Source organism: Panthera leo, chromosome B1 (genome assembly GCF_018350215.1).
Source record: "Panthera leo isolate Ple1 chromosome B1, P.leo_Ple1_pat1.1, whole genome shotgun sequence".
NCBI lineage: Eukaryota > Metazoa > Chordata > Mammalia > Carnivora > Felidae > Panthera > Panthera leo.
The window spans coordinates 48,751,016-48,893,718 of record NC_056682.1 but is presented as its reverse complement, the minus strand read 5'-3'; the positions used below and the strand labels follow the sequence as shown (position 1 = coordinate 48,893,718).

The 142,703-nt window shown below is 47.9% G+C and overlaps 3 protein-coding genes across 4 annotated transcripts in view; 1 reads left to right on the top strand and 2 right to left on the bottom strand.

Moving 5' to 3' along the window:
- CLU (clusterin) overlaps positions 1–10,488 on the top strand; it is a 16,738-nt gene extending 6,250 nt beyond the window's left edge. Inside the window, exons 4-9 of the mRNA XM_042934927.1 lie at positions 2,460–2,630; positions 4,143–4,551; positions 5,599–5,703; positions 8,841–9,070; positions 9,809–9,984; positions 10,240–10,488. Coding sequence (XP_042790861.1) covers positions 2,460–2,630; positions 4,143–4,551; positions 5,599–5,703; positions 8,841–9,070; positions 9,809–9,984; positions 10,240–10,249 — 1,101 coding nt within the window. The 3' untranslated portion in view covers positions 10,250–10,488. The remainder of the gene's footprint in view (positions 1–2,459; positions 2,631–4,142; positions 4,552–5,598; positions 5,704–8,840; positions 9,071–9,808; positions 9,985–10,239) is intronic.
- Positions 10,489–19,240: 8,752 nt separating this feature from the next.
- LOC122218367 (L-gulonolactone oxidase) lies at positions 19,241–53,613 on the bottom strand. The gene is made up of 13 exons (XM_042936668.1): positions 53,593–53,613; positions 53,186–53,363; positions 52,764–52,957; positions 49,854–49,979; positions 47,836–47,930; positions 43,304–43,394; positions 39,442–39,627; positions 28,719–28,826; positions 27,804–27,880; positions 22,349–22,498; positions 21,327–21,491; positions 20,741–20,831; positions 19,241–19,967 (listed from the first exon to the last, which is right to left on the bottom strand). Exons 1-13 carry the CDS (start codon positions 53,611–53,613, stop codon positions 19,839–19,841), a joined length of 1,611 nt encoding a protein of 536 aa, XP_042792602.1. The 3' UTR covers positions 19,241–19,838.
- Positions 53,614–61,679: 8,066 nt separating this feature from the next.
- EPHX2 (epoxide hydrolase 2) lies at positions 61,680–139,288 on the bottom strand. 2 transcript variants are annotated; one of them, XM_042934925.1, is made up of 19 exons: positions 139,140–139,288; positions 124,170–124,254; positions 117,606–117,762; positions 116,197–116,387; positions 114,357–114,479; positions 111,192–111,266; positions 106,822–106,917; positions 106,200–106,278; positions 103,511–103,545; positions 97,239–97,265; positions 94,740–94,825; positions 90,829–90,940; positions 74,714–74,785; positions 71,445–71,478; positions 69,473–69,575; positions 68,519–68,588; positions 63,991–64,071; positions 62,321–62,379; positions 61,680–62,147 (listed from the first exon to the last, which is right to left on the bottom strand). In XM_042934925.1, the coding sequence occupies exons 1-19, from the start codon at positions 139,238–139,240 to the stop codon at positions 62,069–62,071; spliced, it is 1,665 nt and encodes a 554-aa protein (XP_042790859.1). In that variant the 5' UTR covers positions 139,241–139,288; the 3' UTR covers positions 61,680–62,068. The 2 variants fall into 2 exon arrangements, with proteins under 2 accessions (XP_042790859.1, XP_042790860.1); XM_042934926.1 differs by having other exon boundaries at positions 114,363–114,479.
- Between the last annotated feature and the right edge of the window lie 3,415 nt (positions 139,289–142,703).

The following is a 142,703-nucleotide window of genomic DNA, read 5'->3' as shown; positions in this document are numbered from 1 at the left end:
AGATCATGACCTGAGCTGAAATCAGACGCTTAAGCGACTGAGCCACCCAGAGCCCCCATAGTAAAGCATTTTAAAGGCTCTGAGGGGTCACTTGGGTGGCACAGTCTGTTAGGCATCTGACTCGATTTTGGCTCAGGTCATGATCTCACAGTTGTGAGCCCACATCAGGCTTAAGAGTCTCTCTCTCTCTCCCTCTGCCCCTCTCCCCTGCTCATGTGCTCTCTCCCTAGAAAATTTTTTTTTAACTTTTAAAAGCTAAAAAAAAAAAAAAAAAAAGATAATAAAGAATAACTAAATACATAAAATAAAGGCTCTGAGAAGTTCTGCAGCGAAGAAGTTTGTGTAATTTCACTTAACCCTTTGTTTTCCAAATGGAATTGATCAGAGCATCCTTTTTTCTCCCCCTGATAGCTTTTAGCACAATTCCCTGGAAGCTGCTTCAGGAAATGCTGGCCTGGAGGCAGCTCTTTCTTTTGACACTTAGTGCCCTTCCTTGGCCTCAGTGGTTTTTTTCTCACCATTTTATGAGAATCCTCAAGTAGCTCATGTAGAGGTGGCAGGCAAGTCTTGTTCTGGAGTTTTTGTGGTCATGATCACAGTTGGATATTCTACAATCCAGATTCTGTGATAAAAGCACATCAAGTTCAAGAAAAGACTACATTACTTATTTTTATTTTTTATTTTATTTTTTTACATTTATTTGTTTTTGAGAGACAGAGACAGAGCGTGAACAGGGGACGGGTAGAGAGAGAGACACGCACACACAGAATCTGAAGCAGGCTCCAGGCTCTGAGGCATCAGCACAGAGCCCGACGAGGGGCTCAAACCCACAAACTGTGAGATCATGACCTGAGCCGAAGTTGGACGCTCAACCGATTGAGCCACCCAGGTGCCCCAAGACTACGTTGCTTCTTAGTTCTTCAGTATGTGAACAGGAAAGAGAGGAAGTGGGCAGGGCAGTTGATGGTCGTGAATTGGCTTGGTAAGAGGTATGGTGGCCTTTCCAGCAGCAGCAGGGTACCAGGGGTGGAGGGGACCTGGAACAGAGGAGGGATCTCTTGGAAGTCCCTGTCTTCCTGGTCAGCTCTTCACAGTGTAGATTTGCTTTGTGGTGTGGATGGTCTACTTCATTCTTCTTGGAAGTGTTAATACATTCATTTGTTGAGACTTTAATATAGAAAAGTGGAAAAGGAAAAGTTTTCCATAACCCTCTTACCTGAGGACTGTTAACATGTGATTCGTTTTTTACTACATTTTCCCCTTTATATTCTTTTGACAGCCGCTATACTCAAAATCACGGTTTGTTAACATGGAAAAGTGCTTGTTACGCTATTTAAAACTTAACTACGAACACCCCTGCCAAACTACTTGTCCAGCCTCTGGGTGGACCACAATTTGCTTCACTGGCCTTCTAGTTTTAAGCATCCGGATTGATTCCAGTATTTTTTTTCTGCCATAAATGAATACTTAACAAATATCTTCATGCATAGGGATTTTCCCTTTATGGCAGGAATTCTTTGGGATGGATTCTTATAGAATTATTGGACCAAGTGACATGGATGTACGAGAGAGTTTTAGTAGTTGTTGTGACTTTAACTTTTAATTAAGAAAAAAATTTTTAAGGCTATTTATTTACTTTGAGAAAGAGAGAGAGAGAGCAATCAGGGGAGGGGCAGAGAGAGGGGGAGAGAGAGAATCCCAAGTAGCACAGAGCCTGATGCAGGGCTCCAACTCACCATCTGTGAGATCATGACCTGACCTGAAACCAAGAGTCTGATGCTTAACTGATTGAGCCACCTTAATTTTTTTCTTGATGTTTATTTATATTTGAAAGAGAGAGAGCAGGGGAGGAGCAGAGACAGACAGAGATAGAATCTGAAGCAGGCTTCAGGCTCTGAGCTGTCAGCACAGAGCCCAAGGCAGGGCTCGTACTCACAAGCTGTGAGATCATGACCTGAGTGGAAGTCGGACGCTTAACTGACTGAGCCACCCAGACGCCCAGTGACTTTGATCAAGAAAGCTTGCTTATTCTCATTGCATGCCAGGGACTGTGGCTGCAATAGACAAATAAGATTCAGGACATCAGTGGAAGCTTTGGAAGACAACATTTAAACCCCAAAAGTGGAGAAGAGAAAGTTAGGTATAAGGGAGCGGTAAATCCTGGGGTCGAGACTAAGTGCAGCATCAGAGGAAGGGGATATCTACATGGGTTCTAGTGGCTGGACAAAACTGTAAGGAAGAGCGGGGTCTTGAAGTTGGGAAGGTATTTAGAGCTGGGTGGGGAGGGAAATCCAGGCAAGTGAGGGATATAGGAGCCAGAGGAGGAAATAAGCACGCTGTGTGGCCAGCCCTGGAAAGACCCGCCTGAGCAGTGGAGGGCCAGGCATCGCCGTGCGCCCTTGGAAAGCGTGAAGCCTGTGGTTTCCGCGTGGCTAACCTGGCCTCGTGTCCCCCTGTAGGATGCCCTAAGTGATACCAAGGACTCTGAAATGAAGCTGAAGGCGTCCCAGGGGGTGTGCAATGACACCATGATGGCCCTCTGGGAGGAGTGTAAGCCGTGCCTGAAACAGACCTGCATGAAGTTCTACGCTCGCGTCTGCAGAAGCGGCTCGGGCCTGGTTGGCCAACAGGTGAAAGGGGACGCGCCACTGAGGACAGCTAGGCTCTGAGTGGGGGGTGCGGAGAACTGAGTGAAATATGCTTCTATGGTCCTACACCCAGTTCCGACGCGCGGGGGGTGTTCCTCACGCCAAGCAATTCCCCCACAGCAGCCTACGCTTCAGCTCCATTCTGACACTGTCCACCTGGGAGGCAGCATTAGATCCCACAGGGTAAGGGCTCAGGCCCACAGGACCGTCCTCCCCACCCCCTAGCTTCAGCCGCCCATCCCAAGCCTGGCTTGTCACCTGTGCTTCTGTCCGACTGGCTACAGAGTGGAGGTTCCCACAATCCCCTCCTTGGGTTCAATTAATTTGCCAGAGCAGCTCACAGCTCAGAGACACAGTTGACTTACTAGGTTATTGGTTTCTGATAAAAGGCTATAACTCAGAAAAACCAGAAAAGATGCATAGGGCAAGGTGTGGGGAAAAGGTGGGGAGCTAACACGTCCTCTGAGAGGGCGCCCCTCTCCAGTGTTTTCACATGTACACCGACCCAGAGGCTCCTCAAGCCCATCCTTTTGGGATTTTTATGGAATCTTCCTTCCGTGGTCATGATTGATAAAATCATTGGCCATTGCGGATGGATTCAACCTCCAGACCCTCCCCGCACCCCCCCCCCCCGACATCAGGAGGTGGGATTAAAATTTCCACCCTCTAATTGTTCTCATCCGGGCATCCGGGGCATCCGGGTTCGTTCCTCTGGCTACCAGCCCCCATCCTTAAGTGTTTTCCAAAAGCAGCCTCATTAACATAACAAAAGACCTTTATTGCTCTCCTGGAAGGAAATTCTAAGGGCTTTAGGAACCCCACGAAGACCAAATATACATTTCTTACTACAAATCACAGCATCACAGCTTCCTTTCACAAGCCCTGATGCAACTGATCAGTCGGGCTGCGGCTGCACTGGGGCCCCCGGAGCGCCCATCATCAGTTGCTACGAGTGCACAAATGTGAAGTCATGGACCGCACATGTGCCAGGTATTGGCCATCTGTTAGAAGGTTCTTCTCTAGAAATTATTAGCTGGGTAATGTAACAGCTTTGTAGTACAGCAAATCCTTGTGCCCGCTTAGGCAGAAGGAGTTAAGAACTTTGGCACATGAATATTGATCTCATCCTCCCCTGAGGGCCTCGCCTGGTTGGAGCTCAGGAACTGAAGGCTGTCCGTTGGCCCTTGGCTGAACAGGGGTGTGGGATCCTTCGTGGTCAAAGAAGAGGCTAGTCTCAGGTGATGGGGGTCTGTGCATCTCGTGGCCTCAGAGGCCTTCCTAAATTCTTCCCCATTGGGCAGGTAGACTGGAAGGGCATTGGCCCCCAGTTGGGGGGCCAGGGAGCCAGTCCCAGCAGGACCTTTGGTCACGTGCTATGATTGAGGAGCCCCAAGGGCAGTGAGGGGTCAGGATCAGCTCTTCTCAACAAGCAGGAGGCCAGGAGGAGGCTGGGACCTTAGCAACCTTCTAACTTGCCCATTTTGCCCGTTACAGCTTGAGGAGTTCCTGAACCAGAGTTCTCCCTTCTACTTCTGGATTAACGGCGACCGCATCGACTCCCTGCTGGAGAACGACCGGCAGCAGACCCACGCCCTGGACGTCATGCAGGACAGCTTCAACCGGGCATCCAGAATTATGGACGAGCTTTTCCAGGACAGATTCTTCACCCGTGAGCCCCAGGATACTTACCACTACTCACCCTTCAGCTCATTACAGAGGAGGCCTTTCTTCTTCAATCCCAAGTCCCGCTTCGCCCGGAACGTAATGCCTTTCCCTGCATTCCAACCCTTGAACTTCCACGACATGTTTCAACCCTTCTTCGACATGATACACCAGGCTCAACAGGCCATGGACATCAACCTCCAGAGAATTCCCTACCACTTTCCGATGGAATTCACAGAAGGTGAAAAAATGTCTCATTCTTCCTAAGGGATGGGAACTAGCAGGTTATTGAGAAGCTCAGTAGAGTCTAAGAACATTGCTGGCAGCCTGGCGTGTGTCATCTCTATTTCCCCCAGCAACTCCATGAATGGTATTATCCCCATTTAAGGAGGAGAAAATTATGACAGTAAAGGAGTGTGTCCAAGTATTCACAGCCGGAAAAGTATGACCTGGTCAAACTTAGCCCTGCCAGACTTGGAACCTTGTTCTTTCCAAGTTTACGATGCCCCTCCCAGCAACTGGTGGTCATGACATTGATTAGTCCATTCGAGAGAACCAGACAGCCTTTCTCTCGGGAATGCAGGTGGCTTTATGTGGATGCCATGCATATATTGGTGACCAATTATATAATGAGTACATATTACAGTTTAGAAAACCGTTCATGGCTATAACCTTGGGGCCTTGGTGGAGAATGAGCATGCAGTGAATATTTTTTCAGGGAATGAAGTCTAATATGGACATGAAAAGTCAATATATTTAGAACCGATTTCCTTCGTTGAACTAATAGACGTAGTTGGCCAACACCATCTCCTAAATGCTGCAGTGTGTTGGCTTGAAATGGTCTGGAAATACAGAAGGACCTTGAATTGAACAGCATCTACTGCATATCCGCAATGGGGGGAGCCCTGTGTTATAAGGCGGCTCAAAGGAGGATCCCATTCCTGCCTTCAAGGGGCTTGCTGACTGGCTAGGGGGAGAGAAACGAGCCAGATGAAATGCAAAGCAAAAATGGGTTCTGATGCCAAAGAGAGGCCCGTGGAGCTAACGGCAGTGTGGCAGCGGGAGGGTCTCATCCCCCAGAGACGGTGGGAGGCGAGGCCCTGGGAGCCAGCTCCTGGTCCTTCTGTGGGGAGCCCCGATCAGTCTGCAGGCAGATGACTACTTTCCAACCTGCATCTCAGGGGGGCAAACGGGAGCGTGGAAGGATCAGTGAGGTCGGGGTGGCCCATCACTATATTGCTCTGTGTGGGCCATCAGCATGACTCCCCCTTCCCTCCTGTGTCTCCAGAAGACAACCAAGACCGTATGGTGTGCAAGGAGATCCGTCACAACTCCACGGGGTGCCTGAGGATGAAGGACCAGTGTGACAAGTGCCAGGAGATCTTGTCAGTGGGTGAGTCGGGGAGCCCTGGGTCCCTGGTCCCTCACTGGGGCTCCCTTTATGGGGTCGGACACATGGGACTTGAAATTCCACTCTGCTGCCTTCTGGCTGTGGCACTGGGGACGGTCCTCGGCCCTGCTCCACCTGGGCCCCTCATCTGTAGACACGGGTTAAGATGGAGGGCTGTCCCTGAAATCGGGAGACAGCATTCTTTGATTTCCCCAGTTATCTTCTTCCCCAGGGCCCAGCCTGGTAGACCTCCTCATTTTCCCCTGCAGATGATGGAACTTTAGAGAATACGTATTCTGGTTAACAAACACTTACCGTGTGTTCGGCTGGCACCACTATAAACACTTGGCAAACATTTACTCACTTCCTCAGAATGATCCTGAGTTAGGTACAGTTATTGTCCCTGTCTTAACAGAGGTGAAAAGCTCGTAGTCACAGGATGGTTGAGTAACTTCTTAAGATTATAGGACACCCTTATGTTGGAGAGCTAGGTGTTTGGGACATGTTTTTAACCAGTGTTTGGTGTTCTGTCCCCAGAACACATGGGTCACCGGTAGTGGTTGGTCCGAAGCAAAGGAAATATAATTGACCCTTGAACAACGAGGGGGTAAAAGGAGGCGATAACGTAAGCTGTCTATTAACACGTAGTTCATATTCAACGTGTCTTATGTACTGTATTCTTCAAGTAAGCTAGAAAAAAAGAGATTAAGAAAATCATAAAGAAGAGGGGGTGTCCGGTGGCCATGATCTCACAGTCATAAGATCGAGCCCTGCCACTTCGGATTCTCTGTCTTCCTCTGTCTCTACCCCTCCCCCACTCCCTCCCGCACTCTTGCTTTCTCTCTTACGAAAGAAAGAAAGAAAGAAAGAAGAAAGGAGGAAAGAAAGAAAGAAAGAAAGAAAAGAAAGAAAATCATAAAGAAGAGAAAAACTACATCACAGTACTGCCTGGTATAGAATCCACACTGTGGACACATTTGAGGGTCGACTGTACTTCCCTTCAGCTGTTGCCCTCAGTTTTGTTAGATCTGCTCATTGACTAGTTTCTTGTTACTTTGAGTAACAGCTGTCAAAGCATCTAGAATGGTTCCTGGCACACAATAGTCTGTGCTCAGAAAGAGTTAATTGTTCCCCTTGTACATTGCAGATCAATCTTGTGGCTTTGTTCTTAATACATTTGGGTTTGCCAGGACAAGCCTTCAGAGTCTAGTTAAATATTCCTAGCCTCACTCCTATAATTTTAGAAGCCACTGCAAAATAAATACAAGTGCTGTGAGAGGCTGATGTATGAAGTGTAGATGAGTACTCAACCAAGCCTCCCGGGCTTTTCCCATAAAATATCGTAGTTAGAGTTGCAGAAATCACATAGTGCTTTGCCACAAGAAAGTCCTGTTTAGGGCCAGAAGAGAGACGCACAGATGCCAGGGCTCAAATTGGCACCCCTACCACTGATATTGTTTTTTTTTTTCAAGTTGATTTATTTATTTTGAAAGAGAGAGAGAGAGAGAGAGAGCATGAGGGTGGGGCGAGGGGCAGAGAGAATCCCAAGCAGGCTGCACGATGTCAGCGCACAGCCCGACTCAGAGCTCGAACCCATGACCGTGAAATCATGTCCTGAGCCAAAATCAGGAGTTGGACGCTCAACCGTCTGAGCCACCCAGACGCCCCCCGACCCAGCACTGAGGTTAATGGTCACTGGTCGCAGCTTATCTAAACTGCCTTCTCTTCTGCATGGAGAAAGAGTCAGCACCTCTTACTGAAGGTGCTTGAACCAAATGAGCACGCACTGCCCGAACACTCTAGACCAGGGGGTCTCAACTTTGGCACTCCTGACAGTCCACACCAAATGATTTTTTGTCGCGTGGCACTGTCCTGTGCCCTGTGGGCTGTTTAGCAGCACCCCTGGCCTCTCCCCAGTGGGCACCAGTAGCCTCCCCTCCCCACCAATCCTGACAACCAAAACTGTTTTCAGACCTTGCCAAATATCCCCTGGGGGTTAGCAGAGCCCCCAGTTGAGATCCACTGCTCCAGACAGTCTGGGTTCTCAATGGCTTTCCTTATTTTTTAATTCTTCTCTGGTGAAAGAGTTGAGATTATTCATTGTATTGTCTTTTCAACCTGGCTTTCATTTCTTGCCCCACCTAACATTTTTGAAGTTGCAATACCTATGGTAATCACTTATATTAAATGCAGTGTGCAAAGATCTGTCTTCCCCAAGTCAGGGGATGCACCCTCCTTAGGAGAGTTTTGAAACAATTAGGGAAAGAAAATCAGTAGTTTGTAAAGAGATAGTGGGTAGTTGCCAGCTCTTCTCAATCTGAAACCTGCAGTGAGTATTCAAGGACCAAGATGGGCAAGCCGGGACCCCCAGCCACCAGGCTGCTGTGCTTTGTGCCCCAAGGACCCTGGCCAGCTCTTTTGCCTCTTTTGACTGTTGGCACTGGATTTCCAGCTCTGCAGATTTGCTCCAAAGACAGGCTTGGAGAATTTTCCAGAACCATAGACTCAGAGTAGGAAGGGCCTACTCTGAGTAGCCCATGAATCATTCATTCTATGACTTTTAGGCAATTGATTTACTTCTGCGGGCCTCAGTTTCATCGCTGGTAATACTTAAAGGCAGAATAGATGTGATTATCGGAGACAGGGGCTATCTAAAGCACTTATGTCGTGTCTGGTACCGAGTAGGTCCCCACAAAGGGTAGCCGTAAGTAACCCCTCCCTCACTCCGGAAATGATCCATCCGGGGACGAGGGCAGCAAGAGCAGGTCCGGGTCTGAGCACAGAGACTGAGATCAGTGCTTCTCAAAGTGTGGTCCACACTGCTTGTCACCAGTCTTCCAAAGGGATAAGGGTCTTGCACCCAAAGGTAAATCAATGATGTCTCTAAGGACACTGTTTAGTTCAGGTGACATTGTTTTCCAGAGCAAGACTTCATCGATGAAGGAAGCTGCGTGCTGGTTTATATTCCGGGGTGAGCCCTGTTAACGTTGCAGACTGACAACACGTGGTTTGTGGCTCGGTACTTAACAGTAGCCCTGCTTTCGGTCCTGGCTCCGAGGACGGATTTCCATTCATGTTTTTATCCTTTTTTAGCTTTCCCTTTACATTTCTGCCTTTTTTTCCCCCCCATCTCTGGGCAGACTGTTCTGCCAGCAACCCCTCTCAGGTGCTGCTGCGGCAGGAACTTAACAACTCCCTGCAGATGGCAGAGAAGTTCACCAAGCTGTACGAGGAGCTGCTTCGGTCCTACCAGGAGAAGATGTTCAACACGTCCTCTCTGCTGAAGCAGCTGAACGAGCAGTTTAGCTGGGTGTCCCAGCTGGCTAATCTCACTCAGAGTGAAGACCCATTCTATCTCCAGGTCACTACGGTGAGTCATGTCCTGGCCACGCACCGAAGCTCGGGGGCCCGGGACACGGTCCGGAGGCGATGGGAACCTTCCCTGGGAGTAAATGGGATGAAGGTATTAAAGGCAGCCCTTAGGCTTTGGATCGAGCATTTGTCACATGGCAGGAAACATAAGAGCTTTTATGCACGTGGTTGCATGGAAGCCTCATGACCCCGTGAGGTGTAGACCATCGTGGCCCCATTTTACGGTTGAGGAAAGTGAGAGAGACTCAACAGCGTGCCCAAGGTTTAATAACCGGTAGGTGACTCGCCTGGGCGTTTGAACTTGTGTGCTTGGCCAGAAAGCCTGTGCTCTTTCCACGAAGCTGCCTTGCTATGTTGGATGCCTCATGAACTGGGGCCTTATTCTCTACCAGGGATAGAAAGCTTCTCTCTAGTGCTGGGAACCTTTTTTTTGTTTTTCTTTCCCAGATTCCTTTTCTGTCACTGGCCAAGCCAGTGGCTGCCCAAAGAAAACATGGTGGCTTAGGACCCATTTGTCTCTGTGGGGCTCCCCACAGGCTGGTCATTTGCAGACAATGTTTGTACCTACAGACAAGTGTCTCTGAACTCGGGCATTTCTGTTCACGGAGTTGTCCAGATGTCAAAATCAGTCAAAAGCAAAAGGGGTCCACTGTCCAGATTTCTGCCTGGCTTTTGTTGCAGAATGAGTCCATCTGGACCAGTTTTTCAGTCCTTCTCTTACCTTTCTTCCTTCTAGGTGAGCTCCCAGACTTCTGACTCCAACGTTCCCTCTGGCTTCACTAAGGTGGTTGTGAAGCTCTTTGATTCCGACCCCTTCGCTGTGATGGTCCCAGAGGAAGTCTCCAGGAACAATCCTAAATTTATGGAGACTGTGGCAGAGAAGGCCCTTCAGGAATACCGTCAAAAGAACGGGTGAGTATGCAGGCCTTACCTGGCATCCTTCTGGGCCCAGCAGGTCCGCAGGAGCCAGAAACAGGGCAGCATAGCCAGCCTGGGAATGATGGCACCAGTAGCCAGAGCCCAGGCACGAAGGCAGAAAAATCAGTGGACATTTTACTTTTCCTTTGAAGGATGTTCTTTCTTTGTTGAGGAGAAGTTGAGTATCAGTTGCTGCCTGTCAGTGAATATTGAGCCCTCACCTTCCGTTTTCCTTCATTTTATTTCCAGGGAGAAATGAGATGTGAACATTGCCTCTCCAAACATGGGGGTGTCTGAGTTCAGTTGCCCCCAAGATGAGCGATAGGCCCCTAGAGAGAGCCCTGCACGTCACCAAGTGACCAGGCCTTGCCTCAAGGCCCTCCTGTCCCTTCACCCAGCCTTTCCTCCTTCTGGACTCCGCGCTGTAATGCCTGCGTTCGCTGATCATGGGAGAAGTCCCATGTGCCACTAACTCAATAAAACCGCCAGTAATCAGAATGCTCTGGGGTGTCCTCCTTTTATGCTGTTTTTTTCTATTTCCCACACGCCTGCATTTTGGTATTGAAAAAAAAAGAAGTAGAAAAGAAAAGACAGTAGCAAAGATGTATAAGGAATACCATATAATTGAGAATACGTGGAGCGTGACAAAGTTAAACCGAAGGATTCTTGCTTTTAGGAGGAGAGAAATGTGTTCGAACAGCCAAGTGAAATAAATTTCTGAAAAGTGAATCTTGGCCATTCCATTATAAAACCGTTGATGTATTCTGATTCAGGGGGGCGGGGGGCGAGATCTGAAGGAATAGCTTGAAAATCAGAGTGAAGAGAGGGTACTAATAAGGCATACTGGGTATTTTAATATACAATTGCTATTTTCCTAATGGAAACTGTAGTCCCCAAAAGACAAAACGGGGTGATTTCCTTTTCACTTGGAATTCCTGTGGCACGGCCTTCACCGTGACATTGTTGGTATGCTGTCAATCCATACAACCCTTACTTACATCTGTCCCCTCCACCATGATTTCTCTTCCACTTGGGTTTTTTCTGAGGGTGAGATCTGACTTCTTAGTCTGCCGGCTGGCTGGGTTGCAGTACCCCATGCTACCAGCAGGTGGCCCCACCTAACTGTGGTACCTCCCTCAACGTTAAGTTACTAAGCATTTCCATTTATGAGTATTTTGTAGCCATAGAATTCTTTTCATCAAATATACTTCGCACGAAGAAAAAAACATCTGGCCGCATTCCAGGATTGTAGCTAAGTCTACATCATAAATTAAAAGCTTAGAATATTCTTACATCACCTGTTCCTTTTCTCTCCCTTCTTTAAGTTATAAGGACCTCTGCCACACAAGGAACAGACTGCAAGGCTTAGGTCATCAAAGAAGCTGGTATTTTAGTATTAGTCTCAAGGAAATTCGGAGTAAAGTTATTATGATTCACTTAATGACCTGTATTAATTAGGGTTACAAGCTCAGAAGGCATTTTGCTAAAATGACCCTCATTGTAAATTGTACATCACATTAATGTCACATACCAGATTTCAAAATTTATTTTTTGTTTCCTATTATGTCTCTAGATGCTGGCAGCCACAGTATCTACATGTTGCTTTTTATGCAATCTACTTTATTTTTAATTATTTTTTAATGTCTATTTATTTTTGAGAGAGACAGAGACAGAACACAAGCAGGGGAGGGGCAGAGAGAGAGGGAGACACAGAATCCGAAGCAGGCTCCAGGCTCCAGCTGTCAGCACAGAGCCTGATGTGGGGCTCGAACCCAAAAACCACAAGACCATGACCTGAGCCGAAGTCAGGTGCTCAACCAACTGAGACACCCAGGCGTCCATATGCAGTCTACTTTAAATTTCCTAGGCTAGGGGCACCTGGGTGGCTCAGTCAGTTAAGTGTCCAACTTCGGCTCAGGTCATGATCTTGTGGTTTGTGAGTTCAAGCCCCCTGTCAGGCTCTGTGCTGACAGCTGGAGCCTGGAGGCTGCTTCTGATTGTTTGTCTCCCTCTCACTCTGCTCCTCTCCTGTTCACTCTCTCTCTCTCTCTTTCAAAAATAAATAAACATTAAAACTTTTTTAACTGTCCTAGCCTAGCACCTTAAAAGATAGTCTAAAGCTACTCTGAAGTTTGCTGGGACCCAATCTGTCCATCCTCTTTCCCCCTTTGTACGGTGGCCTTGTTGAGGGTCCTTGGATGTCTCTCCATCCCTGACAGAAGTCCTGGCCTGAGGCACTAGAAAAACCAAGGCAGGACATGAGATCACCAAGGTGCAGGGATGAGATGTGGGGAATTCTGGCAGGGGGACCATGTGCTAATCGGCCCTGGGTTTTTGGTTTCTAGGATTATTGGAGCAAAGTGGGAACAGTGCCAGATGTTCTGAGAAGAGAGGGCTTAGTATCTGCCTGGTAAAGGGTGGCACCACCAACCTGCAGTTAGGCCTTGTGCTGACACTTGATGGCCTTCTGCCAGGGAATTGTAACAAAAAGGAATCTGCTCACTGCATGGTGAAATGACACCGGAATTACGCAGTGTGCAGCTTGTGCAACTGTACCAGTAGCTGTGGGCCAGCTAAAGTGCTCTACAACTTGGGCCAATTGCTTCATGTAATTCCATTAGGTCCCACGGTTACTCTCTAGGCACATTACAAAGGCTTCCAGGAGTCGCCTTCATTAGAAAAGTGTGTGACCCAGGGGTCTGGATGAAAGAACATCTGCCCTCTGTTCCTTGTGCCCCACAGGGGCTATTGTAAGGGACCTCGGGTTGCCCACCCTTCTCAGTGAAGTAGCAGGGAATAGAGGAGGGGTGAGAGCCAGGAAGCTGCCCATGATGCGGAACAGAGTTCACCACTAAGTGGCGGTTGTGGGTCAATGGAAGGCCATTTGGCTCGGGCTTCACTTTCCCAAAGGGCCTCCAATTAGGCTTTTGACGTCATCTCCAGATGATCACAGAGTCACGATGACAGGATCAAAGGAAAATGCTCACCATATAACAGTACCTTTGTCCCACCGAGAGGGGGCTGGAGGCTTGGACTGCTTGGCAGGGGTCTAGGTCAGACAGAAGGACTGCTCTCTACGGGTGTCCAAGCGAAGTTCAAAGGCCGACCAAGGAAACTATCACCCTGTCTACAAGGAGAAGAGGCCACCTTGCACTAACCCTCTCGGTGACCAGACCAAGCAAGACCCCGCCCCACCTCAGATAACCTCAAGATAGCTGGAGCAGGGAGAGCGGAGGATGGGAGGGGTCCAGAGCTGGACCACGCCCCTTCCTGTTCTCTCTGGGCTCTCAGAACCCAGGGCTGGGGGTGTGCCGGAGGGTAGAGTGTGCCCCTCCCCTCCTCCCCCCCTCCCCTCACAGGGGAGGAGAAGAGTCTAGGTTTGGGTATTAGACTGACATTCTAAAGTAAACAAAACGGACTGTTTTATTAACTGTGATGTTTCCAGGAAGTTAAACAGTCTGCTTGAGATGTTTTTAGTGATGGGCACAGTCCTTAGAATGAATCAGATTATTTCATGTTTGTGCCCCCAAATGAGTTGAAACTCCACAATTAACAGATTCCAGAAGCTCTTATCCACAATGAAGCATGAGGCCCGGACAAGGAGTGTCGTGGGGAGAGGTCACTTAAGAGTCAGGCTGCAGAGATAATTGGGGCCATTTACTCACAGCCATGCAGCTGGTAAGTTGGCAGAGTAGGGATTGAACCCCGATCTGATTCTGCCTCACTGCCCCGTTCTAGCTGCTCAGGCCCCCCCACGTTCATAACCTATCCAGACCCAGCATTGCCTGGTATCTTCTAGCTGTAAGAGAGCAGCTTGGCAAACCCAGGAAATACGAAATCGTTCTGAAGGCAATGTGAAAAGGACTCAGGTCCGCAGCACTTATTAAAGGAATTAATGATTACCAAATCAAGTAGTGTACTATCAGTAAATGCCAGACCACATGGAGCAGATTTACGAGGTTAATAATGAACTCTCTGTTTGCCTCTGGGAGATTCTCAACCCCTCGGTCATAATCCTCCAGGTTTATGGCATCGCTCAGAGCTGTGTGGGCAACAGCAAATTGCCCACTTCCTCCTGCCCACGCCCACCGCTCTGAGGCCCATTCCCTGACAGCCAACGTTTGCCTTCAACCTGTCGGGGTTGCTCCAAGGTGGGAAGAGCTCACTGGGGCTGGGGTCGGGGATGGAGAGGATGCCAGCGTTACCTGCCTGCTCTCATCCCTTGCCTCCAGCACGTGGGGGAGCAAAGACGCTGACCTTGAACTAGTACCAGACATTCCCCCCTCAATCTCCTCTTGGTCTCTTCAGTAACTGGTGACAGGCAGGCCACTTACTTCAGCCTTACCTTCATTAAGAGACTTTTGACCTCTTTGCATATGACGGCATGTGTATAAAATCACAGAGATGCACTGACGGCATCAAAGGAAGGTATTCATTCTCCAAATCCAAACCTGCATCCAGTCACCAGCCCACCCGCATGGAGTGCACAAGGTATTGACCTTTAAAATAATACCCTGCAGTTATCTTGAACATCGTTCTCTCCCTCCGTGTGGGTGTAAAGGCATTCATTTGTGGATGTCAACAGTGAAAAAAACCACACCCAAATTTTGATAATTTTCTTTTGGAAGTTTCTGGAAATGTCTAGGTGTCTCTGAAGAGCCCTGCCGCGTGGGGAAGCAAACCAGGGTCAAACTAAGATAAGTCAGGCTCGGGTATGCTCAGACTGCTTTATTCTATGCTCCTTTCGTCCATGGGTTCAAGGCCCCTTGGGATTAGGGTACTCATAGCTATGTTTCCACCTTCCATTCCCCCGTTCTTGGATAGCTCCTGCCTTGGGCCTCATTTTTAACTGGAGACCTTCCTTGTAAGATCTTCCTTGTAGGGGACCCAGGAACCTCTTCTAAATTTGAAACTTATGGTTGCATAAAGAACTCTTCCCAAGGGGGACAACAAAAAAGAGACTCATAAATATGGAGAACAAACTGAGGGCTGCTGGAGGGGTTGTGGGAGGGGGATGGGTAAGGGGATGGGCTAAATGGGTAAGGGGCATTAAGGACTCTACCCCTGAAATCATTGCTTCACTATATACTAATTTGGATGTAAATTTCAAAAAAAAAAATAAATAAATAAATAAATAAAGTTAAATTATAAAAAAAAACAACTCTTCCCTCTCAGCGACCCCCTCTCCCCTGCTGCCCGCCCCCCCCCCCCCCCAGCGCCTCAAGGTCTGCTCCCTTCTCTGTGGCATTTCTGGCCACTTGTTAGTTTGGGAGTAGCCAGCTAGGCAGTTTAGGTCAGGGCCAGGCTGCTTGGTTTCTGCCTGGGTACCTTAGCTGGGTCAGGACGGCTGCCACAGGGGGGCACCATGAGTCCCGTTCTGGGGCTGACAGTGGCTGCTGACCTTGAGGGAAGCCCAAAGTGGTGTTGCAGCTCCACACACCGCCTCCCCCCCACCCCGGGCCCCCCATGCCCGTGCCCTTCGATGCCCCCTCCCTCGAGTCAGCTCTATCTACCCACCCCCTTATCTATCCTCTTGGCCCTGCCCATGAGGTGACCAGGTTGACTCAGTTTTGGGTTCTCCCCATGCAGAAACATTTGCAAGTGAAGTGAGCCATCATCTGTCTTGGGTCTTTAAATGTCTCACGTCTTTGCATTTGGGGAGACTTTCTGGGTGGAGATGCATCCTTCTGAAACCCTCAGAGCTCACCGGACCCCTCCCATTCTTGGCTCCGCCCTGTGGGATGAAGGGCTGGGTGGCTACCCGAGGTGAGAAGCTGCCCACAGTTCACCTGCTCTACTTGGTGGGATATGCACCTTTTCTTCTGGCTGGTGACCTCTCACCCCAAATGTAACCTTGAGACCCCTCATGGCTCAGCAGCCCCGATGCTGCACTACAATTTAGTTTCCCATTGGCCCAGGGGAGACGCTGTTCCTCATCCTTCCCTCTGTCTCTTTAGATGGTGCAGGCGGTCACTGTCCAGTGTTACAAGCACAGTCTCGGAGCACAGGTCCCAAGCTCAGCACCCATGACTTTCCAGGTCTCCTGAGATGAGAGTGTTTGCCAAGGGGGCAGAGCTGGCTCATGCTACCTGAGGCTGACACCATAAGGGGCCGCTGGGAGAGAAGAGAGGTCGGCCGGTGGGAATCTGGGATGGAAGTAAAGGAGGAATCAAGGAAGGAGAGCAAAGTGGATCAGTACACATGACTCAATGCCAAAAGGATTCTGCAATCAGAATCTCTTGGTGGGGCAGCTGAGCGGCTCGATTGGTGAAGTGTCCATCTCTCGATTTCGGCTCAGGTCACCATCTCATGGTTGGTGAGTTTGAGCCCTGCATCAGTTCTCTCTCTCCCTCTGCCCCTCCCCTGCGTGCAAGTGCATGTGCATGCACACTCTCTCAAAATAAATCGACTTAAAAAAAAAAAGAATTTTGGGGAAGCATGACCTTCAGGCATCAAAAGATCCCAAGTCAAAGGAAGAGTAAATTATCTTCCTCAAAGCCTGAGCCAGAAAAGACATCTGGGTTCTCTGATAATTAGAAAGTCTATTTCCAGAATATTCTTTTGCCCTAGCATTCCAGGAATTGAAGTTTTACTGAATCTCAAGGTTTCAGACATAAGCCATTGCACTGTGTGTCCCTTAATATCTGTACTTCTCCTGCTGGGGTAGATGTGAGGGGCCAGAAGACCACAGAACAAACATGGTACTCCTTCCTAGAGCGGAAATGCCATTTAAAGATTTGGGAAGTAAAATATTACTCAAAAGCTTGAAACAATTACATAATGAAATAGAATGCAACATTCATAGATTTTAAAAATTCAAACTCTCGAAAATAAAGGGCTGCAAGACATACTTTGGTTGAAAGGCTTGAAGACGCTGCCTTTCTTAACTTGCTGTGTGGTGTTGGACACATTTCTTCACCTCTCTGAGCCTCAGTTTCCTCAACTGTAGAACATGAGAGATTGGGCTCCATGATTTCCAAAGCCTCAGGCTTTTCCCTCCTATGCTTGTCTTTTTATTAACTTTACTCATCCCTTATGTATCAGTCAGGGTCCTCTGGAGAAATAGAACCAATTCGTATTTCATATTCATGCAAGAAATTGGTTCATGTGATTTTCCCAAGCCTGAAATCTGTGGGGCAGCCACACAGTCCAGAAACTCAGTCAGGAACTTTCGAGGCAGAGTTTATTATTCTTCCAGAAACCTCAGTTTGTGCTTTTAAGTCTTTCAACTGATAGCACAAGGCCCACCCACATTTTTGAGAATGATTTCCTTTACATAAAGTCATCTGATTGTAGATATAAACCACATCTACAAAACATGTTCAGATCAATACCTAGATTAAATAACTCAGTGTTAGAGTGTACTAAGTTGACACATAAAACTAGCTGCCATACCTGTGATACACATTTCCAAGCAGGACCAGTTGGTGCTCAGAAGGACGCTAAGCTTGGGGAGCCTGGGTGGCTCAGTTGGTTAAGTGTCCAGTTTGACTCAGGTCATGATCTCACAGTTCGTGGGTTCTAGTCCTGAGCCAGGCTCTGTACTGACAGCTCAGAGTCTGGAGCCTGCTTCAGAATCTATGGTTCCCTCTCTGCTCCTCCCTTGCTCATGCTCTGTCTCTCTCTCAAAATTGAATAAATATTTAAAAAATATTTTTTTAAAAAGGATGCTAAGTTTAATTTAATTCTCTGCTGTCAGGAGACCTGTTGAAATTTTTTAATTGTTTTGCTCTGGGACCTGTGAACTATATAATCGGTCCTGCTGAAGGGATCGTTCTGGCTCTCATAGTCATGAACTTGGTTCTGGCTGAAGTAACCTCCCTGAGGAAGTTGAGTCCAAGTGCCCTGGCCAGGTCTTCATGGCTGTGCCACTCCCCTGACACTTCTTCTTATCTCTGCTGTTGCTATTTAATGTCCTATGCATGTTAATTTTGTTTCCCTGAACTAGAATATAAATTTCTTCATTGTTTCTGGAATAAGAAATATAGCACATAAAGTTTACCATTTTGTGTTATTGTTTTATTATTAAGTCTACAGTTCAGTGGCATTATCAAGCACATCCCCATTGTCATGCACCCAGCACCAGCATCCAGACTTTTTAATGGTCTGGAACTGAAACTCTGTCCCCATTAAATATTAACTCCCTGTTCTCTCTCCCCCAGCCCCTGGCAACCACCATTTTACTTTCTGTCTCTATGAAGTTGACTACTCTAGGTACCATCTAAGTGGAATCATACAGTGTTTCTCTTTGTGGCTGGTGTATTTCATTTAGCACCATGCCCTCAGGGTTCACCCACATAGCATAGGTCAAAGTTTCCTTCCTTTTCCAGGCTGAGCAATATTCCATTGCATGTATGTTACACACTCATTCCTTCATTCATCTAGGGGCAGTTGTGTTGTTTCCACCTTTAGACAATTGTGGATAATGCTGCTATGAACATGGTATACAAATACCTCTTCGAGGCCCAACTTTCAGTCCTGGGCATATACCCGGAAGTGGAATTGCGGGATCATATGGTAATTCTATGTTTAGTTTTTTGAGGACCCACCATACTGTTTTCCAGAATGGACGCACCATGTTACATTCCTACCAACAATGTGCAACAGTTTCACTTTCTCCACCTCCTTGCCAACACTTGTTATTTTTTGGAGGTTTTTTTGGTTTTGTTTGTTTGTTTGTTTTAACAACAGTGACCCTAATGGGTGTGGTGATATCTCATTGAGGTTTTTTGTTTTTTTTTTTTTCATTGAGGTTTTATTTGCACTTCCTTAATGATTAGTGATGCGGAACATCTTTTCATGTGCTTACTGGCCATCTGGATATCTTCTTTGGGGAAAAGTCTACTCAAGTCCTTTGCCTATTCATACATCTGTTGTTGTCGTTGTTGTTGAGTTGTTAAGAGATCCTCACATACCATGGATATTATCCTTTTATGAGATAGGAGATTAGCATATAAGTTTCTTGAGGTCAGAAACCTGTCTTAATGTTCTCTTAATCCCCCCAAGCACCTGACACCTACTGGATGTTCCATGAATGCTCACAAAAGAATGATCACAAAGTGTGGTAGGTCAGAGGCAAGTTGAAACTAAGTTTGCAAAAGGAATGGGAAGGACATTTTCCAGGCAGGCTCAAGACCCATGAGCTCTGGAGGGAAGCCAGGAAATTAGGGAGCCTCCTGTTACCTGGAGATGAAGAGGAGGGTGCAGAGAGTGAATCAATTCTTGGTCTTTATTTAAAAGAAGGCAAGGAGAGTCCCACTCCCCAAACATCCCCTGAAGCAGCCATGCTTGAAGGTCAGGGGATGGGAGGTCAGGGGGACGGGGAGAAACTGGAAGAGGGCAGTCCCAGGGCAGGTGGGCACGCACCTGGGCATCTGAAAAACCCTCAAGGGTGACAGGAGGCAGGACACAGTACACAGGACTGCTGTGCCCAGACACACGTTAACGGGGGCCCTGGAGTCACAGACAACTAGCCGGCAGGTGGAAGCTGTGAATGACCGAAGGCCTGCCCTCTTCAAGAAACATAACATTTCAGGGTTTCTCTATTTCCTGGGAAAGAATGTGGTGACTGTAGGTTCGGGGAAGAGGGCTGCCGCAAGGAGATGTAGAGATTTGGGTGCTCTTCCTTGTATGGGGTTGTTGCAGGGATAAAGGAAGGAAGAGAGTGGGGAGCCCTGCCTAGATCCAGGCTCACGGCTGTGGGTGGGAGCAGCTGTGGGTGCCGTGGCAGAGGGCCCGCGGAAAGAGGTCTGCTCCCCATCGGGCCAGTGGGGACATTGAGCCTTCAACCTCCTGGAGGTGGACCTGAGGGATGGGATGGGGTTCGCTCAATTTATTCTGTTTCTGCTTCAGTAGAACACCTTCTCCAGATACGCATTCAGGAACATCCCAGTAGGGTCCAGCTTTTCTCGGATGGCACAGAACTTTGTAAAGGCTGGATACATTTTCTCAAAGTCCTTCCGGGTACAGTTGTGGGCCTGTGGAAGCAACCAGACACAACAGACCTTGTTCCCTAGAGCTGACGTTTCAGTGGGGCTGCAAACAGGCAGCCTTGTGTCTGTATGCCTGCACATGTGACCCTCCCACCCCCAGGCACACACACACGTGAATGCACACACATGTATCCACTTAACCGCACGTGCGTGCATGCATACAAAATGCATGTACCCATACCTACACATGCATGTATATGTGTGCACACATATGCTTGCACACACAAGCATGCATGCAAGTACACACATAATGTAAAGACCCAAACAGAAGAGAGGAAGTTCTTGGAAGGTAAAGACGGAAGGTGTTACAGCATTAACATTAAACTCTGGATTCCCTTTACCACCCCACAGTATGACAGTGGAGAGGGCTCTGCCCCCAATTCTATTGCTAACTAGTAAGTCCCATCACTTCTGAAGACTCTCAGTTTCCCTATCTGTTAAAGGGGCTCACTGACTCCTGCCTTACCCTGCTCACAGAGGTTTCCATGAGAATCGAATAAAATGAGAGATGAGAAATTTCTCTGAAAACTCTCAGGGTGACTTCACGGAGTACAATCACTGAGCTATTGGAACATGAACCTTGGGGGAAGCTGGGCCTGGGTCAGCTTCCTTCCTGTGACTTGCTTAGCCCTTGGATCCCAACTTCTGAGCCTTGGTCAGGCAGACGAACAGGGAAGAGAGGCGCCCTCTGGTGGGCCCCAAGCTCACAGCAGCTGCCAGGCTGATGGCCCTGTGAGCCACTCCCTGGCAAATCTTACCTTGGCCCAGTGGGGCCTGCCCCCGACCTTCTTCATGATGGTCTCGTAGGCCAGCCAGTAGTCCAGCCGTGGTATGTCCTTGCCATAGGGCCTGGTGGGGAGCAGAAGGAGGTAAGGCCCTGTCCCTGCCCTGAGCCCAACGCAGGGCTCAAACTCACGAACCATGAGATCACGACCTGAGCCGAAATCAAGAGTCAGGTGCTTAACTGACTGAGCCACCCAGGGGCCCCCTTCTCTGCTTAACTGAAACCCGGCTTCAGAATCCTTCTCAACACAGCATTTCAGGCTGTCAGAACCATCAACTAGGGTAGGCACATGAGACGGCATGCAATTGCCGTTGCATGACATCCATCTCACACAGGGTGGCTATTCACATGAACGTTACCTATTGATTAATATGAATTATTGTAGTACTACGGGGAGGAAGTGGGAGTTGTAGGAACGCAAGGAAGAGAGACTATTTTCTGCTGCCAGGATCAAGGAAGTCTCGCTAGAGAGGGCAGCATCTGAACTGGCCTTGAAGGAGGGTCTTTCTCAGCTGAGGGGCTGCCTCCCCCAGCCCCACCGCTCCCAGAGAGCCAGTCACCTGTACATGATGATGTTCATGTAGCAGCTGTCCCTCTGGAAGCAGGGGCTCAGCAGGATATCATCCCCCCGGGTGAAGCGCACCTCCACGGGAAAGTGGGCCACCATCTTGGGGTGGGTCTCCAGCACGGCCTTCAGTTCCAGCAGTGCCTCCTTGGTCTTCTCTCTGCACGCAGCCCAGGGGGGCAGAACCCGGGCCTCGGGAAAGGGCCTCCGGGAGCCATCACACGAGGCTCTGCATGCCTGCCCCCCTCCCCCAGGGACAGGGGGCTCCCGGCTTCTAGGAGGCCCACGTTTAGCGGTTGCTCTCAAAGTCCTCCGCGTGGAAATGGAGCCTGTGAGTGTCTCCGCTGGAGAGCTGCCTCCTGCTCCTGGTCCTGCCCTGGGCCCCCCACCCAGTCAGGGGCTCCTCTCAGGTGTCCGGCCCCAGCTGCCCCACACCCCTGGCCTCTTCCTTTTCTGACAGAGTAAAATCAGTCTGATTGCAACACTTGCGCGTGTTCTAATATTCCCGCTGGGAGAGTGGTGCCCCAGCCCTTAAACACTGTAACAGAGGTCTCGCCTAAGCCCTGGGCACCGCTTCCCCCCTGTTCCTGGAGAGAGACAGAGAGGGGACCATTCAGAGAGAAAGCTGGGGCTACAGACCTCACCTAGGTTCTTACCTGGGCTGCCGCCCAAGGCAGAGTCCCAGCCCCTGGCATGCTAGGTGGGCGCTGCCCCTCGAGGGACTGAATGTAGGGGACAGCTCTCCAGAGCAACAAGAAGCTGGGCAGGAAGCCCCACACTCCGCACCCAAGCTTGCCGTGACCCACCTCCGGGCTGCTGTCCCCGCAGAGGTAGAACAGCTTGGCACAAGGGTGCCAGAAGGGGACTTAGCCTCCAGTTTGCCCCCTACTCATAATGGATAGGTAGGACCAGGAGCCTGGTTGGCAGAGTACACATCAGGGCTGCGTGGGGCACCCTTGAAGGGGGTCCCTTGGACACTGACCACCCCCCCTGCAGCCCGGCCGGCGCGGCCCCTACCTGGGGATGGCCCAGTCCTGGACGTGCTGCTTGAAGCGGCACTCATAGGTGAAGATCTCATGGCTGAGGTTGCTGCTTTCCCTCTTCCTTGTGAACAGGAGCCAGAAGAAGAAGCGATTGATCCAGCCCACGAGGCCTGGCAGGAAAGAACTGGAGGGGGCAGGGCAGAGCGATGTCAGTAATCATACAATCCAGCATTTAGTGAGTGCCGCCTGTGTGCTTACAAACCTTGTGGCAGGGCGGGGGGAGGGGGGGAGGTTCCGTCCAAACCTCTGCCACTCCCGCTTACCTGCGGCTTGGAAACCTTCCTGGGGATGCAGATAGCATTCCAAATTACCCTCCCAACACTTCCAGAAGCCACTTCTGGATCGCCCCCATGCATGCCACTACCCTCCTAGTGAGGGCTAGCTGGTTTTCAGTGTTTGGGGTTTTTTCCTTCTTAATTGTGGTAAAAAAAAATTGCCTAACATTAAATTTGCCATCTTAGCCATTTTTAAGTACGAGGTTTAGCACTAAGTGTTACGTATATTCACATTGTTGTGCAAGGAATCCCCAGAATCTCACAAAGCGAAACTCTGTCCCCAGTAAACAAGTCCCCAATTCCCCTGCTCCCCCTGCCAGCCCCTGGCGACCCTGATTCTACTATCTGTCTCTATAAATGTGACTGCTCTGGGGGCCTCACGTAAGTGGAATCATACAGTATTTGCCTTTTGTGACTGGCTTATGTCACTTAGCATAATGGCCTTAAGGTTCATCCATGTTGTAGCCTGTGCCAGAATTTCCTTCCTTTTTAAGGCCAAGTAAGATGCCATTATAAGCGTAGACCTCATTTGGTTTATCCACTCCTGCACTGGACACTTGGGTTTGCCTCCACCTTTTGGCTATTAAGAATAATGCTGCTGTGAACATGGGTGTGTAAAAATGTCTTTAAGACCCTGCTTTTTTTTTTATATATTCAATATAATTTATTGTCAAATTGGTTTCCATACAACACCCAGTGCTCATCCCAACAGGTGTCCTCCTCTGTGCCCAGCACCCACTTTCCCCGCCCTCCCACTCCCCCATCAACCCTCAGTTTGTTCTCAGTTTTTAAGAGTCTCTTATGGTTTGCCTCCCTCCCTGTCCGTAACTTTTTTTCCCCCTTCCCCTCCCCCATGGTCTTCTGTTAAGTTTCTCAGGATCCACATAAGAGTGAAAACATATGGTATCTTTCTCTGCCTGACTTATTTCACTTAGCATAACACCCTCCAGTTCCATCCACGTTGCTACAAATGGCCAGATTTCATTCTTTCTCATTGCCAAGTAGTATTCCATTGTATATATAAACCACGATTTCTTTATCCATTCATCAGTTGATGGACATTTAGGCTCTTTCCATAATTTGGCTATTGTTGAGAGTGCTGCTGTAAACATTGGGGTACAAGTGCCCCTATGCATCAGCACTCCTGTAGCCCTTGGGTAAATTCCTAGCAGTGCTATTGCTGGGTCATAGGGTAGGTCTATTTTTAATTTTGTGAGGAACCTCCACACTGTTTTCCAGAGCGGCTGCACCAGTTTGCATTCCCACCAACAGTGCAAGAGGGCCGCCATTAAGACCCTGCTTTCATGGGGCACCTGGGTGGATCACCCAGGTGAGTGTCTGACTCTCGGTTTCTGCTCAGGTCATGATCTCAGGGTCAGGGGATCGAGCCTCATGTCAGGCTCTGCACTGAGCGTGGAGCCTGCTTGGGATTCTCTTTCTCTCCCTCTACCCCTCTCTCTTGCTGTTGCTCACATTTTGTCTAAAAACAAAAGAAAACAAAAAAAAAACAAAAACCAGAGAGAGAGAGAGAGAGACCCTGTTTTCAATTCTTTTAGAGACGCACCTGAAGAGGACATCAGCCCCGAGGCTGGTTATAGGGGCCTGTCCAGTCATCCCACTCACGAACCCAGCTCCTGCCAGCTCAGGGTCCTGGGAGCTGAACTGGCTCTAATCATGCCAGCTGTAGCGTGTGCCTCTCCTGGAGTCACTCAAGACTCCTGGTAACGAGGCTTAGTTTGACTTCTCCCTCCCGGCGGGTAGCCTCTTGTTAGAGCCATGCTCCCCAGAGGCCTGTCCCTGGTCTCATCCCGGCCGCCTCATTGTCTGTCAAAAATCCTTTCCAGGTGCTCAGAGCACCTCATGGGGGTTACAGAGAACAGCAGACGCAGACCCTTGCATCTTGCCACGTAGTGGGGGCACCAGGAGCCTTTGTGAGAAGGGAGGGAAGTGATGTCTAGTAAACAACCCAATTGTTGCTAGTGGCTCTACTTTATGTACTTGCAAACCACAGCTCAGAGAGGCTTAGCGATTTACCCAGAGTCACACAGCAGGGAAGTGAAGGTATGGATCAGAGTCCAGGGCCCCTTGAGTCCAAAACTCATGCTCTTTCCATGGCCCCAAGCTGCCAAGTTTCCGGGGACTCAGAAAGGGTACATGGGTACTTGCTTCAGGGGCGGGGTAGGAGACGGATGCCGTCTGTCTCAAGGCAGATGCTCTCTGGCGTCTTAGAGGCCAGCTGGCTGTGGTGGGGCTTCCACTGGCCCCCGGGAGTAGGGCTGTTCTAACCACAGGAGCTGAGCTTGGCCTAGGCCCTGGGTCACCCCCAGGGACCTGTTCCCAACTGACAGCCTGCCTTTCTGTCCTGGTCAGCTATGGCCACCGTCATTACTCCCACAGTGGACCACTACTAAACTCCTCAAAGACAGGCACCAAGCCTTTAATGTGGCATTTCTTACACAAATATCTAGGGGCCTCCTCTAGGTGCCAGGCATTGCTTGGGGCACTGGGGATCAAGTGTGACAGGACAGGCAGGGTTCCTGACCTTGCAGGGACACAGTGAGTCTTACTGTGAAGTAGCCGTTAAACCACCAAGTACAATCTGTTATTCGCCATTCATTCCCGCACCTCTGGCACACGGCTGAGTGTGCACCCCAGAGCTGCGGGGATGAGTCTGGGTGGATACGGTTTCCAGAAGCAGCTAAGCCAAAGCCCCATGGGCTGAACTCAGAGGCTGTGGAGCTCTCACAGAGCACCCACTCGGGCCAGGAAGTGGCAGCTGTGATTTAGAGCCCAATTTATTTGCGCGCTCACTGGGATCGGGCTCCACAGGCACACGCACATAAAGCTGCCGAGAGGCTGTGATAGAAGCTAGAGGGAAAGCCTGGTGGGGCATTTTCCACTCTCACTCCCACCCATAATCTGTTGGATCGTGGTCCCCAGGCCGGCTTCCTCCTTGTCCTTTGCCTGCCCAGATGCATTAAGTCCTGTGTTGAGTTTCTCTCTCCTAACACCTTCCAGGCAGTTAGTCACTCCAATGTGAGTCCCATCCGTGCACCTGTAGCTCCCCTACCCTGAGGAGACCCGATGCCAGGTGCCAAAGGTCTCAGCCACGTCCAGGACCGACAAGAACTCCAGCTAGTTTCCCAGGTCCTGTCATCAGTGCCACCTTTGATGGGCTCTTATGCCCTTTCAGTAGGCAAGGATTTCTTATGAAGACACCGTCCCAAAGGTAAAACAACAAACAGCTAAATTTCACTATACTAACATTAAATACATCTAACACTAAAATTTTTTTAAAAGCCATAAAAGTGAAAGACAGAACAAACAGGGAGGTATTGCAGCCCAGAAACAGAGTGCTCAAAATATATACATAGAACCCTACAGCACAATAAGAAAAAAATACCCACCCAATTTTTAAAAAGAGCAAAATACATGAACAGGTGCTTCATAGAAGAGAAATCTAAAGGATCAATATACTAAAAAACCACACAACCTTACAAGTAAGCATGGAAATAAGAATTAAAAACCACAGTGAGATACTATTTAATACACGTCACATGAAAATGTAAAATTTCGATCTCGACCAGCTTGTGGGGCACAGAGAATCTTACAGTGTGCGGCGAGGTCACTGGGTATAGCCACTTGGGAGAACAATTTGATCTGATAAGCCTGAAGATACTCATGCTCGATGACCCAGGAATTCCACTCATGAGTATACTCAAGACAAAAAAAAAAAAAAAAAAAAAAAAAAAAAAGCATCAGGAGCAGTGGTTGAGAATCCTCACAGCAATATGGTTTGTAATGGCAAAAGAAAGAAAGAAAGAAAGAAAGAAAGAAAGAAAGAAAGAAAGAAAGAAGAAAAGAAAGGAAAAGAAAAACGAAAAAAAATCTTGGAAATAACCCAAATACCCATTATTAGGAATATGGATTAAAAAAAAAAGAATATGGATAAACGCATTGTGATAAATGCATACAGTGAAAAATGACTAATCATTATTCATCACAGCTATCCATATCAACATGGATAATTATCACTATCGAAGCTGAATTACCAAATTTCTGATTTCAGGATTCATAAAACTAAAATATAAATAAAAGCAAGGGAGTGATAAACATAAAGTTCAGGGTAGTGATTACTTCTTGGTTACCCCTTGGAGAGTGTGGTCTGGGACTTCATAAGTCCATTCCTGGGGTGCCTGGGTGGCTTAGTCGGTTGAGTGTCTGACTTTGGCTCAGGTCATGATCTCGCAGTTCGTGGGTTCGAACCCCGTGTCGGGCTCTGTGCTGCCAGCTCAGAGCCTGGAGCCTGCTTCAGATACTGTGTTTCCCTCTCTCTCTGCCCCTTCCCCCCCGCTCATACTCTGTACTCTCTGTCTCTCAAAAATGAATAAACGTTAAAAAAATTGTAACATAAAGACCATTCCAATTGTACTCATGTTGTTTCATTTCTTAAGCTGGTGTGGTGGTAACCACGTGGATGCTTATTATATTACTCTTTTTTTTTTTTTAAGAGAGAGAGAGAAAGAGTGAATGGGGGAGAGGGGCAGAGGGGAGAGAGAGAGAGAGAGAGAGAGAGAGAGAGAGAGAGAGAGAATCTTAGGCAGGCTCCACACTCAGCACAGAGCCCAATATAGGGCTTGATCCCACGACCCTGGGACCATGACCTGAGCCGAAATCAAGTCAGACACTCAGCTGACTGAGCTACCCAGGCACCCCACGTTATTCTTATTATTTTAATATGTTTTCTATATTATTTTGTATAAAACTTTTCAAAAAATTTTTATATCATGTCATTCCATGTCTTGGCTGGATATAAAGTTACCATTCAAGAACCCATGAAACCTTCCCCATCGCTGAGAGTTACGTATCTACCAGCAGACATGGAGTCTGAGCATAAGCCTAGATGTCAGGCTGGGAAGGGGGTAGAAAACAGGACATTATGAGATTTACATCACTTGGGGGCCAAAGAGTGGGACGCGGGCACTGGCATTTTATAAAAAGCTCCCCAGGTGATTTGAATGTGTAGGCAGGGTTGAAAATTCACTGCCCTAGACCCTAATTTACATGCATAAAGGCCAGGGTGTTATTCTTTTGGTGGACCACATCCTCAACAGCACATGGCAGATGCTGGAAGAAGGTACCTTGCATTCCTACCTGATCCAGAGCAGGAACTCCAGTAAATAGAATCCAATGGCATAGTCCCAAAACCAGTTGGCTGAAGAGGAGGGGGGCTGGGGAGAAGAATCTGTAATCAGTTCAGGGCCAGAGCTCAGTTGCTTTCTGACCTATTATCATAGTGTCCCCCTACAGGGAGGTGTGTCCAAGAGTGGCTGCATGTGTGTGTAGAGGGGGTGACCCACCTGCCAGGACAATCGAAAGCCTCACTTCTTGGTGACCCAGCCAATTTGCATGCCCCACCCCTTTCGTTTCCTGCATATTTATGTCTTTAGGTATGTTTTTATTTTGCACAAGATGACGATGTGCATCTGTCCCTCCCCTTCTGAGCCCTGGAGGCAGGTGTCCAGCGATCACCGTTTACAAACCCCATGCCAGCCCTGTAACACACAGTAAGTGTCATAGCTTTTGCCTGACGTGGCCCATCAATGTTCATCCTAGGTGATGGTTTTGTGTTTTTCTGCTGAGAAGCAGCTCATTGGCTAAGGACATGGAGGAGAGACAAAACTGTTGCTTTCCTCACCTGTCCAGGTGGGGGTGGGCAAGACGGGCGTTGGAGGGAAGGTGGAGGTGGTCCGAGGGATAGCCCAGCTGCCTGGTACTCTACCTCATCCTGTCCTGGCCTCCCCACACCTCTGCTCCCCTCTCCCGCATCTAGGCTGTCCCCTGACCTCACTCCTGCACATCCTTACCTGTGGTCACATTAGACCCTTACTGGGCCAACTCTCCTTCCTCCTTCCACCCTGCCGCCTCGCCTGCTTCTGTCCTCACACTCAGTGATGCCCACCTTCGTTTTCCCTCTCACACCTCACTGACCACCCGGGACAAGGACAAAGGTCAGCCACCCTGGGTTCTGCAGGCTGTGCATGAGGACGGGAATGATGCTGTCGCTACCTTGTTGGTGTGGTCCTGGTAGATGACGCTGACGTTCTCGCTGTGCGGGAACCAGAGGAAGCGGAAGTATTCGGATTTCTTCAGGTGGCTGTCCAGGTTGTCGAGAACCTGACCTCGGCAGAAGGCAAAGGGAAAGACGGCGTGGGTCCAGGCTGATGGCGGGAAAGTACTGGAAGTCAGGGCCCGCGGGTGCCTCAGTTTCTCCCCAGCAAGAGAAAATAGTTAAAATTGTCCTAGCGTCATCAAATGGCATGGAATGTGGCTTGTAATAGGCTGGACATCAGTGGTCCTTTTGCATGGTGACTTCCCCCAGCAGCTTAGAGGATAGAGATGGTTTCTTATTTGTCCCGGCTTGAACAATTCCTAGCGGTATGAGTTTGAGCAAGGTACCTGACACCTCTGTGCCTCAGTTTCCTCATCTGTAAAAGAGGACTAATAATAGTACCCCTGTCAGGAATGGTATGAAGATAAAATGCGCTAATGCCTAGAAAGTGCTCACGATGGTGCCACGAACATGGTAGGCACCGCATAGGCATAAGCTGTTGCTGCTGCTGCTGCTATTATTACCCTTCCATTGTCATTCACTGTCACCATCATCGTCCTTTATCTCCATACTGCCTAATACATCACAGGTCCTTAAAGAAATGAACAGGAGAGGGGCGCCTGGGTGGCTCAGTCGGTTGAGCGTCCGACTTCAGCTCAGGTCATGATCTCACGTTCCGTGAGCTCGAGCCCCGCGTCGGGCCCTGTGCTGACAGCTCAGAGCCTGGAGCCTGCTTCGGATTCTGTGTCTCCCTCTGTCTCTGCCCCTCCCCTGCTCATGCTCTGTGTCTCTCTGTCTCAAAAATAAATTAAAACATTAAAAAAAAAAAAGGAAATGAACAGGAGAAGCTTGCTCTAATATGGCTCATTATTGCACTCCTAGAGATGAGATCACGGAGCAAATCATGTCTCCCTAAAACCCATCAAGCAGATACAGGACAATTTCTGAGCCAAAGGGTAGACAGATTTGGTATTTGATGGGAAGCTGGGGATTGGGGAAAAGCACCACTGGTCTTGGGGTGAGTTCCGGGTTCGAGTCCTGGTCTGCAGCTTACCAAGCTGCACGACCTAGGAGGAGCCATGTACCTGAGCTTTGGTCTTCCCGTCAATAACATGTGGGCACTGGTGCAATGAAATAGATAATCTACATCAAAGCTCCCAGGACAGTGACTGCCATGTGGCATGTGCCCGAAGAACAGTTTTGGTTCTGGATTTGACCAACGCTAGCACACACACATCTAGTGTTCCTGTCCTATCCCCCCGAAGTCCCTAGCCGTGACTTCCAGAAAGCCCTTTGAAGCCTCTGGGTAGCATCTCTCCATCTGTAGAATGAAGACAGTAATACCTCTCTTTCCTTCCTTCCTTCCTTCCTTCCTTCCTTCCTTCCTTCCTTCCTTCCTTCCAGGGCTGTTGTGAGGGGCAGGGGAAATCAGGGGTTTGAAAGCACTGTAAACTCAACATGTGAGGGAGGGAGCAGGAAAGATGGAGGAAAAACAACAATAACACAGCAGCTTACTGACCAAATGCACTGTGGGGAATTGGGCACCCAGCAGAGAAAAATGGCCGGATCCAATCACGGGTCAAGATGGTGTCCAAAGAGGTTGGTACGCTCGAGGTAGAACGGCCATTTCCACCGTCTGGCCAGGAAGGAAGGTGAAGCCAACATGAAGCACTGAGATGAGCCCCTCTAGAACTTACATGTGGGGTGTCTGAGAGCAGCGGAACTTTGGAATTCTGGGTCTCTGCCACGACTGTCGGGGAGGCCCCCTGACCAGCTCACCAGGGCATGGTGTAGCCGGGGATATGGAGACGGGTGGATGATTGTTGCATTCCAGTGATCTGCCTGTCGTCTTCCCCCTCTCCCACCCCACTCCAATCTGTTGGTCACCCTGTTGTATTTCTGCAAATGCCTCCCCAGTCTTCTCCTGAGACCCATTGCTGCTGCTGTGAGATAGTCCACACCCTTCTTACCCATCACCCGTACTCCTGCATTCGCCTCATAATATGCCCCCTTTCTCATCTCTCCAGACAACTTCTACAGAGCATACGCAAAACACAGCTCAGAAATCCCCAGCAGCTCTCTACTGCCTAAAGAATAAAGCTCACACCACTTAGTTCAGCATCCGGGACCTCCGTCCACAAACACTGTCTGATACAACAGCCCCTGTCCACAAGTGGCCATTGAGCACCTGAAAAGTGACTTATCCAAACTGAGATGGATGTAACTTAAATGCTCCTCATAAAGCCATCTCCTCCCCTTCTAAGTGGCTTCTAATTATATTGCATCCATCCCAGAATGACACTGCAGCTCTTGAAGCATCCGTCTCTGAAATTGGTCAATAGTCTCTTATAGGTCAGGGACTATCTCGTCCATCTTTGGTCCCTGCCAGCACAGAGATCAGCAAAACTTTTCTGTAAAGAACCAGGCAATAAATATTTTAGACTTTGGGGGCCCTATGGTCTCTGTGGCAACTATTTAACTCTGCCACGGTAGCATGAAAGCAGCCATAGACAATACATTAGCAATGAGCGTGGCTGTGTGCTAATAAAACTTTATTTACAAAAACAGGCAGTGAGCCAGAGTCTGCCTGCAGGCTCTAGTTTCCCTTGCCTTAGAGCTGCTGGCACAATGCCTTGTACAGAGAATGCCGGAGGACACTATCATTCCTTATTTGAAGAGAAAGGCCTTTCGTGCCATGCTGGAGGCTCAGGAAAGGTTGAGGAAGAAACTCCAGAGCCCCTGTCACTATCACTTCCATCCTGACAGGGCAATGGACCCATGGTCCACAGGACTCTCCCGTGAGAAGCCTCTGGGCAGAGCTGACGTTCCCCTGGGAGAGCCAGGAATACAGCCTGGTGACTTGGCCTGGAGGGTGGGGCTGGGACACTGGAAAGGAGAAAACCCCCATCTCCTCACGTTTAGCATCCTGGGCCATCCCACTCTATTGCCCAGAATCCAGCAGCAAATGTAATGGCGCCCTTCTCAGCTCTAAGAGGTTTATGTCCAGCCTTCTTTTACCTAGAATGGAGTGACGAGAGTCACGAGAGTCACCCCATTACATTTTGTGCCTCTGTCCTGACACTGGTCATTCTTTTCCTCCCACAGTAAAGAAACAAGGCATGTCTCCCCCCCCCTCCCCCCCACACACACAAAATTATAAGCTTCTAGAGGCACGAACTATGCACGATTGAGCTCTGGACTCTCCATTACCCCTAACTTAGCACCAGGTTGGCCGCTGGATGGTGGAACAACCTTGGGCCCCACCCCACTGTGGATTAAATTCCTTCAGCACCCACAAACCACCCTAACTGGAGGAGGACTGTTCCTAGGATCCTTGATATGACTTGTGTCTCCTGGGAGCACCATCATAGACCTTTGGGTCCCAGAGGAGTCTCTTCCTTGACACATTACTGGCATGAAGGGTTCTGGCAGGTTCTGTCCCTCCAGATTTAGTCCTTGTGGCACTGCTGAGTTGGCTCCCGGGAACTGGCTCTCAGGCTTGTGAGCAGAGGGCTTCCAGTGTGATAGCCGGGGATTACCTGGCATCAGCTGACGGCCACCCCAGACAGTGGTCGGCATCTGGAAGCTGCTGACAAGGACGGTGACACACTGGGACCAATACTGCTTCCTGGGGTGCTGCAGGAGGGCTGAGGCAATAGCCAGCTGCACTCATCACATCTCATTATGGTTTGGGTGACATAAAGGGCAAAAGGTTGACAATAATTTCTAAAATCTTCATGCCTTCTAACCGGTTGTGATTCCATGCCGACCCAACTGCAAGAGTCAGAAATGCTGAGACTTTGTCAGAAAAGCTGTGAGGGTGGCCTCTTTCTAGGCACCACAAAACTGGACAAGACTTCTTTCCAGCTCTAGAAACTGGATTCAGTTCTAGAACTGGATTCCAGTTCTAGAAACACTGATTCCAACTCTCCCTGGGGTCCGGGAATGACCCCTTCCCCTCATGTGGCTTTGAACAGCCTTCAGAAATCATGCAGCAATGTATTTAAGAGAATCAGTAATGGGAAGCACAGACTTGACAGACCACCGCACAGCACAGGTGGGAGGAGTTGGTGAAAATCCCAGAAAAAGATGGATTTTTAATACATTGCCGATCAACCGACCTTGAGTAACCTTGTATTGAGCACTGCCATGTGTTCTGTGGATGCTGGGGAGCCGGAGGCCTCAGATAAAATCCCTGCCCTCCAGAATGCTAATCATCGAGTAGCAAAAGGGAGGGGGACCGTTTCAAGAGACGGTGGTAAATGGTCATGAGCAAAACAGAGTAACCAGCACCTGTCACCTGGAAAGTCAAGCAGTGACTCAGATTCTGGGATCTACTCACAGAGCAGGTGTCAGGAGGTAGCATTCTCTAGAAATAAAGCCAGTGGGGGTTCCTCTCACTAAGGCCATTAAGAAAGCAAGGGCAGGGGGTTCACCTGCTGTGTTGCCTTGAGTCCTGGCAACAATCCCATGGGGCCAGTCAAGCTCTTATCCTCACCACACACTCAAGGAATCCAAGCTCAGGGGAGTGAGGAGATTTGTCCAAACTCATAGAAGGCCAGTGAAGAAACTGGGCTTCAAACCTGGTGGTCTGACTTGGGAGATATGTTCCAGCTTCTACACCGCACCCCTCGTGATGGGTCCGCTTGGGTTCTGTTCCAAGTTCAGGGCTGGAAGGCCCATGATGGGGATTTCATAAACACATGCCACACAGAAGGCAGGATATAGGAAAGGAAAGAGGAGAAAAGGAAAGGAAAGAAATGTAAGGGAAGGAAAAATGGTGGCCCCACTAGCTTTTCACACCTAACTTTATGTACAAGAAGCAATTGTTCTCCTTCGTCCTGGCTTCCTAACTCTCACTTCTCGAATGCTCCTCGGGAGCCCAGGATCGGCCAACCTGGAGGGCGTGGCCATCAGGAAAAAGCCCATGCCCAGAGAGGACACGATGCTGGGGAGCTGTGTGCAGGCCCGATGTAGATGCAAACACTCAGGGCAGCACGGTTTGCACCCCCAGGGGAGGTGGGGCAACTTCCTATGAACCCGAATGGTAAGAAGCCACGAGCAGGTACCCCGATGCAGGAACAGGAGGGTGCGCTGTCTTCCTAATGGTTGTCAAAATCGTCATGCCTCCTGAAGGCTACATCCAATTATTGTTCCTTTTAGAGTCCAGGAATCCTTTTAGATTAAAAGCTTAATCTAAATCCTTTTAGCTTTAGATTAGATCCCAGGCCAAGCAAGAGTGGGGAGAAGTTGATCTAATGATGAGTTTCTGATCCTTCCTCCTCCTCCGTGGGCTTGTTTCCTTCGAGGGGAGCAAGGCAGCATGCCTGTGTTGGGGATGTGCACATCCTCTTAGCTTTTCCTCCTCAGTATTCACAGCCTCTCGAAGGTGCCCTTTATTAAAGGCTACTTTGCGTGGAGAGAGCAAAAGCAAATGGCAGAGGAGGCCGTTTATTGCCCACACCCTTTGGAATAAATCACAGGGCTGCAAATGCCACCAACCCTCTGTCCTTGTTTATGGCCTGCAACTGTGGCGAAGGCTGTCGGCAGGGCATGACAGAAGCTGCTGGGCCTCTCGGGGAGCCAAAAGGGAGGGATCCACAGAGTGCTTGCTGACTCACAGCGTCCTGCTCCGTGAGCCCTCTCGGGGTGAGCTGGGGTCTATGTCGGAGCAGTGGGGGTGTTCCCACAGGGCTCATGCCTCTCCTCACGGATGATGCCAGAGGTGACCCTCTGCCTCCAGAGGGTGGCGAGGAGGTGGGACAGCTTTGTGTCCAAGCTCTGCACTCACTTCCGGAATGTCAGAACTGAAGAAGACCTCGGGGGCCACCGACTTTGACCCTACTTTTAAAAAATAAAGAAAATGGCTCCCCCCAAATGGGAGGGATTTGCTCAACCTCACACAGGGTAGCAGCACAGCCAGCCGCGGGGGCCCTGCCTCCCTCCCTGGAGCCTTTTCATTACATCTTGTTGAGTGTTTATTGCTGTGTAATTGTGTGTGTGTGTGTGTGTGTGTGTGTGTGTGTGTGTGTCTACTTTGTCTTTTAGGGGAGGAAACTGCAATTGCTACCTTCAGGTGTCATCACAGCCTTTCAAAATCAAAGAAGTTGAGGGGGTGCCTGGGTGGCTCAATCGGTTGAGCGTCTGACCCTTGATTTCGGCTCAGATCATAATCTCATGGTTCATGAGATCTAGCCCTGCGTCAGGTTCTGAGCTGACAGTGCAGAGTCTGCTTGGGATTCTCTCTCTCCCTCTGTCTCTACCCCTGCCATGCTCTCTCTCTCTCTCTCTCTCTCTCTCTCCCTCCCTCCCTCTCCCTCCCTCTCAAAATAAATAAATGAACATTAAAGAAAGAAAAAAGTTGGAAGCTTTGAGAAGAATGTGGCGCATTGGCTAGAGTCACCTGAAATTTTCAAAGATGTCACATCCAAGTTAGAAGTCTCCATGTTGAGATAAGTTGGAGGCAAAAAAAACTCTTGAGCTCTGGACAGACACAGAGGCCAGCCAGAGTGTGTGTGTGCACGCACATGCCTGTGTGAGTGTGTAGGGGGAGGATGGCCTGAGATCAGCCTCCGCTGGAACCAGGACTTGGCCATAATCAGTCTCAGTCAATCTCAGCCGGGTCAAAGGAAGAGCCAAAAGAGGACAGACCAGGTCTTAGGAGACCATCCATCCACTCAGCCACACTATCCTGGTAGGAACCTGGGGGCCAACCCTACTGGCAAAAAAGAAGCCATCTCTTTATCTCTGGGTCAAAACCTTCAGCTTAACAAGTTCTGCCCTACATGAGAGGCAGGAGAATAGATTCAACAATAAAGCACATTACAGCCCCTTTCTGCTTGAAAGTGCTCTGTCCTGCCCATCTCCCCTCCTCGTTGGTGATGCTCACCTGTCCCTCAAGCTGCCTCACACTCCACTGAACCATCCTCACCAAGGTCAGCTACAGCCTTCCGATGACCAGACCAGTCAACACCCTGATTCCCCATGGCATTGAACCTTGTTGACCGCTCCATCCTGGACACCCAGTATCCCTTGCCTCTGTAGCCCTCTCTAACCCATCCTCCTCGGTCTCCTTCTTGGCACCCTTTCCATCCTCTCATCCACTCCCTTCTCACCCAAGCCCACTCTCTCTGGGTGACCTTGCCACCCTGCGACCAATCACTTAGGGGACCGGTGACCATCACTTTGGGCTGAATTGTACCCATTCACATTCACATACTGAAGTCCTAACTCCCGGGACCTCAGAATGTGATGACATTTGGAGACAGGGACGTAAAAGAGGTAATTAAGGTTAAATGAGGTCATTGGGTGAGCCCTGATCCAATATGACCAGTGTCCTTAGAAGAAGAGATTAAGACACAGATATGCACAGACAGGAGACATGGCAAGAAGACAGCCATCTGTAATCCAAGGCGAGAGTCCCCACAAGGAACCAACCCTGTAGACCTCTTGATCCAGTCTGTGCTATTTGTTACTGCAGCCCTAGCAAATTAATACAACCCCTCAATCTGTATCTCCAGCCTCCGCCTCCCGCCTGAGTGCCAAACCTGCAAAGCCAGCTGCCCTCCAACACCTCCACCTGAGGCACCTCAAACTCGAGTTCCCACCCCAAATTCATCATCTTGTTCCCCACACCTGCTGTGCCTCCTGGACTCTCCACCCCGGTGGTAGGGCCACCATTTCTGCCTCCTGCCTCCCATTCCACCACTCCACGCTCAGCTGCCAAGTCGTATTGGTCCCTCATCTCAAACATCGCTTGAGGGGCACCTGGGTGGATCAGTCAGTTAAGCACCCTACTCTTGATTTTGGCCCAGGTCATGAGCTCGTGGTTGGTGGGACTGAGCCCTGTGTCGGGCTCCATGCTAACAGTGTGGAGCCTGCTTGGGATTCTCTCTCTCCCTCTCTCTCTGCCCCTCCCCCCTACTCTCTCTCTCTCTCTCTTTCAAAATAAATAAATAAACTTTAAATATCGCTTGAATTTGTGCCCTAAAAAAGTGGACTTGGCTCTGTATTTCAGTCCCTTGGGTACCTTTCCAGGCTACGCCTACTCTACGTCATTCTCTTCTGAATCTCCCTCACAGTACTGACTCTGGTCAAACATCTCTCTGCCAGGTTCCCTTTGGACTTGATGGTTGTTCTGAACTATTTCTTTAGCTCCTGGCCAGGCCATCTGTCCTGGCTAATGTCTTCAGTTTCAAGCCCTGGAGCAGGCTGCCTAGTCTGTCACTCCTGGAGCCCCAGCTCCAAGCTTCATTAGCCATGTCAGCATATATGGTTAACCTCAGAGTGGAGACCAAAATGGTCTCTCTTTGTAACCTACCCCTGCGTGCATTTCTATAATTCTCTGTCTGTTAAAAACACTTTAACTGAGGAGGGCTGGAATGCTTGGTTCAGAAGCAGTAGGGATGAGGGAAGTTGGGGGCTCTGTTTTCTCTTCTCAGCCAGTCTAGGGGCAAGAGAACCTTGAGGGGTACAGAGGACAGAAGGTGGGAGCTGCCAAGGGGGGAAGAAGCAGGCTGTCTTAGAGTCTGCTGAGGAGAAGAAAGGGCTACCACGCCTGCCCAGCTGCAGCCGGAGAAGAATGCCTGAGCTGTATCTCCGTGGGGTCCCTGCCACATCCTGCTGCAGGACCAGGATGGAGTGGTCACCCCACTAAGAGGTACAGAAGGGAAAGGCCGAGAAGATGAGAGTGCAGTGGGTGCTCAGACTGTTATTCCATGGCCTTAGGAGTTAGCCCTAGAGTCATACGGGTCTCAAATGCCGACCCCACAGCAGGCCTCAACCAACATGCCAGGCACTGGCCAGAACATAGAACACTCTCGAACCCTATTTGGAGTGAACAACAGGTCTAGATCTGCCATTTAGCACTGGTCTGGGAGAGATTGTAGCTGTTTGAGGCAGGCCAAGATGGCCCCAAAGAGCTCAGAGTCTGGGCTGGTTCCAGGCAGAGTCATGTGGGCAGGCCAGACCCTTGTGGGGCTCCCTGGCTTAGCCATAACTTGTCCCTGCCACACAACTCCATGAAATGTCCTTGTCCAGAACTAGCCCTACTTTCTTGGGCCAAGGCTTCATGCAGTTCACTTGCCAATTTTGTCCCATTAGGCTCAGTATTGGTACTCCAGGTGTCCATGCTATACCCCCTTAGAGCCATGGAAGCACTTTCTCACCAACCAGGAGTTCTGGGGATAAATTTCCACCAAACACCATGCCTCTGAGTAGGGGGCCTTCTGGAGTTAAGGCTTTTTCCTGGTCTTCATGCATTAGACATTTTGGTTCTAGAGAGCAATGTTTCCCTTTTATCATTGACTAGGTGCCATGGGGGGAATATTTTAATACTGAACTAGGCACTTTACATGTGTTATCTGATTTAATCATCAAATTCAATACTTTAAGGTAGATATTATTAACTCTCTTTTTGGATGAAGAAACCAGAGCTTAACAAGGTTACATGGCTGGCTAAGGTCGCAGCTTAGAAGTGGCAGAGCCAACGCTCAAGGCCAGGTCAATTTGATCACAAATCCCACCTTAACCATGTTGGATCAGTAGTGCCTACATCACTGACTGTTCCATCTGTACAGAGGGTCTACTCATATCAAATGATAAGGTGACCATGGAGGAACTCAAAGACCAAGGAACTCGGACCTGTAGATTTGAGTCCTTTAGTGACTACCAGGCGTAGATCCTGCCCACAGGCATTTCAGGACTGCTGCATGCTATCCATTCATCCATGCATCCATCCATCCATGCATCCACCATCTATCCATCCATGCACCTGTCCATCCATCCGTCCACCCATCCATCCACTCACTTATCCATCCATGCACCTGTCAATCCATCCATGCATCCATCCATCCATCCATCCATGCATCCATCCATCCATCCATCCATCCATCCATCCATACACCTGTCCATCCATACGTCCATCCATCCGTCTGTCCATCCATCCATCCGTCCATCCATCTGTTCATCCATCCATCCTTCCATCCATCCATGCATCCATCCATCCATCCATCCATCCATCCATCCATCTATCCATCCATACACCTGTCCATCCATCCGTCCATCCATCCATCTGTCCGTCCATCCATCTGTCCGTCCATCCGTTCATCCATCCATCCTTCCACCCATCCATGCATCCATCCATCCATGCATGCGTCCAATCCAGTCATCCAGCTAGCCAACCAAACATGCTTTTCATGCATTTATAAAACATTGCTATCAATCAGAAGCCATTCTTTCTGCCCTCCATCATCTAGATCCACATCCCCTGCATCTGATGACCTTAGGCACCCAGCCAGACTGAAAGTTAGCCCACCCACTTTGCTGGGAAGAAGCCATTATAAAGGGAATCCTGGGCACATTTCATGGCTCAGTGTATTTGAGAGTCAATGCCTTCCCAGGGGCAGTCAGCACCCTATCTCCTGTGGCAATTCTCTACCTAACCTCCTTTCTCGCCCGTACCTCTGTCACCCCTTGCAGTTCCTCTGAGCTTCACCGATCTGCTCAGAAAGGGTTCTGGCCACAGTATCCTTGGGCCAAGGAAGAGCTGGCAAGGTCAGCCCACTCCCCCATTCAGGGGGCCTGCAGAGCCACAGGGGGTCATCAGTGGAACACGGCCCACCTGTCCACATCCTCCATTTATTTCCTGAGGTTGAGCGGTGGCGAACAAGAAAGCAGTACCTCGTCCAGGGTTGAGGGGAAGGAGATCTCCTGCAAGTGGAACTGAGGCACACACTGCAGGGTGATGGTGAGGATGACTCCCAGGCAGCCCAGGTGCACCCGCGCGGCCTGGAACACCTCCGCGTTGCTGGACTCGGAGCATTCAAGAATGGTCCCATCAGCCGTCAGCAGGGTCAGCGCCACCACCTGGCGGTGGGAGAAGAGTCACGCTTCAGAATCTGGGTGGGTATTTCCTGGAGACTTCGGGTGAGGCCCTCCCTTCCCTGTTTGTCCTTGGAAGTGAGGCCAGGTATCACCTATCCCCTGAAGGCCAATGCCACCTGGCCACAGGGGACTGGGGAAAGGAAGGCTAGGTCTGGGCAGCATCGGCCCTCAGCAGGGAGGGGCATCCATTCCATGAGATTCCACGGGAACTCACCACTGCCTTGCCTGTTTGCTGTGGGGATGCAGCAAGGCTCCCCTCTGTGCAGAGGACATCAAAGGTGAGACAGGGCCCCAGTGAGCCGTGAGGTGCTGGTTAACGGTGCCTCGCAGGGCACCTGGGTGCCTCAGTCGGTTAAGTGCCGGACTCTTGCTTTCAGCCTGTGTTTCGTGAGTTCGAGCCCCGCTTTGGGCTCTGTGCTGACAGTGTGGAGCCTGCTTGGGATTCTCTGTCTCCCTCTCTCTCTGCCCCTCCCCTGCTCACTGTCTCTCAAAATAAATAAACATTAAAAAAAAAGAAGAAGAAGACGTTAAGAGCCACTAAAAGAAAGGTGCCTTGCAAAGGAAGGGAGGATATGTGTGCATCTGGGCTAGGGCTGTCCCCGCTGTCCCAGCACAGCCCAGGGGCCAGGGGCCCTTGCAGCCTCTCTCTGCCTGTTGCTCCTCTCGGGCACCATCTCAGCCGAGCTGAGAGTTCATCCTCTCTTTCGGGGACCCACTCACCTCAGGAACCAGATTCTTGGCCACAGTCAGAAACGTCAGTTTCTGCAAAGGGTGGGATACTCAGCAAGAAACGGATAATTAACTCCAGTCTCTCACCCTTGGCCCCATTTCCAAAGGAACCCTCTTTCATTGCTGTTTAAGTACTTCTCCACACTCTGCTACCTGCTAATTTGAGTGGAAATTGCTTTCGACATGTGTGGCTCAGGGTGAGAGAACAGAGAAAGCCGAACTAATTCTAATTAGCAGAGACTGTGGCCAGAGGGGAGAAATTGGCAGAAATGGGGCGCGTTGGCCATCGGTAGGCGTGAGGACGTCAGAATGATTTCTATAAACACCAGATTTTGTCTAAGACCCAGAGCTGTAAATGACAACTGGCTAGTGAAACCCCTCAGCAGGGTCCAGCATCAAACAAAGGCAGGCACTGCTTTACCAGCTGTGTGACCCTGGGCATGTGATTCAACCTCTGTTTCCTTACCTGTAAAATGAGGGCAATAACTATCTCAGAGAGACTGTGTGAAGTTTCCAGCCGAGCGTCTGGTATACAGTGGACATTAAAGATGTCAATCCCCTCCCCCGACCCCTGCCATCGGCATAATGCATAAAAGAAAACAGCAGCATTCTCCCACTGCTTTTCCTGGGGCTGGTCCTGCTCAGCTGAGCTTCCCAAGAGAAGGAGCCAGTAAATCTCAAGCACATCTTCATTTGTGGCCACTAAGAATTATTCCATACTGTGCTGACCATTTTTTAGAAACTGCCATCAGCCCTGGATAGCAGACCACGACTGTGGCCTAATCTGGGGCGGGGGGTTGGCTGTTGTGCTGCCTGTCACGCCCCGTTACCACTGGGCTCTCCTGGGCATGGACCCCAGCTTTCGGGGCGGGGGAGGTCATGGCATGTCCACGGAAGGCTCCAAGCACCTGGGAATCGAGTCCCACCAAACCCAGCACGCTTTGCTGCAGCAGCTCTTACCGATGGGAAGAGAGCAGCATGATTACCACAGGGCGCTCAGTGTTTTCCCTTCCCTGGCTCACGCCCTTCCCTCCGGATGCCCCTATCCTGCCTGGGGAGTCTCTGGGGCTCTTGTGGTAGAAAGAGGGAGCAGAGAAGGAAAAAAGCAACCAGAACCCGTGCACAATGGTGATGAGAAAGCCAAGTGATGTTTTAAGGAAAAGCATGAACTAGGTTTCCCTCGCGGTGTTGGAGAAAACAAACACAAAGCAAAGTGAATCTCTTAGAAATTGCTTTGGGCTGTTTTCTTCTGATCTCAGAGCTGCTCCAAGACTGGAGCACAGGGGACCCAGCTCCCAGAAGTCACATTCAGACAGTGCTTGCTGGGGTGTCCGTCTACCTCAGCACGTCGTACAGGAGAGAGCCATACACCTGGCTAGCTGACTTAAGCGATCTGTGTGGTCCAACCCCCAGCCATGCTGAAATTTCTTTTATAGCACAGAGGGTGAGCTCCAGAAAGAGCCCTGTCCTACAGGCAAAACCCACCACTGACATTTATTGAGCACTAACTGTGTACCCTCTGCTAAGCACCCCAGATGCATTGCTGTTGTGACCATCCCCATTTTCCAGGTGAGCAAACTGAGGTAGCCTGAGACAGAGACTTCACCCAGGTCACACAGACAGTAGTGGTAGACTGGGATACAAAACCCAAGCCCCAGTGTTTAGCCATAATGCTCCAGTGGCCAGAGGCCCCATGGCCCCTGGGGCGGATGAGCCCTTGCAGGTGAAAACACATGGTGAGCTACCCGGGCCCCCCCTCCCCCCCCGGGGCACAGGGGATCTCCTTCACCCCTGACGGGAAGCAACCAGCCTCCATGCTTCATGGCACTTCACAGCCTGCTTCATGGCACACAGCCGGGCTTGTTAGGAAGTCCCTCTAAATACTGAAAGTTAAAAAAGTTTGTCCTCCAAACGGCGGCTTCTGACACAAATCACGAACTGTCCTTGGCTCGGCCATGTATTTAACTTCTGCTATCTCATATCCTCCTCCTGGGTTGAGGATTATTCTCTCCAGATTACAGATGAAAACAGGGATGTCCAGAGGAGCAAAGAGCTTGCCTCCCTGCACATACCGAGCACATACTGGAGGCAGGTTTTGAACGCAGACCTGAGTCGACAATCTGTATTCATAACCAGTTCCCCAAACCAGATTCTTGTAAAGTTTAAACACTGCTTTTCAGGGGTTACTGGGTGGCTCTGTCGGTTAAGAATCCGACTTCTGCTCAGGTCATGATCTCTTGGTCTGTGAGTTCGAGCCCCGCATCGGGCTCTGTGCTGACAGCTGAGAGGCTGGAGCCTGCTTCAGATTCTGTGACTCCCTCTCTCTCTGCCCCTCCCCTGCTCGCACTCTGTCTCTGTCTTTCTCAAAAACAAATAAAACGTTAAAACTTTTTTTTTTTTTTTAAACCCTGCTTTTCAGTAAAGGTCAGGTACAGATCCAGGCCCACATGTGCTGGACCCCACCCCAGGTGGCCTCGGTCCCTGTCCCGGCCCCTCCTGACTTGCTAACCTGGAAAGACCTCTTGCCCTGTCTGGCTCCTGGCTCAGACCTTTCAAGGGGGATGGAACCTCCTGCCCTGCTTGCCCTTTTCCACAGGGTGGCCAGGAGGCTCCTGAGAGGCAGGGGTGCCTCAACATGCATTGTGCCTCCTTCATCACTTGTGTCTGTGGGGGATGAATGAGATTTAGAGGAGATACTGTGGCTGGAGGGCACCTGCCAAATCTGTCAGAGGGGGAGAGCTGGGGTGGCTCTGAGGCTTACAAGGAGCAGAGCCAACACTGCCCATGAAGCCCCTGATTTCCCAGGAGCTTCGGTGAAGAGGCCCCATCCCATCCCCCATCTCCCCCCCACCCCCCTCACCCCCCTCACCGCCCCCCCCCCCCGCCCCTGTCCCCGGCAGTCAGTGGAGCAGAGAAGCAGGGGACTCACCAGGGTGGGTAGGATGCCATGTTTGATCCCTGTGTTGTGCGTTCCGGACCCAATGACGCCCCCTGCAGTCACGTCTGACACGGCTCCCAGGCTGGGCTCAACAGGAGGGGCAAAAGGGACACAAGGGACCAGTCAGGCTCCCCTGAGACAATTCCCACCCCCTCCACTGGGTTGCAGTGCGACGCTCCTCAGAGCAGAAGAATAGATGCATCTCTTGCCCGGGTTCTCGCTCCGAATGTACCATGACTTAGCTTGTCTGACTTGTTGGCCTTTCTCTTCTCTGAGCCTCAGTTTTCTCATCACAGTGACCTATTAGAGAAACTGGTAGGGGCGTGGCTCACTCAGCTCTGCCTGCCTGGCTCTGGGGTTTCCGCAGCATAGAACATCCCCTTCCTCTGTCCCCCATCTGCCAACAAGATCTTCACCAACCAAAGGCCCAAATGCACCTGCTAACACCTCTCTAGACCCAGACTGTCAAGGCCTGTGAAGTCCCTGAGGGAGTGAGCTGGTTCAAACAGCTCACACAGCTGTCCCAGGAAGGTGTGAGCAGCCCTGAGCTGTCAGGAAAGGAGGGGGAGGAGACTGTATCACCTCCAGGCTCAGAAACTGTCAGTGGTGGGGGGATGGGGGGGGGGCGTCTGGGTGGCTCAGTCAGTTAAAGCCTCCGGACTCTTGATTTCAGCTCAGGTCATGAGTTCGAGCCCCACTTTGGGCTCTGTGCTGACAGTGCAGAACCTGCTTGGGATTCTGTCTCCCTCTCTCTCTGCCCCTCCCCTGCTCGCTCTCTATCTCTCTCTTTCAACAATAAATAAACATTAAAAAAGAAAGAAAGACGGGGCGCCCGGGTGGCTCAGTCGGTTGAGTGTCCGACTTCAGCTCAGGTCATGATCTCGCGGTCCGTGAGTTCGAGCCCCGTGTCGGGCTCTGTGCTGACAACTCAGAGCCTGGAGCCTGCTTCGGATTCTGTGTCTCCCTCTCTGTGCCAGTCCCCTGCTCCCTCTCTATCTCTCTCTCTCTCAAAAATAAATAAAACATTTTTTAAAAAATTAAAGAAACAAAGAAACAAAGAAAGAGAGAAACAAAGAAACAAAGAAAGAAAGAAAAGAGTCAGGGGCTCCTCGGGGCCCCCATGATAAACCCACATCTCTCAGCCCGGACTTCTGGGCCTTGGAAGGAATAATACCAGAACTGTGCATGCACAGGAAGGACCAGGGTCCTGAAGGGAAGCAGGACCACTCTGGAGACCTGTGCTCTGGGGGCAGGAATTAGAAAGATGTGCCCAGATCTCGGGGTGAAGGAAAAAGAGTGGCTCAGGAGTTCAAAACTCTTACTTCTTAAGAGTGTTCTCTGAGACATCCCAGCCCTAGCTTAAAGGAGAAGGCAACTGATGTTTACTGAGGGCCCCCTGGGTGCCCAGGCAATGGGTGCGTTGTATGCTGCACGATATATCTTCACAATAGCCCAGCCCCCCTCAGTTATACTGAAGACCTGGCTCTGCAAGGTAAAGCAATGTGCCCACCCTCTCGCAGACACAAAATGGGAGGCTGAGGATTTGACACGCCCTGGCTCTCAGCACAGACCTGGGGCCCCTGAGGCAGGCTGGGCCCTGCCTCCCAAAGACGCTGGAGGACACCTGCTGTTAATGATTAGAAAGTCTAGTCTCAGACCTTCCTGTGGATGAGACCTGGGGGCTGTCCTGGCAGAACGGGAAAAGGACAAACAAAACAAAACAAAACAAAACAAAAAAAACACAAAAAAACCCTTTCCAGCCTACCCGTACCCACCCACCTCCACCACCTTTGTGTCTAGTCTTGTCTCTTTGTCCACATTAGTTGGGTTACTTCTGAAAATACCAGAATCTTAAAGAGGACCATAGAATCCTGCCCTAGGGACATCTTCCAACGTGTGGAAAGGCATAGCTCAAAGATGTTCATCACAGCATTAGGTAGACCAGTGAAAAACTGAGAACAATGCCCAGCAAGGGGGTGGTTAATCGAATTGCAACGTGTCTTCTCTTCCCCATGAACTTTACCGGACAAAAAAGCAGTTCGGAAACAGGCTCGTGACCCCTGTGTTAAGAGAAATAAACTGGATAAAAGTGAGGCCCTCAGGGAGAAGGGTCAAGGAAGGAAGGATTAGACTCTGACCTCTGAGGGGCTGGAGATAACAAGCCAAGGGGAAAGGTCACCTCCAGAATCTGTGGAGCCAGATGACAAAGCCAGGTGAACAAGAACTGCCATTTAGTGAGCTCCTTATGTGGGGCATCTTTCACTCATCCAGTCCTCTGAGCACCCTGCTTTAAGACCCATTTTCTAGATGAGAACACTGAGGCCCAGACGGGTCAAGGAACTTGAAGCAAGATGTGCGCCCAGGCCACCTGCTTCTAGAGCTGGGGTCTCCACCTTGCTGCTGTCCTGCCTCCTCTGGTTCACCACACAGTGGAACGTTCCAGAGCCTTCCGGCTACGTAAGCCACTTTGCTTCAGACCCCGGTTTCTTCATCTGTAAAAGGGTTATATTCCTCATCTGTCGAGCACCCAGCGTGCAGCCTGATAGTGTGGGGCTTCCCTTCACCCCCCCGGCCACAGACACTCCTGAAGTTCCCACAGCACCCTTACAGCTGTCGACCTAGGCTCCCCTGAGGCATGCAGGATAGGACATCCTGACTCCTGAGTGGCAGAAGGGCCCATGTGGGCAGTACTGGAGGAGGACTGGGTCCCCAGGGAGGACAGGGACATATTATAAGCAGGGCGCAGAGATGCTTCAGAGTCCAGAAGCTAAAGCCCGTAGTTGATAGACCATGTCTCTTCCTGTGGTCCTTGTCACAGATTCTGTCCCACCATCTGCTCATAGTTTCCTGCACGCCCCCCACACTCTCCCCCTTTTGGACTTCTCTCTCTTTAAGTGCTACCTGTTTTTCTTTCTTTTTTTTTTTTTTTTTAACTTTATTTATTTTGAGAGAGAGAGAGAGCAGGGGAGGGGCAGAGAGAGAGAGGGAGAGAGAGAGAATTCCAAGCAGGCTCTGCATTGTCAGCGCAGAGCCCGATGTGGGCCTTGAACTCACAAACTGTGAGATCATGACCTGAGCCGAAATCAAGAGTCAGACCCTTAACCGGCTGAGCCACCCAGGCGCCCCTCCCGCTCCTGCTCACAACGTTCCCTCTGCCTGAGTCCCTCCTCTCCTCTTTCTTTCTGGTTTCTTCCTGATCATCGTTTAGGACTCAGTCCAGGGGCCCCTCCTACAAGCTTGCTGATTCCCATCCCTCACAGCGTCCTCTGCGTCCTCTGCCTGCCGAGGCTGAACCCAGGGCCCCCTGAGAGCCCTGAAGTGTCCCAAACACCTCTCTGACATTGCACCTATCGTCCTGCATTATGCTTAACACTTTGTGTGTCTGTGTGCCCCTCGCCAGCAGATCCTTGCAAGTGGGATCTGGGTTTTATTCATCTTTGCCTCTTCAGGGCCTGAGCAAGACCTGCACATGCTAGACGCTCCATAAATGTTTGAGTTGCCATGATCTTTGGAGAAGCAGGAACAGGATGGTTTCCGGAGTAAAAGAGGTGTAGCGATGCCTCAGGGCCTGTGATAAGAGAGCTAAGGCAAACGGATCACCCCCCCCCCAACCCCCGCTCCAAGACAAACCACAGGCTTCCATGCGTGCAGTTTCCGGTTGCAAAGAAAGTATATCCAAAATACAGTCACCTTTTTCCAATGGTTGAAGTTCTACACTTAGACATTCAATCCTTTGGCTTTGTTTGCCACCTATTTCAATGGAAAGCCCCTGATCTTAAACCTGAGCCATCGCCGACTCCTCGTCCGGACAGAGAGAGGAGTGCAGCCACAGGGAGGTGCCCCAGGAAGTCAGCATGCCCTCCCATTCCTCCACGCTTTTTGCACATTTTTCTGTCTGGGTCCATACTGTTGTTCGTTGCAAGTTTTAAGAAAAATTTAATCCAGGGGCACCTGGGTGCCTCAGTCAGTTAAGCATCGACTCTTGGTTTGGGCTCAGGTCATGATCTCATGGTTCATCAGTTCGAGTCCTGCTTGGAGCTCTACGCTGACAGTGTGGAGCCTGCTTAGGATTCTCTCTCTCTCCCTCTCTCACTGCCCCTTCCCCGCTCGTGCTGTCTTTCTCTCAAAATAAATAAATAAACTTAAAAAAAAAAAAAACAAGCAGCTCTTTCTGCCCACACATCCTGGCCCCGTGCTTTAATAAATTCACCTTTTTTGCTCTCCCCTCCCCCACCCCCCACCAAAAAAAAATTTAATCCATGGTTTTCCTGCCCCTTTACAAGACTGTTGCTTAATGCTTGGCCATCTTTGGCTTGTTTCTTTCTATTCTCACATGAGTCCCTGAACTCATGGGGGATGAGGAGACAGAAACCCCCTGGGGGAGGAACAGGGGTCCAGAGGAAGAGGATGCACCCTGGGAAGTGTTTCTCCCTCTCCTGCCAGATCCTTGAGTGTCCGGCCAAGGCCAGGGCAAGGGGTGGTGGGCAGTGTTGGCCCACCAGGAATGGAAGAGCCGTTCTTACTTGGACAAGGCCAGGCCATGCTTGCCCAGCTGTGGGTGCAGGTCAGACAGGAGAATGCCGGCCTCCACAGTCACCTGCTTCTTCTCTGTGTCCACCTGCAAGAGACCAGCACAGGCTGGGATGAGCTAGGCTATCGCCCAACCTTCACCCAGCAACCACATTCCCGTGAATATGAGCACGTCTGTCCCTGCCTGTGGTCAGCTCAAGTCACCTCTTGCTGCAGGCAGCTGAAGGGGGTGTGGGCAGAGCCCTGGAGTGCTGGGGCTGTGGGAATACAGTCATCCCCCCTTATCTACAGGGGATAATACGTTCCAAGACCCCCAGTGGATGACTGAAGCCACATCTAACACTGAACTTTACATATGCCATATTTTCCCCATATGTTTACCTATGATAAAGTTCAATTTATAAATTATGCACAGTAAGAGAGTAACAACAATAACTAAAGATAATATAGAACAATTATGACAATATATTGTAAAAAACGTTACGTGAATGTGGCTTCTGTCTCTCTTAAAATATCTTTTTGTACTGTCCTCAGCCTTTTTTGTCTTGTAAGGATGTGAGATGATACAATGCCTACGTGATGATGAGATTAAGTGAGATAAAGGACTTAGGAATTGTGACCTAGGATTAGGTGACTGTTGGCCTTCTGATAATATGTCAAAAGGCAGATCATCTGCTTTCAGAGGGTGGTTGACCTCTGAAACCGCGGAAAAGAAACCACAGATAATGGGGGGACTAGTGTATTCTGTGTAACCCCTTCTTCCCACAGGGGAGAAAATAAAGAGCAGGGAAAAGAAGGGGTTCACTCAAGGTCACTGCCATAACTCCACTTACTCCCAACCCTGCCCCACCTGGACCAGAAGGTAGGATTCCTGGATGGTCGTGCATAATCACCAACTAAGGAGGGCCTATTCCTACAAGGGCTTGATTCTACCAGATGGAGTCCCAATTCTCCACTTATTCTCACCGGGGAGGTCTTAGGCAAAGACTGAGGCCTGGAAGGGGACAGAAGTTCCCTGCCACGCACAAGAAGGGTTCTAGAAGACCCCTGGCAGCCCTGGGAAGTGGGAGCAGACTCTGCTTTCCCAGGGAGGAGACCGAAGTTCAGGGACTTTAAGTTGCTCACCCAAGGTGACACAAGCATCGGTGGCACTGAAAGGAGAATTTACATCTGTGGGACTCCAAATCCCAAGCTCATTTGACTGACCCTGAGCACAGAGCTGGGCAAAATCAATTGTTGGAGCCCAATCCTCACTAATTAGCAATCAGAGTTCATTACTGCCATGACTGACATCTTGACCAGAACATTTTCTATGGGGTGGAGACTGTCAGCCTGAGCAAAGAAATAAATAATAGAGAGAAACCTAGAACTTCGGCCAGCAGGGCTGGGGGGCAGCGGGGGGCGGGGGGGCGGAGGTTATTTGGCAAAAACTACAGCTCAGGGGAGCCGGCCCTGTCAGGAGAGAAGAGGAGTCCTGCTGATGTGCAGGGTACCTGTCTGGCCTCCACTTCCTGGCAGGTGCCTGAGAAGTGCTGGCCGAAATGCATGGACAGCATCCCAGCACAGCGCTGGTGTCAGACCCCTGAGTTTGTGCCCAGCTCTGCTACTGATTGGCTGTGTAACCCTAGGCAAGTCACTTGCCCTCCCTGATCTTGTTTCCCCATGTGTAAAACTAGCTAGATGTAAATCCTTCCGGTCTGGGACTGTGAGTCCACCTTTGGGGATCTGATTTGCCATTTTTGTTCTAGAGAAGCAGAGAGGAGGCACTGGCAGGAGGAAGTAGACGAACATTCTCTCTGTGGCCACAAGGAGGCGCATACAGCTGCCAAGAAGCCTGAGCGAGTCCAGGGAGGGCTCCGGGGAGGGGTGATGGTGGGCAGGTCAGAAATTGGGGTGTCACTTTGGACTCAGGGGCAGGGAGGGGATCGGGCCTGGGGGCAGAGGCTAAGGAGTTTCTGCCCAAGGTCTGGGAGGGAGGCTGAGGCTGGGGGAAGTCGAGGGCTCTGAGTACCTGCAGCACCCGGTTCATCTTGCCCATGTGGATCATGAAGCCATCGGTGCAGGCGATGTCCGAGGGTGAGTGGCCACCTCCCACCACCTTCACCCGCTTGTTCTGCTGCCTGGCCAGGGCCAGCACCTGCCGAGGCAATGCTGGAGTCAGCCGGGGGCCAGAGACCTGGCAGGGCCTGCAGGGGTGTGGGCCGCCCAGGCTGCCAAGGCCCCTGCCCGGCTGGAGGCCGCTGTGCGGTCCAGTCCGGGAAAGAGAGCCAGGGTGAAGAGCCAGGAAGTGAGCGGCACGCAGAGCGGAATCATGCTAAGGTGGGACTCCCATGCCCCTTCCCTGCTGCGGCTGGGAGCTCCTCGGTGGGCACACCCGATCACACTCTTTGCCAGCACGAAGCCTTCTGAGGGCGCCCCAGTGCCTTCAGAGTAAGGTCCCAGCTCCTCATCCTGGCCTACAGGGGCTCAGCGGCCTCCCAGACTGGAATGAAGGCTGCTGGGGTGAAAGTGGCTTCCTTTGACTTTGTAACTGTGTCTCTCCCGGGCCCAGCCCTCGTCTCTAGTGATCACGGAATGAATAAATTAATTAACAAATGCATGGTATCACTTACATGAATCCATTCCCTTTTACCCTCACATCCCTGCTCCAAAACCTCACATCTGCTACCCAGAACACTGGCCTTACTCACAGCGTGTACCACAAGGGGTTCCATGAGCAAGTGAGACTGGGAAGGGTTCTGTCCTCCCTAGCTCCTTTCTCCACCCACCGCGTACATGGCGTGTTTAAGACTACAAGCTCTACAGTAAAGAAATCTGTTTAACACCATCCTCTGTGAGCCCCCTTGGCCACACCGCCAATTTTTATTTTCACTTGACCCTACTAGCCCTCCGGGGAAATGTCAGCCTGCAGCAGCCTCAGCCTGTTAGGAATTCACAGTTGTGTGGGCCAGCACAGCTTAGAACGGCCTTGATTTATGGCCATATCAGCATACCTCCAACATTTCCCTCAGCTCAGAGGAAAGCCAGTTGCCTCGGCATTCAAGGTCCTCTAATCCTGCCTTCCCAGCCTTGCTCTTCTGCCCTCCGCCCACTCATCCCCTCCAGGCACTTGGGTCCCCGTCTCTGCCGCTTCTGATGGCTCCCCGGGCATGTTCCTCACTTTCTCTTGCTCAGTGCTCTTCCTCTGCGTGAGAAGCTGGAGGCTTTGAATCAGACAATCCCTGTGGGACTCCTGGCTCTGATGTTTATTAATATGGGAAAACGACAAAACCTCTGGTAGCCTCAGTCTATCCATCTGTGAAATGGAGATAATAATCACCATGTCTCAGGAGAGCATGGAATTGAAGAGAGACTAGATATGCAGCACAGCGTTCTGACTTAGGGTCACTTCACGGGGACTGTATCGTCCAGACTGCTGTTCTCCGAGTGCGCCCCCACACACACGCCCGTGCACACACTCGCACACACGCGCACACAGAGTGAACTCCTCCCTCCTCGGTACCCTACTGGCGCTGGTGGAGCGGCACCTGCATCCTCTGGAGCTAGTTGCATGCATGCTTGACTGAGGTGCAAGCCTTTAAGGGTCTCTACGGTTTGGGTCTGGTCCATTCATTCATTCATTCATTCAACAATGATTTAAGTGCTTTCTGTGGCGAGGGACAGTGCCGGGTGCTGAGGATACAATGGGAAACAAGCCAAGCATGGTCGTACATCCTTATGAGAAGGAGAACCAGAAGCATGAACATGTTCAAGTCGACAAAGTAATTGCAAGTTAGGAATATGCAATGAAGGAAAGAAACAAGGAGCTGAGACAGAGACCGCTGGGGACAGTGGTGAGGTGGTCTGGGAATCCACTGAGGAGCTGAAGTTTACCCTGAGCCCTAAAGGAGGAAAAGGAGTTAGTCATGTGAAAAGTGAAGGGATAGGCATTCTGGCAGTGGGAACAGCAAGTGCAAAGGCCCTGGGGTAGGAAAAAGTTCAGTTTGTCTTATGAACAAAGAATGAACCAAGGCCAGGTGATGCATGGCCTTGGGGAGTCAAGTTAGGCTTTTACTCCACAAATAATAGAGAGCCTGTGGGGGCTCCTGGGTGGCTCAGTTGGTTAAGCATCCAGCTTTGGCTCAGATCATGAGCTCAGGGTTCATGGGTTCGAGCCGTGCTTCAGGCCCTGTTCTGACAGCTCAGAGCCTGAAGTCTGCTTCGGATTCTGTGTGTCCCTTTCTCTCTCCCCCTCTCCCACTTGTGTTCTCCCTCTCTCTCAAAAATAAATAAATAAACATTAACCAGTGAGCCTGTGAAGGGATTTAAGCAGAGAGTAGCCCAGTCCAACTTACATTTTAAGAAAATTACTTCTGGTGAGGTGGAAAGTGCATTCAAAGGACGTGAGAATTGAGGCAGGGAGACCAGGGCCATGGCCGCCGCAGGTCATGGTGAGTGAGGAAGGGATGGCGGAGTGGGCATGGAGATTGGCAATGGTGCTGAAGAGAAGGGGATGGGTTCTGGAAGCTTCTGGGGCAAGACTTGCTGACTGCGGATAAGGGTAAAGAAAAGACAGTGACCCACTTCCTGGCTTCCCAGGCGCCCCATGCAGAGACAGGGGTAGAAGAGGGTGGAGTCCACAACACAAGAGACTCAAAGCACTGGAAATGTAGTCTGGGGCACGTAAGCCTGTGATGACCTTGAGACACACAACGAGAGAGGTCACATGTGAGTCTGCGGCCAGAGAAGAGATCTGAGCTGGAAATGAAATGCTGGCAGCCATTGGTGGCACGGGAAGATGTAACGTGGAGCTGTAGCAGGGGAGTGGGGGCCAGGAGCCCGGAAATTTTCAGGCTTCATGGAGCTGTCTCCTGGCCGGCAGCTCTGAGGTGGGGGTGGGGGCAGGGCGACCCAACTTCCTGTCTGGGGCAGGGACACTCACCTCTCTGACCTCCTCCACGGACGTGGGCTGGTAGTACATTTCTGGGCAACAGCCGTAGGTCCTAGCCCAGTTTTGGAACTTGACTCCTTTGTACCCATGGACCTGCGACAGGAAAAGAGCTGGGTCATCACAGACATGTGGCCGCGCGCTGCCCCGACGGCCATCCCGGGCTCCCGCCAATGCAGGATGGGAGGCTGGGGCGGGGCGCTGAGCCAGGGGCCGGTGGGAAGATTAAACGGACGTCGGAAGCTCTGAAGCTGCGGGACTTCCTGTTTGTTCTCTCCCTTGACCCCTCATGGCCACGCGGGCAGAGCACACAGAGGACGCTGTCCATTCTTAGCAGAAACGATGGGGCTGGGGGGTGGAGCCCGAAAAAGCAGGACTCAGGGCCCCTGCCCCTCCCCCCACTCCGTCCCGGGCACCTCTCTGAGGGACCCGGCAGAAGGCGTACTCCGGTCCAGCAGGGACACTGGGGAAGGGGTTGCGCGAGTGGGCCTGGTGGCCCAAGAAGGACTTGGAGCTGGCCTTCAGCTCTCCTATGAGGCTTCTCCCACCAAGAAGGGCCAAGTCTGGCGGACTCCACTGCAGCCTTTCTGGCCTCTAAACCAAAGCAGGGAGCTCTGGGGATAAGACTCCCACATGTTGGATATGAGCTGTGTCCCGAGCACTGTACAAGATCCGTACACGTGGTACCTTATTTAGACCTTACAATAATGCCACAAAATCGGTAATACTACTCCTATTTTCAGGAGCAGAAACTGAAGCCCAGAGAGGTGAGGTAACTTCCCCAAACACACACAGCAATCAAATGAAGACACTAGAGTCCGACCCAGGCCTCCGTCTCTTCCATGCTTTCCACAAGACCCCAGTGCCGCCCCTAGAGCCTCAAGTCCAATGCAAGAGGGTCCCCATGGCCTCCCCCAGGCCCTAGACTTGACCTAATTCTGTCCTCCCACGTCTGGCCCGTGGGCCCAGCCTGAATGCAGCCCTGCTGGGCTGACGGGCTGTGCCGTGCGATCCTACCATGGCTCCGGCGGTGGGTCGGTGGCCTTGGCAGACTGAGGCTCCCTCCGGGAACAGAGCACAGGGCAGCAGCGTGCAGAGGCGAGGTGGGGCGACGGTCCGGAGCGGAAAGCACAGCGGCCTCCGGCCTCCGAGCACAGGGCTGACTCTGTATCTACTGCATACCGAGGGGCTTCGGGCGGCAAAGGTGGGTAAACAGTGTTGCGACAAGCTCCACCCGGACAGATAGCCAGATAGCAGCGCAGGCCCTGCCCCCTGCCCCCTGCCCCAGGGGCCCTTCTCAGGCAGCGAGGTGGAAGAGAGGAGTTTAAGAGGCAGCTGTTCTGTCCCTGGACGCTGCTTGAGCTCTGACCTCAGCTCTGGGCATTCTGGACCCAAAGGACCCTACAGCTTCCAAACCGGATCCTTAATTCCATAGGTCAGCAGAGGCTGTGACGTGGAGGGTCTGTGGGGGTCTTCATGCAGGGGCTGCCTTGATGTCCCTTGGAGGAGGACACACGTGGCACCCCAGGGCAGGTGCAGTCAGGATCTGTGTTAGCTCATCTGTCCGACTTGGGGGATGAATACACCGAGCCCCCCATCACTACAGAGACAGGACAGGAGGCTGGTGGCTGTAGCACCGGGTGAGGAAGGGAGATGAGGGACCCTCTGCTCAGGCACTCTTCCAGCAGAGGCCTTTCCCAGGCTTTATGGGTTCCTCCTCCAGGCTCTGCCTGTTAACCTCTGGGAACCTCATTTTCCTCCCCAATAAAGTTGGGGCACTTTTGCCGAATTCTCTGCGTCGATATAAAGGTGAGAACAGATCTATGAGGAGCATGGGACCCAACGGGAGCTTGAGATGACAGCAAGCTCTTGCATCTGCCCGGCCATGAGATTGCTGGTGGCAGGATTCTCTGGACACGCCAGCCCGAGCTGGTGCCTGGCATGGAGCCAGCGCCCCAAGAGCATTTGTGCAACAAACAATCCTGGCCTGTCAGATCTCTCCAAGCCAAGGGCTGGTGTCTGGTGCGAAAGCAGGGGAGGAGGAAAGGGCAGGCTGAAGGAGCAGAGCTGGGGTCAGAGATGCGCCCAAAAAGTCCTAGCAAGGGGGAGGGTCAGAGGCACACCCGTATCCCCCGGAGCAGGATTTCCGCCAAGCTACAGAGTGCGTGTGCGTGTGTGTGTGTGTGTGTGTGTGTGTATGATTGTACCCCCACCCCAGATGCAAATGTACAAGTATGAGGTAGGTGTGCAGCGTGTGCTCTTTACAGGGAAAGCCTGGCTCAGGAGGTACCCCTGTTTACGGTGACTCGGCAGCTCAGTCATGGAGAGGGGAGTCCCAGGGCCACAGACCTGATCCTTTGGGGAAGGGCTGTGTTATAGGCTGAACTGTATTCCTCCCAAATTCCTATGTTGAAGCCTTAGCCCCCAGCACCTCAGGATGTGACTGTATTTGGAGAGAGGGTCTTTAAAGAGGTCATGAAGCTAAAGTGAGGTTGTCAGGATGGGCCCTGATCTAATATGACCGGTGTCCTAATAAGAGGAGCACACAGAGGAGAGGCCATGAGAAGACTCTGGAAAAGGCAGCCGTCTGCAAGCCAAGGAGAGAAGCCTCAGGAGAAGCCACCCCTGCCGACAACTGCTTGATCTCAGGCTTCCAGCCTCCAGAACTGGGAGAAAATAAATCTCCGCTGTTGAAGCCACTCAGTCTGTGGTAGTTTGTTAGGGCGGCCTGAGAAAATTAATGCCTGGTGTCTACAAGCTCCTGAGGCTGAGATCTCCACGGGGGCCTTCGCGCGAGAGAAGAGCGAGGCCTGGCTCTTGCCTCTGAGCCCGGTTCACTTGGGCTGTCCCTGATGGGAGACGCAGGTCCTGTGCCCTCCGACGCTGCCGGCTCCACTGTCTGAGAGGAGGGAGCCTGGGGGGACCTCCCCATAGGGTCTCAGACTCCCTGGCTGGGAAGGGCAGGGCTTGGTGAGGGAGAGAGTGGTTGGAGGCCTTGGGGCTGAGGGGTGGAGAAAGCACCTGGTTGGCCACTGTCCCAAAGCCCTGGAAGGAGGCCCATGGCAGGGAGGGGAGGTGAGCATGGAGGTTCACCCCAAATAAATAACTTGTTTCCCACTTACCCACAGTCAGACCCAAGGTCTCTCCTTTTGGAGAACGCATTCTATGCTGAGACCTCCTGGAAGCCAGGCACTGCGGGGTGTGGGTGGGCCTGGGCTGTGCCCTGGAACTGCCCGAGGGGCTCCCTTCCCTCCTCTGTTGGAAGATTTCCCAGCCTAGAATCATGCACCATTTTCTCTTTGCCTCTTGCTACTGCCCTTGAATGGAACGCTTTCTCCCCTATCCCCGCCAAGCCAGTCACATCAATTTTGCCAATTGACTTTATGGAGAAACAGAAAATGACATGAGAAAAATATAAACATCAGCAAAAAGTATCAGTTAATTTAATGTGCAATGCCACCATCCCGTGATTAAGGTGGATGGGTTTATTGCTTATTCTTTCTTGCGTGAAGGACTCAGCTGGTTCAGTAATTGCTGAGTCTTCATTTTTTCTAATGTTTGTGGACAAGGGAAATTAATGCTGCTGTTTCAGTGGTCATTGAAGCTTTTTTGACCTTTTCCCCTCCCGTACTTGATAATCAGTCAGAGTGAGGTCCTTAATATACAACTTACATGTGGTAACTTAACACTTCTTTGAAATAGTGTGAATATCTGGGAGAGTGTTTAATGACTTCTGATCTGCAGATATTACTTTCTTGTGCTACTAATTCAAGTTCACTCAATACACACGGCAAAGAAGGATGACACAGTCTAAAACGCCCCCTGCTTCTCAGAGTTGAATCCAGGATAATTGATGGAGACAAAGACCAAATATCCATCTCCTCAATCTATTCAAATGGCAAAAAAGATGACAGTTTGGCGGCTTCTCTGGAACTTTCTTACTTTGAGTTACATAAGCCAAGAATTGTTTCTGTCTTTGAAATTCTGACACAAGCCAGTCACACCGACTCTCCCATGCTGATACATTCTGCCCCATTCTGGGGGGTTTGTCATGAATATCATGGAAAACAGTGACGAAGTGCCTAAGAAACACAAGGTAGGTCTTAGCCAAGGTCTTTAAGCTAGGAAGTCATTTTTTAATTGATTAAAAATGAGTTTACAGGGGGCACTTGGGTGGCTTAGTTGGTTAAGCATCTGACTCCTGATCTCAGCTCAGGTCTTGATCTCAGGGTCATGGGTTAAAGCCCTGCATTGGGCTCTATGCTGGGCATGAAGCCTACTTAAAAAAAATATAAATAAATAAATAAATAAATAAATAAATAAATAAATAAAATAGAATGAGTTTATGACCCATGGGAGAAAATAACTGTAAATCATATATCTTACAAGGGATTAATATCCACAATATATAAAGAAGTCATGCAACTCAACATGAAAGCAAATATTAATTAAAAATGGGCAAAGAAGGGGTGCCTGGCTGGCTTAGTTGGTTAAGCATCCGACTTTGGCTCAGGTCATGATCTCGCAGCTAGTGAGTAGTTAGAGCCCCACAGCAGGCTCTCTGCTGTCAGCACAGAGCCTGCTTCAGATCTTCTGTCCTCTCCTCTCTCTGCCCCTCCCCCAGTTACACACTCTCTCAAAAATAAATAAAATTAAAAAAAAAAAAAATGAAACCTTCTGCATTGCCGATGGGAATGCTGTTTCGTGTTTGGTGCAGCCACTGTGGAAAACAGTATGGTGGAGCCTCAAAAAATTAAACACAGAAGGACCACATGATCCAGTAATTCTACCTCTGGGTATATACTCAGAAGAACAGAAAGCAGAGACTCGAAGGGATATCTGTACACCATGTTCATGGCAGCATTTATCCACAGTAGCCAAAAAGGTAGAAGCAATCAAGTGTCAACCAACAGATGAACGGATACACAAAATGTGGCATCTCCACAGACTGGAATATTGCTCAGCCTTAAAAAGGAAGGGATATCTGACTCATGCTACAACATACACGCGCCTGGAGGATCTTCTACTGAGTGAAATAAGCCAGTCACAAAAAGACAAATACTGTATGATTCCACTTATATGAATTAGCTAGAGTAGTCAAACTCATAGAGACCCAAAGTAATGGGTTGCCATGGGTTGGGGAGAGGGAGAAGTAGGGGTTCGTGTTTAATGGGTAGGGTCTCAGTTTGGGACAATGAAAAAGATCTGGAGGTGAGTGGAGGTGAGGGTGGCAAACAGAGTGAGTGTATTTAATGTCACCGAACTGTGTACTTGAAAGTAGTTAAAATGGCAAATTTTAATGTATATTTTACCACAGTGAAAGTGAAAAAAAAAGTGAGCTCACGGGAGTATAAATGTCATTGATATTCTTTCAAAAGTAGGTACCAGACTCAAAACCCTTATATGTACATACGACAAAATGTACTTAAGTAAACCAACAAAGTGATCCCACTCATACCTCATAAATACCAAAGCTGGAAGCCTCCACGGTAACTGTAAATCCTTCAGCTGTGTTATTAAAAAAAGTATTGCATTTCTATTTTACGCAGCAGACACCCACTGAATGCTAACAAAGATTCATGGATGACTAGAACCGGGAGGGCTTCTCCTTCTGAATTTAGTTCTATTAGCAGATATTCCAGGAGTCTTGAAGAAGAGTCCCCTTCCTTCTTCCTCCCTCCCTCCCTTCCTCCCTCCCTCCCTGCCTTCCTGTCTCTTTTATAGGTTCCACACCCAACATGGGGCTTGAACTCATGACCCTGAGATCAACAGTCACATGCTCTGAGCCAGCCAGGCACCCCCAGTCTTATTCCATCAAGTCTTGGCATGGTGATAACAGTCATGCAATTGGCCATCCATGTCACCCAGTAGGGCATCAAAGTCAAGAACCTGAAATCCACTCATTTATCCATCCATTCATCTGTGCTTCCATTCTGTGATTCACTCAGCAAACATCGAATGGGCATCTACAAAATGCCAGGCATCTGCTGGGTTAGGATCAAGGATGAGCACCTAGCTAGGTAGTTGCCCATCCTAAAGGCCTTACAGTCTCATGGGGCAGACAGTTCACAACTGGGTGCAGTAGCCAACACTTGGGAGAAACTTCTACAACTGCTAAGAAAATATTTTATCATTTGTTGCCAGATGGGATTCCTTTGAATCGTGAGGCATGGTATTTCCCACCCAACTCCTGTTGCATAAACCTTTGAGGTTCTGACCTAGATATTCTAGCGATCTGTCTGTTTTGTATTTGTGCTTATGGTAATGTTGATGTGAACAACATGCAGACTGGCTTAGAGTTACTTCAAGGCCTAACACCAGGGGTTCATTGGACCCCAAGAGAGACAGAAATAGTTTTTTGTCCCATCTGTTCTAACAGACTCAGAAGACATTTCTCCTGGGAACCTTGGATACTGCTAGTTGACAGCCACTAAGGGTGAGGACAGAATTTGTGAGCGACCATAATCCCCTCTGGAGAGAGCTCCGTCACCCCACTGATACGTGGGTCTAACAGAGAATATGGGGTCTGCTGTGCCTCTTTTTGAGAAGGCTAGTTCCCTTAGCAGAGGTCAATACATTTGTTATTTAAGTCCTTTGCAGTCATGAAATGAAAGTAACATTGTATAATTAAAAGAACTTGAACACACTCCCAGCAAGTTGTACTTAAACCGGCATCTGAAAAATCTGTCTTAATGAGGTCAGTCCCCTTTGCTGCCAGAGCTACAAGGAGCTGATTGATGCGTGGGCCAAAGCTCTCCAAGGCAGTGGGGAAACACATGTTTCTAGTGTTTTCGTGAATAAACTGAAGACTCTTCCAGTCTAGGGTCCTTTATGACCCTCTATCTTGCATGACTGGTTATATTTTTGTTGCAAATCTATGGACCTGAGTCATTTGACTCTTAGTTGAGATTGAACATACTGTTTTAGTAACATATCTGGCTTACATGGTCATTTCCCCAGGTCACGAATTTGCCATTTATTTTATTATTAAAAAAAAAAATTAATGTTTATTTATCCATTCTTGAGAGAGAGCACAAGCAGGGGAGGGGCAGAGAGAGAGAGGGAGACACAGAATCACAAGCAGGTTCCAGGCTCTGAGCCGGCACAGGGCTTGAATCCACGAACTGCGAGATCATGACCTGAGCTGAAGTCTGACGCTCAACTGACTGGGCCACCCAGGCGGCCCACTAATTTGCGTTTTAAATGGGCCCTTTAACTTTCAGATCCAAAAGGAAGGAGGTGGTGGTGGTGTGGCTGGAAATTTAAAGCCCACAGAGGCCTCGTCCTAGGATAAACTGGAAAGCTTACAGCTAAAACTTCCACAGCGTTTCCTCGTGCCGGGTGCAGTTCCAGGTCCCTGCATCCATTAACTGATTTGGTACTCACAGTCACCTAAGAGTCTGGTACTATTCATGTACCCTTTACAGCTGAGGAAACTGAGGCACAGGAAAGCCTTTCTTGAGGTGACACAGTAGAAAGTGAATTATCGGGAGTCTCATCCAGGGAATCTGACTCCAGATTCAGAAAGGAGATTTTTGGTAGGACCTCAGCCTTTGGGACCAGAGTGAGCCTGAATCTAGGCTCTGCCTCCAACCAGCCAAGTGACCTCAGGCAAGCTATCGGAACCTCAGCCTTCCCATCTGTTAAATGGGAAGAAGAGGTGGTATATAGAAGGCTCTAAGGCACCAGACATACTTAATGATAGCCGCTAACGTTTCTAACCTTTCCCTTGCCTTCTACACACACAGACACACCCTTTTTTGCCAGGTTAATTTATACTCCACATAGTTCAGCTTAAAGATACCACCTCTGCCCTCAAGCCCTCCCTATAGAATGGACAGCGAGGGAGGTGCACACACACCTGTGAGCACACCGGTCTCTGGGGAAGGGAGAAAAGGCACACGGGCCACTCCGGGGACTTGCTGGAGGAGGTGGCAGGCGGGAGTCCTGCAGGCAAAAAGACCCATACACCGGGGTGCAGGGTCAAGAATTGGCAGGGTGCATGCAGAGACTTGAGGGGCGGTGACTTTGCAGAGCATTTAGGAATCTGGGAGTGATCAGGGCAGGCTGGGGGTGAGGGGCCTTTATTTGGGGACAGCGGGAGGCCCTGATACGTTCAGATCAGACTTTGTGCAGGGAGACCAGTTAGGAGGCCGTGCTGCAGGGCTCTGAGCCAGAGGCTCTGGGCTTGGAGCCGGTCAGTGGGGGGGACAGGGGGGCACAACTGGAGGGGACAGATCCAGTGAGATTCAGCTTCTGGATGTGGCTGGGGAAGGTACAGCCGGAGGGAAGTTCTGGGTCTGCTCTGAGACGCATGGCAGCTGCTGCCAGACATGACCATTCAGGTTTATACTAATTACAATTAAAGGAGAAATTCACTTCCTCGTGCTCATTTTCCACATTCAAGGGCTCAGGCCACGTGCATATATGTGAGCATACTGTGTCGAGGGCACGTGGCTGCTGCACGTGGCTGACGGCTTCTCCGTCCAACAGCACAGAACAGACCATTTCTCTCATCTCAGAAAGTTCCACTGCACAGGGGCGCCTGGGTGGCTCAGTTGGTTAAGCAGCTGACGCTTGATCTCAGCTCAGGTCACGATCTCGAGGTTCGTGAGTTCGGGCCCCGCATCGAGCTCTGCACTCACAGTGTGGAGGCTGCTTGGGATCCTCTGTCACCTCTCTGCCCCTCCCTCACTTGTGCTCATGCTCTTTCTCTCAAAAATAAGTAAATGTTAAAAAAAAGTGTTTTAAATAAAAGAAAAAGAGAACGCTTCACTGGACACCGCTGCTCTAGATCACGCAGTGCCTCAGAGACTCAAGAACAGAAGGACACACACTCACTCAAAGGCGACAGACAGGACTACCACCCTCGCTCTGCCTTCCTCCCAGAACACAAACGCCAGCCTCATGGAATGTTTGAGCTTTTATTAGACCAACGAGTTCCAATCTCAGCTGATGTGCTTCAAAATTAACGGATTTTGCTGCCGAACCGTGATTGGTTAGTCAAAGAGAAATCACCCCTGGCCATCCCGTGTCATCCCCTATAGAACACTGTAAGCCACTCTTAAGAGAGAAAGTAACACCTTTATACCTGGAGAATGAATCAGATGTGATTTTTCCTGTATCTAAAATTATGTCAGATTTGACTCTCTTCATTTAAAGGAAACCACTCTGCAGAGTAAACCCCCTTGGAATGATGCTGCCGGTTACAAGAGGTGCCGGAAAGACTTCCTCTGGGTTCCAAGCCCAGCAGAGGAAGGGCTTGCAGGCCTGCTGTGGGGGCTGGCACACGCCATGCCCTAAAGCTTCGAGACCACTGGTGGGTCCCTGGCATCTGTCTCCAGCCACTCAATGAGGATCCGATTCAACTCGGTGGGCCTGGAAAGGAAATAGAGGGCAATTCACACCTGTCAGGACCCACTCACCGCAGGCATGTGAGAGCAGAGGTGATGAAGTGAATGGCAAGGCCAGGAAAACCCTTATTGGAGGTAAACAGGAAGTCCCAGTCTCCCCGACCCAGGGGTCTCCCCACCCCCGCCACATCTCCTTACTTCTCCATCTGTGTCCAGTGTCCGCAATCCATAATGTGTCCCCTTTTCAGGTAGGGGATCTGGAAGAAACCCCCTCCCCCCCCCCCCCCCCCGAAAAGTAAGTGGCAGAACACAGGTGGTTCTCGTTTTAGGTTAGTGCTCCCCACAGGCCACCCTCCCCGAAAATCCTTGCATTATTTAAGAAAGGAATGGGCATTCACTGAACTCCTACTATGTGCCGGGTAGTCTACGTGCATCGCCTTCTCTAACCTTGACCATGATCCTATGGGGTAAGATGAAGGCTCAGAGAAGCTAGGTAACCTATCCAAGGTCACACAGAGTGGCTGAGTGAAGATTCAAATTCAGGGCTGACTTGTTTGTGCTCATCGAAACAAGTTGCTTCTCTTTAGAATTATCAGGACGCAGCTTGTTCACTGTCTGGAAAACGCCTGGTTGTTCGGCTCTCGCCACACAGACATGACTGAGTCCCCCTCTTTTGGACCCTGAACCCCCACAGTGGGTGACCGTAGCAAGCCCCAAAGAGGGAGAGGGCGCAGCAGCACCGCCCTTGGCACATGCAGGCTCCCTCCCGACACGAGCCTTGAACTGTGCAACCCGATGCAGAAAATGCTGGGGGGGGGAATGCGGCTTTCCTCCCAGAGGCGAGGACGGCCCCTTCCGGGCCTAAGCCTCAGCAAGGTTAGCAGTCAGTGGCCAGGGCGGGAAAGGGCCAGGCGAAGAACTGGAAATTCTACAGAAATCTTCAAGGGTTGGTGCTAGAGAAAACGAGCCCCGCCCCCCCCCCCCCCCCCCCGTGGGCTCAGCCCCTCCGTCAGCTGGGTCCAGGGCCCACCAGAAGCGTGTCCTTGGCAGCGTCCCACCTCTACACACTGTCTGCTGTGCCTGATGATGCCAACGAAGCCACAGCCGAGTGCGGACGGACCGCTCCAGGCAGCTAGCTAGGCAGGATCTGATGAGCCAGCCCAGCCACCCCACCTGCAAGCCTCCCCAGTCCCTACCAACCTCCACGCTTGTGGCAGAGTGAGCTTCCAAACTGCAGGTTTGTCACCTGTCAATCCCCTTCAATGGCTCACGCCTATGGGCCTACAAAGCGCGGTCTGGCCCGGTGGGCTCAGCAGAATCTTCCAGTCTTACGGGGCTCCTACCATTCTCGCAGTAAGCCCTGCATGCTCCTTGCCTCTCACCCTGTCTTCTGTTCTCTCTGCGGGGCAAGCCTCAGTCGTTCGCTAAGGCCAGACGCAGTGGTCAGCACCTGTGAAGACCTCCGTCCCTACCGAGCCCTCTTCACCTCTCTCCTGCGTCTGGGATGAACTGCAGGACAGCGAGCTCCCCAAGGGTGGGGTCTGCGTCTCATTCACCCTTACCTTCCCAGAATCTAGCACTGTGCTAACACACGTGCCCAGTAAAAGCCCATGAAATGAATGAGTGAATGAATGAATGCATGAGTGAGTAAAGCACGAGTGAGTAAATGACAGGCTACATCAGTGCAGGGGAAAGAACGCATCAGTCAGGACTGCTGCTCCTATGAGGTGGCAGGGATCCTACTGACGAAGAACCAAGTGCTTTACCGGATCTCCGGCTCTGTGTCCCCAGCTGCCATCTTTCCTCCAAGAGGCCTGCGCCCTCTCCCGGGAAGCACCAATGACCCCAGTGCAGGACTGTTGGCTTACCCAGTCCTCCATATGCTTGGACATCTCCGGAGTGAGCACGACGTCCTTCTCCGCGGTCACCATCAGAGCCGGAATCAGGATCTAGGGGAGGGTACCAGGAAGCAGAGGCAGGCAGAGAAGGGACGGAACGGTCCCTTCTTGTGCCCCTCCATAGCTGAGGCCTTCCCTCTCCCAGGACAAGGACAGGGTACTTCATTTCCCTGCTTTGTGGCTTCCCCCATGATTAACATCCCCCAGAAAGACCCCCTGTGGTGCTGCTGTGGTCCTGGCTTTGTTTCCCCAGGTTTTGCACTATTACTGGGGATCTAAGATGATGGTGTGAGATGACAGAAAATACATAGGTTTGCCTCTGCCCCTGTTCCTGGCACAGGGCTCCTGAAACCTTGTACTTTTCTAGGTGATAAGAATGATAGGAGCATCTCTTGTTCTAATATTTGGTCTTTTGATCCTATCCTTGCCTGACACAGGGTTCCTCAAACCCTTGTAAATTCCAAAGTGATAAGAGCACCAGGGGTATCTTTTGTTCTACTGAGGGGACTCTGGGTGGGCTCCTGGGTGGGGACTGGATGGGGCTGGTCACCACAAAGATGAAGCCGTGATCAGAAGCTTAGGCTTTTCAGCCCCACCCCCCATTCTCTAGAGAGGACAGAGGGGCTGGAAATGGAGTTAATAATTGATCGTGCCTACATGAGTAAGCCTCCATTAAAATCCATAAAACCCCAATAGGATGGGGTTTGGGGAGCTTCCACACTGGCAAATACATCTACAGTGGGAGGGGTGATGTACCCCAATTCCGCAGGGACAGAAGCCCAAGAAGTGCTTGGGCCCCTCCCAGACCTCACTCTATGTATCTCTCCATCTGGCTGTTCATCTGAATCCTTTGTCATCTACTTTAACAAACTGGCAAACGTGTCTCCCTGAGTTGTGGGAGCCACCCTAGCAAATGAATCGAACCTGAGGAGGGAGGCACGGGAACCTCAGAAGCAGAGGTAACCACCTGGACTTGTGATTGGCATCTGAAGCGGGGTGGCAGGGGGGTGGGGGCAGTCCTGTAGGACCCAGCCCTTACCTGTGCGATCCGACGCTATCTCCAGGGAGACAGTGTCAGAACGGAATTGAATTTTGGTGATGTAGAGAATTGCTCGGTGGAGGAAAACCCTCATACATCTGGTGACCAGAAGCGTGAAGTGTTTTGTGTTAAGAGACACACAGGAGGGTAAGACTAGGTTTTTCTAAGACGAGTAGAGTCAGCAGTGTCGTGAGTGTGCATGTGTGCGTAGAAGTAAGAACACCTCTACTGGCCCACTCTGTGTGTCTGGTATTTACAGAACTGTAAGAAGAAAACCACAGGCCCCACATGGTGTCACTTGGGCCAGGCCAAGTCATTAAACTGGAGCTTAATACCTAATTGCAGTTTCAACCTCCCCCAGAAATGTCTTAGCTGGTTAGGCAGGAATTTATTGATTAGCACCAAGGAGGTAATCTGTCACATGGGTTCTCCCTTTACCCCATAGGAAGCTGAGGGAATGTGCATAAGACCCCTGCTCTTTCCCTTAAGGGAACGTGACCTTGCCTGAAAAAATGGTCTCTTTTCTTTTGCTTATACCTTTCTCACCCCACCCCTCCTTCTGAAAAACTTTGCTTTGAGCACCCCTCTACTTGCTAGAAAGGATGCTGCCTAATTTCATGAGCCATTTAATAAGGCCAATTGGATCTTCAGATTTACTCAGTTGAATTTTGGTTTTTGACAGAATGGAATAGATGGCACCAGAAAGGAGGAAAGATGCCTTGGATAGAGATCAATAGTCCTTTTCTTTGAATTAAGTGGATGCTTTAAAAGGTCAGCCAAGAATCCAGGAAGTGAATGGGTCAGCCACAGCTGTTATCAGCCCAACATGAGCGGCAGCAGAAAGGACTTCACTTTCATCTACTGACAGATAGGACACTGTGGGGTGGAGAAAGCCTCCATTTATCCTCTTTGTTCTCCCTCCACCATTATAATTGTCAAACAGCTTCGATTTGTCCCTGGTTAAGGGACTTTTACTGGTTTTTACCAATGTACAGAACTGCATGCTTCTCACTGCCAAATGATAAAGGACCAGCGATGTTCAAAAGTGATTTTGTTGCTACATGATGGAACTAGAGTGTATTACGCGGAGCGAAAGAAGTCAGAGAAAGACAATCCTATGATTTCACTCATTTGTGGAATTTAAGAAAACACATGAACATAGGGGAAGGGAAGCAAAAGTAAGAGAAAAACAGAGATGGAGACAACCCATAAGAGACTCTTAAACACAGAGAACTGAGGGTTGCTGCTGGGGTGTTGGGTGGGGGGATGGGCTAAACAGGTGATGGGCATTCAGGAGGGCACTTGTGATGAGCACTGGGTGTTATACAGAAGTGATCAATCACTAAGTTCTACTCCTGAAACCATGATTATACTACGTGTTCACGAACTTGGATTAAATTCAATAAATAAATAAATAAATAAGAAAAAAAAAGGGAATAGGTTGAATGAACACCAACAAAAAAGTGGTTTTATTGCTGAAACTAATCCTAAGACTGCTATAAACTCCAGAATATTCCCAGGCAAAATGTAAACTGGTTGTGGGGGCATGAGAGGAGGTGGGGGAGAAGGAAGATCTGAAAGGTATCTGTAGAAGAATGGGTTTCCAACGTTAGCACCATTGGGGTTCACCTTCCCAAAGACTCTGCCATTATGCACCTGCATGTTGCAAGAGATTTTGCCTACGAACCCATTGCTTTGTCATTTTTGTCAATCACAGGTGAGGGAGTCAAAGATAATGGACCTTCATTGAACTACTACTATGTCCTAGGAACTATTCCTGTCATTCCCGTAAGTGGCAATGGAGAACAGAGTGGTTAAGTGCCTTACCCAAGGGCACACAGGGATTAGATCCCAGGCCAACCTGCTGCCCAGTGTGCTATTAACTATGTTCCATGCTCTACTGCCTGACCCCATGAGGTCAGCACCTCATCTGTTTTTAGTTTTGTTTTCTTTTGTTTTGAGTGAGTGAGAGAGAGAGAGAGAGAGAGAGAGAGAGAGAATTTTAAGCAGGCTCCACCCTCCGTGCGGAGCCCAACATGGGGCTCGATCCCAAGACCCTGGGATCATGACCTGAGCTGAAATCAAGTCAGACATTCAACTGACTAAGCCACCCAGGCACCCGATGGGCCTCATGTATTTTATCTGCCATCGTATCCCTAAGGTCCACCATAGTGCCTAGCACGTAGAGGGTGTTCACATTCCAGTGAATTGATGAGAAAACCAGGGCTACTGAGTGAGCTGAGGAATGCGAAAATGCAATTTCCCATAGGTTCTTAACTTTTTAAGTTTATTTATTTTGAGAGAGTGTGCGTGGGAAGGGCAGAGAGAGAGAGAGAGAGAGAGAGAGAGAGAGAATCCCAAGCAGGCTCCACACCATTAGTGTGAGGAGGCCGACATGGGGTTCGAACCCACGAACCTGTGAGATCATGACCTGAGCTGCAATCAAGAGTCAGACGCTTAACCGACTGAGCCACCCAGGCGCCCCGGTTTTCAATGTTTTGAATGTAAACTATGGATGCCGTTACAGGTTTCCCCGGCTATCCAAAGGTGGAGCACTCCTGTGAAAACTCCCGTAAGCCAAAGTGGCGTAAAGTGAAGAAGCAATCACCGCTAATGTATAAGGAAAAGTGTCTGAACACTCCCAGACCCTCCAAATAACCTCTCAGGCATTTCTGATGGAAACATCTTGCTAACAGATACACAAAACAGACCAACATAAAGCCCAGATGCTCAGAGACACGGTTCAAGGCTATGGCGGCTTGATGCTGAGATGCTGAGGGGAGTTCCTGGGGAAGGGGCTTGGCGGGGCCGCTCTCGCTTGCGCACTGTCTCTAAAATGAGTCGTTGCAAAAGAGATGCTGGATGCTTTTTTTCCCACAGGTGAAAATCCTCTTTGGATTTCTTTCAGTTAGCGAAAGCAGCTCTGAATGGAGGTCTTTCGTAAAAGCGATCTTTCAAAAAAGTGGGGCACACCTGTATTCCCTCTGCAGACCCAGAGATTGGAAACCCACCTTCTGCTTGACTCAGGTGGACTTGGACAAAGGTGACACAGCCAGAGGCTAAAGCCTGTGTCTCTGAAAGTGCCTCAGGCTCCTTCTGTGAAATGGGGGCTCTGTGTGAACCTCCTCACCTCTGGGAGTCATCCTGGACCATCTGCCCTGACCTGGGGCGCCATCAGGAGACGTGGGCCTTCCACACGGATGCTGCGGGCACCCGGACAGTCCCCTGCTCTGCCCGCATGCCACCCTCTACCATTCCAGGGAAAGCATCAGTGAAAGCCCTAGTCGAGGCACTCACTTCCCCCTTGAGTGGAGGGAGGGGAAGGGCAGAAAGGAGGACAGCAAGTCAGTCTGTCCTGCCCATCCCCCCAACTCTGACCAAAGGGCAGATTAACTGGGCCAATGAGAAGCCCAGGGGCGGGGTGGGGTGGGGGGGCAACCACCCTGAACCAGCACTTACCTTTCGTCCCAAACCTGTGCAGCCCCACTGCCAGTTTACTTCCACGTTTCGATACCAGTTTAGGGGACCCCTGGGGGTGGGGACGATCAGGGGAACAAAAACAGGAAGGCTTTTAGTAGATGACTATGGTACAGACCCCACCGGGAGCCAGCTCTGAACAGAGGGTCTTCCCAGTGGGAGCAAAGGTTTCTGCAGGGGAGGGGAGAGGACGGAGCCCAGGGGTCACATCTGGTGGCCCAACGCACTTGCCATGTTTTAACAAGCAAGGCCTAGTGCCAGCATTCAGGGCTCGGCTGAGAGGGCTGCCAGCCTCCGAAGTGGGCTTCTGGAAACATGCAGAAACTGGCCCACATTCTCGGGGGGGGGGGGGGGGGCTGCTGGGTTAGATCTCGGGGAGCTCCGTTTAGTGCTCTCACCATCCAGAAGCCACTCCCTTGCCCCCGGGGAACCTACTGAAAAGAAACTTCGGGAGGTGCCCTCCTTCCAATGGGACGTAGAGAGATGGCTCAATGATGCCTCTCTGGACAGGTAAGGATGGCCAGGGGCTGTCCCTGAACACTCTCCCAATCCTCAATGCAAACGCAAAACCCAACAACCTGAGAGGTCTATAACCCTCCCCTGAAGATGTATGCAACGTCTGTGTTTATGTAGGCTTTTGTGTTTTTCTGAAGAAAGAACCCAGAGCTGTCAACTGCTTCTCTCAGGGCTCATGATGGAAAAAAAAAAAAAAAATGTTTTTAACCGTCTGTTCTGAGGGGGCCCATAAGCACAAGAGGGAGGAAACTGAATTATCCCAAACTAGAGCGGGTGGAGTATTTTCAGGAGTGAGCCTCCCGACACTGGAGGGGTTCAAGCAGAAGCTGGCCGAGCATTCGCAGGGGGATGGCCGGCCTCACCCTGTAACCCTCTTTGCTGATCATGTCTCTTCGCTGCTTGGGGCCCCGTTCTCTTTACCTGAAACCAGACTTCTTGAACTGCTGCACATAGAACTGGATGTCCTCCTTGGTGACGATGTGGCTGAGGCTGGGCTCCTCTGGGGTTCTCACAAAGAGTCCTCCTGCAAAAAGCCACTTGTCTGCTCTCGGAGCTCTGGGCCAGGCACCTGAGTTCTAACTCCAGCGTGTTCCCAGCTGACGTTGGGCACCCAACTGCCTCTCATGTCACATCTGAACTCACAGGGAAGGTTCTCATGCTCCTTCATTCACTCTTTCTCTCCTCCTTCTCCACAGTGAGCCCATCTCCTCCCAAGCTCTAAATCCATGCCCTGTCATCTTGGAACCCAATGATATCACACACAGACCTCCCCTTCCAGGACAAACCATGTCCCTCTCCTTCAGAAACTCACAATGTAACTCCAAGATGACCCTATTTCTTGTTTACCCAGGCCCTACCAGCCCTTCCAGCTACCCTCTCCCCCAGACTACACCTTTTCTAAATAGTTTAACTTTAGATACCCCCACTGACTCTCAGAACTCTCGTAAATGTGTGCTGATTTTGCTCTCAGCCCAGAGGAAGATCCAGGGCAGGCAGCAGGCATTCTGTTGCCTTCTGCGCGCTCACGGTCCTTTGCAGCGTGGAATCCTATCTTGTTTTCAGAGGTGTGCACTGTGTCCTGGCAGTCCCCGGTCCCCATGATGGTGACCTTGTGACGACCACGGGCAGCCCAGGGGCCACTGCTATTTCACAGAGGACAGTCACAAGGGCTATTAACGTTGGCACTTGAAGAGGGATGACTCACTATTTTCAGGCTCTTGAAGCCTCCAAGGGATAGGAACTGGGCGAGGCAGGCTTTTGCGAGAAGTATCACAGGGGTACGTGATCAGAGTGCCTCCCCCGCAAGGCTGGCGCTTCTGGCTCGTTCAGCATCTCCGGAAGAGCCCCCACCTGCTCCCCTCACTTTACTAGTGCTATCTGCTGCCCTAAGAGACTGTGGGCTCCCTGAGAGCAGTGATCATGCTCTGTGCGTCTGGATACCTGCCCTGCCTCACATCAAGCGTGGGCTCCCAATGCTTGGGGAATGAAGGCATGAAAAGGTGCATGAAAGAGGAAAGAGAGAGAGGGAGGGAGAGTGGGAGGGAGAAGGTGTTCTTGAACAGTGAGAAGACCTTGGCCTTCAGGGTAGGAGGACTTTAAGCCCAGCCTAGCCACTCTGAACGAGTTCCTTAACTCTTCTGAGCTCCATTCTCCTCATCTGTAGAACAGTGATAACAAGGGGATTTTTAAAGGATGTCCTGAGGACCATAAATATCTAAAGGGGGCTGGGCCAGTGTTGGATGCACACAGTAGGTGCTCAAACAAGTGGCAACGATCATCATCGTTAATGAAAATACAGGTGCATACTGGCAAGGCAAGGTTCTGTGGGAGCAGGGCTGGATCTGGGAGCCGCAGGATGAGCTCCAGACGGTTCTGGGCTCTGACTCTTCACTTACATACAGCCAGGAGGGAGAACAAGGATGGTCGTCATGTGGGGGTACTGGAAATGACAGCAACACTGTACAGGGATGGAGGGAGGGCCAGTGGATTATGACAGAGGGGTTCTGGCTTGGGGAGTCCAGCCTGACTCCAGCCCCAGCCCTGTGTGCACCAGGTGATCCTGCAAAGGTCAGTTCTTATCTTAGGTCTTGGTTCCTTATCAGCAGAAGTGGGATTACCCTGATGAGCTTTAAGAGTCCTCTAAGCTCTTGCTGTTTAAGACCTTGGGCCCAAAGTCCCCTGGGGGAAAGGAACCAAGGCCCAAGGCCGTGTGATCAGCCCAGGGCTAGGGTGAGCGCTAGTCACCAGTGGGGACCCATGTTAAGCAAGTCACCGTTCAGAGCTAGTGGGTGGCTGCGTCTGCTCATAGAGGTCAGATGGACACTCGTGTCACGTTTAGCTGATTCCTGCCGTGATCCTCCCGTCCCCCTTCCCTCCTAAGAACCTCTCTTACCCATTTCGCGGACTCTGCTCACGGAGAGAAAAGCCTGTATGGAGGAGAGTTAGAAATGTCATCGTGGGGGAAGAAAGGAAATATGCTGGAACGGGTCATCTGTAAACCCTGTCACAACCAAAGACCTACAAGTGCCATCAGGTTACACAAACATACTAAACTCCCAGGAGAGCGAGACACATCCTCAGGGGTCAAAGCAGAGGTGGCTAACGGCCACGGCTCTGTGCCAAGGCTGCCCCTGGGTGCCTGCAGGTCTTGGTAGTGTAAGAACTTGGGTTGACACAACCAATGGGAACAAGAGATGAGACCTGAGATCTATGATGGGCGGGAAGTTAAAAATGAGACACTCTCTGGGGCGCCTGGGTGGCTCAGTTGGTTAAGCGTCTGACTCTTGATTTCAGCTCAGGTCATGATCTCATGGTTCGTGAGATCAGGCTCCGAGTCGGGCTCTGCACTGACAGCGTGGAGCTTGCTCAGGATTCTGTCTGTCTCTCTCTCTCTCTCTGCCCTTCCCCCTCCCCAAATAAATAAATAAACATTAAACAAAATTAAAAAGAGAGATACTCCCTGCCCCTCCACTATGAATCCAGTAAATCTGCAGTCTTCAGTTAAGGGGTGGACTAGAAAAAAACCCACCCATCATGCAGAGCAAACGTGAAGGGCGTTGTTCCATTTCAGTTTGGTTCTAAGAGGAAACCATGAAAAGGTCTCCGAGGAACTCATGGCTGTAGGCCTGCCTTCAGAGGTGTCTGGATTTGAGTTTGCTCTATCTGCGTGATCTGGAAACCCCCAAGACACAAAGTAAACAACAAGAAAAGTGAGCCTAGGCTGGTAATGCCACCAGGATGCCAGGCAGAAGCAGCAAATGCGAAAGCACAGGACAGTCTTTTCTCAATCCCAGCTGAAGCAGACTGGTGCAGATTCAGTGCTGCTGAAGATGAGCTCACAAAGCAAAACGGTAAAACTCTCTCTCTCTCTCACACGCCCCATTGCAAGAGATAGCAAACATAGCAAACGGTAAAATAAGAGTCTTCAAGAATATCAAATAATAGAACTTGAAGAGAGAGAGAGAGAGAGAATGAAAAAGTGAGTATACTTAATGTTAAGCACTAAAGACATAAAAGAAGGAACTAGACAAGAATAGAATAAGATTGTATCATAAGAGATCAGAACGATTTGAAAAAGAACGACATACAACTTTCATACAAAAAAAACAAAACAAAAACCCCGTTCATCGACATTAAAAAGAAAACTTCAAAGATGTATTCAACTACACATCAGATACCATTGAATACAAGAGGGCAGACCTCAGGCTGATTTTTCATAAGCAATGACAGAAGCTTCTACCAGGTGCTGGAAGCCGAGCTATCCCAGCCTGACGGCAGGGCCCCGGGCTGTGGACGGATTGGTGACTGCAAGGCGGCCCAAAGCTTCTTGTAATCCCGCTTTTAGGTAATTTGGCCTTAAAACTACCTGGGGTATTGTCTGTTGGGGAATTGCCCTCGGCAGGGCCCCTGGGAAAAGAACCATTAGGGAAGAAAATAAGGTTCTGCAAGAAATTGTGCTGCCTTACGTTTAGCCCTTGCCATCCCCTATGGAGACTCCTCTACTTACAGGAAGGATAGCCTCATACATTTGCCAGCAAAGAGGGCCTGTAAAGGAGAGACATATGGGTTTTGAAAGCCTCACTCCGGCAACTAAGGAGTGTATCTCTGGGCACAGGTGACTTCAACCCCTAGGCCCACCTGGCCCCTGGAGGCATTCCAGATGAGGACTGAAGCTAGTTGGTTAAGGTACCTAATGGTTCATTAGTTCCTAGGTGCATTGTCTCTCTGAGAATGTATGAGGCATGGGTTTCTAAAGCTTTTTCAGCCCCTTTTTTGGTACCTCGGACGGAGGCAAACACATTGTTCTTCTGGCCTCATGTGCTTAGGTCATGTCCCTAACATCACCTTCGACTTGAGGTGTTGAGAAATGGAGGGCCTTTCACGAGAACAGCAAAGCAAATGCTTTGTAGATTACAGATAAATGCAGATGCATAATGGAATAATGTAAGAAATTAACCTATAATCAAAGGGCATGTGGGAAAGTTAGAGGAAAATCACCATGTTATTTCTTAAAGGTTGTTTACACATAGGAACATTTTCAAAATTAGGTAATGTTAGAAAAACATAGAAGACGTATGCCAGAAGGAAATCACTAGCATATATAATGCCACGTTTACTACAATAAATCGGCCGGTTCAACACACTGCTGTTGTCTGTGCCCATTTTTACTTTTTGTTTTTATGTTAGTTTTTTATTTTGATTTTAGTTTTTTATTTTAGTTTTGTTTTATTTTCACCAACGTCGTTCTTCCTTCGGGAACCCCTGGTTGCTGGAGCTGGTCTCTGGCAACCCGGAATTCTATATTTGCATGAACTATTCTACAAGACTGAAAAGCAAAACAGAAATATTCTCAGGCCAAAAAATCGTTTACTATCAACAGACTCTTACAGAGACAACTACCAAAGAAGGTCCTTCAGGAAGGAAGAAGTTGAACTAAATGTAAAGGGGCAAGATGCCAGCGGGGACCAGCAGAGGAGCCGGCAAATGTGGGGACGTATCAAGGCACTGACTGAACGAAGGTGGAGACAGTGACAGCAGACATGAGACAGCAGGTGGGGATTATGGAGTTAAAGCATTCTGGGCCCCTTTCCAAGACAAGGGTTAGTGATGTCAAGTGATTTGGGACTTTGATAAACAGTTGTGCATGTGAAGCTGGTAGCGGCAGGTCATGGCACAATTTCTGAACTGTTGCCATTATAGCCCTTCTTTGATCTTTAGTCTCAAAGCCCTACCTGTGTGTGACAGGGAGGACGTAACATTTCCCAGTGATGAGGGGAGCGATAGAGTGAGGACCTCGGTCACCCTGACTACACCTGGTGGAAGGCTGGGGAGCCTGGGTAGCTCAGTCTGTTAGGCACCCGACTCTTGATTTCGGCTCAGATCACGATCTCATAGTTCGTGAGTTCAAGACCCGTGTGGGGCTTTGCACTGACAATGGGGAGCTGCTTGGGATTTTCTCTCTGTCCCTCCCCACTTGCACTGTCTGTGTCTCTTGCAAAATGAATAAACTTAAAAAAAAAAAAAAAAAAGGAAAGAAGGCCAAGTTGCTCATTTCCAGACCCTGCCATACCCCAGAACCCCGCCCCCTCCCAGGGTTACATTCCAGAGGCCTTTGTACCTCTGCAGCTCCCAGCTCCACCCCCATCCCCACCCAACCCTCACCTCATCACTTGCTCTGAAGAAGCTTTTGAAAGTCCGGCTGAGGTTCTGTTCCAGTTCAGCCTCAGCCACTCCCTAAAACAAACAAGAAATCAAAAGGAAGGACTCTGCAGAAATCCTGAACCCGAGCCCTCCCCCATCCGACTGACAGCCAGAAGCCCCCAGCCTCTGTCCCATCCAGCCCAAGTTTCATCAGAAGTGCATTAGTTTGGGTTTTCACATTGAAACACGTGTTTAAAACAAAACAAAAAAAAAGCAAGCTTGAAATAGAATACAAGATGCTCACAGTGGTTTCCCTGGGAGGTGGGTTTATGGATGTTGTTTTCTTTTCTTTTTACGTTTTTAAAAATTCCTACAATGAGAACGTCTTACTTGTTACACGTCCTTTTATGGGAATGGGGGAGGGCTGGACAGGAGTAGGCTGGGGGTGAGAAGGGACCGGTTCCAAGGATTCCAAGAAGCCACAAATTGTTCTATTCATCCATTCATGCATCTCATTTTGCTGTGGCAACTTCAGAACCAACTTCCTTGAGGTGGGCCTAAATTATTACAGACTGACTGTTATTCCATGCCCACGGACTGTCTCCCAAAGGACAGGACAGCAAGGTTGCCTTGTTAAGAGCCAGGACATATAGCCCTTGTGGTGACAAATTACCAGGTATCCCTGTTCATGGGAGTGTTGTCACACAGAATGCCTCACCTAACACGGTGCTCTGGTCGTTTCCAGGTCTCTGGCTTGTGCACAATTGGATTAGTTCTGACTTGAACTTGCTTCATCAGTTCCACAGATATTGGGCCCCTTCCCCAGCAAACAGGGCTAAGAGATGCTAATGTACAAAATAGAGGTCCCAAGGGCAGAGGCGAGGGTGGGGCATAGACTGAGGTAGATGCTGGAGGCGCCAATACATGCTGGGGTCGGGGGAAGACATTCTTGCTGGGAACTCTGGGCCTGCATCCCTGTCTCCCCACCTCCCCTTCGTTCTGACCCAAATCCCCCACCCGGGGGCATGTCCAGACACTAAGACGGCGTGGCAAGGGGCTTTGAGATCCATCAGTAGATGCTGATCTGCTAGCTAGTCTCTCAGGACATGATTTTCTTAGGGCATAAAAGGAAAATTTTCATCCAGTCTTTCTTTTCCGGAAATTGAAAGCCCTTGGACCTGAAAGCTCTTATAAAGCCTGTGTCAAGAAAGACAGCTGTCCCCGAGGCAGGGATCCACTGGGGGCAACTGCTCCGAAGGAACAAAGATCCTTCCCCACACGGTTCTGAGGAGACCATGTGGCAGGACACGGAGAGTGTGGTGGGGTGTCTCCATCCGTTCAGGCTGCCCTAACAGAACACCATAAATCAGGGAGCTTATAAACACAGACATTTATTTCTCGATGTGGAGGCTGGGAAGTCTGGGATCAAGGTGCCTGCAGATTCAGTCTTTCTGGCTCATACCCGGCCATCTTCTGTCTGTGCCCCCACATGGTGGAAAGGGCGAGGGTACTCTCTCTGGAGAGGGGGCTCATCCCATTCATGAGGGTGCCATCCTCCTGACCCAATCACCTCCCAAAGGCCCCACCTCCTAATTCCCTCCCACTGAAGATCAGGATTTCAATCTGAGAATTCGGGGGGAACACATTCCGTCTACAGCACAGTGCCAATCTACTTTTTCCTCTTCCTTCCCAACTGCTCACCTGAATGTACCCATACACCATCTGAAATGGACTACAGAGTGTTTCTGAATGGGTGCCCTTACCTTCTCACCTCCCTGGTTTAACACACTGAAAATTCCACCAAGAACACATCGTTCTCTCAGTGTGGCCTTCAAAGAGCCTTCAACACCTGTACCCAAAACTGCCTCTTCCAGGAAGTCCCACCTCCTGCCATCCCAATAAAAGAACTCCATTCCTGTTGGATCCCGCAGAGCTTTAACATGCCCCCCTTGGGCCACTTTGAGGCAGGGAAGCATCCACTTGGGAGCATCTGTGACTGTTCCCAGAAAGGAGGGTGCCGTAAGCCGGGTCACTAAAGCCTTCCAGTGACCAGCAGCCCTCCGTCCTGCACACCGTAGAGGCCCCGCTACAGAGCGCTTCATTTCTTCTGCACGGCAACCTCGTGAGAGCTCCCAATTTGTGAGAAGGCAGCACACACGGAAGGAAACATTTATCATCTTTAGCACTAGGTCTGCGGTTTGAGATTTTCTGATGCCAGCAATGCCAACGTGTTCATTACAATCCCCTCACATTTGTAAGATTCGATCACGACGACGAGTCAGTCGTGACCTTCTGCTCCGCTGATGAAGGCCAAGGCAAGAATCAGCCATGGAAGGAAGTGCATTTTAAGGGTGGCTAAAAGCCCTGCTCAGCCCCGCATGTCACACGGATCATTTTTATTTATTGGGAGCCGCTCTCATCCCAGAAAGAGCTGCTGTTCAGGAGCCCACGGTTGGGGCGGAGTCTCCACAGGCGCAGAGCTCTGGACAAGGCTCTGGCCCGCAAATGGCCCTGAAAAGAGCAAATGGATGCCAAATGGGTCAATAAAAAATCAAAGGGATCAAAAAGGTAAATAAGTCTGTCAACCCACATGAAAGTAAATCAGATCAACAGAGAGTGAGGACAAAGGTGAGGGCCAGAAAAGGGGAGAGGACAGTAACATTTGTACTCGGGTTATGTGCCCTGCTGATACCACCTGACTCTGTGATTTATAAAAGGTGACACTGTATTTTTAAGTCCCACGGACCAATGACAAGATTCCCGCCTGCCCGCTGGATGGGGCTCCTCCCTCTGTGCTCCTGAGCAGAGGTTAAAGGATGGACTCTGGAACCCAGCAAACAAGGCTTCACGCGCCAGTCCTGATACTTAACTAACTGGGCAACTTAATCTTCCAGAGCCTCAATTTCCTTATCTACAAGTTGGGAGTTTTGTAAGGATTATACGAGATCATAATGCCTGTTTTTTTACAAAGTCTGACACACAGGAGAAACGCCAGTGAATGGTAATTTTCATTATTATTAGTATCTCCATCAAAAAAATGATTGGATTGCATCAGCAATGTCTGTTTTTGAGTGCCTGGGTGGCTCAGTCAGTTGAGCAACTGATTCTTGATTTCAGCTAAGGTCATGACAGCGTGGAGCCTGCTTGGAATTCTCTCTGTCTGCCCCTTCCCGGCTCCTACTCTCTCGTCTCTCAAAATAAAACATTAAAAAAGAAAGAAAGAAAGAAATGTCTAGTTTTGGATCTGGTCCGCTCATGAGCCTGTGAGTTTCTTCTAGACACACAAGGTATCGTCTTCATGTTTTTGGTCCCATGGCCACAACATGGTAACAGTAGGTACCCAGCAAAGGCTGGGTTGGGTGGGAAGGAGAAAAAGAAGAGCGGAGAAAGAAGAGGGGCAGGAATAGGAGAGAAAGACTTTGGTGGGAGTGTCTTCTAAATGATCGTGGCTTTTATTTTTCTGCCCTGCACTGGGAGTTCACCCTCACCGAACAAGGTAAGTCAGCCCCAGCTGGAGGGAGAGCTGAACTGTAAGCTACTGAACGAAGTCAAATGACAGAATCAGATCTCTTGTGACCCAAAGTTACCTCGGGGGCAGGAGAACTGATGACCACTCAGGGTTCTAAAAGAAGCTCCTAGAACAAAGCCTTTGGAACTCCGTGCAGCCTGGAGCTCTGGCTCAGAGAACTCTGAGGCTGTTCAAGGCCGACCTCTTATGGTGTGGGTGGTGAAACCCACCTTGGAGAATGCATCAGAATTTCTTGGCCTTTCTTACTAACCACCTCCCCCTCCTCCCCTCTCTTTATTTTAAAGAAATCACAGAAAGTCACAACTACGAGGAAACTTCTAATTCTCTTCTCCCTGCTTTCTGTGCCTTCATATCAGTATCCTTGGCTTTGTCCTTTCTCCTGAGATGTATTTCCAACTGTCAGATAAACACATCTGTGAGGCTATATCTTGTCATACTCTTCAATGTGATCATTAAAATTAATCTGAAGAACCAATGAAGGAAATGTAATCTCTGGTGAAATATATTTTTTATTCGTACCCCAATGTTATCGCCCCCGTCCCCCCCACCGGCCCCCTATAGTGGGTTGAAGAGTGGCCCCTAAGAAGGCTATGCCCAAGATCTAATGCCTTGTACCTGCGAATGTGACCTTGTTTGGCAATGGAGTCTCTGTGGATGAAACCATCAGGATCTCAGATGAGTGACAGTTACAAGTCAGGGGCGCCAAGGGTTCCTGGCACCACCAGAAGTGAGGAGAGAGGCACGGAACAGATTCCCCCTCACAGCCTTCAGAAGAAACCAAACCCAGTAGCACCTTGATTTCGCACTTTAGCCTCCAGAACCATAAGAGCATAAATTTCTGTCGTTTCAAGCCACCAAGTTTGCGGTAATTTATAATAGTTAGCCCTGGAAAAATAATACACCACTTCAGGAAGTCTCTTGATTTGGGGGGTGGGTAAGGAGGTAAAGGGACTAGGGCCTACGTAACCTCTGGCTTCTTGGGGGCGGACGCCCCGCCCCCCCCACCCAGTGGCAGGATGACAGGTGTGCGTTGGGATCTGGCTCCCGAGATCTCTTCACCTGCCTCCACCCCCAGTTTCCTCTCCGTGCACGTGTTTCACTCGCTGTGAGAGGAACCCCAGAAATGGAGGTTACAATGAAGAAGACACAAGTTTAGTCTAGACTTTTCTCCCGAGTGTTGGCAGGGGAGCAATTCTCAACCACCTCGTGGGCCAGGGAGGTTCCTACAGCTGGCCACGGCAGCCGTTGTCTTGAACTCAGATGTCCTCACAGAGACATCCTCCCCCTGCTTCACGACCCAGTGGGATTCCTCCTCTCTAATCTCCCCGTTTGTTCCTTCCAAGGGGTCCAACAGGTCTTCCTTGGAAAATGCACTTAATTGGGTCTATTGTTTCATTGCTGAGACAGTGGAGACAGCCACTTAAATCAAATGGCAGGCCCTCAAAGCCTGAGCTCAGGCAGCCTCTGTCCCCCCTCCAGTCAACACTAGAAGCCGCATGTTGTCGTGCCTCTGGCCTTTTGATTTCTTTTTTATTTCTTTTTTAATGTTTATCTACTTTTGAGAGAGAGAGAGAGCATGAGCAGGGGAGGGGCAGAGAGAGAGGGAGACACAGAATCCAAAGCAGGCTCCAGGCTCCAAGCTGTCAGCACAGAGCCCGACGCGGGGCTCAAACTCATGAACCGCGAGATCATGACCTGAGCTGAAGTCGGACGCTTACCGACTGAGCCACCCAGGCGCCCCTAGAAGCCGCGTCTTGGAGGGAAGAGGAGAGCCAGCATTCCTCCCATCAGGGGCTGGGGCTGGCAACTCTGCTTCACGTTCCACCTCGGTAATAATTGCGCAGATTCCCCTGAAACTCTGGGGCAGGGTTTTCTCAAAGTAAGCCAGAACACACGGCCGGCTGGGGTGGTTGTCCCTGAGGTGCAAAATGCCACCCGAAACCTGGGCAAAAAGAGAAAAGGGTTACTTTTCATGTTCAGCCAGGCACACAGGAGAGAGAGGGGGTCGGGCCCCAGAAGGTCCGTGAGAAGAGCCGAGGCAACTCTGAAGCCACTTCCCCCCGGGGTGGGCTCCTCTACTCTTTGCCGAGCCCAGAAGAGGCCATCTTACAGACGAAGACCCTCAGGTTGGAGCGGGACCTCCTGCAAAGCCAGGCCCGTCACGAATGGCCGAGCTGGGGATGAGAACTCCAGACTTCAGACCCTCAGTGTTTAGCTCCTCTTACTATAACAGATCACTACCCATTTAGGAAAACGAAAATAAGGGGCGCCTGGGTGGCTCAGTCGGCTAAGTGGCCGACCTCGGCTCAGGTCATGATCTCGCGGTCCGTGGGTTCGAGCCCCGTGTCGGGCTCTGTGCTGACAGCTCAGAGCCTGGAGCCTGTTTCAGATTCTGTGTCTCCCTTTCTCTGACCCTCCCCCGTTCATGCTCTGTCTCTCTCTGTCTCAAAAATAAATAAACGTTAAAAAAGAAAGAAAGAAAGAAAGAAAGAAAGAAAGAAAGAAAGAAAGAAAACGAAAATAAAATGCAAATAGTTTCTTCCACGGAAGGCACAAGTACTAAAACCACGACAGCAAAGGCTTGGCGAGTAAGGCAGCACAGAGTGACACTTTCTTTTAAATGTATTGCTCAAGGGGCATCTGGGTGGCTCCGTCAGTTGAGCATCCGACTCTTGATGCCAGCTCAGGTCATGATCTCACAGTTTGTGGGTTCGAGCCCTGCACTGGGCTCCGCGCTGGCATCACAGAGCCTGCTTGGGGTTCTCTCTCCCTCTCTCTCTCTCTCTGTCCCCCCACCAGAATAAGTAAATAAACTTAAAAAAAAAATGTATTATTCAGGGGCACCTGGGTGGCTCAGTTGGTTAAGTATCCAACTCTTGGTCTTGGCTCAGGTCATGATCTCACGGTTTGCGGGTTTGAGTCCCACGTTGGGCTCTGTACTGATAGCATGGAGCGTATTTGACATTCTCTCTCCCTCAAAAAGAATAAACAAACTTAAAAAATTAAAAAAAAAAGTATTATTCAGCTGTGAAAAACAACCAAAATAATGTCCTTCCATGGGGGATAAGTTAAATAAATGATGGTCCACCCGGACTGTGAAGCACAAAGCAGCCATTACAACGAATGAGGTAAATCTGTATGTACCAGCAGGAAAATCTGCCCACGATCTAGTAAATGAAAAAGCAGCACGATTCCACTTATACAAAAATTACATGCGCACTCATATGCGCCCATGCGTGCTCCCTCCCCGCCCCCACACTTAAAAGCATGTTTAAAAAAAAAAAGTCTGGGAAATACTCACGAAACTATTCATAGTCGCTACTTCTAGATGAGTGAAAAGGGATTTAACTCTTTATTTTACACAACTCAGTACTTTTTTTAAAGTACTAAGCATAAATTATCCAAAAAAGAAATGCAGGAACAAATCACCAGCTGTCCCTGGAGCCTGGCAGCCGGGGAGGGGGGTGGTGGTTACTATGTGTGTTCTGGGGATTAAGGGAGACTGGGGACACTGTGAGGGAGAAGAGGAATCCTTTGTGCATGTGGGGGGTGCCTTTCCACCAGGCAAAACCATCTCTTCTCCACCGCTACCTGTAATTTCCTTTCCCTACATTTTCTCTCCATTACCTAGTTTCTCAGCTGGTTACAGACTTAAAAGTGGGCCCTGGTCTTTTGCTCCAGCTTCTACAGCCTCTTAGCTTGCTATCTGGTTCCAGATACCCACACCCTCGGTGGGAAACAAAGGCAGAAGGAAATGGCAGATAAAATTAAATTTCCTTCTAACCTGCAGCCCACTGGCAAATACTTGAGGCAGGCAGAGCAAAACACTTCTCCAGGAACTCCTTACGGTCTCAAGGTCTCAACGCTAAGGCTTTGCTAAAGGGCAAAACCACCTTAGCTTGACAATAGCTAGGCCTCCAGTATCCTGGGAGTCTTCTTTAGCATATGAAAATCTCCCTGGAAACTTCCCCTGGACTTCACCTCCCCCAACCCCATAGTATATACCCAGTCTCTCCTCAGGGTCCGGGGCAGCTCTTCCTGCCCACGGGTCCCGTCCCCGTGCTTTAATAAAATCACCTTTTTGCACCAAAGACGTCTTCAAGAATTCTTTCTTGGCCATCGGCTCTGGACCCCGTGATCCCCACTATCACCCCCCCAAAAACCTCATCAACACCCACAGGTGTCGCCACACACCCTTTTCCAAAGAAATAAAAATACATTCTACATTACACTGTTAAGGAGGAGTAAAGAGGGACCAGTGTTGGGAGGTGGAAGAGGTCATGCACTGACCATGTGCTGATTTCGGGGGCAGAGGGGCTATAAAATATTCCTAGGCTAAGAGAGGACCCGAAGAACCTTAAGGACTAAAACATGGAGCTTGTCACACTCAAATTACCCAGCCCATTCTATTTGTCTTTGCTGCCCAGAGCTGCCTCCCCCTCCTTTCTAACTATACAAACGCAAAGCCTATCATCTCTTTGCTGAGAAAAAAAGAAAAGCACACCTTTTAATTTTAGTCTCCACCAGACTTGACAAATTTGCAGGACTAGACAGAAAACACAATGGCTCAGGGTTCAAAGGGCCAGAGGAGCTGAATCTAAACTTGGAGTTTACCTAAGCCACACCCAGCAAGCCATTACAAGAGGTGGGAGGGATGGGCACCCTGTGGTCCACACTGTAGCCTTCCTTGGGCGGAATGCATCCAGAGTGACCTTGAGGGCTCATGGTGACTCCTCCTGGGCTGCCCAGTGGTGGGGACAGGTTTGGAAGGAGAGAGGTAGGAAGGAGGGGGTTCTGGCACCCATCCCTGAATTAAACAGGCAGTCTACACATCATGCTTTATTTACTGGCCTAAATTCAGCTTAAGTTTGAAACCTATTTGAAAACCATCCAATGAGGCACTCCTTTTTCAGAGGAGGAAACTGAGGGCCAGAGGTAATGAAGGGACTTGCCCCATTGCTGAATAGGCTTGGACATGCTGGCAGGACCCCCGGGCATGGTTTCTCCTTAAGACCCAGTGTTGTGCCTATCCAGTCCAGCCTCAGCAGCTGAATGTACCTCAAACCCACTTCCTGGGTGCCTTTCGGTAGCCAGATCACTGATTTGAATATTTAACATTTCCCTACCCGAGAGGCTTTGTTCTTAAGAACAAAACCATTCTCCAAACTCTTCCTACAGATTTTTTTTTTAAATGTTTATTTATTTTTGAGACAGAGAGACAGAGCATGAATGGGGGAGGGTCAGAGAGAGAGGGAGACACAGAATCTGAAACAGGCTCCAGGCTCTGAGCTGTCAGTACAGAGCCTGATGCGGGCCTCAAACTTACAGACCGCGAGATCATGACCTGAGCCGAAGTCAGATGCTTAACCAACTGAGCAACCCAGGCGTCCCTTTTCCTACAGATTTTAAACCCAGCAGCAACAACATAACAGTGGAAGTACTGATTTTTCCACAATGACTGTAAGAACCTTTGAAAACAAAAACTTTGCCCTACAAAGTCAGTAGGCATCTTTCCCCACCGAGGTCACTTTTGTCAATCAGGCCTTGGAGCTTATCTTGGTCTGCTGCTTCCCACTCTGTTGGGATGAGCAGGGCACACACACAACAAAGTCCAAGCTCCCTCCCAGGGTGGCTTAGGGGGAGGCATGTGGGCTTTGAAGTCAAAGCTAGGTCAAACCCAGTCAGGACCTGGTCTTGGACCAGTCAGTGATCCCCCAGCGCCCCTGTCTGTTCAGCTGAAAGACAGGAGAACACACAGTGCGCTTGTGAACAGAACCGCTTGGCGGGGCGCCTGGGTGGCTCAGTCGGTTGAGCGTCCGACTTCAGCTCAGGTCATGATCTCACGGTTCATGGGTTAGAGCCCTGCGTCGGGCTCTGCTCTGACAGCTCAGAGCCTGGAGCCTGCTTCAGATTCTGTGTCTCCCTCTCTCTCTGCCCCTCCCCCACTTGTGCTCTGCCTCTAAAATAAACATTAAAAAAATTTTGAAAAAAGAACCACTTGGCATACAGAGCTCAAAAAAAAAAAAAAAACAGGAATAACCGCAACCCAAGTGTCCATGGAAGGATGAATGGTAAACAAAATGTGGTCTACTCACACAACAGAGTATTATTCATTTTTAAAAAGGATGGAAATTCTGACAAGTGCTACAACACGGAATAATCCTGAGGACGTTGGGACACCAGGGTGGCTTACTCGGCTAAGTATCCAACTCTTGATTTTGGCTCAGGTCATGATCTTGTGGCCGTGGGATCGAGCCCCACGTTGGGCCTCATGCTGAGCATGGAGCCTGCTTGGGATTCTGTCTCTCTCAATAAATAAATAAATAAATAAATAAATAAATAAACAAACAAACAAACAAACATTTAAAAAATAATAATCTTGAGGATGTTAAGCTAAAGTGAAATAATCCAGACACAAAAAGACGAATACTATAGGCCTCCGCTTCTATGAGGTACCCAGAGTAGTTAAATTCAGAGACAGAAAGTGGAATGCTGGTGCCAGGAGCTGGAGGGAAGAGGGAATAGGGAGGGAATCAGTGTTGCTTGGGTACAGAATCTCGTATCTACAAGACGAAAAAGTTCTGGAGATGGACGGTGGTGACGGCTGCACAGCAAAGTGAATGTACTTAATGTCATTGATCTATACACTTGAAAAATGGTTAAGATGGTTAAGTTTTGGGTTACGTGTATTGTTAAGTAGCAAAAATTCAACCAAGTATATTCTGAGATCTAACTGGCTTTATTAATTGGTTCATGAATCGGGCAGTATCCTGTCTAGCAAGCAGAGGGGAATTTCAAAGGGCAACAGAAAAGGAAAGGTTTTTAAAGGTAGAGAAGGATGGGGTGCCTGGGTGGCTCAGTCAGTTAAGCAGCCAACTTTGGCTCAGGTCATGATCTCACGGTCCGTGAGTTCGAGCCCCACGTCGGGCTCTGTGCTGACAGCTCAGAGCCTGGAGCCTGTTTCAGATTCTGTGTCTCCCTCTCTCTCTGACCCTCCCCCGTTCATGCTCTGTCTCAAAAATAAATAAACGTTAAAAAAATAAATAAATAGGGGCGCCTGGGTGGCTCAGTCGGTTGAGCGTCTGACTTTGGCTCAGGTCATGATCTCGCGATTCATGAGTTCGAGCCCCGCATTGGGCTCTGTGCTGACAGCCTGGAGCCTGTTTCGGATTCTGTGTCTCCCTCTCTCTCTGCCCCTCCCCTGCTCATGCTCTCTCTCTGTCTCAAAAATAAATAAAAACATTAAAAAATAAATAAATAAATAAATAAATAAATAAAAAAAAAAGGTAGAGAGGGAGTGGAAAGCAATCAATTAGTAGCAGAGAATCCATTGTTTTAGGCAAGGGGGCCCTTCTAGGGGGAACAGAAGGGGACTCTCAGTGATTTCCTCGTGCTGACCAGGAAGTTCCCATGTTGACTAATTAAAGGTTGAATTTGTGGGGGGTTGAAACTGCAGTCAGGCTGGGTATTGAGTGTTGGTTTAATGACCTGGAGACTTCACCTAAGGGATGCCATTTTGGGCTCGTGGTTTTCTTTTAAACAGTGTTTTACCACAATATTAAAATTAATGAAAGGGCGCCTGGGTGGTTCAATCATTTAAGCGTTGGACTCTTGATTTCGGCTCAGGTCATGGTATCACGGTTCGTGAGTTCGAGCCCCATGTTGGGCTCTTGGCTGACAGCACGGAACTTGCTTGGGATTCTCTCTCTCTACCTCTCTGCTCCTTCCCTGCTCACGCTCTTTCTCAAAATAAATAAACATTAAAAAAAGAAAATACAAAACAATGCTACTATGTTCACTAAAGTTTCTAAAGAAAATATTATAAAAAAATAAGTGTGTTACTTACATCAACATGGGCACATTATTTTTTTAATGAAATATTTTAAATATATATATTTTAATGTTTCTTTATTTTTGAGAGAGAAACAGACCACGAGCAGGGAAGGGGCAGAAAGAGAGGGAGACACAGAATCCAAAGCAGGCTCTAGGCTCCAAGCTGTCGGTACAGAGCCGGACGTCTGGCTCAAATCGACAAACCAGGGGATCGCGATCTGAGCCGAAGTTGGACGCTTAACTGACTGAGCCACCCAGGCATCCCAGTTAAATATTTTAAAATTTCAATACCTAGTAGGGCAAATACCAATAGATGTAACCCACATTAACTAGAGCTCTTTGAGGTCTTTAATAACTTTTAAGAGTGTAAAGGGGGCCTGGGACCAGAAAGTTGGAGAATCACTGCAGTGCAGGGAGCCTATCATCGGGGAGCCAGTCAGTGCCCTCCTTGATCCGCTCCAGCAATCCCAGACCTGAACAGCTGCCCGGAGGTCATTCACTGAGGAGGATGGCTATGATGCCTACCATCATCTGGAAAATGGCTAGATTAGCCCCTACCCTGGACCGGCAGCATTAGCGTCATGTAAAATGACGCTTAGAAATGAGAATCCTTTGATGCCAACACAACCCATTGAATCAACACTCTGGGGGGTGTGGTCTGGCGATCTGTGTTTTAACTAGCTTTCCAGGGGATCCTGATGCAGGCTGACGTTTGAGAATCGCCAGGCTAGAGAATGACAGAACAGGAGCTGTCAAAGCTGGGATAACCTCCTGGGGCACTTGATGTACATGAATCACCTGTGGGACCTTGTTAAAAAGTGGAGTCTTGGGCGCGCCTGGGTGGCTCAGTCGGTTAAGCGGCCGACTTCGGCTTAGGTCATGATCCTGTGGTTCGTGAGTTCAAGCCCTGCGTCGGGCTCTGTGCTGACAGCTCAGAGCCTGGAGCCTGCTTCGGGTTCTGTGTCTCCCTCTCTCTCTGCCCCTCCCCTGCTCATGCTCTGTCTCTCTCTGTCTCAAAGATAAATAAACATAAAAAAAAAATTTTTTTTTTTTAAAGTGGAGTCTTGTTGGGTAGATGGCAGAAGGGCCATCTCAATGTGAGACTCAATGTGAGTCTGCATTTCTAGCAAGTGCTCGGGGGATGTCGATGCTGTTCCCTGCGCCTCACCTGAAACACCAAGCCCTTTGCTCCAGCAGCTCCTAGCTTGTACTCTATTCTGAAGGTTCTAATGGAAGCGAGGCAGGAACTCCTTCCCTGGGAAAGTGCATGCATACATTAAATTATGCGGGCAATTTCAAGGTGTTCCAGACCTTCTGAAACTCACCTTGAGGATTGCTGACTGCTTCATTAGGAAGTCTCTTACCTCAGGAAGTCTCTTATCTTGTATGATATTTATGGGAGATAAAGAACTTGCCTGGGTTAAGCACATTTCATATGCATCTTCAGCCATTTGTCCCCTCAGGCTGGTATGGGCCCCCCTCCCCCTTCTCATATCCACCCACACAGATCCCATTCATCTTCCAGGTGCCAGTTCAAATGCCCCTCCTTTGGTAAAAAGTTAACTGTTTTCTTAGGAGTTCCCAGAGTAAGCTATGCCTCCATTATAGTCCTTTATGTCTGCCTTTTAAATGTTTATTTTTGACAGAGAGAGAGAGAGAGAGAGAGAGAGAGAGAGAGAAAGAGCACGAGCAAGCACGAGTAGGGGAGTAGGGGAAGGTCAGAGAGAGGGAGACAGAGGATCCGAAGTAGGCTCTGCGCCGACAGCAGAGAGCCTGATGTGGGGCTCAAACTCTTGAAGATCATGACCTCGAGATCATGACCTGAGCCAAAGTCAGACGCTTAACCGACTGAGCCACCCAGGCGCCCCTATGCCTGCCTTATGCTTCAGTTATTTGTTCACTTGCCAGTTTAACCCTGAGGTTGTTACTCGTCTCTGCAACTGGCACCTAACAGGAGATGCAGAAGCATTTGCTACATGAAATAATGCCTGTTGATTCTTCATCAGAAACACTAGCCGAAACATTTCTGACATTTACACACGTATGTAATGTTTGGGCCCTTCCCCCCACCACGGGGCACCTCTGTTTTACAGCAGACACAAGTCTTCTTATGCATGTTGCATTCAAAAGGAGGAGGAAGAAAAAGTTGAAAAGGTAGAAGAGAAAGAAGCGGGTGTGAAAGCCCATGTCCTCCTCCCTCCCTCGGGATCCCCCATGTGGTGCAGCCTGGCAATTGGGGCCCGGGTGTCAAGGGTCTGGTGCCCACACCAGAGGCATGGGGTCTGGGTTAGGGAAGAAGGAAGAGGGTGAGAAGGAACTAGGAAGCATGGGGTGATGGCGATGGAAGGGCCTGTGGGGTGGGGTCCTCTGGGCACACAGAAGGCCACGGGAGGGGGTTGGGCTCTTGGGGGTGGGTGCCAGGCAGAGCCAGAGATTGAGAAAGGGTCAGATAAGAGACCAAAAAAAAAAAAAAAATCCAGACACCAGCTTCCCAATTCTGGGTAGGGCCCTGTTCCCTCCCCAGTTCCCAAAGGCCATGGCAGCTGCCACCGAGGCAGCTGAAACCAACACTTTGTTTCTCTCCCCACCTCGAGATCCTTCTCCACTGTGAGATGCACAGGGGCCAAGCAAACACCTGGGAGAGGTGGCAGGCAGTACATCACACCTGAGACCAGAACTCGGTCGGACCTCTAGTCCAGCTGGAAGAATTTTCACGGGGCCATCTATGGCAACGAACCTACGAGGATTCTCTACGACTTTCGACATCAGCTACAGGCTCCGGGCGTATTGGCCGGTGCACAAGGACACTTAAACCTCCTTCCTGTCCCACTTGCCCAAGTCTCCTTCCAAACAGGGCAATTCCCACAGTCCCCAACCTTCCCCTTCACTGTCTCCATCCTGTCCCCACCCTCCTGCTTCTCCCACCAAGGGGCACTGTTCCTGTTCCCCCTACCATCTGTCCCGGCCACACCATGTCTCCTCCTAATTCGTAGGTAATTCTAACCCCTAGTACCTCAGAAGGTAACAATATTTGGAGATGAGGTCTCTAAAAAGGTCATTAAAATGAGATCTTTGGAAGAGGCCCTCATCCACTGTGACTGGTGTCCTTATAAAAAGAGGAAATTTGAATGCAGAAACACATGTGCACAGAGGAAAGGCCATCTGAGGACACAGCAAGAAGAGGCCATCTACAAACCAAGGAGAGAGGCTTTAGAAGGAACCAACCATGTAGACACCTTGATCTTGGACTTCCAGCCTCCAGAACTGTGAGATAATCAATTCTATTCTTTATGCCCCCCAGTCTATTAGTACTTTGTTATGGCGGCCGTAGCTAATACACCATCTAATCCATCCTCCAGTCAAGACTTCGTCAAATTAAAGACACTTTGATTCAATTCGAGCAGAAGGGAGCTCACCACTTCCCACACTCTGGGCACAGTAGGGCCTGGCCTCAATGAAGAATGTGATACACTGAGCATCTTTTCATGATGTTGCTGGAGGTTTCTGGTGTCTCACTGAATGAATCGGGTCATTGCCTGACTCGAAAAGTTCCTCTTCCAAGGCAGCATCTTATCAATTAAAATCATTCTTTTTTTTTTTTTTTAATTTTTTTTTTTCAACGTTTTTTATTTATTTTTGGGACAGAGAGAGACAGAGCATGAACGGGGGAGGGTCAGAGAGAGAGGGAGACACAGAATCGGAAACAGGCTCCAGGCTCCGAGCCATCAGCCCAGAGCCTGACGCGGGGCTCGAACTCACGGACCGCGAGATCGTCGCGGGGCTCGAACTCACGGACCACGAGATCGTGACCTGGCTGAAGTCGGACGCTTAACCGACTGCGCCACCCAGGCGCCCCTAAAATCATTCTTAAGAGAAGCGCTACTCGCCAAATTGAAGCCGGGATGTTTACGACCCTTGGTTGGAAAGGGTACCTCCTGTGAGCAGCAGAAGGGCAAGGGCTAGGTGAGAAAAATGGGGAGATGCTCTTGGTACTCCTTATTAATTCAATCCATCCTCTCTCTTGAGAGTGTCAAGGAAATGTCCTTTATCCTCTCTGGAAGTACCCAGATGTAGCTGGACATTGGGGTCCAGAGTCCACAGTGGATGAGATGCAGGTGTCCCCCCACCTCCCTAAGATGAGGCCAGATGATGCTGGCTCACAATTCTGCTGTCAGCGAAACCCCCTGAAAGGTGGCAGTGACACCCCATCACAGGTATCACCCAAGCTCCAGGGAGCATCTCTGAAAGGCACCTTGAGCTTGCTGCACACGAGGTGATGCATAGAAACCTCCTCAAAGCACACTTGGGGCCTGGTGCAGGGATTTTAGGCTCTGGTGCTCCCTGTAATCACGAACCACACTCCTCAGCAAGTGAGGTATGAGGGCCCTGGCAAGAGTCCAGGAGCTGTCCCCAATAAGAGGAGGGCTTCAGCAGGCTCTCAGGCACAGAACTAAGAGACGGCGCCTCCAGACCTGTGCTCAGCCCCCGACTCCACAATTTCAGAGAAATAGGAGAACCCACTGCGCCATCACCCCTACTCCCTGCCCCCCGCCACCCCAAATGCACACACACAGAAACGTGTCATCACCTGGAAAGGACCCGCTTGGCTGTGGAACCAGTTTCACCTGAGCCCAGGTATAAAACCATTTCTAACTAATGCCATGGGAAATTATCTGGCACAGAGAAAATCAAGTCAATGGGGAGATGGAGAGAGAAAGGGGAAAGAAGAACAAAAACCTTGCTGGGATCACTGCTCTCAGGAGCCCAAACTTACTGGTTCTTGGAAGTAGAGCTGGTAATCAAAAATAGGATTGGCTTTGATTTTCTCCATCGTAGGTACGCTGGGATCGGCTGGTATGAAGGGAGTATTCAAACTGGCCACTGCCCTGTGGAAAGAAGATACCAAGATGTAGACGTTGTAAGAAGACAGTATGTAAAAACCGGAAAGGACCTTACATATCAACACGAAAGCTCAGAGCAGGAAAGGGAGATGCATGAGATCTCATACCAGCAGTGTTGGGGAGAATGGGGTCAGCAGTCCAATTGCTTGACTCCCAGCCTGGCGGTTTTTTTCCTCACTGAAGTATTTCTCACCTTCTTGCCTTACACACAGACACACATACACACTGTGCGTGGCATGTCAACCTTGGTTAGATTATAGTTTCAAAAAATGCATTCATTTTGGGGCACCTGAATGGCTCGGCTGCTTAAGTGTCTGACTTCAGCTCAGGTCATGATCTCTGTTTGTGGGTTCGAGCCCCACGTTGGGCTCTGTGCTGACGGCTCAGAGCCTGGAGCCTCCTTCGGATTCTGTGTCTCCCTCTCTCTGTGCCCCTCCCTTACTCGCACCCTCTCTCTCAAAAATAGACGAGCATTAAAAAAATTGTTTTCAAATGCATTCATTTTGCCTTCCTTCTTTTACTCCTTTAACTCTGTGCTAATTTTATGCTGTGTACTAAGGGAGAGAAGATATAAAATCAATACTTGATGAGCTTATTATAATTTTAAAAGGCTAGACAAATATACCCATGACTATACTACAAGATGGACTGTGATATGAGCCATAAGACTAGCACAAGCACCATGGGAGTTCAAGGAGAAGAAGAGTTTCTAAATTTGGGCATCATAGAAGATGTCATGCAAAAGCGAGCATTTGAACTTGGTTTTTAAGGGTCGGAGAGAGCAGGGGAGGGGAAATGATACTGTAAGGGAGACATCATGGGGTAGCATGAGCAAATTCTAGAAGGGGGCAAAGCTGGTGGCTGAGTTTGACAGGGCAAAGAATCTATGTGGCCAAAGGCAAGCATTTAATGGGGCATCTTGTGAAATAAAGCCACCAGGGCAACTGGGAGCCTAGACATGAAGGGCCCCGAATCTGGATTAGATGCTGCAGAAAACCAAGACAACCATGAGAGCTTCTGAGAAAAGGGGAGAGTAGACAAAAGTTGCAGTCAGGAAGTGATGGGTCAAGCAGGAATACATGACATGGATGCAGAGAGGGACACCAGAAAGCCAGGAGAGGGCCAGCACACTACACTATACACAAAGTCATCCGAGGGGAACAGGATGGCAGATGTGGGAATAAAAGAGATGGGTGGATTTGAGCGACCAGAGGAAGGCAGGACTGACAAGTCGACCAGCACAGTTAGTCTGGTGAAGTGATCCTGTGCCCACTGTGATCCTAAGGAAACCCCTTCCCAAAAGAGAAGCAGAGAGGAGAGAATATGTGGGGGAGATAAAAACTAGAAGGAACAGGATAAGCAGGACAATTGAAATAATCAGGGAAAGCAGTGGTGAGGTTTTCCCAGTGCCAACAAACAGAAATACAATGTGAGCCACACGTATAATTTAGAATTTTCTATTAGCCACTTAAAACAAGTAAAAAGAAACACGTGAGATTAACTGAAAATATTTAAAATTTGAAATCCAATGCTGATTTAAATACTTAAATATTCAACCCAATATATTTAAAATATTAATCATTTCAACATGCCATCAATATAAAAATTATTAATAAGATATTTTACCTTTTCTTTTTTTGCTATCAAGTCTTTGAAATCTGGAAGGTATTTCCTACATAGAGTAATCTCAATTCGAACCAGCCACATTTCAAATGTTCAATAGCCACCAAAGACAGTGCAGGTTAGGCTACAAAATAAGTTACCCTGATGTCTAAAGGTTTCCAATGTTATCACAGTGAGCCTATTTTAAGCATAACTTAAATCACAAGTCAAGAAATTCTAGCTTTTGCTTAACATTCTGAGCTGAATAGGATTTTCTTTTCAATTGCCTTGACATACAGTTTATTCCATATATAAAAAAATTATCATCACATGAGATGTTAGCATATAAATGCTGCTGCCAACTGCATTAAGATTGGAAAAAGCTAAACCACAGCCTCCTTTTGGGAGCGGAGTCTCTAGATAATTGTCACAGAAAGGATGTAAAAAGGCATTCTTGCAAACAAGTGAAGCAACTCTTACATTAAATAGATCCCTGCAATTTATCTCAGTAGAATGCCAAAACTAAGGATTTAAAGAAATATTCCACACTAAAGGTGGGTTTTCCCTTTTCATTCATTATCTGGCTAGAAATGTGAAGATCAATGCCAAAGATTTTTTTTTTAATTTTTTTTTAAGTTTATTTATTTATTTGGAGAGAGAGAGAAAGAGCACGGGCAGGTGAGGGGCAGAGAGAAGGAGAGACAGAATCTCAAGCAGGCTCTACGTCATCAACGCAGAGCCTGATGAGGGGCTCGAACTCATAAACTGTGAGATCATGACCTGAGCTGCACCGAGATCGAGTGGGATGCTTAACCGACTGTGCCACCCAGGCACCACAATGCCAACAATATTCTTAAAAGCCAGCTTTGCCCCTGGAAGGGGGTCCCGGCTCCTTCCCTCTCCTCCAGGAATGCAGCAACAGGGCTGTTTTGATGAGCATAGATGGAAAAGGAGCAACTACTACCAAACTAATGACAGGATGGAAGCAGAACAATGAGAAGAGGAACAGGAATCCAGAGCATGCTTATGTATCCCAGACCTAATGTTCTTCTGGGCACAACTTTACTGGGCTCATGTTAAATATTTTCAAAGTCTCACAGGAGAGAGACAGAGACTACGTTTAATAAAACAACAAGAAGGTGTTTCACTTCCTTCAAGGTAGAGATCATAAGCTTGTTGCTCTCATTCCTTTTACCCCTTTCAAGAAGCATCTAATACAGTCTACAGAGTAACTTTCTAGTGACCCAACTGCTAAGAACTGAGCTCTTATTTCAACTCTGAGTGAAAGAGAGGACAGAGAGAGAAGCTAATGAGATCAGAGGGACAAGAGTGCAAAACTTTAAAAATATTTCAGGAAGTGTTTGATTCATGTTGGTCTTCGATATCATCCTACCACTTGAGCTGATGTTGAGCTGAACAAAGTTCTTCAGTGTTTCCATTATAAACTCAATGAAAGAAAAAGTGACTGGATTAGTTAGGGAAATACAGGTAGCTAAGGATGATGTTGATTTAATACGCTAAGATCCCAAGCTGAAATAGGAGGTCACACAACACGCTTTAACTACAGTTGCCAGCACAACTGGGGGATGGCTACAAAGACCACCTGGCTCTCTGGGTTCAAAATCTGTCCTTTGAAAGCTCCCGCCAGTACTCTGATGCCATTCTAAGAATGACTGTGAGCAATGTGATGGTGGTCACAAAATGCCATTCTAACCTGACACCTGCACAGCATTTTGCAGGTTATATAGTCAAAAGGAGTTACCATTACTATGCTATCATTGAGGAAACCAAGGCCTAACGGGTGAAATGATTCATCACACAGCCAGTCATGGCAAAACTGAAAGGCACATTTCCTAACTCCTGGTCCAGGGCTGAAGTTTCTCCTGGCACTCAGCTCTATGACCCCACCACCCTTGCTGCCTCACCCACTCCCCCCAAACATCTACATTCTCCTACATTCCCACTGGCTACCCAGGCCCTGAGTTATCTGTCCCATTACTGGTAACTGGGACAGGCCTTGCTTCCTAAGACATTAACTCATCAATGGGCACTAAGAAGTTACATGTTGCCTTCCCAGATAATCTATTTGTTCTCAAAAAGTTGACTGCAGTTCAAGACCTGAGGAAGGATTCTAACAGGCATTCAAGTCCAAACTCTGGGCCAAATTCTGCGGCCTAATTACCTCACTCTCTCCGGGTAGAAGAGAGCCATGTTCCACACCAGCATGCCTCCCCAGTCGTGGCCAATGAACACTGCTTGAGTGATCCCCTAGTGAAGGATAAAGACATGAGCTGAATATGGGCAGGTTTCTGGGATGGGATGCTGAGAGCCCAACGCCTTGTGCTCCCTGGAGGCCCAAACCCTCGTCTGGCGATCCTTTCCTTCACTTTCTAGGACCTGTCCTCCACTGACCACGCAGTAGCTCCCCCAACGTCCACCCTCTTCAGGCCTCCCTTCCCACACACCAGCCCCACAGAGCCTCTGCAGATGACTGGTCTCCTACATTTTCTTAGAACACTAAGGCCACTGGCCACAAATCCTCTCCCTCTCTACCTTCCCTCAAATCAAAGTGTGTTTCACCTCTTTCTCTACTTTTTGTCTTCAAGTTAGTATGACTTACCTCCCTGTGTTCCATGTTCACTTTTCACTGAGTGACTGTGATTCTCTCCCCATTCTTTTGGGATCTTCCCTCCCTTAACTAACCACTAAAACCTGAGAGACATCTTTAATCCCTCTCTCTCTACCTGCATCTTCCTTTCTTCTTCTGCTGCTAACAATGGATGACAACAGCTCCCTTTTATTGAGGACCTCCTAAGACAGGCGCTGTGTGTAGCATATGCACCCATTGTCTGGAATTCTCCCAATAACCTTCGAATACACGTTTTACAAATAGGAAGACAGGCTCGCAGTTGTTAGGCCACTTGCCCAAGGCCACACGGATGGTAACTCAGACCCAAGCTTCCCCAACTTAAAATCAGGCTCACCCCTCCACCCAGCCCTGCTGGCCCCAGTCAGCCACATGAGGGCCCTTCATCTTGAAAAGCAGCTCCCTGCCTCAGCTCCCTTGCCACACTTTTGTCTTGTGTCCAACTTCCCAGTGATCCACGCCAGTCACCTGCCTGGCGACCTTCCTAAGGCCCCACAACTTGGCTTCTTCCCTGCTACCCCTGAGTCCACTGAAACTTCCCTCTTAAAGGCTATTAATCACTGGTAACAGTTTTTTGCCCTCTCAGCTGTCACTCTTCTGACTGTTCTGCAGCATCAGACATTTCCTTTAAAATGTTCTTCCCTGGGCCTCTGTGACTCTATGCTTTCCAGGTTCTTTTCTCACTCACTGAGTCTACCCCCTCCTCTTCCTCTCTCACAGGAGTTACTTCATGGCTCAGCTCTCAGGCCTGTCCTTGGGAACCCATCTACTACTCTAATGGCTTCAGCTTCCACCTCCAGGTGGCGGGTGACCTCCTCACCAGCAATGGGTCCAGCTTCCTTCCTGTGTGTCCCAGTAATGCCTGGGCCAGGGAGGGACACCCAGCCCAGCGGCCGACAGCCATCGGGGCTCTCTTCCAACAATCAGAGTAAGAGACTTTCTCAGCCGGATGGAAATCTTCTAGAGTTGGAACTGGGGTGGCCACACCGGGCCATGTCCTCTTACATGTCCCTCCCCCTCATTCTCAAAAGGTCCAAAGCTGATTCTGTGGGACTGAGAATCTGCAGAAGGCGAGGACAGTGACACCTTTGCCTCGTTTCCTACAGTGGCTGGCACCATACCTTGCTGCCCAACTGGAACCCCTGGGTCATCTTGAATTCTCCTCCTGACTCTCTCTCATATCCAACAAACAGGCACTAAATGTGCCATTTTGGGGTTCTCTCTTCACTACCCCTCCACGGTCACTGTCCTGGCTGAGCCCTTCTCTGCCTCAGTCTAGGTCCCGCTGTCCTCATCCTGCCACCGTGACCTAATTGAGGACAGGGAAAGCATACTACCTAACTGCGATCTCAAACTTACACAAGTAAAAAGCAGAAGCATAGTCTCAGATCACCACCATTGACCTGCTTTGTGTTTGACATTCCACATGATGTTAAATGAAGGAATTTGACTTCAGGTCTTTCCAAAGGGATAGATACACGGTTTTAAAAGTTGTGAAATATCAGCCTATAGGATATTTCCCAAACTTCGTGACACAAAGCTCTTGACCCTGGTTGAAGGCCAAAAGAAGTATCCTGGAAAATGCTTTTCATGAAACAAAAAACCAAAACAAGCTTGGCTCTACACTGTTCTCCACTCTGCCATCTCTGTGTCTATACTTCCTCCTGAGCACCTACCCTGCCTCCCACTGTCCCCAAAGTGTCATTCCTACCCTTGCCACTCTCCTTGAGGGTTCTAACAGCTGACACCTTTGACAGTTCCGTCTTTGGGGCACCTGGGTGGCTCGGTCAGTTCAACGTCTGACTCTCGATTTTGGTTCAGGTAATGATCTCACCGTTGTGGGATCAAGCCCCGCGTCAGGCTCTGTGCTGGGTGTAGAGCCTACTTGAGAATCTCTCTCTCTCTCTCTCTGCCCCCCCACTTTCCCTCTGCCCCTTCCTCACTCTCTCTCAAAACACAAACAAAACAAAGGTACATCTTTAATTGCCCACACAAACAGAATTCTCCAGAGATCAGTTTAAAATAATGACTTACCAACTTATCCAGGAAGGTTACCATCTCCTAAGAAAGAAAAGACAAAAAAATCAGAAATTGTATACACCCACCTCAGCTGCTTCAATATTAGAATTACTGTATCTGCCTTTTTATGGGCTATATTGTGTCTTCCCCAAATTCACATGTTGAAGCCCTAACACCACCCCTACCCCCAGGACCTTGGAATGTGACTGTATTTGGAGACAGGGGCATTAAAGAGATAAGTTAAAATGAGGTCATCAGAGTAAGCCATGATCCAAGTTGGCCAGTGTCTTTATAAGAACAAAAGGTCTCGGGGTGCCTGGGTGGCTCAGTCGGTTAATCGTCCAGCTTCAGCTCAGGTCATGATCTCACAGTCCGCAAGTTTGAGCCCTGCGTCGGGCTCTGTGCTGACAGCTCAGAGCCTGGAGCCTGCTTCCGATTCTGTGTCTCCCTCTCTCTTTGCCCCTCCCCTGCTCATGCTCTTTGTCTCTGTCTCAAAAATAAATAAAAACATTAAAAAAAAAAAAAAAAAAAAGAACAAAAGGTCTCGACACAGACACGCACAGAGGAAAGCCCAAGTGAAGACACAGGGAGAAACGGCCACCAACAAGCTTCAGATGAAACCCTGCCGACACCTTGATCTCGAGCTGGACGGGCTCCAGCCTCCAGAATGGTGAGAGAATAAATTTCTGTTGTTTAAGCCTCCCAGTCTGTGGTAGTTGGTTATGGCACCCTGAGCACACGAATACAACGTTCAGTCATTTCCCTCGCTTGTGAGTTCTCTCCCTTCCCCTTCCAGCATCCTCTCAGTAACCAGGCTGATCTCAGATGAGCACAGTGAATTATTCAGCGTATGTTGGTGCACATCCCTAACTGGGCAACATCCATCATAAGACAGAAATCATGCCTTCTTCCCGGGAGAAAGAAAGGGGAAGAAAACTGCTGTGCAGAGGGCTGGCTGCTTGCCTTGCCCCAGGACAGTGAGCTCCTGCCCCTTGTCCCGCAGCACACATGGGGGCTCCTGGCCACACCCGCCAGCAAGCTCGGGGTCTGGAAAAGGGGTCTAAGATGTGTGGAGGTGCTGGAGATGCGGGTCATCCAGAATCAGGACTTGGGGATGCCATATTGGGCCAGGTACAAAATGAGCAAGCAGGGGAATCCTGCTGGGGATGGAGGGAGGGTAGGACAGAGCAGAGGTATAGACAGAATGAATCAGAGACCTGACACGCCATTCAGCCCCTGCAGAAAGCCACACCACCTTCCGGCTTCCCCACCTCACTCCTCCTATATGATCCCGTCTAACTTGTCAATGCTACCCCCTATTTACCTGAGCCTGTGCTCTGCTTGCTATAATTAAAGAGTCTATGGAGCTCTATCTCTGGAGCCCTAGCTTGGCCACTCAATTCACGTCCTTTCCCCTCACGCATCTGTATGTCCACTCTACAGATGAGGTAGCTGAGGCTCACAACGGCCAAATGGTCAAATGCAGCCAAGGCCAACATTGCTAGTCAGGCAGAACTGGGACTGATTCCAAGTCTATCTGATTTCAAAAATTTAACATCAAGGGGTGCCTGGGTGGCTCAGTCAGTTAAGTGTCTGACTCTTGATTTTAGCTCAGATCCTGATCTCACAGGTCATGGGTTTGAGCCCTGTGTCAGGCTCTGCTCTGACAGCACAGAGCTTGCTTGCAATTCTCTCTCTCCCTCCTTCTCTCTCTCTCTCCCTCTCCCACTTGTGCTTCCACTCTCTCTCTAAGTAAATAAACATAAAAAAAAAATTCAACATCAAAGCCTTCAAAGCTATCCTGGTTTGCCCTGTGGACCAACAGCGTTATTTTAAATATTTTCCAGTCCCTTGATTCCTCCCCCCTACCAATTGAGAAGTCCCTAATTTGTTTTTGATTCCCTAGATCACTGCCCTCACTGGAGGCTGCGGAGATTTGCACCATAAAAGTTTGAAGACTTAGAAGATAAATGTGATTGTATTTCCCTCCCCTCCTGTTTTAGGTGCTTCCAAAATGAAAGGCGAGCTTTTTTTCCTTCTCTGGGCAAGGCCTATCTTTTGTTCTTCTACACTAAGCAAGGAGATGGAAACTTCAGGATAGAAGGATAGCATGATAGAAGACAAAGGGCTTCCCACAGAGCCCTAAGAGCATTAAAAAAAGTGTTCAGTTATTCTCCACTGCGGCCTCAGTTCCGATGGGGACATCCACCAAATGGGAACATCCTTTTTGGCGGGGTTGGGGGACACACACAGAGTTCTGCCTACAGCCAGTGACAGTAACATTCTTCAAAGAGAAAGAATGTTAAAGGTTTTCTGGCTCCTTTTGCTACCCCAGCTCCCAAGCCTGCCCAGAAATCCGGGGGTCACAGTGACAACCTCACTAGGTAGGGAGCAGCGGGCAAACCCCTCACTGCTCCCCTGAAGAACGTTGGAAAGCAAGTGCAGATGACAGGTTCCACTGGTTAAAATGTGCACAATTTGTTGTTGTTTTCTTTTAATGTAGATACTCAGTATTGATATAATTAGGTTATTAGTTTAATGGTTTTTATTTTCACCTTTCCCCCCAAAGACAGGGGAACAATTATTGAAAGGCACCATACTATGCTGTCAGAAAGTTTCGTTATGACTGAATGTTTGTGTCCCTCAAAATTCACATGTTAAAGCCCTAATCCCCAGTGTGATTATATTTGAAAATAGTGTCTTTACAGAAGTAATTAAGGTTCAGTGAGGTCACGAGGGTAGGGTGCTGATCAGATAGGATCAGTATTCTTATAAGAGACACCAAAGAGCTTCTTCTTACTTTGCAATTAACCACGGAGAGACTGGAGATTAGTTCAGTGTTATTTCCACATCCTACTCTTAAAAAGAAAATCAGACCTAAAATGGCATCACTTAGGTAAAGGCCCCAAGTCAGAAAACCAACACTCAATACACAGTCTGACTGCAGTTTCAACCTCCTATAAATGTAACCTTCTTTTTAAAAAACTTTTTTTTAATGTGTATTTTTGAGAGACAGAGAGAGCATGTGAGTGGTGAAGAACCAGAGAGAGAGGGAGACACAGAATCCGAAACAGGCTCCAGGCTCCGAGCCGTCAGCACAGAGCCCCACACGGGGCTCAAACCCAGGGACTACAAGATCATGACCTGAGCCGAAGTCGGTGCTTAACAGACTGAGCCACCCAGGCACCCCTAAATGTAACCTATAATCAATCAACATGGGAATTTCCTGGTCAGTACCCTTTCTGTTCCCCTTAGAAGGGCCACCTTGCCTAAAACAATGGATTCTCTGCTAATAATTACCTTCTTTCCACTCCCTCTCTACCTTTAACAATCTTTTCTGTAGCCCTTTGGAGTGAGTTCCCCTCTACTTGCTAGATGGAATACTGTCTGATTTATGAATCGATTCATAAAACCAATTAGATCTTTATAATTTACTTGGTTGAATTTTTACTATTTTAACACCACAAAACTAAGAATCACACTCAGATCAGGAGGGGTCTTGAGAACATGAAGTACATCCCTCTGACTGCATCTTATACTTGACAGCACGACCTGGAAAGGTTAAATGACTTACTCAAGGTCAATCACAATGAAAGGGGCAACTGGGTGTGGATAAGCCTCTCAATGTTATTGCTATGTTGCATTCCAACACCCCTAATTTGGAATCCTAAGACTACAGACACACAGAGAATACGTTCATGGTTCCCTAAAGGTACTTATTCGAAAAAATTTTTTTTAATGTTTATTTATTTTTTGAGAGAGAGAGGGAGGGAGGGAGGGAAGGAAGGGGGGAGGGAAAGAGAGGGGTAGGGTAGAGAGAGAGGGAGACACAGAACCTGAGCAGTCTCCAGGCTCTGAGCTGTCTGCACAGGGTCTGATGCAGGGCTCAAACCCATGAACCATGAGATCATGACCTGAGCCGAAGTCGGACACTTAACAGACTGAGCCACCCAGGCGCCCCCTAAAGATACTTATTCTAAAACAAATAGCAGTTGTATGATGAACTGGCACATACATTTAAGGATTTGCGGTTGAGGAAAAAAAAAAGTTTTCAATATATTTGGGGGGGGGTGTAGTTGAGAGAAGGATTTTTGTGGGCATTTGAAGATAAGCAGTATATGGCTCTTTATTCAGTTTCTTATATTTAAAGTTTATGCAGGTAATTTTTAAAAAAAGATTACATAGAGGGTTTTAAAAAAAATTTTACATTATAAATATTGTGCTGATAATTTTTCAAATGACAGCTTTATTGAACTATGACTCATATACCATAAAATTCACCTGTTTAAAATAAACAATTCAACGGAGTTTAGTGTAGTTACAGAGTTGTGAGATCACCACTGCTATCTAGTTACAGAACATTTCATCATGCCAAAAAGAAACCTTGTACCCATAAACAGTAGTTCCCCATTTCCTCTAGCCCTTGGCAACCATTAATTTCATTTCTGACCTCTTCTGGAAATTTCTCCCAAATGGAATTATACAATACATGGCCATTTGTGACTGGCTTATCTTAGCATAATGTTTTTAAGGGTCATTCATGTTGAAGCATGCATCATGATCTCATGCCTGTTTATGGCTGAATACTATTCCATTGTATGGATATGTCACATATTTTTTATCCATTCATCAGTTATTGAACATTGGGGTCGTTTCTACTTTTTGGCTTTTGTGAATAATGCTGCTGTGAACATTCACATCCAGGTTTTTGGTGGACATATTTTTTTAAATTCTTTTGTGTGAATACCTAGTAGTGGACATACGAATGACTTTTAAAGGGTGGAGTTGGAGGACAGGAGCCTCACATTTTATCTTCTTTGTTTTAGTAAAAGAATTGCCTTCTTCTGGAAGGCAATTATGTCAAGTGACCAGATCTATCTGTCTTAAGAACCAATTTTGACACAAAGAAGTAGGGGTCCAGTTAGGGGACATCAGGGGAATGGGGAGAACCCACCCCCCTCCCCACAGGGTCGCTGGGGAAATCTTGGCAGGATTTCGGGGGAGATATGAGCAAGATCAGAAGTGGCAGAGTGAAAGAGGTAAAGACTCAGAAACTGAGGAAGGAAGGACAACCCCAACTGGAAAGTAAGGTTTTATCAATGCTCCTCTTCTAAGGCACCAAAGCCTACGTGTGGGCCTGGTTGGGAGGAGATCCAAACAGAGCTATGACTCCTAGATGGAGCCTTCTTGTAATTTTAGCATCATCAGGGGCATCGCCAGCTTTCCGGCCAACCAAGAGGCTATTTCTTCCCCTTGGCTCCCCCAGCTAAGGCTCCCCGCCTTGCTTTTCCCAAGGGCTGATGGAGCCTTGGGGCACAGTCTCCTCACCTCAGCCTTGGCTTCCTCTTGCAAGCCCTGAAATGAGGGTCCCCTCCCTGATGGTGCTTACACTTCACCTAGAATAGGAGCGCCATTACAGTCACCAATCCACACGCTAACTCCCTAGGTCTGGCCAACAACATCTTTACCAAAATAATTTTTAAAATCTTCAGGATGGAGGGTGCCTGGGTGGATCAGGCGTTATGCATCTGACTTTGGCTCAGGTCATGATCTCATGGTTTGTGAGTTCGAGTCCCATATCAGGTGAGCACGAGCCCGCTTCTCTCTTTCTCTCCCTCCCTTTCTCTCTCTACCCCCATGGGATTCTCTCTCTCTCTGCCCCTCATTCACTTGTACCTCTCTCTCTCTAAAAAAAATTTAAAAAATAGGGGTGCCTCGGTGGCTCAGCCGGTTAAGCATCCGGCTTAGGTCATGATCTCGCGGTTCGTGAGTTCGAGCCCCACGTCGGGCTCTGTGCTGACAGCTCAGAGCCTGGAACCTGCTTGGGATTCTGTGTGTGTCTCTCTCTCTGTCCCTCCCCCACTGGTGCTCTGTCTCTCTCTCTCACAAATAAATAAACATTAAAAAACATTTTCTTTTAAATAAAGAATTAATAAAAATAAAAAATAAAATCCTCAGGATGGCAAGGTGAGTTGGGGAGTGGCTACGAGGAAGGCCACGGGAGCTGTGGCAGAGGTCAGACCTGGCTCTACTAGCTGTTGACCTCAGGCAATTACTTCGCCTCCTGGTGACTCAGTTTCTTCTTCCATCAAATGTTTGGAACAGTACTTGATATACAGTAAATGTTGGCTATCATTTTGAAATACCACCTTAACTGTAAGATTGTATACCCAAATGCTGTAAAATGCTTTCCTAGGGTTTAATGAATACCCATACCTCTATCTGGTATCAGTGAAAACACCAGGACAGAAAAGATGTTACAAATGTTACCCAAAGATCTTCCTTACCTTGCATAACACTTCCAAGGAATATTCTTCTATTTCTGCCATTAAAAATAAAGACAATTAATTAACATACTTGAAAATTACCAACAAACTAAGAGGGCCCCTTTGCCAAAAAAATATACCTTATTGAATCTTTAGATTGCTGTAGTCTACTTATTTTTGGTTTTGTTTCCTGTGCTTTTGGGGTCACGTCCATGAAATCACTGTCAAGGTCAATGGCACAAAGCTTTTCATTTACGCTTTCCTCTAAGAGTTTTAGTTTCAGGTCTTACATTTAAGTCTTTAATCCATTTTGAGTTGATTTTTGTGTAGGGTGTAAGGTAAGGGTCCAATTTCATTCTCTTGCATGTGGATATCCAATTTTCCCAGCATCACTGGTTGAAGAGACTGCCCTCTCCCCTAAGGTATGTGCTAGACACCCTAGTCAAAGATCAGCTGACAGTTCAGGTGTGGATTTATTTCTGGGCTCTCTACTCAGTTCCACTGGCCATATGTCCGTCTTTATACCAATACCACCTTGTTTTGATTACTGTAGCTCTGTAATATATTTTGAAACCAGGAAGTATAAGTCTTCCAGCTTCGTTCCTTCTAAAGACTGATTTGACTATTAGGGGTTTTTTGGTGGATCATATGAATTGTAGAATTATTTTTTCTATTTCTGTAAAAAAATGCCATTGGGATTTTAAATAGGGATTCCACTGAATCTATAGATCACTTTGGGTAGTATGAACATTTTAATAATAATAGCAATTCCAGAAAGCAAAGAAGAAAAAAGAAAAAAAGAAGAGAAAACAGAAGAAAAAAACTATCGAAGAAATAATTCAAGAAAACTTCCAAGAACTAAAAGATATATGTACCCAGAAAAGTGGATGAAAAGAGACCCAGATCATGGTATATAACATCATAAAATTTTAGAACACAGCAAGATAAATAAAAAGATCCTAAAGGTATCAAGAGTGAAGAAAAAGAAAATGGTCACATAGAAAACCTCACAGATCCGAATGGCATGGGACTTTTCAGTAGCGACAAGGGAAGAGAGAAAATAGCAGGATAACGGAGTCACGGTTTTAAAGGAAAAAAATGTGTTATTTAAAATCTATTGCCAAATGATATGAAATTTACATACAAATGATCTGCAATGTATTTGTATGCATTCCAGATCATCATGCTTGGCTTTAGAATTCACGTTGTGTATAATCTTTAGCAACGGTTAATGTGTAAATTATTATTTTCTTAAAAAAAGTTATAATTAGGGTATGTATAAGTCCCAATTCATCCAGAACAGTTCAGTTTGTGTTTCTTTTAATAGTGTTCTAGCCTGAATGATAAATTAATTACTAAGTTACGCCTAGGGGATTCAGGGAAGATCATAATAGAGATGAATAAAAATAAATATCTTAATAATTAAATTTGGGGAGGGGGAAACCCTTAAATGTCTTTCCTGGGTGTTTGGACTAGAAGCTTTCTTTTTGTCAAAAGTGCCTCTGCACCACTCAAGAGGCAGTGAGTAGCCGCTAAGTCGATACCATGACAATCAGGGAACAATCATGGAGGCACTCGCCTGCCACAGCAGGCTGAATGGTCTGACTGGTGGTCACCTGAGTGCCAGTTCACGTCAGCTGGCTTCAAACTCAACACAATAGGCTTGACGTGAACACGGGGGAGGCAGCTCAGGGAAGGGGTGGTGAGCAGCTTGTTTGGTTCACTGAGCTGCCATGGTTAACAGCACGGCTGGCACCGGGAGGGACAGGGATTCTGCCGCAGGCCTGGCTGTAACACGTTCCTGTCACCACCTGGGGAGCTTAACAGTTTGGGGCTGAGAACCCCTCTGAAACTGATAAAGCAGTAGACTCCCTCACCCCAGGCAAGTGTTCATAAATCCACACATAGACTCGGGTTCATAGGCCCCTGATGCCCATCCTTAGATAGGCCCATCTGGGATCCAGAGACCCTGGGTTAAGAATCTGGCCTACCAATTACCGTATGATCCAGCAGTTCCACTTCTGGGTATACACCCCAAAAAACTGAAAGGAGGAACTCAAGCAGATACTGCATACCCATATTTGTAGCAGCATTATTCAACATTAGCCAGAAGGTGGAGGCAACACAAATGTCCACTGATGAACAGATGGATAAACAAAATGTGATCTATAGTTACAATGAAGTATTATTCAGCCTCCAAAAGGAAGGAAATTGTGATATATGCCACAATGTGGATGAATCTTGAAGACATCATGCTAAGTGATATCAGCCAGCCACAAAAGGATAAATATTGTATGATCCACTTAGAGATGACTGGAGTAGTCAAATTCATAGATAGAGAGAAAGGTAGTTGCCAGGGGCTAGGGAAAGGGGAATGGGGAATTAGTGCTTAAGGAGTACAGAGTTCTGCAAGATGGAAAAAGTTCTATAGCTGTATGGTACATCCTATGCCCTATATCCTCCCGACCAGTGGGAGACTTCCTCAGGGCATAGGCCACTGGGTTTCTTGTGTTCTTTCAGGTAATGCAGAGCAGGGATATCTGAGCCCAAAGTGCACAGACACAGATCACTGAAGGAGAGAGGAAGGGCGAAGTCAGACCCCCTTGAAGGGCTGCTTGCTCCAACGTGGGCCCAGGGAAAGTCAGTGCGGTTGGAGAGCTCAGGCAGAAGGCATAACCAACACAGGACAGCTGTGAGACAGCTAACCTACCAGGAGGAACAGATGACTCTCCATAGCCTTTCATATCCAGAGCTAGCACCCGGAAACCCGCCTGAGCCAGAGCAGGGATCTAGAAAACAAACAATTCAGGTACACTCAAGTGCGGCCTCATCAGTCTTTTGCCGACACTCCTTCTTTCTTCCTTCTATCCCCGTTCTTGTAAATGGTTCAACTCAAAGTGCCATGTGGCACTATCTGGAATCACCACCACGAGGCTGGAACAAGCCCACCTGCATAGGGCGGCCATGCACAGTGGTAGGACTCGTATACTGCATCTAATGCTACATCTAAGCATTTTTCTTAGCATAGCACAGATCTTGCAGATTTCTATATTCATTACAAAGGCTTCCCAGCAGGTGGCATAAAGTGTCCGGAAGAATCTGTCTTTTTCTAATCTGCAAAAGTGGCATATGGGGCTAGCACAGATCTGAGGTCTGGCCCCAACTCTGGCCCCAACACTTCTGAGGTATCACATGGTCACACGTTCAAGACGATGCTCCACTGTTAAGTTTTCAGCTTCTTAAGGGCATTCTACTCTGGGCCATACCACCTAGACTTTCCCTTCCCTTCCCCTCCCCCTGGCTGGGGCGTACCTTCCCCCAGTTTCCTTTACCTGGTACCTCCAAGAGAACCAGCTCTCCGGAAATCCATGGCACAGGCACACGGCAGGACCGGAGCCCAGCTCCACAAAATGCATACGCACCCCAGGCTGTAGAAAAGAGAGGTGAGTGGGTAGTGACCACAGCACCAGGCTGGGCAGAACCAGGTACGCCTTCTGCAGGTTGCCCCAGGCCTTCTCAGTGTATTGCCAGACCTCACATGGCCCAGTTTGCTCAGCTCAAGACCCCAGTGCTAGAAGATGTTCAAGAAGACAACTGGCCAAAGTGCATTAAAAACAGGCAGCTTTCCTAGGCACATAGGAAGCCTGAAAAGAAGGTTATAATGTTGGAAAGAAGAACAAAACAATTCGGCCTTCCTCCCTGAAAAGCCCTCATACCGTCAGAGTTTCTGGTACTGTTTGACAGGTCTTCTGTATTTTAAACTGGGCTGATTTTGTGCACAGTGTAATATTCATGTTAACATACAGAATACCAGGATTGCTTTGTTAAAAATTATCTTTTTTTTTTTTTTTTAATTTATTCATTTTGCAGGGAGGGGAAGAGAGAAGGAGATAGAGAATCCCAAGCAGGCTCGCGCTGTCACTGCAGAGCCTGACACGGGGCTTGAACCCATAAACCATGAGATCATGACCTGAGCCCAAACCAAGAGTTGGGCATTTGGGGCACCTGGGTGTCTCAGTTGGTTAAGCGTCCAACTTTGGCTTAGGTCATAATCTCACGGTTCGGGGGTTCATGCCCTGTGTCTGGTTTTGTGCTGATAGCTCAGAACCTGGAGCCTGCTTCGGATGCAGTGTCTCCAGCTCTCTGCCCCTCCCCTGCTCATGCTCTGTCCTTCTCTCTCTCTCTCAAAAATGAAAAAGTGTTAAAAAAAAAAAAAAAAAAAAAAGAGTTGGGCATTTAACCAACAGAGCCACCTAGATGCCCCTAAAAATTATTTATCTCTTAGATATAAAGTCTTCTTCAAGCTTTGCTAACTTCTTGTCCTTTCTGGGCTCTGTGTGTCAGAGGCTGCTAGAGCTCTGTATCTGTGTTCTCTTCTCCCTGGCACCTGACAGCATCTTCCAGACCTCCCCCACTTTCTCGCAATGGATGTGGCCATGTGGCCGAGTTCTGGCCAAAGGTATATGAGTCGGAGAAGTATGTGCTACATCCTGGGCCCGTATAACCCTCCCACACTTGGTCCTCCTCCTTTTCCTATCTGCTCCTGGATAGTTAGGGCCTCAAGAAAGTGAGAGCCAGCAGAAAGAAGGAGCCTGGCTGCTTGAACAACTGCATGGAGAACACCCACTCCTACCCCACACTGGACTGCTCTGCAAGCAAGAAAACAAACTTGGTGTTGGGCCACTGAAACCTTGGGATTGTTTGTTTTAGTACTGAACCTACTTCAATCATTATCCTGTGGTCTAAGCACACGAACTAAAGCAATATGGAGTCAAAGTGCTCTATTTTCCCCCAAAGTATGTGTCTCCAACTTTCTAATGGAAAGAAATGAGAAAAATAAGCTTTGCATCTAGAAATTCACTTGGAGCAATTCTATTTAGCTGCATCTCCGATTACTCCAAACTCCGTGTTCCAAACCGGAAGTTTCACTCATGATTCCCAAGGAGTTATTTTGCTCGAGAAAGCATTTGGCTGGCATTTCACATACTCCTTCATGGTCTACAGTCTTATCAGAATATGTTCCATAGTGTTCCGGTTGGTACTTGGCAAAGGGAAGGATTTAACTTGAAATTCTATACTCCTTATATTGAAAAATGTTCTAGTACTGATGTCCAGTGAAATGATCTTTTTTTTTTTTATATTATTTATATTTTATTTTTCCTCCCTTTATTTTTCCTCCCTTCCCCTCCCACCATGGTCTTCTGTTAAGTTTCTCAAGATCCACATATGAGTGAAAACATGGGGTATCTTTCTCTGACTGACTTAGTTCTCCAGTAAAATGATTTTTTTTTTAAAACATTTATCTATTTTTGAGACAGAGAGAGACAGAGCATGAACGGGGGAGGGTCAGAGAGAGAGGGAGACACAGAATCTGAAACAGGCTCCAGGCTCTGAGCTGTCAGCACAGAGCCCAATGCGGGGCTTGAACTCACAGACCGCGAGATCATGACCTGAGCTGAAGTCGGCCACTTAACCGACTGAGCCACCCAGGTGCCCCTAAAATGATCTTAATCTGCCTCTGTTGTAAGTGAAGCCTAACTCAAAGGCCCCCTCTCGCTGCTTCATATTTGACTGGGTAGCCCAGCAAACGCACGTACTTTCCCATCCTTTACGTGATATGTTAATAAAATTACCAGAAAGCCAGAAAATGAGAAAGATCGAACCCAGGCTGGACTGCACCAGCATTCAGGGAAGATAGAAGGAATAGCTCTGCCCCAGAAGTAGACGCCCCAGGCCTTTAATTTGGAGCGAAGACAGAGGGGGTGATAAGGCAGCTCTGATCACACTCCTTCAAGGTCAAATGAGAAATGTATCGAAAGGGACTGGACCTTCAAGCCTCAGAGGAGAACAACCCTGTCCTTGGCATTGAAGCCACAAGGATACAGCCCAGACCCCAGGCCCCAGGGAGAGTCCCTAGCTCCTCAATACCGGAGATGAGGTGTGAGGGGACCTCATGAAACGCTCACCCCTTCAGGAGCCCCAAAGGTTACAGGAGGGGCGGCACTGACGCTGACCAGTAGCTTCAGCCCTTTCTTTCTATCCGGCTTCCATTTATCCTTCCGTGCCTACCTCACCAGGCTGCTAAGCATTCACCGCGGCAGCCTCCGCCCTCACAGGGCCCATCCCAAGCGCTCCAGGCACCACTATTATACAAGGACCTGTGAATGTTTATCTCAGTAGACTGGAAGATTCCTGAGGTCACAGAAGACCCTCCATTCATCTCGGTATTTCTCTCCATGCCTGGCAAATAACAAATACCCAGTAAATATCGGAGGGGCTGTCCTCCAGGGCAGCAGGGGGTACTACGCCCCGTGGTCTGCATGCGGTATTTTAATTATCGTTGACCCTTGAACAAGGTGGGGACAAGGGGTACTGACCCCCACCCGGAGTCGAACATCTTCATGTAACTTTTGACTCCCCCAAAACTGAACTACTACTAGCTTGCTGTTGACCGGAAGCCTTACCGATAATAAGTTGATTAACACGTATTTTGTGTTCTACGTCTCATATGCTGGAATCTTACAATAAAGTGAGCTAGAGGAAAGAAAACGTATCTGAGAAAATCATAAGGGAGAGAAAATGCATCTAGAGCACTGTTCTTACAAAATCCTCATATGAGTGGACCCATGCTATTCAAACCCGTGTTGTTCAAGGGTCAACTGTAATCCACACAAGAACGCTGAAGGCAGGTATTAGTATCACCTCATTATAAAGCTGCGTACACTGAGATTCAGAGTGATAAAGAAATGTACCTGGGGGCACCTAGGTGACTCAGTCGGCTAAGTGTCTGACTCTTGATTTAGGCTCAGGTCATGATCTCGTGGTTTTGTGAGTTTGAGCCCCATGTCAGGCTCTGTGCTGATTCTGTAGAGCCTGCTTGGGATTCTCTCTCTCTCTCTCTCTCTCTCTCTCTCTCTCTCTGCCCCTCCCCAGCTTGTACTCTCTCTCTCTCAAAATAAATAAATAAACTTAAAAAGAATTATTAAAAAAAGAAAAAAAGAAATGTACCTAAACTTGCAAACTTGGTGCCCATGCCAGGATTCAAACTGGTTCTGCCTGTCTCCAAAGCAACTATCCCATCTTGTTTAGCATACAAGCTGACCTGCAGCTTTGGGTCCCTTTTCATTTAAATGGGACCAATGACAAATTAAGAGAGATCCCAAAGTGAATCCACTGAATGGGGTTAGGACATTCTAACACCTGCTCTGTATCCTGGCTGGCTCAGGAGTCGAGGCCCCTCTGCACATGGCCTTGGCTTTGCCATAGCCCTGACCGCCAGATGTTTTAATGACCACTTCTGTCCTTTGTCCTCACTCTGGGTTCCTTGAGAACGAGTCTGTCTTGTTCTCATACCTGGCCCTTGTTGACACCAAGGCAGTGGGTGATGAATATGTGTTGGAATAGAAACAAGTTCTCCCCAGAACACAGGCCAGACACACATGCCCTTTAGCACCTCCGGGCCACTCAGGGCCCCATATAACCTGTTGTTCCAAAGGAGTCTGACTACATCTGTCACACTGCTTTGCATATCCTAAGGCGTGGTGCCTTCCGACTTCTGTGGACTGCTACTCGTGGGAAGTACTATTTCCCTACAAGCAGCGGATGTTCGACTACCCTTGGTATTTAACAAATGTCTCTGCAGATCCGTGTAGGTGGCCTATTTAGGGAGGGCGCGGCAGCCTGGGAGAGAGCGCTCACATACCTTTATTGGCACATAGCCATGGCTCACGTCCCTCGGATTGCATGCGATTGGCAGAGCGGTGGCAACTTGGAGAAGCTGGACGGAAAAGAGGTACAGTAAGAGAGGCGGCAGCCTCCTTCTGTGAGAAGTTCTGAGAGAGCTTCCAGAACTCCAGAGTGCTGGCCTGTGCTGTGGCCTCCTGGGTCCTCCGGGGATTTCCCAGCCCATGTCCCTCTCCTGCAGGCACACAGCTACATTTCTCTTCTCCCCTCTCTCTCAGGTCAGAGTAGCCCATGACTGAGTCCTCTGACAGAAGGGTATGGCCTATCAGCCTGACCCATTAAAATCCCCCTCGATTCTCTAAATTCTCTACCCCACCTCTCCCAGGTGAGAGCCTGGTGTGACCTGGGAAACTACCGGCGGAAGATGGTGGGTCCTCCGTCAACCTGGGTCCTTGAATGGCTGCATGAAGCAAAGCCCCTGGCTGCCACCAACTGAACTTCACATAAGGAAAAAAAAAACAACAAAAACCAACTGCTCTAAAACACTGAGATTTTGTACTTCAATTAATAGAATTCTTCTCTGTGGCAGTTCCTCAAGTGGTCACCCAGGCACCTCTTGGACAGCATTAGGGATGCAAAGTTCACCGTCCCATCACTGGATGGCACTGCTGAAGGGATTCTCTCTCAAGATGGCCAAAATCAAACTCTCTCGGCCTCTGTATTCATCTGCTCGAGCTGCCATAACAATGTGCCACAGACAAGGTGACAGAAACAACAGACAGTTATGTCTCTCAGTTCTGGAAGCTGGGTTGGTTCTTCCTGAGGCCTCCCACTTTGGCTTGCGATGGCCGCCTTCACCCTGGGTCCTCACATGGTCTTCCCTCTGTGTGTGTGTGTGTGTGTGTGTGTGTGTGTCCTAACTGCCTCTTCTCATAAGGACACAGTCATAGTGGTTTAAGGTCTACCCCAATGACCTCATTTTACCTTAATCACCTCTTTAAAAGCCCTATCTCCAAATATAGTCACTTCTGAGGTCCTGGGGCTTTCACATGAATGAATTTGAGGTGGAAGGGGGCAGAGTTCAGCCTGCAGTCCCCAGGTCTGTCCTCTGGAGTCCCAGGAGGTCAGATAACCCATCTTTGTATGACATCTGGGTAAAGAAGAAAATTCCTGAACAAAGGGTGCATAAGGGGCTCCTTTGACTCATTTGTGTCAGGTATCTTGAGACAAATGATAAAGGATAGGATGCTGAGCACACCTAAGTGAATTTATTCATGACAAGTGACATATTAGTGACTTCTACTGCTAGATCTCTCATCTTTAGTCCCAAAGCTGTAACTGAGGAAGAAGTGGCTCCCATCAGCTATCCAGTTCTCTGACCTCTAAAGCGCAGGAAGTAAACTATGAAATCCACCTCCCTTTTAAACATGGAAGAGTCTGCCTGGGCATCCTCCGAGGGTGGGAAACAGAAGGCAAGCCCCCTACCTCTGTGGCATCTGGAGGGGATTCAGGGTGTGGCAGGAGGGATGGGCAGCTTGGTGGCCTCTGATGACAATGAGCCTTGTCGGGCCTGAGGAAGCCAAGACACTGACCATAGGCCAGTGTGCCTTGGGACTCTTCTTCTAAGATATCCCTGACTTCCTAGGTCACACCCTAGCAGATGTCCCACTGCTTCCAGGGCTGAGGGGGTGGGGGTTTCCTGTTCTTATAGTTCTCCCGCCATTTATACAATTTACAAAGCCTGCTCAGAACTGAGTCCCATAGCCTTCCTGAGAGATAAGGGGTAAGTCTCCTCCACTTAAAAAGGTGTAATTTTCATTTTCATTTCATTTTTCCTTTTATCTTGCCCATACTCTGGAGAAGGAGACAGGTGAGGCACAGTTTACTTTTCTGATTTTACAGGACAGGTATCTGTGGCTCATATATGACCAGGGGATACTAGTTAAGTGGGGCAAGCAGGTGGCTGCTGGGATTCCACGTTTTCTTCTCTGCTGCGCAAGACCTCCAGGCTTGTGGAAGGATAAATCAAGTCTGGGCAAGACGCTTTGAGGTTGTGAAGTCATTAGTATTTTTGTATTAGTATTAGTCATTTTGTATTTATTTGTTAAAGATGACAAATCAATTGTCCCTGTCATGGGGGCTAAATTTGTGTCCCCTCCAAATTCATCTGTTGACATCTTAATCCCCAGAGCCTCAGAATGGGACTGTGTTTGGAGATAAGGTCTTTAAAGAGGTCACTTACGTTAAACGAGGTCATTGTGGAGTGAGCCTACTAGAGTTAAACTATAATCTGGCTGGTGCCCTTGTAAGAGGAGGGCGTTTGGACACACACACAGGGCAAGACCATGTGAAGACAGAGAGAATGTGGCCATCCATCTACAAGCCAAGGAGAGAGGCCTCAGAAGAAACCGTCCCACCAACACCTTAATCTTGGACTTCTGGCCTCCTACCCAGACTGCCTTGGCCACCCAGTCTGTGTACTTTATGGCACCTCGGGAAACGAACGCAGTTCCCTTTGAGAAAATGGTTGGGATGGCTGTGACGTCCAGCTGGCTTAGCCAGGCATATGTCCCTCCCTCCTCTCGCATTATGCTGACACAAGCAAAGCAATGCATTCCTGCAAAAGGCTTGTATTAACTGTTCCGCCTGGGCTCAGCGGGCTCAGCCATCTCAGGTAGACTTCTCTAACAACAAAAGGTTCCTCAGCTCTGGCACAGAAGGCTAACCCCTAGGCCGCCATCGGACATCATTAAGGGCATCCCATCCTCCTCTGTGAGGGATGGTTAACTAAACCACTCTGAGTGCCAGCAATATGATCAGGCAGACCAGGTGAGGACTGTGCCCTGCACCCCCATGGGGTCAGGCCTGGCAGCTAAATTCTCAATATTTACTCTAAAAAGTCAAGGCTGGTGGGTTTGAAAGCCTCAATCTTATCTTGGGTCTTGGTTCTTCTGACTCTGACTAGTATGGATTCTCGTTCTCAGAGCAGTTTCTCTGTTCATGACTGCAAAGAAAGAAATACAAAGCTCTTCAAGGACATCATGCTGATTGCACAATAGGTACTGGCCTCCCACCCAGGAGGTTCAAGAACTCCCAGAACCGGTTCTCCCCTCCCTTGCTGTTTCTTGCACACCTAAGCACTGGTGACTGGCCAAAACCCAACCTGGCGCAGCCGTAAAGTTACCTGTACCCCAGTTACTTTCTCCAGTTCCCTCAGGGCTGTGTCTGTGTCACGGACGAGAATGGTGACCATCCCCAAGTCACGAGCTGGCTTCAGATTAGCCCCGATGTCATCCAAGAATACAACCTATATCCAAATAGCACAGATACTAGAATCACCACCGGCCAAAGCAAAACTCATGCGTGAGGGACAACACCGGAAAGAAACACATTAAAATGCAAACACTGGTTATTTTATGACAAGATGAAGAGTTACTTTTTCTCCATATAATTATTTACTCTTAAAGTTAAAAATATTTAGGGGTGCCTGGGTGGCTCAGTCGGTTAAGTGTCCGACTTCGGCTCAGGTCATGATCTCCCAGTCCATGAGTTTGAGCCCCGCATCGGGCTCTGTGCTAATAGCTCAGAGCCTGGAGACTGCTTCGGACTCTGAAGCTTCCTCTCTCTCTGCCCCTCTCCTGCTTGCACTCTATCTCAAAAACAGAACAACATTTTTTAAAAAAAGTTAAAAACATTTAATTACATGAGCATACACATAAACATACAGATAGATACACTTATTCCCATGTGCACTTATGGGTTTCAGCCTGAATTCTGAAACTGTAAGAAAATTAAGGAAGGATATAAACTTATCAGGGTGACATCAAAATAAATTAATCTAGGAAATCAACATGTATGAACAGACGAACAGACAAAAAAAAGTGTAGAAAAGAACTGTAATAAGGGCAGATACTAAAACAAATTATCAAGCCACAGAAGGTAAAAAAAAAAAAAAAAAAAAAAAAGGGGGTGGTGGTGGTGAGGGGGTGTTAGAAGATAGACATGTTAGTGAAATAGAAGAGAGCTGAGGAATAAACCCAAATATAAACAATTCGTGTTGTCTGCCTGATGAGGAAAAATAGTATTTGAAAGATTATATAATTATTTTAACCGTTTTGGGGGAAAAAATGGATGCTTCCTTCACACCTCATCCCAAAATAAATTCTGAATGGAGCAAAGATGGACATTTTAAAGTTAAAAGAAAATCCTTAAAGTTGTAGAAGAAAGCGTAAGCGCATTCATCATCTTGGATTACGGCAGGTCTAGAATTCTAAGCAGCTCACACGACCCAAAAGTCAGAAATGAGAAGACGTTTATTTATACGCACACTAAAATTCAGAGCACTGTTACAAGGCTTAATCCAGGGACTAAGGGGAGCAAGAGCAAAGTATGAGAGGAGAGAGGAAGACTTCTGGGATTGAGCCTGATAAGGATTCCCCATGACAGAGTTCAGGGTTTCATCTGATGAGCTCGTGGACAAGGTGGGGCCAATGAGAAAGAGTCAGAAACATCAGTGAAAGGAATTTAATCTTGTTCTGATTGCCTTTTTTGAAAATTAGAGGTGGAGAATACAAGGAAAACAGTTATAGAAATAGATAATTAGAGACAATATAAAGACAGAATTTTAGGGGTGCCTAGAGAGACAGCTGTAATATTGGAGCCCAATTCTGCTCACCCTTTGGTGGGGTGACTCTTACCAGCCTTGTGGTCTTGGGAAAGTCTCCCAGGGTCTATGTTCCTTTATAGGTAAACTGAGGCAGCTGGTCAGCAGTTTTGACAATACCTGTTTTGACCAATAAAAGCCACAGAGAGGGGCCAGATGCCCACATCTTGTAGACTGTTCTAGACTGAAGGGATGGGTAAAGTCCTTTATAAGTCCTGGCCTGGGAGAACAGGACCCTGCCACTGGACCTAGAGGTCCTACCAGGCTCCAGATGTCCCCCACCTGCTCACTCCTCCACAGTTTTTCTTAATTGCAGTATCTCTAGAACATTCTTTTTCACTAAAAGGAAGTGTCTACATACCTCATTGGGGCTGGCGTTCAAGGTGTCCAGTACAAACTTGTAGATCCGAGGATCAGGCTTGGCCATTCTGATCCTGCATGACTCTACCAGGAAGTCAAAGTGTGGCCTCAGCTGACACACCAGCTGGGCCAGGATGCCCCTCTGAGCACTGTCATCCAGCCAGTTGTTGGTGAGGAGGCAGGTTGTATATCCTGAGAGAGAAGACACCAGTGACTGGACCAGATACAGGACTTTGCTCTGAGAAGCTCTGGGTACCCCACGGAGAAGGGGCCAAGCAGGGTTCTGTTTATTTACATCAACCTCTTGATGCCCAGCGTCTAAACTGACAGGTTGGAAAAGAAGCATCTTCACCCATTAGCACCTCCTGACACAGAGACCTGAGAGTGAGTTAACTGTGTACATTAAGGGCTTCCAGAAGCTTGGATAGAAACACTACATCCCTCAATTCCCTGCAACTGTAGAGCAAGAGGTTGTGACCTTCATCAGCTCATATGATCCTCACCACCTTTGGGGTAGGCGAGACAGATCTTACCATCCACTTTTACAGCAAACAGAAGCTCAGAAAAATTATGAGCTGCCCTGAGCCACACAGTGAAGGCAGAACCCAGCCAGCTCAGAATTGTGCCTTTGAACTGCCCTGCCAGTGCTTCGTCCAGTCTATAGTACTTAAGACTCGGCTCAACTATAGTTCGAAACACCTGCCTTAACTGTCAGAGACTGCATTCCCATTTCAAAACTAGAGGAATGTAAACAGAGACAGCATTATCCCCTGGAAGGGCAAGAACCAGGAGCTGCTGGGAACAAGATACTGATGAGTCAGTGGTGAGACCCTGTGCCTGTAACATGAGTGAGAGATACGGACATGGGATGGCTTAGCCGCGACCAGATAAGTCTACTGATGAGCGGGTAGAATGATTTCGAATATGCCTGTGACCAAAAGCTGGGTCCTGACACTGAATAAATGTCTATCGGATAAACATGATCTCACGTCTTAGACCATTTGACACCATCTGAATTCGTGTCAGCTAGCTCATAGCTCAGCCCCTTTGACATTCAAAGGTCAAGACAATCACAATTGCTTAAAAGGCCTTGATTTTCAATCACTGTGGCAAGAAGTTGGGTCATTCTGGTCATTACTAGTGTCACTAGAGGGAGAGAATTTTGCTCACAAGGCAGTCTCTGGCACAAATTGCTTTATTAAATAAAATTCTTACATTTTCCCAGCTATTCTGATGGTGTTATTTTTTGCCATTTGATAAAACTTACTTTGGGGCTATGTTTTAAGAATGGCTTTCCATCGAGGTCCAGAAGACTTGTGATCTCAGAGCACATCTAGATGTCTTCTGACCTAACCTTTCCAAGGGTTCTGGTGTGGATGGTTCCGAGAACGGCCAGTATTGGATCCTTACCCTGCTTTCTGAGAGCAAGAGCCGCCTGAAGCATGGGGTGGTTGATCTTTGTTGCAGCCGCCTTGCCAAAGATTTGACTTACAGAGAAATTCTCAGGGAGGCGGATTCCAGAGTCCTGAGAACACTTCCTGCAGTTTTCTTCCATGAGTGGCATCCACTGTAAAAATGAATTCATAAGGGACTATCAATTCGTACAACCTTCTGTACAACCCCTTGCTGTGATCCAGCAACTCCACTCCTAGACACACACCCAACGGAATGTCACCATTCCCAAAAGACATGTTCACCAAAAGACATGTACATACATGCACTATTCTAGGGCACTGTAGCAGCACTGTTCCTAAGAGTCCCACACTGCAAACTACACAAATGCCTCTGTGATGGGCTGAATGGTGTTTCCCCCAAATTTATGTTGAAATCTTAACCCCTCATACTTCAGAATGTGACTACTCTTGGAGGTAGGGTCTTTAAAGAGGTGATTAAGATAAAATGAGGTCAGGAGTGGGCCCTAATCTAATCTGACTGGTATCCTGGTAAGAACAGGAGATTAGGACACACACACACACACACACACACACACACACACACACACACACACACAGGAAGGACTGAAGACATAGGAAGATGGCCACTACAAGTCAAGAAGAGAGACCTCAGAAAAAACCAACCCTGTCACACCTTGATCTTGGGCTTCAAGGCTCCAGAGCTTTGAGAAATAAATTTCTATTGTTTAAACCACTAAGTCTGTGATATTTTGTTACAGTGGGCCTGTAACTAATAAGTATAACTAATATACTTATTAAGAGCAAAATGGATTATGATACATTTACGCACTATGATAGCAGCCCTATTTGTAATAGCTCACATTGAAAACTACCTAAATACCCAATAGCAGAATGATAGGCCATAAATGAACCCATGCATACGTGCTCAAATAATTTACAACAAAAGAGCCGAGAATACACAATGGGAAAAGGACAATCTCTTCAATAAATGGTGTTGGGAAAATTGGACAGCAACATGCAAAACAATGAAATTTGACCCCTATCCTACATCATACACAAAAATTAACTCAAAATGGATAAAAGACTGAAACCATAAAACCCCTAGAAGAAAACGTAGGTGGTAAATTCCTTGACATAGGTTTTGGTGATGATTTTAGGAATCTGACAACAAAAGTAAAAGCAACAAAAGCAAAAATAAACAAGTGGGACTGCTTCAAACTAAAAAGCTTCTACACAGCAAAGGAAGACATCAACAAAATGCTAAAATTAAAAGGGAAACCTATGGAATGGAAAAAACATATCAGATATCACATATCTGATAAGGAGCTAATATCCAAAATACATAAAGAACTCACACAACCCAACAGCAAAAAAAAAAGCAAAAAATTTGATTAAAAAACATATGGAAGATCTGAAAAGACATTTTTCCAAAGAAGACATACAGATGGCCAAGAGACACATGAAAAGATGCTCAACATGACCAACCATCAGGGATATGCAAATCAAAACCACAGTGAGATATCACCTCTCACCTATCAGAATGGCTTTTACCAAAAAGACAAGAAATAACAAATGTTTGTGAGGATGTAGAGAAAAGGGAACCCCTCCGCACTGTTGGTGGAATGTAAATTGGTACGGTCACTGTGGAAAATGATATGGAGGTTCTCCAAAAAATTAAAAATATAACTACCGTATGACCCAACATTCTACTTCTGGGTATTTATCCAAAGAAAACAAAAACACTAACTCGAAAAGATATCTGTACCCCCATGTTCACTGCAGCATTATTTATAATAGCCAAGGTATGAAAACGAACCAGGTGCCCATCAATGGATGAATGAATGGATAAAGAAAATGTGATATATAAATACAATTGAATGTTATTCAGCTATAAAGAAGAACAAAAATTTTGCCATTTGTGACAATATGAAGATCGAGGGCATTATGATAAGTGAAATAAGCATACAGAGAAAGAAAAATACCATATGATTTCTCTTACATGTGGAAACTAAATTAAAAACTGAAACCAAAACAAAACACACAAAAAAAGCCAAACTCATAGATACAGAGAATATGGCTGCTAGAGGCAGGTGGGGGTAGGAGTGGGAGCAATGAATGGGGGGGGGGGGGTCAAATGATAAAAAATAAGGGGGTTGTTCCTGGGTGGCACAGTCAGTCGAACGTCTGAGTCTTGATTTCAGCTCAGGTCATGATCTCACAGTTCATGAGACTGAGCCCCATGTCGGGGTCTGCACTAACAGCACACAGCTTGCTTGGGATTCTGTCTCTCCGTCTCTTTTGCCCTCCCCTGCTCATGCACTCTCTTTCTCTTAAAATATTATTTCTCTCAAAATAAATAAATAAACTTAAAAAAAAGACACAAATGCCAAAATGGATGCAAGATAAAATATAAAATGCAAATAGACCAAAGCCATTAAGGGAATTAAAAAAATAATGGAAGAATTCACCTTTCCATAAAAATAATAAAACTCTTCCAGGCTTAGACTATTATACAAGTAAAAAAATATATATAGTTAAGTGGGAGAGTTACGTAAGTAGATTTGCATTTTAGGGAGGTCATCCTGGAAACAGTGAAGAGGGTTGGAGGAAGGGAGAATAATTAGAATTTTCACAAGTTCCCACCATCACAAATATCCACCTACTGGCATCTGTGGCCAAGAACTCCATCTTCCCTTCCGTTGCCATAGATAATGGTCTATTGCTCTTATCAAGTTCAACCCCTCCATCCAGATTCCATTCCTTTGGGCTTCAAGAACATGGCTCCATCGGGTCTCCCTTCCTTATTCCTCTATCAGCAACCTTCCTTGCTAGTGGATCATTGGCATCAGCATACAAGCATGTTGTTTTCATAAAGGAAACCTCTTTCCCCTCCCACTACTGTCCCATTTTTCTGCCCCACTTTGCCTGAAAACTTCACGTAGTCTTCAACCCCTTTTTCTCATTCTTTCCTGAACATGCTCTGATCAGGCTTTCACCTCCACATTCCAGGGGCTCCTCTAGGCAATGACCTCCATGTTGTGTTGCTGTATCTAATGGGCACTCACCAGGCTTCTACCTGACCTAGCAGTTGCATTGATACAGATGACCACTCTCTTCATCTGAAACTTGATAACTTCTTGGCTTTGAGGTCTCCTCACTCTCCTGATTTTTCTCTTATTGATGAAGATTCATTCTCCATCACTCATTGCTGGGTCTTCCACATCAACCTGACCTTTAACATCAGAGTACCTGGGGGTCTCGATGCTCCATTTATACTTCCTTTCTCCACAATCATACTGAGTCCAATGGCATTAAAAGTGCCATCTACATGCTGTGTGTGTGTGTGTATTCATATTCAGCTTGGACATCTTTATTCAACTCTGGGTTTGCATATCCAGCTGCCTATTCTACATTCCATTTGGAGATCATTAAGCATTTCAAATTAAAATATCCCAAACTGGGCACCTGATTTCCCAGCCCCACAGTGATGAACAGCAACTGATACTTCTGGTTTGTTCTGGCCAGAAACCTTTTATCCTTCATTCCTCTCTCATATTCACACTCGATCCATCAGGAAAACCTGTTGAATCTACGGGCAAACTATTCCAGACTCGGACCACTTTTTACCGCTTCCACCAACATTCCTTTAGTCCAAGCTACCGCCATCTCTCACTGAGTCAGGTTTTAAAAGTATCATTCAGGAGGTGGATCTGAGGTTTGTCCTCCCATCTTCTCATTTGGCTGCCTCTCGAATAAACCTTTTCCTTGCTGTAAATACATATATATACTGTCACTTCACCACTCAAAATCTCCCAGTGCCTTTCCATCTCAGGGTGAAAAAAAAAGCAGAATGGATAAACAGATTGGAGTATATTCACACAATGGGATATCATACGGCAATGAGAATAAAACTATTTATAACTACGCACAATAACATCTATGATTCTCCAAATATAAGGTGGAGGAAAAGACAACAGATACAAAAGAGTTCAGCTGCGTAGTGGTTCCATTTACATAAAGTACAAACAGTGATCTCTAAGGTTAGAAGTCCGGAAGTGTAGTTACTCTTGGAGAGGGGCGTGTCTAGAAGGGGCATAAGTGGGGTATCTACAGTGTTGATCATGTTTTATTTCTGGATAAATAAAACGTGCTGTCAGTGAAAATTCATTAAGCTGTACACTTGGTGTACTTTTCTGTCTGTGTTGCACACACAAATGATTAATTAAAAGATGACATTCCTTCCCATGATATGACTTTTTAGAAGACAAATTGAATCTAAGTAGCATTGATCCTTGAACAATGTGGGGTTGGAGGCACTGACCCCCCGTGCAGACGAAAATCCACATATAACATTTGACTCCCCAAAAGCTTAACTACTAATAACCTACTGTTGACCAGAAGACTTACTGATAACAGTTGATTACCACATACATGTTATATGTATTATATACTGTATTCACACGATGAAGTAGGCTAGAGAAAAGAACACATTATTAAGAAAATCCTAAGGAAGAGAAAATGCATTTACAGCACTGTATGTGTATTTATTGAAAAAAATCCACATAGGGGTGGGCCCATGCTGTTCAAACGCACGTTGTTCAAGGGCCAACTGCTATTTGGTTTTTCAGGCCTGCTACACACAGACTAAAGAAGTCTGAATGGGTGCAGGGTTTTTACGGCAATTACAAGATATTCACTCTAGTATGTTCACTGAAAACATGTTGCACTTCCCTCTTTCCTTATCTTTCAACAATATTACTGCAGATTTTTTATTGACTTAGCATTTATTCTCAACAGTATCATTACTTTTCACTCCCCAGTGGCCACAGTGTGAGTGTGTGTGTGTGTGTATGTGTGTGTGTGTGTGTGTGTGTGTGTGAGATGTGCCTTCACAGAACAGGTATGCTTTTGCTTTCTACTACAGTGCGCTCTAAGTTCTCTGACAGACTAATAGGTAGCTGTAATCTGTAAAAAGTTTTTTTTTTTAATTTATTTATTTTTTTTAACATTTATTCATTTTTGAGAGTGAGAGACAGAGCATGAGCAGGGGAGGGGCAGAGAGAGAGGGAGGCTCCAGGCTCCAAGCTGTCAGCCCAGAGCCCAACGCGGGGCTCAAACTCACAGACTGTGAGATCATGACCTAAGCCGAAGTCGGACGCTCAATTGACTGAGCCACCCAGGCACCCCTAAAAAGTTTTAAAATATAGACTGTGTTCTCTGTGGGCTTATGAAATAGATTCTCAATAGCCTTTCTTCTTCCAGACACAAACAGAATTCAAGTGGTTTCAAATCCTGATTATTTTGTTAAAAAACAATTGGGGGGGGGGCCCTGAGTGGCTCAGTTGGTTATGATCTTGCAGTCCGTGAGTTCGAGCCCCACATAGGGCTCTGTGCTGACAGCTCCTCCTCCACTCACACTGTCTCTCTCAAAAGTGAGTAAACATTAAAAAAAATAATAATAAAAATTAAAAAAATAAAAAACAAGGTTGTAGTAACAATAACTACTATTTATTGAGCACCTACTATGTGCCAGGCACTGTGCTAGACACTCTCCAAGCTTCCTAACAGCCTATGAAATAGAGAGTATACCACTCTCATTTTGACTGAAACTTTGACAGGTTAAGCAACTTGTTGGGGTCACAAAGTCTGTAAGTGGGAGCTGTGATTCAAATCCTGCGCTGATCTAGCAATCCCTTCTAAGGTATATATACCCAGAAGAATTGAAAGCAAGATGTCAAACAGATAATAATACACCCATGTTCACAGCACTATTATTCACAATAACCAAAAGGTAGAAACAACCCAATGCCCTTCGACAGATGAATGGATAAACAAAATGTGGTCTACCCACACAATGGAAAACGAACCATCCTTAAAAAGGAAAGAAATCCTTTCACATGCCACAGCACGGATGCACTTTGAAGACACCGTGCTAAGGGAAATAAACCAGTCACAAAAGGACAAATACGGCATGATTCCACTTAGATGATGTAGCGAGAGCAGCTACATACATAGAGACAGAAAGTTCAGCGATGGTTGCTGGTGGCTGAGGAAAAAGAAGGATGGGGAGTTCTTGTTTAAGGAGTATAGAATCTCACTTTTGCAAGATGAAGAGTTCTGGAGATGCATGGTGGTGATGCATTCACAATATGAATATACTTTACATTACAAAATTATATGCTTAAAGTGATCAAGACGGTAACTTTTCTACTATGTGTATTTTGCCACAATTTAAGGTAAAAACAAAACAAAACAAAACAAAAGCTACTCTGGCTGTTGTAATTCCCTAGCATAGATCTTCAAAGGGTTGGAAATTTTCCAGTCATGGGGTGCATCCTGCTGGCTGGCCGAAAGAGACAATACACCAGTCTTAAATATCTCTTTGTGTGTCTCTGGGCCTCCATACCAGCCTCAGGAGGGAAGTACTAGAAGGGGTAAATGGGTAAAGCAAACGTGAGTTTGCCCTCAGGGAGCTTTTAGTCAGTGCAGGAGAATGGGTGTGTGGGCACAGAATGCCTTCTCAGGGAGGTGGGGGGCGGTCTATGAAGTTTCCCCTTACCTGGGAATATGTGATCTCTCCCCTCATGAGGCGGGCACTGGGACCATCTGGGCCTCCTTTCTGGAAAGCTTCATTCAGAAAGCCTCTGGAAGACGCAAAGGAACAACATCACGAATGTTCTGATGACTTCATCACAGCACCACATAGGGGACGGACGCTATTTACATCCACAAACTGCTGTTAGAAAGGCATTATGCCATGAAGGGGGAAATGCAAAGTTCAAGTTGGAATCTTAGTCTGAAAGTGCAATCCAACTGTGACATGAGACCATAAACTAAATAAAGAATATGCCCACAGGTGAAGCAGCTCATGGGCGACCACATAGCAGAGATTCTTCAACTGGTCTTACTTAAGGGACAAAATCAGACCAGATATGCAGTCATTCCTGTTTTCAGCTCATTTGCACACAGCATCGCTCCCAATGACTGCTTTATTAGTACATATTCTTCAAAGGGAATGAAATATTTTTTCTGGTTTTGATTCTGAACATAGAGTTTCTTTCTTTCTTTCTTTCTTTCTTTCTTTCTTTCTCTCTCTCTTTCTTTCTTTCTTTCTTTCTTCCTAAATAGACTCCACTCCCAATGTAGGGCTTGAACTCACAACCCTGAGACCAAGAGTCACACACTCTACCGACTGAGCCAGCCAGATGCCCCCAACCATATAGTTCCTATTTCATTTTAACCTTATTTAAGTTTTAAAAAGTTTTCTCATGTCATGAGCTAAATTGTGCCCTCCCCCAATTCATATGTTGGAAGTCCTAATCTCCAGTACTTCAGAATGTGACTGTATTTGGAGACAGGCCTTTAAAAAGGGGATTAAGTTAAAATGAGGTCATTAAGGTGGGCCCTACGCCAAAAACTAACTGGTGTCCCGAGGAGCAATCTGGGCACAGACATGGACAGAGAGAAGACCATGTGAAGACACAGGGAGAAGACAGCCATCTACAAGCCAAGGAGAGAGGCCTCGGGAGCAACCAGCCCTACCACCACCTTGATCTCGGACTTCTAGTCTCTGGAACTGTTGTGGAAGCCACCCAGTCTGCAGTACTTAATAATGGCAGCCCTAGTTATCTACCACACCTCAGTTCACATTCATCCCTTCTACACAGACCCAAGGAATAGTAGACACAGAGGGAGAGAGGTCAGCTAATTACCTTTTCACTTCCCTATACTACAAAATATAAGTTTCCATTCCGATTTCCTGATAATTTCCTGCCCCCAGTGGTGGATGAGCTACCCTCACAGGGCTGGCTGGGCGACATCAGACAGATGAAGGATGGGACATACGTGGCACGTACACACATCTCTGCTCCCCCGCCCCCCTGGCTGATGTGGATAGTCTATCACCACATCCTACTCCACTGAGTCCAAATACCAATGTGCAATCCTTCTTAATACAGTGCCCCAGGCAAAATATTTACAACGGGCTGGAATTGGCAAGCCAGATAAAATTATTTGCCATGCGCAAGTAAGACGACAAACATCTCGAATCTGGGAGTTTCATTTCTGATAACAGTCAACCTACCTTTTATGCAACTAACCCTCTTGCAGGTAACAAGGATCAACTTTGCACAAAATGTACCCAGATAGATTTCTAGTACTTGCAGCCTTGTTCAACTTTCCAGTAATAACAATGGTGTTGCCACACCTTTGCTGTCAGTTGTCTTTTTGTAATTTATTTTTCTTTTTTTTAAGATTGTGTTTTTAAGTAATCTCTGCACCCAACGTGAGGCCCCAACTTACAACCCTGAGATCAAGAGTGGCCTGCTGTACTGACTGAGCCAGCCAGGCACCACCTACCCCAGTTGTCTTTTTTTTTTTTTTTTAAAACGCTGTTATTAAATGGCAATTACAATACCATCAAATTCACATTTTAAGTGTATGATTCAATGATTGGTAGTAAATTTACAAAGTTGTGCAAACATCAGCACATTCCAGTTTTAGAACATTTCCATCACCCCAAAAGATCCCTCTAGTTTGTTTTAAGTTTATTTATTTTGAGTTGGGGGGAGAGAGAGAGATCCCAAGCAGGCTCCACAGTCAGCACAAAGCCTGATGCGGGGCTTGAACCCACAAACCAAGATCATGACCTGAACAGAAACCAAGAGTTCAACCAAGAGTTTGTTTAAGCAACTCAGCCATCCAGGCACCCCTGCCTTCCAGTTTTAAGAATCAAGAGACAATTCAACTCAACAACCTTTTATTGAGCACCTAAGGTGTGTAAGACATCATGCTGGGTGCTGTGATATAAAAATGGAAAAACAGGATTGTATTCTTAAGGAGCTTATGGGGGAACAAGGGAGGCAACCTATATACAAATAACTAACACGCTGGATGAGTAGGATGGAAAGCAAAGGGAAAATTACTTTTGTGCCCGGAGAATGTGGGCTGATAAAAGAAAAGGAGCTGAGTGAAGAATATAATTGTAGACGAAGGAGGTACCAATGTATCTAAAACCACATCAGGCAATAATAATAATAATAATAATAATAATAATAATAATAGCAATTTGAGATAAGAACATTGTTGGATTTGAAACCATGATTTCCAAATTCTAAGGATGGCTAATAAGAGCCATGAATGGTGAAATGGCCATTACAGAAAATGAAATTAGTGAATCAAAAGGCACGATACATTTTTCAAGGACAAATAGTAAAATGATGAATTAAAGTTAATGAGCAAAAAGATGAGACCTGAGAGGCCAAATGCCTTCCATAAACAAACAAGAATTCTAGAAGGATAGGGACGCCTGGGTGGCTCAGTCAGTTGAGTGTCAGACTTCAGCTCAGTCATGATGATCTCAGGGTCTGTGGGTTCAAGCCCCACGTGAGGCTCTGTGCTGACAGCTCAGAGCCTGGAGCCTGTTTTGGATTTTGTGTCTCCCTCTCTCTCTGCCCCTCCCCTGCCTGCGCTCTGTCTCTCTGTCTCTATCTCTGTCTCAAAAATAAACATTAAAAAAAATTTTTTTTTAATTTAAAAGAATTCCAGAACGATAGATCTGAGAAGCAATACAGCAATAACAGGAGAGCATTTCTCAGTACTGAAGAAAGATTTGAGTCCTCAGGTCAAAAGTATACCAATTACCAAGGCAAAATTAATGAAAAATAAAAACACAAAAACACCCCACAACAGGCATATGTTGGAGAGCTATGTCAATTCCTAGGATAAAAAAGGGTAACAACCTTTTTACAGAAAAACAGATTTACACAAAAGAAAAACAATTCAAGCTAACATTAGTTGTCTATCTGCAACTTTAAGTGTCAGAAGATTGTGGAGGAACCACTCACTAGACATTGAGATAAAAAGAAACAGCCCAAAAATTCTAGCCCCAGACAACTTTTTTTTTTTTTTAAGTTTATTTACTTTGAGAGAGAGAGACAGAGAAAGAGAGAGAGAATCCTAAGCAGGCTCTACACTGTCAACACAGAGCCCAACACAGGGCTCAATCTCACGACCGTGAGATCAGGACCCAAATCAAGAGTCGGACGCTCATCTGACTGAGCTACCTAGGGGCTTCTAGCTCCAGACAATTTATTATACATTTGTGAAGGCAACAGAAAATCTCAGCCATGTAAAAGTAATGTTTACCATCACATGCCTTGCCAGGAAAAAAAAAAGAAAGAAAGAAAAAATTCAAGAGAGATTTCCAGTCAACTTAACATAGATCAAAGTAAAAAGTTGAGAACAGGACAAATGCGGTTTATAAGAAATTGGAAATTTAAGTTTTTAAAAATATCATTTGTCATAGCATTAGAAGAAAACAGAACTAAATCTGATGAAAGAAGTTTGAGACCTCTACACTGAAAACTACAAAACTAAGAGAAATTAAAGACCTCAACAGATGGAGAGATCTGTATCAAGTTCATGAATCAGGAGACTTAATATGGTTCAGGGAAAATTGTCACCAAACTGATATAAAGATTCAATTCACTCCAATCAAAATGCCAGCAGATTTTGTGTGTAAGTGTGAAAATTGACACACTCATTATAAAATTTATCTGGAAACACAAAGGACACAGAACAACCAAATAAATCTTCAAGAATAGATATGAAGGATTTATATTATAAGATTTTAAGATTTGTTATAAAGCTATAATAATTATGACAATGTGGTATTATTGCAAACATAGACATATATATCAAATTAATATAATAGGGAGGCTAGAAATAGGCCTCCACATACATGGTCATTTGATTTTTCAACAAAGACACCACTAACATTTAATGTAGGAAAGATTTTTTTCATTAAATGGCATTACAGCAACTGAATATCCATGAGTGGGGGGCGGGGGGGACTTCACACCATTTATAAAATTTGTTTTGAAGTGGAACATAGACCTAAATGTGAAAATTAAAACAATCCAGCTTCTAGAAGAAGAAGCAATATGGGCTGTCTGGGTGGCTCAGTCAGTTAAGTGTCTGACTCTTGATTTCGGCTCAGGTCATGGCCTCAGGGTTCATGAGTTCCAGCCCCACAACAGGTTCACGTTCTCTCTATGCCTTCCCCACGCATGCACACGCTCTCTCAAAATAAATAAGTAAACTTAAAAAAAAAGAAGAAAGAGCAACATCTTCATGACCTTTAAGTAAGCAAAAATTTCTTAAAAGGACACAAGAAGCACTAACATAAAACAAAACAATGATAAATCAGATGTCATTAAAATCAAGACTTTCTGTTCATCAAAGACATCATTAAGAAAGTGATGAGTAAACCATACACATGGAGATGTTTGCAATATATACATATGACAAAAGACTTCTATCAAGAATATAAAAAGAATCCTAAATCTTTTCTCAATAAGGGAAAGATGACCCTATTGAAAAATGGGCAACTTAAACAAGAATTTCACTCAAGAGAATTACCAAACGGCCAATAAGCATATAAAAAGAAGCTCAACATCATTATTCATCAGGGAAATACAAATTAAAACCACAATGAAGGGCGCCTGGGTGGCTCAGTCAGTTGAGCTTCTGACTTTGGCTCAGGTCATGATCTCATGGCCTTTGAGTTGGAGCCCCACATTGGGCTCTGTGCTGACAGCTCAGAGCCTGGAACCTGTTTCAGGGCGCCTGGGTGGCTCAGTCAGTTGAGCTTCTGACTTTGGCTCAGGTCATGATCTCATGGCCTTTGAGTTGGAGCCCCACATTGGGCTCTGTGCTGACAGCTCAGAGCCTGGAACCTGTTTCAGATTCTGTGTCTCACTCTCTCTGACTCTCCGCCATTCATGCTTTCTCTCTCTCTGTCTCAAAAATAAATAAACATTAAAAAAAAATTTTTTTAAACCACAATGAGATGACACTATATACCCACCAGAACCACTAAATTTAAACACCCTGACAATGTCAAGGACTAATGACCTTGTGGAGAAAGTGAAACTCTCTTCCACTGTTGGTAGGAGTATAATTTGATAGCAGTTTAGAAAATAGCAGTTACTGGGGCGCCTGGGTGGCTCGTTGCTTAAGCATCCGATTTTGGCTCAGGTCATGATCTCGCAGCCCGTGAGTTCAAGCCCCGCATAGGGCTTTGTGCTGACACCTCAGAGCCTGGAGCCTGCTTTGGATTCTGTGTCTTCCTCTCTCTCTGCTCCTCCCCTGCTCATTCTCTCTCTCTCTCTCAAAAATAAATAAACACTAAAAAAAAAAAGAAAGAAAGAAAATGGCAGTTCCTACTAAGCACTTTGATATCAACACAGGGCACATACCTCTATGCAATAAAGTTATAAGGCACACACACCTTTATGCAACGATTAAAATGGCATCGAAAAATGCAAAACTAAGAGAGTGGGGATGGTATCAGGACAGCACACTGAGCATGTATCTATTTCTCTTTCTGCCTAAAATCCCACTAAGAGTATACAAAAGATACCCTTAAGAGATTTAAAAAGAAAAATAACTTCCATCGTTAAGAAAAACAAGAAAGCGTAAATTATCGGACTAAAAAGTATGAGAAAATCTGGAAGACGGATGTAGCTTGGAACATATGGACTAAAAAAAAAGGGAGAAAGGAGGAAAACAAGAGCCTGAACATGTGAAAAGAAGTCTACTGTTGTTCTTTCCCCATGAAGTCCCAGGGCAGGTTCAAAGTCACTGTCAATAAACTCCATGAGTATAAAGTGGACTCGGGGACTTCTGAGAGCTGAGCTGGTGCCTCCCCTCCCTGCTACCATTTCATTTATTCACTAACAAACACTCACTGAGCACCTTCTATGTGCCAGGCACTGTTAGAGGCAACATGGAAGGAGTGAACAAAAATCTCTCTCTTCAGGAGCTCACATTCTAGTGGGGGGAGAAAGAGAATAAACTGGTAAATTACACAGAGTATTAGTGATACTGAGAAAAATTAAGTTGTAAAGGAGGCAGACAGTGTTCTAGCCATTACTGCTACCTAAAACATCAGCCCCAAACCTGTGGCTTAAAACAATCGGTCATTTTATTATCTCTCAAGGTTTCTGCAGGTCAGGAATTAGGGAAGGGCTCAGCTGGGAGGTTCTGGCTGGGGATCGCTCCTGTGTCCGCAGACAGCTAGAACTGGATGGGGGAAGGGAAGGGCTGAAGCAGCTGGGGGCTGACCAGGTATGTCTCTTTTCAAGCAGTCTCAGGGCCTCTCTGAGCGGTCTCCCCAAGTCAGTTGGTGTTAAAAAGAAAACCACAGGCTCCAAACACAGTTACTTTCCTTAAGGTCCCACATCAGTAAGACTTCCTTCTTACCTAAATGGAGTTTCAGTCTCCACCCCAAAAATGGAGTTTCGGTCTCCACCCCAGTCACTCCATTGGCCTTCCTGGTGACCAGTCCCAACCATGAAGGTTTGTAAGCTACCCCCATGAGTCACCTCATTGCCTAGCAATGGCACTCCTCTCCCTCAGGAAATTCGGAGGGCTTTAGAAGCTCCGTGCTAGGAACCCAGGACAAACACCAGACACATTCTTCATTATACAAAAAATAAAGACACCAATAAACATGCATTCTGATAGAAAAGGTTCTGTTAATGGAATAAATTACTATATATGCACATTAAAAAATCATAGGTGGGGGCGCCTGGGTGGCTCAGTCAGTTAAACCTCCAACTGACACTCAGGTCATGATCTCATAATTCATGAGTTCAAGTCCCACATTGGGCTCTGCACTGACAACATGGAGCCTGCCTGGGATTCTCTCTCTCTCTCTCTCTCTCTCTCTGCTCCTCCCCACCTCATGCTTTCTTTCTCTCTCAAAATAAATAAACTTAAAGAATAAATAAAAATAAAATAATTACAGCTTACTTAAAGAGATAAGAAACAAAATGTACCCATAAGAAGACTAGAAATAAAATGTTCCCCCCCCCCCCCCGCCGTTAAACTGGAGAAAAAGAAAACTTGGTCAACACAACTACAGACAGGAAAAAGAGGAATAAAGGAAGAAATAGCAGAAGCGGTGGTTAAGTAGAAAACATAAAACATCATGGTAGGAATCAATCAAAGTGACAAACAATCCAGGACAAAAATGGGAAAACAGCGTAACAGGTAAATACCAAAGGAAGAGCTACAAATGGCCAATTAAAATGAATAGTGAAGAGGAAAATGAAAACTTGCACAGCAGGGTGCTATTTTTCACCCATCCGCATGGCAAAAATTTAAAAGGGTCATCCCCGCTGCGGGGAGGCTCTGGGGCTGGGTTTCTGATACGCTGTCAGGAAAGGTGCAGTGTTTTTACAGAAGGCTTTGGCAGAATCCAGCAGTAACTTACATGTAAATGTACTTTCACCTGATGTTTTCCACTTTTAGCAAACTACCCTAGGGAGCTATTGCAGGGACACTGTTTGTAACATTGATGATTAAGAAATAACAAAATGTCCATCAAGAGGGAAAATGTTTAAATAAACGATGGCACTTCCACGTTGTGGAATACTATGGAGTGGTTAAAAAAAGGAAAAGTAGATATATATATAAATAGACACAGGAAGATGTCCAATTGTTAACTGAAGTAATTGAAACTAAGCAAATTAAGTAAAAAAAAAAAAAATTAAGGCCTAGAACAGTACGTGTGGCACAATCCTATTTTTTTTTTAATCTTAGCTATCTACCAAGCTATCTACCAAACTCCACACCCGAAAAACAAATAATCCAGTGAAGAAATGGACAGAAGACATGAATAGACACTTTTCTAAAAAAGACATCCAGACGGCCAACAGGCACATGAAAAGATGCTCAACGTCACTCCTCATCAGGGAAATACAAATCAAAACCACACTCAGGTACCACCTCAGGCCAATCAGAGTGGCTAAAATGAACAAATCAGGAGACTACAGATGCTAGCGAGGATGTGGAGAAACGGGAACCCTCTTGCACTGTTGGTGGGAATGCAAACGGTGCAGCCGCTCTGGAAAACAGTGTGAAGGTTCCTCAAAAAATTAAAAATAGATCTACCCTAGGACCCAGCAGTAGCACTGCTGGGAATTTACCCAAGGGATACAGGAGTGCTGATGCATAGGGGCACTTGTACCCCAATGTTTATAGCAGCACTCTCAACAATAGCCAAATTATGGAAAGAGCCTAAATGTCCATCAACTGAGGAATGGAAGAAGAAATTGTGGTTTATATACACAATGGAGTACTACGTGGCAATGAGAAAGAATGAAATCTGGCCATTTGCAGTAACGTGGATAGAACTGGAGGGTATTATGCTAAGTGAAATAAATCAGTCAAAGAAAGATACCCTATGTTTTCACTCATATGTGGATCTTGAGAAACTTAAGACCATGGGGGAGGAGAAGGGGGAAAAAAAAGTTACAGAGAGGGAGTGAGGCAAACCATAAGAGACTCTTAAATACAGAGAACAAACTGAGGGTTGATGGGGGGTAGGGGAGAAGGGAAAGTGGGTGATGGGCACTGAGGAGGGCACCTGTTGGGATGAGCACTGGGTGTTGTATGGAAACCAATTTGACGATAAATTTCATATTAATAAAAAAAATAAATAAATAAACCTAGCTATCTACCAAACTACCTACCTACCAAACCGTGCATCGATGTGCCTGCAAATTCAGATAAGCAAGTGACAGACAGACAAGGCCTTATCTGAAACCTCAGAACCAGAGGAGTTTCAAAAGTCAGAACTGTTCAGACTGTAACGGTAAAGAACTGGGGGATATACCATGGTAAGTAACCCCTCCAGGAGGGTCTGGGGCAGCCCTCTTAATCAAAACCATTAGTATTTCTGTGGTGAAACGTGTGACTACTCACAGCAACAGGATAAAAATGAAAAATAGCCCCATACTTGTTCAGTTCGGATTTACTACCAAAACGAGGTCAGATTTTGTGGTCAAATGAAGTCAGGCCCAGGTTTTGCTATAAAGAATTATGGGGGTGGGGGGGTGGCGCCTGGGTGCTCAGTCAGTTAAGTGTCCAGCTTCAGCTCAGGTAATGCTCTCATGGTTGGTGGGTTTGAGTCCCGCGTCAGGCTCTCTGCTGTCAGCACAGCACAGTGTGTTTTGGATCCTGCGTCTCCCCCTCTCTCTATTCCTCCCCCGCTTGTACTTTCTCTCAAAAATAAACACACAAAAAAAAGAATTACGGGGGGGACCCTCTAAAAACCCCCTTGGTTTTGGATTAAATGAACTAGGTATCAACCACGATTACAGGGATGGGGAGAGGAAGAGGAAGAAGAGGGACCTGCATTCCTTTTTTTTTTTTTTTTTAAGTTTATTTCTTTTGAGAGAAAGAGAAAGCGAGCGAGCAAGGGCAGGGGAGGGCAGAAGGAGAGGGAGGGAGAGAGAGAGAGAGAGAGAGAGAGAGAGAGAATCCTGAGTAGGCTCCACACGGCCAGAGCAGAGCCCGATGCAGGGCTCGAACCCACAAACCATGAGATCATGACTCAAGCCAAAAATCCAGAGTCAGACATTTAACCGACTGAGCCATCCAGGCGCCCCAGGACTTGCATTACTGTTCTGTGCTATTCTGTTAGTTTGAAAATTTTCATAACAAGGATGCATCTGTGTATTAGTTGTGAAGTTAAAACCTATGTGTAAAAGAAAATAAAGAGAAAGATGCTTCAGAGATAATTTAAAATCCCAGAGGTAGTAAGTAACAGGCATAAAGCACTACAAATCTGGGAGCTGCCCCCGGAGCTCCTGGAGGCATTCAACAAATACTTCCTGATAGAGCACGCAGGATACAGATAAGACCTGATTCTCAAATACCCTTTCTGTATTTGCTGACCCCTTGTTTCTCTTGCTAAAAAAAACATTTACTGAGCACTGCATACAACAAGCACCTCGGGTTCTAGCACATACATTTTTCTTTGTGTGTTTATTTTTATTTATTTATCTAGAGGGGGTGGGGGGAGCACAAGCAGGGGAGGGGCAGAGAGCGAGGGAGACAGAATCCCAAGCAGGCTCCGTTCAGCTAGCACAGAGCCGGATGTGGGGCTCAAACTCGTGAACTGTGAGATCATGACCTGAGCCAAAGTGAAGAGCCGGACACAACCGACTGAGCTCTCCAGCGTCCCCTTGAACATACAGTTTTGAAAGGACCTGATACTCTCCCCATTCCTGGTGTTCAGGCCAAGTGCAGCGGGCGGACCTTCCACAACAAAGCTGTGTGCGAAGGTATTACGCAAAACACGACTGTCTACACAGCGGATCCGGATCTCAGGGCGCCATCCTGGCTCCTCTAGATCATGTCAGCCTCAGCTGTCAAGGTGACCCCCATCTCTAGCACCCCGACCCTCACAGGACACTGGTCCAAGCGGGTCACCGCCAAGAGTGGAGTCTCCCCGTCCCTCCTCCTGCTGTGTGATGCCACCGATGCCCACTGGAAGAAGCTGCACCCTCCTGTTCCAGGCCAGGTATTCAGGCGTCTCCACTGCTGGTGTTCAGGATGGCCTCCCAGGCCGCCATCACCTTGTCCTCTGGCAGGGATGTACGGATGTCCAGGACCCTCCCGCCCTCTCCCCTCACGGCTTCGGCACAAGGCTCTCAGGCCTCCCTGGATCCCCACTGGGCCCTTCAGCACAGCTTCCTCACCTTCCATGCCTGTGACCTCGCTCAGAGAAGGACTCGCTCACTTCGGCTCCAACCGCTGCCGGGCTTCACCGTCACCCCGCCTGCTCTACCAGCAAGCGCCCGAACTCCCGGGTCTCAAGTGAGCATCAGCCTCTTTCCTCTGACCGGTGTACCTGACCCATCACCCCAACAACCGGCTACCTTGCATTTGAGCACCTGTGATTTTACCTCCCCTCCACCCCAGCGCAAAACCCCTGAGACAGTCACCGGCTATCAAAGTAGGTACACGCTCAGCCTGACTTTCCTGTCTCACTACAGCACAGGAACAAGCAACTCCCCTACTTGTCTCCCACGACGTCCCTCATCTCTGGCCACACTCAATCTTCTAGTGCACATTCCCTGCTTTCCACCCCCCATCCCCCAAGCCTTTGCTCGTGCTGCTCCCTTCATCTGGAAGGTTCTCCCTTCACATCTCTCCCCATCAACCTCTTACCAGTCTTCTCAGGCTCTGCCTCCACTAAGGCTTTCCTGGTTCTCCAGCTTAGGCCTAATCTGTCCCTCTTTTGAACCACCCAAAAACTTTGTCCCTCTGATGGCACTCCCTTCATCTTGAGCTCTGGCCATCTGTGGATGCCTGAGTTTGCATACCGGATGCCAAGCACGTTGAAAAATGTACAGTGTAAGGCAGGCTCTTCAGGGTCACCTTTTTTTTTTTTCTTTCCATGTTTATTTATTTAAGAGCAAAAGAGAGTGAGAGAGCCCAAGGGAGTAGCAGAGAGAAAGAATCCCAAGTAGTCTCCGGGCTGTCGGTGCAGAGCCCGACATGGAGCTTGAACTCACGAACTGCATGCAAGATCATGACCTGAGCCGAACTCAAGAGTCGGATGCTTAACCAACCGAGCCACCCAGGTGCCCCAGGCTTACCTGCTGAATGAATACCTTCACGGTTAGTTCCCAGACTCCAAAGGCTAAGAAGGTCAAGATTATGGACTCTGACCTCCTGGCACCAGCTAGCTTTGCTATGACCTGTTTTATGACTGCTGGGAATGATCTTAACCATGGTCACAGAGGGAGTGCAAGAGTCTTTGCAACTATAAACAGAATATGCCTAATGGAGCACTTTACACATGCACGAGACTTTTATAAAGAAATGTGTCACAATACAGCTGTCCATCCACCTTACATGTTACCTAATTTAACCCTCACAAAAATTTCTAGAAGGCATTTTCTTATTTTAACATGAAGACTAGGGTTATAGAGGAGTTGACTAAGACTAAAACAGATTAAACAAGGTTACCCAGCAGTACGTGTTAGAACTGAGATTTTTAATCTGGGCCTGACTCAGAGATGAGTGCTGTTTTCAATACCCCACATTTGTAAACTTGTATACTTGTATCCTCACAAGTCATGTTCACCCCCACATTGATGAGATCACAGGCACAAATATAGCTCGCAGCTTACTCTCTTTTCAGGCCTTTTAAAAATAAAATCAAATTTATGAGTCAAAAGGAAGCAAAACAACACTATGGTTAAAAGGGTTTCTAAACTCACTAGGGAACCTGGGTGGCTCATTTGGTTAAGTGTCCAACTTGGGTTCAGGTGATGATCTTGTGGTTTGTGGGCTTGAGTCCTGCGTCGGGCTCTGTGCTGACAGCTCAGAGCCTGGAGCCTATTTCAGATTCTGTGTCTCCCTCTCTCTGCCCCGCCCCCCACTCATGCTCTCCCTCAAAAATAAATGAATATTTAAAAAAAATAAAAAAATAAAAATAAAAAATAAAACTCACTAATCCTCCCTCAGCTTCTTGCTCCTGTAAATGATCTGAATTGGACAAGCCTGAATCAAAGGTGGCCTTCCATTTTCAATCCTTCTCTCAAATCCTAATGACCTGGGATGTGATTATTCTGATTGTGGACTCTGTAGGCACAGAGTTTATTGTGTTATTTGTGTTTACTGACAACAAATAATTATTGACACACTTATTATTGATGTGACATATTGATATCAATTTATTATTGACATACTTATCAGTGTACTTACTCACCGCCTACAGACTGGTATCTTTCCCTGTACAATAGCCAAGGGAGTGGGAAGTCATGATGAATCAGAGAGGAAAGAATCCTAAACAGGGAGGCAGAAAAACTGGTTCCATGGCTGCCTGTGTCTAATTACTACAGAGATCAAGTGAATCCTCTGCTAAGCTTCAGTTTCCATACTGTAGGAGTAAGGGCTGCTCTAGATTCTGAGACCCCTTTTGGCTTGGCATGCTTGCACTAACCAGTCTTTTATAAGTGATACAACAGGACAGAAAGTCCTGCTGGTCTTTAGTATCACAAGAATTCTAGAATGGGGCATGTTTTGTACTGGTTTGATATGATTTCAAGTCCACAACAAAGAGCCCCCCGCCAGCCCCCCAAAATGAAGTTGTTAGATGTGAAGCTGTTTTGAAAGGAGGGAAGCTGTAACAGAAAGTCAGTAACTGGTCTGGTCCTATGCCCTTGATAAGCACTCAGTAGCTCAACTGCTGACGGCCTCACTGGATGTCAATCAGTAAAAAAAACTGAAGAAGCCCTTCAGAGAGTCTGTGAGGACTCTCCAGAGTATTTGGTCAGTGCTGAGGGGCTCTGCTAGTCTAAATAGCTCTCCCAAGCCCTTGGGGCAATTAGCTTTTGCCCTGATAAAGGCTACTCTTTCAGGAATAGCCGCCAGCTGGGGAAGAAAGTCCTCCTGCCCACCAATGCTTGTGCCATCGTTCCCTAGCAACATGCTCTGGCAACAGGGGACTCTGACTTTTGCACCAGCAAGCTGGAGGGCAGCTCTCAATTGGCTACACCATCTCCCACAAGTGCAAACTCAAACAACTACATTTGGACCTCATTTGGATACAGTTCAGATCTCCTTAACTGGAACAAGAATGGGATTAATCAATCATTGTTTGCAAGTATGTTGTTTATTGGTTTATGAAGGGACATTATCCTGCATGCTATTGGCTTGTGAAATACCCACAGCAAACCAGTGTTAAATAAACTGCAGACAAAAACAAACTCAATCTCTGAGCATTAATTTGCCATGAAACAAAACAGGGCACAATTCTCAAAGCTTCCACCCTCTACTTATTCTTGCCACTAGTTCAGAATTTCGTTTTTGTGGGTGTTGCCAGAGTGATCTCTCTTTCTTCCTTTCTTTCTTAATGTTTTAAACAAACAGACTTTCCTTCCTTCTCACTATAGGAGAAACACATGTTCATAAGCAGATATTTGCACTTAGAAAATGCAAAAAGTAGACAAATGAAGGAAATAATTCATAATCTCACCTGGGATTAACAATCCCAAGGATATTCTGGAATACTTCTTCCAGACGTTTTTCGGCATATAGCTTTTCTTCCCCCATAACTGAAACCATGTTGTATTAATTGTTTTACATTCTGGTGGGTGGTTTTTGTTTGTTTCTTTTCCCCAATTATCACAACAGGTCTTTCTTTTCTGGTGTTACTGAAATCTCATTCTGAACATTTCTCTTCACAGGTGACGCTTCCTAGTCCATCATTTCCCAGCGATTCGGCTTTGGGGCTGTTTCTCTAGTTTGCTCTTCTAGTACGTGAACGGCAACGCACAGAACTTTTTTCTCTTGCAAACTTCAGCGCGTCTTTTAAGACCCATTCCATTACACAGACTTAGGGGACAGCAGATGGCGCGGCGAGCAGTTCCCCTCCCTTTGGGAAAAGCCTTCAATACACAGGGCAATTGTGGAGTCTTTAGAGAGATTTAATTACTCAGTATTCAGAAAGACAATGGGTCTACTGACATGCTCGGGTATTTTCGGGCCGGGTAATTGTTTTAACCTTTAGCAGGGCTCTCTCCCTAAGCAATGTGAAAGCACGGCCTGAGGTCCCCAGAGGCAGCTTCTCGGCAGGGTCCCGCCCCCTGCCGCGCCGCCTCCCCCTCTCCCCCTACCCTTCGCCCGTAGTCCTTTTCTGGCCCGGCGCCGGCTCCCTTACCTGGGCAGCGCCAACTCCTCCTCCGCGCGGCCGAAGGCCCCGGCCAGCGAGGGCAGCGCCAGGACCCCGTACAGGTCGAACACGGCCGCGCGCAGCGCCATGGCGGCCTGCGCCTCCACCTCCGGCCCCGCACAAAGCGCCCGGGGTGCGCGGAGGTCTGGGGTGGTATTGGAGCGGCAGGCCGCCGGGACCCCGCCCCTGCCCCGCCCCCGCCCCGCCCCCTGTCCTGGTCGGGCAGGGGTCGCGTCCCAGGCGGAAAGCGGACCTGTGTCCGCGGCCTGCCGGGGCTGAGCGCTTCACGCCAATTTGCCAGACTTTCACCGGACCGAGCAGGCCTGAGACAGGGGACGTCTGAGAAAGAGCCAGGGGCCACAGACTTTAAAGTGCGCGCGTGTGTTGCCAAAAGCTGCGTTCAATATTTGGATCCTTTGATGTGCGTTTCCCTTGGCCTAGCCACTAAACTAATAGCTTTGTTGCCCTCCTTTCGGTGCATATATTTACAGACCCCTCACTATCCTGAGCACGCTCCCCTAGTCGCACACTTATCTGTCAAGGGAAAATGTGTTTCCAGAATAAAATATGCTCGGTATGGTATGCCAATTCAGAATACATCCATTCCAATCTCTTGTGGAACGAGGCTTACTTATTACTCCTTTGTACATGCTACTTGTACTAGTACTCCTAAAAGTGTTCCCGGCTTTGTTTTATTTAAAAAAAATTTTTTTTAACATTTATTTACTTTTGAGACAGGAAGAGACAGAGCATGAACGGGGGAGGGTCAGAGAGGGAGACAGAGAATCTGAAACAGGCTCCAGGCTCTGAGCTGTCAGCACAGAGCCCAACGCGGGGCTTGAACTCATGGACCGCGAGATCATGACCTGAGCTGAAGTCAGACGTTTAACCGACTGAGCCACCCAGGCACCCCTCCTGGCTTTGTTTTAAATCACAGACGCCACACTCCTGGTTGGCTCCTTTGTTTCTGGACTTTGCTTAGGAGTGTCTGAGCTGTCCTCGCTGAAGGGGGGTCCTTGGACCCCTCCTCGTCTGTAGTGTAGCTCTGTGAATTAAAACATGCTTTTGGCCTATGGGGCCCCTGAGTGCCTCAGTCAGTTAAGCATCTGACTCTTTCTTTTTTTTTCTTTCTTTTTTTTTTTTTTTTTTTTAGTTTCAGAGTTTAGTTTATTTTTTTATTATGAAATTTATTGTCAGACTCGTTTCCATACAACACCCAGTGCTCATCCTAACAGGTGCCCTCCTCAATGCCCATCACCCACCCTCTCCTCCCTCCCACCCCCCATCAACCCTCAGTTTATTCTCAGTTTTTAAGAGTCTCTTATGGTTTGGCTCCCTCCCTCTCTTAACTTTTTATTCCCCTTCCCCTCCCCCATGGGTTTCTGTTAAGTTTCTCAGGATCCACATAAGAGTGAAAACATATGGCATCTGTCTTTCTCTGTATGACTTATTTCACTTACCATAACACTCTCCAGTTCCATCCACGTTGCTACAAAGGGCCATATTTCATTTTTTCTCATTGCGAAGTAGTATTCCATTGTATATATAAACCACAACTTCTTTATCCATTCATCAGTTGATGGACATTTAGGCTCTTTCCATAATTTGGCTATTGTTGAAAGTGCTGCTATAAACATTGGGGTACAAGTTTCTGAAAGCATCTGACTCTTGATTTAGGCTCAGGTCCTGAGAGATTCTCTCCTTCTCTCTCTGCCCCTCCCTCCCTCCCTCCCTCTCTAAATAAATAAATAGACATTTAAGAAAACAAAAACAGGGGCACCTGGGTGGCTCAGTCGGTTAAGCATCCAACTTCAGCTCAGGTCATGATCTTGTGGTTTGTGAGTTGGAACCCCACATCGGGCTCTGTGCTGACAGCTCAGAGCCTGGAGCCTGCTTCCGATCCTGTGTCTCCTTCTCTCTCTGCCCCTCCCCTGTTCACACTCTGTCTCTTAATAATAAATAAATGTTAAAAAAAAATTTTTTTTTTTTAAAAACACAAAAACAAAACCATGCTTTTGGCCTAGTTGTTCCAACTTGCCTACAGCTCGCCTCAAGACACGGACACTAGAGACCTCCCTGTTGAATGTGCCATTTGTGAATTTATCCAAGATATTCTCCCTCATTTGGCTGGAACAATGTTGTGAAAGATCATCAGACTCCTTACTGAAATCAAGAGGTATTGACCGATACCATACTTTGCATCTACAAATCATCAATCTGGTGAAGAAGAACAACAAATTTGTTTCGGGTGTTTTGTTCTGGTGAACTATGACCATGCTTACTTCTCTTGTCTTACAACCTCTTCCAGGATCTGCTGTAATGCCCCCGATTTCGAATCCGAGAGACCACCAAGGAGCTGATACCGATGCAAAGGCACGAGGGTTTATTTGAAAGCTCGAGCTTGGGCCCAAGTATACCCGACACAGCGGAGCAGGGACTTGGACCCCTAGGTTAAAAGGCATAGCAGTTTTATAGGGGCCAGTGGCCAATGAGATTGTAACACACACAGAAAGTTGCATAGTCATGTTAGTCCACATGCAGGTGGCCAATTGAATTACAATTTACCCTATAGTAACTGTTTGAACTAGCCTATCACTCTGGTCAGAATTGGCGCTCAAGGGGTTTACGTTCTTTGGCGGTTAGGGGTTCTGCATTCCTATTTGAGCCGGTTTCTAGTAAGGGTGTGCTCAGCGGCTTGACTAGGGTGGGGGAGTGTCTTAAGCAATAAGTAGGTCATGTGGGGGTTATACATGAGATGGTGGGTGTAGCACAAAATGGAGTTAGTCTTGCTCTGCTTGTCCAGGGGTAGGGGATTTTTGTTAAATTCCTTGGGTCCCACACTGCCTGAGACTGATAGTAGTGCTTTCTTCCTTTTTTTTTTTTTAAGTTTTATTTATTTATTTATTTTGAGAGAGAAAGAGAGAGACAGAGAGAGAGAGAGCAGGGGGCGGGGCAGAGAGAGAAGAGAAGGGGACAGAGGATCCTAAGCAGGCTCTATGATGACAGGCAGGGGCTCAAACTCAGCCTTGAGAGTGACCTGAGCCAAAGTTGGATGTTCAACCGTTCAACCGACTGAGCCATCCAGGGTTCATTTAAATGAACACACTTAAATTAAATCTCCAACTTAGACTTTACTTTGGTCTCTAAACTCACACATCCAACCTCTTACTGAACATCTCCCCTTGAATATCCAACAGGTATCTTGAATTTATCATGACCAAAACAGAACTCTTGGTACATTCTTACCTCTTAAGCCTGTTAATCCCAATACATTCTCAGTCTACTAAACGGCACCCCCATTCACTCAATCACTCAGCCCAAAGAACTCGGAGCTGCTTCTGGATTTCTGGCTCCCCACCAAGCTGTGTATTCTTGAACTCAGTCCCAGTGGTGTCCAGTTGAGTAGGGCAGAGGTAATAGCTTCTGGTTCAGTGGTGTTTTTTGGGAGTCTTTCTTAAAGGCTCACCCTGGATCTCACTTCCCCACTGCTTGCAAAGATTTTGTAGATTCCTAGTAGCCTGAATTACATCTCTTTCTATTTAAATTAACTAG

Coding starts and splice junctions, on each gene's coding strand:
- LOC122218367 (XM_042936668.1), bottom strand. CDS start 53,613: ATGGAAGAGACGGAGGCCTGG. Junction 53,364..53,592: donor TGGAAGAGACGGAGGCCTGG/GTCGGACTCTAG, acceptor GCTTTGGTTTAG/AGGCCAGAAAGGCTGCAGTG. Junction 52,958..53,185: donor CTGCCGGGTCCCTCAGAGAG/GTGCCCGGGACG, acceptor GCCCCGCCCCAG/CCTCCCATCCTGCATTGGCG.
- EPHX2 (XM_042934925.1), bottom strand. CDS start 139,240: ATGGCGCTGCGCGCGGCCGTGTTCGACCTGTACGGGGTCCTGGCGCTG. Junction 116,388..117,605: donor TCTTGCTCTCAGAAAGCAGG/GTAAGGATCCAA, acceptor CTTCTCTCTCAG/GATATACAACCTGCCTCCTC. Junction 94,826..97,238: donor TAACCTTCCTGGATAAGTTG/GTAAGTCATTAT, acceptor ATCCTTCACTAG/GGGATCACTCAAGCAGTGTT.